A 144,179-nucleotide genomic window follows, 5' to 3' on the forward strand; every position below is an offset into this window, starting at 1 on the left:
TCGCGGCGCCGCGAGCACAAAAGGTGGGGGCCAGTCAGCCTCGGAAAGCAAAATGTCGTACGTAGACGAAAGGTTCTCCCAAAATACCCCTCTGACAGTACGCTGTATGTCACCTTCAATTAACAGGACAATTTCAAAAAGTCTTTCAGGGGGAGCCAATCTCGTATCGGCTGTTTCTATAACAACAAAAACTTCAGTCGCTGTCACCCTCAGTAGTGGACGGAGCGCCTCTCTGACTATGGTAATCTCCGCCGCGCTGTCCAGCAAGGTCAGAGCCCACGTCAGATTCCGAAGCCGCGTTCTCACTATCTGTGGCATATCTATGCGCTGTTAAGGCCGCGACTTTCTTCTTCGCAAACTGCGGACGCTTAGGCGTAGAATCCTCCTGCTTCACTGCGCCGTCTGTCTGGCGGGTCTGACCACGTCCTTGCTGGCCACCACGTCCACGTCCACCCCCTCCTCCACCACCGGTCTTCTGGGCCGATGTTTCCTGAAAGGAACGAGGAGAGCGTTGATCAGAACCCTGAAAACGATCAGGTGATTTAATCATCGCGCGATCGCGCAAATCATAAACTCTGTCTGCCGGCGCAGGAGCTTGTATTGCAGGAACAGGATCCTGAGTTTGCCTAGTCTGCTTCCCCTGTGTCTGTTTTTTAGGCCAAATCTGTTTTTTGGACTTGGGCAGGACATCTGTCACTGCAGATTGTCCCTGAGGTTGTTTTTTATCCTTCACTGGAAAATATTTCAGACCTCTACTTGTGCGGCCAATTGTCTTATAAGCGGCCACCACAATCTTTGCTAACTGGCGGGGTTTGTCGGCATCGGGCAGAGCAGCCAAAGCATTCGACACCTGAAAGTTAACTGCATCTCCTTTAACATTGGAGAGAATGAGATCACTTACAATCTCAAAAGAACCACACAGGCGCATACCCAATTCAACCGCTGCCTCTGGACCGTGATCATTCTGAACACGTCTAATGATTTCAGGCAGAGCATTCATAGACGGGGTGCCGAAGCACCTCGTATAAACTGCCGCAAAAGTTTTTCCCCAGCTTTCACAGTCAGCAAGTTCAGGAGTAATATCCTTCGGTAGAGTAATCGTTAACATTCTATGTTTATCAGCAGGAGTAGAATTCGGAAAAACCGCCTCCAGTTGATCAAACTTCTCTGCTAGCCAGAATGGGAAGTCATCGTTGTCAACAGGACGCGCACCAAAAACCGAATTAACCATCACTGGATTGAGACGCATTCCGCCTCGTTCCATGGGAGCGGCCGCACCCCCCTGGGGACCACCAGGAAGATGTCGACCGATGTATTGCACTAAAGCACGAATCACGGAAATGGAAACAACATGTAGCCTGCGAATTTCTGCCAGGGTACAAGCCCCGTGATTCGGGTGCGGGGTAAAGCCACCCAACGCAGGCCAATTTGTACCTGGAATTGAGAGTGGACCTAACCTCGCAGCGGACAAAGAGTGGGGGAGGGCGCCATCAAACCAAACTCGATGCTGCCAATGATCAATAGGTATTTCCAATGCCCTGTACGGCGTATATTCAGCTGGGACATCCGAGGCGGTGTAGGAGTGGAACAAACCAGAATTAGCGTCCACAGCAGGAAACGTAACCCAAGAGTAAAACAACTCGTAAGGAAACGCCGGATCTGCACATACCACGAAAATCACAGCCATCCCATCTACTGGGACCTGGTACGTCTGAAGATGGTTGCGTACCGCTACGCGACTATGCTGCGCAATAGCCACCGCCGCCATGACAACACTGGAAACAAGAACACACAAAGAATACTTTGTAGCACAACTGGGTAGTAATTCAAAAGAAACCGTTTAAGAAAGAATCAAGCTTGAATAAAGACCTATTTCAAAAAATAGGTAGGTTTCACCGACACCCCGTTTTCCGGAAACGGATGTGAAGGGGTTAAGGCATGAACGATAAACTACTCGAGTGTCATGATATAAGACCACCGAAACCGTTGGGCGCCATGTTGCAGGGTTTCTGTACTCACACAGAACTGTGCACAGAGGAGTGGAACCTCGGCAAATTAGGGTGTCCCAAAACTTACCTTAGCAACCAACTCACCCCTTACCGAGCTAGCTACAGTGTCTCATTGGACATATCAAACTCCCAATGTTTAGACAAACCAGAACATGAACTTACAGTACCTCAGGGTACGTGGGACTCATGAACACTCTTTCGTTATATTATCATTACAAACCAGAACATGGAGTAAAGAAGACACATGTGCATTTGAAATGTTTATTTACTAATGCCGTCTTCTCAGGCGCAGTATCTTAGATAATACAAGTATACTTATTATCAGTAGCAAAATTATCAGCATAGTTACTAAGACATAAAAAGCGAATGGTGACAGCATGTTAACATGCTGTAATGAATAAGAGTTAACAACACTTAGATCTCACCCTCCCTAACACATATATTATATTATTAGCTAAGAAGGTCTCTTTGGGTTGTTTTAGGGCGGGCCCATACCTTAGTGTCCTAGCATGAAGGAATCACATCAGCATACACCAGCTCTCTCTGCATGTGCACCGCATCAAGTGTGTTAACAATTCTCGTGCAAAGCAATATCAATCCCGCCTCAAGCCCAAGTTGGCAAAGGCTGCACTTGTGTTATGACTATGAAGGCGTGGAGATCAGACCTCATAACAATTCCATATCGTGTTGCTCCTGAAACTTCAGCACTCTCCGTGCAGACATGGTTTATTAAACAAAACTGATATCAGAGCAATAACATATTATTCTCACATACACCACGGCAAACCACTAGGTTGAAAGCTAAGTCAACAATTAAGGGTCGTGTGCAGAAGTTGCAAGAAAGGAAAAATGGCGTTTAAATCTCAAATGTACCTATGCTAACTTAACACGATATAAGGATATATAGGAGCTATACAACATGGTGATGCACTCTAAAATGTCATATGTAGTGGGTTGCTTGCCTATTTCCAGCACATGAAGTCACAGTTGATACCGTTTTTTTTGTCACTTGTAGTGGTCTAGTTACACATCAAAACTCTTTGTTTTTATGTGTGGCTGATTCATCAACATCCAACCTTTGTTTAAGTCCAAGTTGCAGGTTTATTTACAAGACTATAAATCTACAGCTCCTCAAATTTTTATTCCGAACTGATGTTCACTTGTAGAAATCTCACCCAAGGATGAATCTTGCTGCGCTCCAGCCAGTATTAGTGTGACATGTCTAGGTTAGCCCGCTGCAGAGTTTTGTGAGCTTGGACAAAAAATTGCTCTACCATACAATGGTTTGAGGCAACAATGTTGCGTTATTTGAGATCTAAATGTGTTGCAAATGCGGAGAATTTGTGTCTGTTGATATGGGACTGAGGCGTATCTTCATGTCAAGTCAAGTCAGAGAATTTATATAGCGCACTACATACCCAGAGGGTCTCAAGGCGCTTAGGGAGGGGAAGAGGATTATTTGTCAAATATCCACGTTTTAAGTTGCTTTCTGAATGCTAGGTGGTTCTGGGTAAGGCGAAGGTAAGTGGGGAGTGAGTTCCATGTTTTAGCAGCCAGGTATGAGAAGGATCTGCCTCCCATGGTTGTCTTGTTGATGCGAGGTACAGAGGCGAGGGCTTGGTTGGAAGAACGCAGTTGGCGGGAGGGGGTGTAGAAGGACAGTCGTGAGTTGAGGCATTCTGGTCCGATGTCGTAGAGTGATTTGTGAGCGTGGGTTAGCAGTCGGAAAGTGATCCTCTTGTTGACGGGTAGCCAGTGGAGGTCTCTTAGGTGACCAGAGATGTGTTCGTTACGCGGGATGTCTAATATGATCCTGGCTGAGGCGTTTTGGATTCGTTGGAGTTTCTTCTGGAGTTTAGCGGTAGTTCCTGCGTAGAGGGTGTTTCCGTAGTCCAGTCGGCTCGTGACCAGAGCATGGGTGACTGTTTTTCTGGTCTCGGTGGGGATCCAACGAAATGTTTTTTTGAGCATGCGAAGAATGTTGAAGCAGGATGAGGATACGGCGCTGACTTGTCTGTTCATTGAAAGTGAAGAATCCAGGATAACGCCTAGGTTCCGTGCGTGGTCTGTCGGGATGGGTGCTTTTCCAAGGGCTTCCGGCCACCAAGAGTCGTCCCATGCAGAGGGGGATGTACCTAAGATGAGGACTTCAGTTTTATCTGAATTTAGTTTCAGACGGCTGTGTTTCATCCATTCGGCCACTTCTTTCATTCCTTCGTGTAGGTTAGTTTTGGCGGTGTTGGGGTCATTGGTGAGAGAAAGGATCAGTTGAGTGTCATCCGCGTAAGAGATGATGTTGAGGTTGTGTTGGCGTGCGATGGCCGCGAGGGGGCTCATGTATACGTTGAAGAGGGTGGGACTGAGTGATGATACTTGTGGTACTCCACAGATGACTTCAGAGGCCTCGGACTTGAATGGTGGAAGGCGGACTTTCTGGGTTCTTCCGGTGAGGAACGAGGTGATCCATTCAAGTGCTTTTCCTTGTATTCCGATGTTTCTGAGGCGTTGTAGAAGGGTGCTATGGCAGACTGTGTCGAAGGCAGCGGAGAGGTCGAGGAGGATGAGGGCGACTGTGTCTCCATTGTCCAGTAGAGTTCGAATGTCGTCTGTTGCTGCGATGAGGGCGGTCTCAGTGCTGTGTTTTGCTTGGAAGCCAGATTGTGAGGAGTCGAGGGATTTGTTGGCTTCGAGGAAAGCGGCGAGCTGGTTGTTGACGGCTTTCTCGATGACTTTGGCCGGGAAAGGGAGGAGTGATATGGGGCGGTAATTTTTGAGTTCGGTGGGGTCCGCTGTGGGTTTTTTCAGAAGGGCGGTGAGTTCGGCATGTTTCCAGCTTTCCGGGAAGGTGGCGGAGTTGAAGGAGCTGTTGATGACATCTCGGAGGTGTGGTGCTATGATGGAGTCTGCTTTGTTGAAGATGTGGTGAGGACATGGGTCTGTGGGGGATCCTGAATGGATGGAGTTCATCAGGCGGATGGTGTCCTCAGTGGAGATTGGGTTCCAGTCGTTAAGGGTGTTCAGGGGGGGAGAATGTTCATCATATGGTTGGGTGGGTTGGTCTCCGGGTTGGTTGTCGAAGCTGTTGTGGATGTCTGCAATTTTGTTGTGGAAGAATGAGGCTAGGGAGTCGCAGAGGGCTTGAGAGGGGGTGATGTCGTTGGAGTTGGCTGAGGGATTGGTAAATTCCTTGACGATGTTGAAAAGTTCCTTGCTGTTGTGGGCGTTGTTGTCTAGTCGATCCTTGAATGCTGTTTTCTTGGCCTTTCGGATTAGTTGGTGGTGTATGCGGGTGGCGTTTTTGAAGGCGTCCTTGGTGCTGGTGGTTGGGTCCTTTTTCCAGGCCTTTTCAAGGGAGCGGCAGAGTTTCTTGGACTTCTTAAGATCATCGTTGAACCATGAGGCCTTCTTGCTGCCAGGTTTGCTTTGACGTTTTTTCAGTGGTGCTAAGGTGTCGGCGGTGTTGGATAGCCATAGGGTGAAGTTGGCGGCGGCTTGGTCTGGGTTAGAAGAGTGGGCAGGGGTGTTTAGAAGGAGCGATGAGGAGATCTGGTCGATGGTGATTTTGTTCCAGTTTCTTTGTAGAGTTGGTTGGAGGTGGTTGATGGGTTTCGGCTTGTTGTAGGTGAAGTGAACGCAGCTGTGGTCAGTCCAGAGGAGATCCGTAGTGTGGCTGAAGGAGACATGTTTGCTGGAGGAGAAGATGGGGTCGAGTGTGTGGCCTGCGATGTGGGTGGGGGAAGTGACCAGTTGTTTAAGTCCGAGGTTGGCGAGGTTGTCCAATAGGGTGGTGGTGTTGCGGTCGTTGTTCTTTTCAAGGTGAAAGTTGAGGTCTCCCAGAAGGATGTACTCTTTGGAGGGGAGCGCGTGTGGAGTGATGAAGTCCGTGAAGTCTTCACTGAATTTTGCACGGGGTCCTGGTGGTCTGTAGAGGAGGGTGCCTCTGAGTGTGGTTTTGGGGTCGATGTGAATCTGGAAGTGAAGGTGTTCGGAGTTGGTGAGGTTGGCGTCGGAGCTGGTTGAGATGCGGATAGATTTTTTATGGACGATAGCGATTCCTCCTCCTGTGTGGCCGGTACGGTCCTTGCGTGTGATCTTATAGTCTTCTGGGATGGCAATGGTGATGTCTGGGGCGGAGGAAGCGTTCATCCATGTTTCTGTTAGGAAGGCGACGTCTGGAGAGATGGTGTCTAATAGATTCCATAGGTCAATGGTGTGTCTGTGGACCGATCGGGTATTGAGAAGGATGCATTGTAGGTGGTTGGGGTGGGGAATCTGTGGTGTGGTCGTAGCGGAGAAGTTGTCGGTGCCGATGAATTTGCAGGAGTAGCAAGAGAAAGGTCCATGGGTGTGTCCAGGAGCGGCTTGGACGCAGTTGGGGGAGCGGCCGGGGTTAAGGGCTAGGAGGGTGGCGGCATCATAGGTAATGCGGGAGGGCTGGGAAGCGCGAGGGGCAGGGGGTCTGGCAATGGGCGCGGTCCAGGCGCGGACGGGCGTAGACGGGCTTACCTTTGGCGCACCTTCGGCATGTACGTAGCGCGTGGGACCATCTGACATTAATGGACAGTGGAGGGGGCGGAGCGTGGGAGGGGCAGCAGGGAGGCGGTAGTGTGGCTGAGGGGCGGGTCAGGGGAGAACAACAACAACAAAATGGAGGGTCCGAGGGAAGGCAGGCAGGGGTATCACTAACAACAAAAATGCAGCGAGTTAGCAGTAAGCGCAATTCGAGCACAAGCGCTGGTGAAATAAACACAATAAACACAATTACTGATGATAAGACAAGCCAATAGTCAAGCCAATAGCCTGAGCGAGGTCGCGCTGCGAGAGGCAGGTAATTAATAAAAGCGCTATGCGAGTGAGGCGCTAGAATATTAGGCAGCGGCAGTTTAGTGATCAGCGCTCAGAAAACGATACCAGGGAAGCACAGGTGGAGCGTGGTGGAGCGACCGTCCGGAAGCAGGTCCAGGTGGTCTGTGGTTCCCCAGGTTGTATCTAGTTCATCCAAATCAGGAATCACTATCTTTGCATTGGTCAATCAGAGCAGTTTGGCTAGGGGAAAACATGAATAGCCATCTTTTTTGACTAGCCCATACCTTCCTGATTGAAGTGCCCTAAAGAATTTAAGTCATATTGTGCCATAGCCCTCTTAGGAGAGAAGACATTTGTAGAGAGGAAGGTTTACCTCCTGACTGACTACCTGAAATTGATGGCACCCATGTATTCATGTATTGTGTATTCCAACCTCCTTTACATCATTGGGATCAAAAGTCATTCTTGTGATGTCCAATTGAGTCCTGGACTAATTCACCATAGTTGGTGTGCTGTCAGAGACATGTTTTAGGAGTACTTCAGGAAAAACAAGTCATCCATTTCTCAACAAGGTACCACACAGTGTCACTGATGGCTCTTTATGCACATATCAAAATGCTGATATGTTCTTGGTGTCTACAGCATCGATAAGAAGTCACAGATGATGTTTCATCAGAGGGCCTCGCCCACTATGTTTGACTTCAGCTAGTGTTAAGTTGTTTTAGTGGCTTTCTGGTTGGTCTTGGGGGGTACAGGTGTGGTGTCATTTGTTCCATGAAAATATTTAGGATTCACCTGCATGTTAGTTAAGCATGGGCGAAATTTGTGAATTCGCGTTCCGGGAAATCATGGATTTCCCAGCGAAATCACACAAAAAATCCGCGAATTTGCGAATTTTCCAGCGAAATCGCTGATTTATTTGTGATTTGTCCTGGAGTACTTTCTACTGGCTAATCCAGTAAGTGCTCCCTCATTGGGTAAATGTATAGTGCTTTTACTACACTGCAGCTGTGTAAAGGGCCAGAAGATGTGTCTCCAGTGACCATGTGTGCCTGTAACACAGGCATAGGCACACATGGTCACTGGAGACACATCTTCCGGCCCTTTACTCAGCTACAGTGTAGTAAAAGCACTATGGGTCAGATTTACAAGCCGCTTGCGCCTCTTTTGCGCCGCAGTTGCCTCACTTTTGTGAAGCAGCGGCAGCACAAAAGATGCACCATGGTGCAAGGTATAAAGAACGTGACGCATCTGAGAGATGCGTCATCTTGTAAAGCCCTGCGCCATCTGGAGGCGTTCCGGCGCAGGGGAGGGCGTTCCTGCGCAGGAACGCCTCCTAAAAGTGGCTGAGTGAAATCTACAAGATTTCACTCAGTCACTTTTAGGCCAAGGCTGCGTCAAAACCCTGCCCCTGCTTGAAGCAGGCGCAAGGCTTGACGCAGCATTGGGGAGATAGGGCCCCCCAGAGCATTGCTGGAGCTGCGTCGCGCTTGCGACGCAGCTCCAGCAATGCGCTGCTTTTACGGCACAGATGTGTGACGCATCTGTGCCATTTTTGCCACATGGTGCGCCGCATTGTAAATGCGGCGCACCATGGGTGGCGGAGCTGCGGCACACAATAACTGGCGCATCCCTGGGGATGCACCAGTTATTTTAAATCTGACCCTATACATTTAGCCAACGAGGGAGCACTTACTGATTAGACAGTAGAAAGTACTCCAGTTGAGTGGAGGTATTGCACAAAAAGGTGGCATCTTCGTGGACAAACACGCAGGGAGGGATTCATTCTGCCTCCTGTTAGATTCGTTTTTTGTGCCCTTCTGCCCTCTGTTAGACTAGTTTTTCACTTGTTTTTGTGCCCTTCTGCCCTCTGTTAGACTAGTTTTTCCCTTGTTTTTCTGCCCTTCTGCCCCCTGTTAAACTCGTTTTTTGTGCCCTTCTGCCCTCTGTTAGGCTAATTTTTCCCTTGTTTTTCTGCCCTTCTGCCCTCTGTTACACTCGTTTTTTGTGTTCTTCTGCCCTCTGTTATTCCCTTGTTTTTGTGCCCTTCTGCCCTCTGTTAGACTCATTTTTTGTGCCCTTCTGCTCTCTGTTAGACTCGTTTTTGTGCCTTTCTGCCCCCTGTTAGACTCGTTTTTCCCTTGTTTTTCTGCCCTTCTGTCCTCTGTTAGACTGTTTTTTTGTGCCCTTCTGCTCTCTGTTAGACTCGCTTTTCCCTTGTTTTTCTGCCCTTCTGCCCTTTGTTAGACTGCTTTTTGTGCCTTTCTACCCTCTGCATCACCACATCATCACTCAGCGCTACCCCAGCATCACTCAGCACCACCACATTATCATTCAGCACCACCACATTATCACTCAGCACCACCACAGCACCACTTAGCACCACCACAGCATCACTCAGCACCACCACAGCATCACTCAGCACCACCACAGCACCAATCAGCACCACCACAGCACCACTCAGTGCCACCACAGCATCACTCAGCACCACCACAGCATCACTCAGCACCACCACAGCACCACAAAGCACTCCCACAGCATCACTCAGCACTACCACAGCACCACTCAGCACCACCACAGCACCACTCAGCGCCACTACAGCATCACTCAGCGCCACCACAGCATCACTCAGCGCCACCACAGCATCACTCAGCACCACCACAGCATCACTCGGCACCACCACAGCATCACTCAGCACCACCACAGCACCAATCAGCACCACCCCAGCACCACTCAGTGCCACCACAGCATCACTCAGCACCACCACAGCATCACTCTGCACCACCACATTATCACTCAGCACCACCACAGCACCACTCAGCACCACAACAGCATCACTCAGCACCACCACAGCACCACTCAGCACCACCCCAGCATCACTCAGCACCATCCCAGTATCACTCAGCACCACCACAGCACAACTCAGCATCACCACAGCACACTCAGTGCCACCCCAGCATCAATCTGCGCAACCATTCAACAACTGGTTCAATTATGTTCTCTCAATGTTTCAAGCTTTATTACAAATGTTGCAAAAAGATGTTAATATTTCACTTCTGTTCTTGGATTTTCGGCACAATAAAATACACTGAACATAATCTTCACAAAAGTTATTTACAAAAGTTTAAGCTATTGCCATTATAAATTAAAATCACTTTTATTTAAGTATTAATTATTAAAAAAAATTAAAAGCCATTGTAATTTGTAATATCAATACATCTTAGTCACGTAAATACAAAACATGTTGCATTACAAATGCTATAGGTATCACATTTGCGAAAGTTATAACTATTGGCATTGTAAATGACAAAGCTATTAATTTAGCTATTTTCAAAACCAACACATAAATAAAAAAAATTGTCATTTACAAGACCAATAGCTCAAACTTTCCTAATGCGAGACCTATTGCATTGCAAATGCTTGTTTTTATATCTGTCAGTGCTTCCTGTTCAGGTTTCATTTTCGTGACAGGCGCCTCATTGCCTACTTGTAACTATTCTCTGACCCTGCTTCAAGGGTCAGAGCAGGGTCAGAGAATAGTTGCTAGTAGGCAACGAGGCGCCAGGAAGCACTTACAGGCTTGCAGCAGCAGGTGCCCAAGTTGAAGTTAATTTCTTTGTAACCCTTTTGTAAAAGATTACAAAAAATTAGCTTTAACTTTTGCACCTGCTGCTGTAACCCTGTAAGTGCTTGGCTGAAAATACGTCCCCGCTGATTCGCGGATTTTACTGCGATTTCGCGAGATTCGCGGATCGCGAAATCGCGGAAAATCCGCAAATTCCGCGAGCGGAACAATTTTTCAGCCTATGCTTAATGTTAGCTTACGGTCCTCCGCAATGACAGAGGATGTTGAGACATGTAGCCAGTTGGGTTGCATTCCTCTCCATGTTTTTGTGTGGTTGTGTAAGTGTACATGGTCCCCAACATTCAATTCAAAGTTGCATCTTGGCTCTTGCATTTTCAAATATTTTAAAGAGCACTTGATGGCCAACAACTGCATTCAACTGTTTACCATGTATGATAGTGTTTGCAGGCCAATACCACTGCCAGTCTTTTCTTTTCATGTTTGGGGTATATCTGTTTGGTGTAAGAGAGACTTTCACTGCTGCAGACTACAATTAGCCTTCAGCTTTCTCCCTGGCAGCTAGCCTTGTGCCCATGGTTATCTCAGTGCAGAACTTAGGGGCTGATTACGATGTCATTTAGAAAAGCTCCGAATGGGATTCGGTATCTCAGAATCCGATTCAGAATCTGTTTTCTGACTGAATTGTACACATTTCCCAACAACGGATTACAAAGCCCAAATTGTCTCCATCAGTCCCGAAATGCATTCGGACAGGCTGAGTCTTTCAGAGGCAATCATACAGCTCTATGGACACTCTATGGAGTGAGCAATTACGATGACCGATACGGACAACTGTTCCGATTCGGTCTGCCCAACACGAAACAGCTGTCGGAATCTGTTTTTGGGGACCTGTAGCAGGCCCCCCCTTCACCCTGAGGCATCGAGTTGGGGCCTGTGGGGATACCTAAGGACCTCTCTTTCCAACCATGCACAATGTGCCAGGCCCCAGGGGGTGTCTGCTGCAGGCTGCAAGGTTTTCCCTGACCACTCCTTTTTTCAATGTGAGCCTGTGTTTTCGTTCAGAACACAGGCTCCATTGTAGTTAAAGCAAATCTGACTGAATGATGTTGGGAAGCATCGTAATCAGTCGTTCGAGTTCGCACAACCTGATTCGGTCAGAAACAATTCCGGAACTAATTCGGTCGGATGAGTTTCCAAATGACATCCTAATCGGTCACTCAGAATTGAAGTAGGCATTCCTAGAAGAACTGCCAACCTTCCTTGAGACCTCTTAAGCTTCCTGTCTGCACCCTGGAGCTTATTCATAACTCACCTTTGCTTTGTCAGTTCTATGAGAGCATTGCTGATTGACGATTTTCCTGTATGTATTAGGAGTATCCCTAAGAAAGACCAGATGCCAATAACATTAGTAGGCATCTGGAGTCTTACTTATTGCCTTGATTTTGTCTGGTCCATCATTTCTCTGCAAGCACATTTCTATAACATTTTAAGTGTTTTATGGTGAAAGCACATCTTGGCATTTGGGTTTATGTTTGTGCCTAGTAGTTCTTCACACACCTCAATCAAAGCATAGTGATGTTCTTTTCAAGGGGTTCCAAGACACCTTGTCTTGCCATTTGCTTTTCAGAATGGAATTCCGGGCAAACATGAAGAAAGTTAAACTATACAAATGTTTTTGATAAATACCTTTAATACTAAATAGATCTTCAGAAGTACACATATTTAAAAATCTGAAGAAAATGACTGAGTTGTATTCAGAGATCTCAATAATTCGCCATAACCTTGCAATGCAAGAACAACAAGCTATCATTGACTTACCAAGGAATCCAAACATTGTGATAAAACTGACAGAAACAAGCTGGGTAATTATCCTCATGAACACTGATGGTTACTACACATAGTCTACTTAGTGGCAGGAAGCAATACCAACCACTACGTTTGAGATCCAAGAAAGGAATTGCAGGCCATTATAAAAGACGATAAGGTAGATATACTAAATTTTTATGCACCATAGTTAAGCACCCAATGTTACTGCACTGTGTTAAATTAAAGGGGGAAAGCAGAACAGAGCCATGTTTACTAACATATGGAGCTGCTTTCCTGTATCCCTGTCTTGGCATACTTTATACTGCCATATGTCAACACACACACCCTCTCACCTTACTTGGTACAAGGCTGCATATGTATGTGACAAGGGTAGATTTTGTACTCAAGGCTACCCTGCTAGTACAACATATTATGGTTAGAGATAGTTTAATACATTTCTGACTTTTTATGTGTGTTGTACAGCACAAAACTCAGGCAAGGTTTAAATTGTTTGTAGAAAAGATACATTTTTTAGAATTAAAAGTTTAAACCAGTCTCAACGAATCGTTATTTTTTGGCTCCAAGTCATGTCTACAAATGTTTGTAGATAGGGCTGTGCATCAAAAGCCATGAGCTTTTAGTGCTATAGTAGTAACATACTTTCCTTTGCTAAAAGGCTTCTTTCATGTACAAAACAGGTTTTGCCCAAGAAATGAAATGCCGTTACTGTAATTTTCGCTGGTCTGCATCCCTTTTTGAAGCACATTTGTGTCATTTTTGTGATGTAAACCAAGCACTTTGGAACTGATTACAATGGCGGTGAACCCACAACCGGCAGCCTGCTGGTGGCGGGTTCACCACCATCGTAAGGCCATTCTCTTCCCGCTAGATAAGGATGGCGGGCAGTGTGCTGGTGGGTAGAAAGCCTCTGCCGCAGATCTGACACAAGCAATCCTTACGATTGCCTGTCGGACCCGGCCCACATCCCAAGAATGATGGTGGTTCCTAGAAGGCACCATCTGCCACATTTAGGATGCTGCATCTCGCCAGCCTTTCCATGACGGTTCCTCCGCATTGGAAAGGTTGGTGGGGATTGACTTTGGGGGCCGGTTAAGGGCCCCACTTGTGTAGGGGCACTTTTGTTTCATACTTGCAACCCCCTACATTTCCCTGCACCAGGTGGCAAGCACCGCGTGGTGCCTCACACGTAGTGCAGGGTGAAAACAAAACATGCATTTTTAACATTGGTGAAGGTGCTGCAGCCAGCAGCTATGTAAAAACTGCCTTTTGCGGCCGCCATGGTGGTGGCCGCATTGTAATTTGTGGTACAGGATGATGGTGGACGGACTGAAGTTTGTTCGCCATCGTAATGACCTCCTTAGCGATTGATTACGATGGTGGACGGACTGCATCGTTTCCTGTTTGGGACCACCCGCCTACAAGGCAGAGCACCGCTGGTGGTGATCTGGGGGGCAACAAGAGCCGCCAGGTATCACGGATGGACAGGCGGGAGCATCGCAGTCACAAATAATAATGCTTGCTGTGCGAAGAGACAAACTTGCACCCACTCATGCTGATCCTCTGTATGAGTGGTGCGATTCCAAGGTGAAAGGGCAGTTCGCTTTCATGAAGAGCCCAAAAGCTTTATTTCAGGAGCCAAAAAAACACTTCCAACTGCCCAGGACACGAGAAGTGCGTCTTGTGGGTCAGTAGCTCGTTGACGACAGGTTTAGTAGCTGTGGAGAGGCTGTTATGTCCCTGAGGCTGAGAACAAAGGGTCTATTTAACAAAAAAGGGTTTGGCTTAAGCGCAGTAAGGCTACGCCGCAATCATAAATAACAAAACAAATGCCAATACTGCACGATGTGTCTCAAAAAGAAAGTTCAAGATGAGTTCTGTATTCTCACCTGAATAGACCACTCTTTCAGTCTAGAAATATATCTCAAAAAGATTTTTATTTTTTATTTTAAGTTCTCATTTTATTTGGAAAGTTTGACTTTTCATTGAAAACGTCCAAAATTAATATACAAAAATTATTATGCAAAAAGGGGGAGGGGATTTTTTGGTTGAGTCTACCTATCTACACTAAATACAATTTAAGAAACAGATTTGTGAATATCTACACAGAGGTGTCAGGAAGAATATGCACACAATGCAGTGACCTACTAAACATTCAGCTCTCATACAGACAAATTCAAAAATGCAAACAGACTCATTCATACCAGTGGGTGTTACAGAAAAAGAAGTGGTTGGTGTGAAAGCAGAAAAAGTGAGGAATAAAATCCCTGAATCTGACTTGTTTCCTCAGTTCAGGGTTTTTTTAGGAATTAATAGTCAATTCTTAGAATCACCCAAGGGGTGATTGGGCCATCTTCTATTTGATTTCTTTTTAGGTTATTACTTGCAAAGATTGGCCTAATGATATTTGGAAAAACAATCCAGGAAGGGAGGTTTACAACACACAATATATAACCACATACAAAAAACACAAAAGGGTCGATGCGTTTCGAATCCCTTGAAATCGTGGGATTCTCTTCAGGACCATAAACAGAATGAATCTGGAAAACATAAAATCAAAAGGCATTCAGTCAGTGGTATCTCACACCAAGAAACTCTCAGCTTCATCATAAGCATCAGACCACATGCAGCCAGTACCTGTGAGATTTTCTGATCTCTTTTGTGGGTTTTTTTGAAGCTGTGAGCAAAAGAAGAGAAAAAATGATTCCTGTCAGAGTTGGTATTCTGGTTGATGTTCCGTATCTAATATTGGGATGATTGGGGCTCACTTACAAATAATCCGTGTGATGGGTCTTCTTGGCCGGTATGGCGTCCAGACTCGCTTGGTGTGTGCAATCCTTTCTTTGATTCTCTTGTCTATCTATTGGAGAAAGGGGTGAGCTGTTATCTGGCGCTCATTGCTCGAAAATTAGACAAGGGCAAGCTTTTAGTGAGTTGAGCGTGTTTAAATTGTTACTCTAGCCGTCCTGCAGTTCACTCGTGAACAGTGGCACGCTCTCACAAAAATAAAAGAGCTGTCTCGCATTTTGAACAGGCGCCCCCTCCCTTCACCACGCTATGCGGCGGGATGCGTTCGCTGGAAGGACGCGTTTGCAATGAAGGCGAATGCTCTTACCGTTTCTTCGTTAGTGACTGTCTCCCCATTCGGCATGTCTCTCTGTCGCCGGTGATTATCGTCATGGGTTCTGCGCTTAAACGCATACGCACAATCCCGCTTGGCTTGCTGGGAGTTGTGGTTTGTTTTGAATTTTCGCCGTGCCATGACGGACGTGCCGAAATTGGTTTTTTTTCACTAAATGAGGCAATTACGAGTTCTAAAATACATATTTTTGGACGGAGCTTCAAAAGGAAATTGTAAACAGTTTCCAAATGTTATTTGGAATTATGGTAGTAGGGTTGGTGCTAGAAAGGATAAATTTAGGTTGGCATTGTGCCCAATGCGAGTTGTGGTTTTAGTTTTGATTATGCCCATGAGCATTGTTATGGAGTCGGTACTCTGATTTGAACCTTGGATTAAGTTGTGCTTCCATAGTTCTGGTTCTGATTGAAAATTGGTTGGTTGTTACAATGAGTTTGAACAAAGGATAAACTTGCCCGTATTTCTGGTTCGCTATTGGCCCGACATCCTTTTGCACACTTTTTTATGGAGAATTGATATGTGGATGCCTTATTTAGATAATGGTAATACCATGTCTTAAAACTCAGATGTCCGATTGCAGGAAGATATAGATGATGTTATAAATTATAAAGTTCCGTCATCTCATTTAACCCATTGACAACAGTGTTAAATTTGAGGATTAGCATGGCTTCCCTTTGTCGTAGTTTTGTTTCGAGGTCACCACCCCTTGAGCCTAGTTCAATTTTGGAGATGACTGTCCATCTGAAGTCGCTATCATCGTGTCCAAATTCTACCCAATGTTGTACCAAGGGGGCTGTGAGTACTTTTCTCTTCAGCCTGGATCTGTGCTGGGATAATCTCTGTCTGATTTCTTGATTGGTTTTCCCAATGTACAATTTATTACATGGGCATAAGACTCCATAAATAACATTTCGAGTTTTGCAATTGGCGAAAGATTCGTGCTTCCAGAATATGCCCTCATGTTGGAACAATGTTCCCTCAACCGTTGATGTGCAGCTGATACACGTCCCACATTTATGATGTCCTTTAACGGGGGGTAGTCCTACATACTCTCTTACTGTGGAATTTTGTCTTGTTGGAAGTGCTGCTCGAACTATCTGGTTGGCAATGCTTTTGTCTTTTTTAAAAGCAAAGAGTGGTTGTTCATCAAATTGAGAATCCAGTTCTTTTATTAGATGCCAATTTTGATGAATTGTTTTCTTTAGCCAATTAGATGAGGGACAGTATGTAGACACACAAACGATTCTAGTTTGTTTTTTTGGGTCTTTTCTTTTTAGCAATTCTTCTCTTGGTGTCCACCACGCTCTTTTTAGGGCTTGTTTTAGAAGTTTAGAGGGGTAACCTCGTTGAAGTAATCTCTCTTTTAAATGGTTTGCATGTTCCATGTATTCATCCTTGAACGTACAATTCCGTCTTATGCGAAGGAATTGGCCGATGGGTAGGTTCTGTTTGAGGCTCCTCGGATGGTTACTTGAAAATTCAAGTGCTTTGTTCCTGTCTGATTTCTTCCTGTAAAGGGTTGTCACCAGCTCTCCGTTTGAACAGTAGACTTCCACGTCCAAAAAGGTTAATCTAGTTTTTGATGACTGGATGCTGAATTTTATATCCCTTGTCCGCGTATTTAGCCAGCTATGGAAATTTGTAAGGTCGTTTTCATTCCCAGTCCATGTGAAGAAAATATCGTCGATAAATCGAATCCAACCACCAATCCATTGTTTATAGGGGTTGTTCTCATAGATGAAAATTTCTTCGTACTGGCTCATGAATAGCACGGCAAGCTCCGGAGCAAAGGGACAGCCCATTGCGACTCCCTTGACTTGGAAAAAGAAGTCGTCTTTGAATTTAAAATAGTTCTTTGAAAGGGCCATCTTAGCTAGCTTCAAGATGAATTCAGTCGGGACCTTCATCGGGCGTTCTCTACGATCTAGGTAGAGTTCCAAAACCTCTAATGCCTGATCCTGTGGGATTTGAGTGTATAGAGAAACAATGTCCATACTTACTAATAGATCTTGATTTTCAGTAAATGGCAAGTCTTGAAGTTTATTTATGAAATCTGTTGTATCTTGGAGGTATGATTTGACATGTGACATAAATGGTTTGAGGAAAAAGTCTATGAATTTTGATATTGGCTCGAAGAGCGACTCACAACCCGAAATGATCGGTCTCCCTGGTGGCGACTGCTCATTTTTATGAACCTTTGGGAGGACATAGAGCAGTGGTGTTCGGGGGTGTTTATTCTGAAGATATTCAAATTCATTCTTCCCAAGGAAGCCATCTGAAAATCCGTTGCTCAATATGGAAAAAAGTTCTTTTTGGAGTTCCTGAGTGGGATCATAATTGATCTGACGATAACATTCCTTATCCTTAAGTTGACGGTTGGCTTCTGCAATGTATTCATTGGTGCCCCAGACAACTATCGATCCGCCTTTATCGGCCTGTTTTATTACAATATTTTCGTCATTTTTTAGATTGCATAATGCTTCCTTTTGGATTTTAGATAAATTTGGTTTTGTGTATCCCTTATTCAGTTTTTCTTGGGAGGAGATGGCAGATAAAATCGCCTTTTCAAAAATAATTACTTCTTTCGGGACTTTGAATGCAGGGGGGCAAAAATTAGATCTTTTCTTTAATCCTGTTGTTTCAGTGTTAGGCGTCATTTCTTTTCCCGCAAAAAAGGTTGTCAACCTGATCTTCCTACAAAATTCTATAAACTCGGTTTTGAGTCTTACAAAGTCCGTAGGTTTTGTGGGTACGAATGTCAGTCCCTTTTCCAGGACACTCTCTTCGCTCGCCGTGAGGGTTTTATTTGAAAGATTAAAGATTGACGATTTACCTAGTTTTTGTAATTGTGTCGCCTCGTGGACATTTCCCAAGGCTGTTGGTATCTCGTTTTGCCTCTGGCTTTTGTTTGGCCCCGCGATTAAAAAGGTTGTTGTTGTTGTTGTTGCTGTTCAGTGCTATTTTGTTGAAAATTTTGTTGAAAATTTTGCGGGTAATTTGGTTGATAACCTCCGCGCCGTGTGAACGGTTGTCTATAATTGCCACTGTCTGTATCACTGCCACCCGAGGAAGATGTGTCCGAAAAAGTTATATATTTATTCAGTGATCTACCCTGATTGTCAGGAAGGAATCTCCTGGCCTCCGGTCGCGAATAGAAGTCCAGTTGGAGATAAGGGTATGCTTTATCGATAGAAATTTTTTTCTTATCTCTCTCAAAATTATTTTCTTTTTGAGTCACGGTGTAATCTTTGAACTCTAGTATATCTTTGTCAATTTTTTCCAATAAGCTATTAATTTAGCTATTTTCAAAACCAACACATAAATAAAAAAAATTGTCATTTACAAGACCAATAGCTCAAACTTTCCTAATGCGAGACCTATTGCATTGCAAATGCTTGTTTTTATATCTGTCAGTGCTTCCTGTTCAGGTTTCATTTTCGTGACAGGCGCCTCATTGCCTACTTGTAACTATTCTCTGACCCTGCTTCAAGGGTCAGAGCAGGGTCAGAGAATAGTTGCTAGTAGGCAACGAGGCGCCAGGAAGCACTTACAGGCTTGCAGCAGCAGGTGCCCAAGTTGAAGTTAATTTCTTTGTAACCCTTTTGTAAAAGATTACAAAAAATTAGCTTTAACTTTTGCACCTGCTGCTGTAACCCTGTAAGTGCTTGGCTGAAAATACGTCCCCGCTGATTCGCGGATTTTACTGCGATTTCGCGAGATTCGCGGATCGCGAAATCGCGGAAAATCCGCAAATTCCGCGAGCGGAACAATTTTTCAGCCTATGCTTAATGTTAGCTTACGGTCCTCCGCAATGACAGAGGATGTTGAGACATGTAGCCAGTTGGGTTGCATTCCTCTCCATGTTTTTGTGTGGTTGTGTAAGTGTACATGGTCCCCAACATTCAATTCAAAGTTGCATCTTGGCTCTTGCATTTTCAAATATTTTAAAGAGCACTTGATGGCCAACAACTGCATTCAACTGTTTACCATGTATGATAGTGTTTGCAGGCCAATACCACTGCCAGTCTTTTCTTTTCATGTTTGGGGTATATCTGTTTGGTGTAAGAGAGACTTTCACTGCTGCAGACTACAATTAGCCTTCAGCTTTCTCCCTGGCAGCTAGCCTTGTGCCCATGGTTATCTCAGTGCAGAACTTAGGGGCTGATTACGATGTCATTTAGAAAAGCTCCGAATGGGATTCGGTATCTCAGAATCCGATTCAGAATCTGTTTTCTGACTGAATTGTACACATTTCCCAACAACGGATTACAAAGCCCAAATTGTCTCCATCAGTCCCGAAATGCATTCGGACAGGCTGAGTCTTTCAGAGGCAATCATACAGCTCTATGAACACTCTATGGAGTGAGCAATTACGATGACCGATACGGACAACTGTTCCGATTCGGTCTGCCCAACACGAAACAGCTGTCGGAATCTGTTTTTGGGGACCTGTAGCAGGCCCCCCCTTCACCCTGAGGCATCGAGTTGGGGCCTGTGGGGATACCTAAGGACCTCTCTTTCCAACCATGCACAATGTGCCAGGCCCCAGGGGGTGTCTGCTGCAGGCTGCAAGGTTTTCCCTGACCACTCCTTTTTTCAATGTGAGCCTGTGTTTTCGTTCAGAACACAGGCTCCATTGTAGTTAAAGCAAATCTGACTGAATGATGTTGGGAAGCATCGTAATCAGTCGTTCGAGTTCGCACAACCTGATTCGGTCAGAAACAATTCCGGAACTAATTCGGTCGGATGAGTTTCCAAATGACATCCTAATCGGTCACTCAGAATTGAAGTAGGCATTCCTAGAAGAACTGCCAACCTTCCTTGAGACCTCTTAAGCTTCCTGTCTGCACCCTGGAGCTTATTCATAACTCACCTTTGCTTTGTCAGTTCTATGAGAGCATTGCTGATTGACGATTTTCCTGTATGTATTAGGAGTATCCCTAAGAAAGACCAGATGCCAATAACATTAGTAGGCATCTGGAGTCTTACTTATTGCCTTGATTTTGTCTGGTCCATCATTTCTCTGCAAGCACATTTCTATAACATTTTAAGTGTTTTATGGTGAAAGCACATCTTGGCATTTGGGTTTATGTTTGTGCCTAGTAGTTCTTCACACACCTCAATCAAAGCATAGTGATGTTCTTTTCAAGGGATTCCAAGACACCTTGTCTTGCCATTTGCTTTTCAGAATGGAATTCCGGGCAAACATGAAGAAAGTTAAACTATACAAATGTTTTTGATAAATACCTTTAATACTAAATAGATCTTCAGAAGTACACATATTTAAAAATCTGAAGAAAATGACTGAGTTGTATTCAGAGATCTCAATAATTCGCCATAACCTTGCAATGCAAGAACAACAAGCTATCATTGACTTACCAAGGAATCCAAACATTGTGATAAAACTGACAGAAACAAGCTGGGTAATTATCCTCATGAACACTGATGGTTACTACACATAGTCTACTTAGTGGCAGGAAGCAATACCAACCACTACGTTTGAGATCCAAGAAAGGAATTGCAGGCCATTATAAAAGACGATAAGGTAGATATACTAAATTTTTATGCACCATAGTTAAGCACCCAATGTTACTGCACTGTGTTAAATTAAAGGGGGAAAGCAGAACAGAGCCATGTTTACTAACATATGGAGCTGCTTTCCTGTATCCCTGTCTTGGCATACTTTATACTGCCATATGTCAACACACACACCCTCTCACCTTACTTGGTACAAGGCTGCATATGTATGTGACAAGTGTAGATTTTGTACTCAAGGCTACCCTGCTAGTACAAAATATTATGGTTAGAGATAGTTTAATACATTTCTGACTTTTTATGTGTGTTGTACAGCACAAAACTCAGGCAAGGTTTAAATTGTTTGTAGAAAAGATACATTTTTTAGAATTAAAAGTTTAAACCAGTCTCAACGAATCGTTATTTTTTGGCTCCAAGTCATGTCTACAAATGTTTGTAGATAGGGCTGTGCATCAAAAGCCATGAGCTTTTAGTGCTATAGTAGTAACATACTTTCCTTTGCTAAAAGGCTTCTTTCATGTACAAAACAGGTTTTGCCCAAGAAATGAAATGCCGTTACTGTAATTTTCGCTGGTCTGCATCCCTTTTTGAAGCACATTTGTGTCATTTTTGTGATGTAAACCAAGCACTTTGGAACTGATTACAATGGCGGTGAACCCACAACCGGCAGCCTGCTGGTGGCGGGTTCACCACCATCGTAAGGCCATTCTCTTCCCGCTAGATAAGGATGGCGGGCAGTGTGCTGGTGGGTAGAAAGCCTCTGCCGCAGATCTGACACAAGCAATCCTTACGATTGCCTGTCGGACCCGGCCCACATCCCAAGAATGATGGTGGTTCCTAGAAGGCACCATCTGCCACATTTAGGATGCTGCATCTCGCCAGCCTTTCCATGACGGTTCCTCCGCATTGGAAAGGTTGGTGGGGATTGACTTTGGGGGCCGGTTAAGGGCCCCACTTGTGTAGGGGCACTTTTGTTTCATACTTGCAACCCCCTACATTTCCCTGCACCAGGTGGCAAGCACCGCGTGGTGCCTCACACGTAGTGCAGGGTGAAAACAAAACATGCATTTTTAACATTGGTGAAGGTGCTGCAGCCAGCAGCTATGTAAAAACTGCCTTTTGCGGCCGCCATGGTGGTGGCCGCATTGTAATTTGTGGTACAGGATGATGGTGGACGGACTGAAGTTTGTTCGCCATCGTAATGACCTCCTTAGCGATTGATTACGATGGTGGACGGACTGCATCGTTTCCTGTTTGGGACCACCCGCCTACAAGGCAGAGCACCGCTGGTGGTGATCTGGGGGGCAACAAGAGCCGCCAGGTATCACGGATGGACAGGCGGGAGCATCGCAGTCACAAATAATAATGCTTGCTGTGCGAAGAGACAAACTTGCACCCACTCATGCTGATCCTCTGTATGAGTGGTGCGATTCCAAGGTGAAAGGGCAGTTCGCTTTCATGAAGAGCCCAAAAGCTTTATTTCAGGAGCCAAAAAAACACTTCCAACTGCCCAGGACACGAGAAGTGCGTCTTGTGGGTCAGTAGCTCGTTGACGACAGGTTTAGTAGCTGTGGAGAGGCTGTTATGTCCCTGAGGCTGAGAACAAAGGGTCTATTTAACAAAAAAGGGTTTGGCTTAAGCGCAGTAAGGCTACGCCGCAATCATAAATAACAAAACAAATGCCAATACTGCACGATGTGTCTCAAAAAGAAAGTTCAAGATGAGTTCTGTATTCTCACCTGAATAGACCACTCTTTCAGTCTAGAAATATATCTCAAAAAGATTTTTATTTTTTATTTTAAGTTCTCATTTTATTTGGAAAGTTTGACTTTTCATTGAAAACGTCCAAAATTAATATACAAAAATTATTATGCAAAAAGGGGGAGGGGATTTTTTGGTTGAGTCTACCTATCTACACTAAATACAATTTAAGAAACAGATTTGTGAATATCTACACAGAGGTGTCAGGAAGAATATGCACACAATGCAGTGACCTACTAAACATTCAGCTCTCATACAGACAAATTCAAAAATGCAAACAGACTCATTCATACCAGTGGGTGTTACAGAAAAAGAAGTGGTTGGTGTGAAAGCAGAAAAAGTGAGGAATAAAATCCCTGAATCTGACTTGTTTCCTCAGTTCAGGGTTTTTTTAGGAATTAATAGTCAATTCTTAGAATCACCCAAGGGGTGATTGGGCCATCTTCTATTTGATTTCTTTTTAGGTTATTACTTGCAAAGATTGGCCTAATGATATTTGGAAAAACAATCCAGGAAGGGAGGTTTACAACACACAATATATAACCACATACAAAAAACACAAAAGGGTCGATGCGTTTCGAATCCCTTGAAATCGTGGGATTCTCTTCAGGACCATAAACAGAATGAATCTGGAAAACATAAAATCAAAAGGCATTCAGTCAGTGGTATCTCACACCAAGAAACTCTCAGCTTCATCATAAGCATCAGACCACATGCAGCCAGTACCTGTGAGATTTTCTGATCTCTTTTGTGGTTTTTTTTGAAGCTGTGAGCAAAAGAAGAGAAAAAATGATTCCTGTCAGAGTTGGTATTCTGGTTGATGTTCCGTATCTAATATTGGGATGATTGGGGCTCACTTACATATAATCCGTGTGATGGGTCTTCTTGGCCGGTATGGCGTCCAAACTCGCTTGGTGTGTGCAATCCTTTCTTTGATTCTCTTGTCTATCTATTGGAGAAAGGGGTGAGCTGTTATCTGGCGCTCATTGCTCGAAAATTACACAAGGGCAAGCTTTTAGTGAGTTGAGCGTGTTTAAATTGTTACTCTAGCCGTCCTGCAGTTCACTCGTGAACAGTGGCACGCTCTCACAAAAATAAAAGAGCTGTCTCGCATTTTGAACAGGCGCCCCCTCCCTTCACCACGCTATGCGGCGGGATGCGTTCGCTGGAAGGACGCGTTTGCAATGAAGGCGAATGCTCTTACCGTTTCTTCGTTAGTGACTGTCTCCCCATTCGGCATGTCTCTCTGTCGCCGGTGATTATCGTCATGGGTTCTGCGCTTAAACGCATACGCACAATCACGCTTGGCTTGCTGGGAGTTGTGGTTTGTTTTGAATTTTCGCCGTGCCATGACGGACGTGCCGAAATTGGTTTTTTTTCACTAAATGAGGCAATTACGAGTTCTAAAATACATATTTTTGGACGGAGCTTCAAAAGGAAATTGTAAACAGTTTCCAAATGTTATTTGGAATTATGGTAGTAGGGTTGGTGCTAGAAAGGATAAATTTAGGTTGGCATTGTGCCCAATGCGAGTTGTGGTTTTAGTTTTGATTATGCCCATGAGCATTGTTATGGAGTCGGTACTCTGATTTGAACCTTGGATTAAGTTGTGCTTCCATAGTTCTGGTTCTGATTGAAAATTGGTTGGTTGTTACAATGAGTTTGAACAAAGGATAAACTTGCCCGTATTTCTGGTTCGCTATTGGCCCGACATCCTTTTGCACACTTTTTTATGGAGAATTGATATGTGGATGCCTTATTTAGATAATGGTAATACCATGTCTTAAAACTCAGATGTCCGATTGCAGGAAGATATAGATGATGTTATAAATTATAAAGTTCCGTCATCTCATTTAACCCATTGACAACAGTGTTAAATTTGAGGATTAGCATGGCTTCCCTTTGTCGTAGTTTTGTTTCGAGGTCACCACCCCTTGAGCCTAGTTCAATTTTGGAGATGACTGTCCATCTGAAGTCGCTATCATCGTGTCCAAATTCTACCCAATGTTGTACCAAGGGGGCTGTGAGTACTTTTCTCTTCAGCCTGGATCTGTGCTGGGATAATCTCTGTCTGATTTCTTGATTGGTTTTCCCAATGTACAATTTATTACATGGGCATAAGACTCCATAAATAACATTTCGAGTTTTGCAATTGGCGAAAGATTCGTGCTTCCAGAATATGCCCTCATGTTGGAACAATGTTCCCTCAACCGTTGATGTGCAGCTGATACACGTCCCACATTTATGATGTCCTTTAACGGGGGGTAGTCCTACATACTCTCTTACTGTGGAATTTTGTCTTGTTGGAAGTGCTGCTCGAACTATCTGGTTGGCAATGCTTTTGTCTTTTTTAAAAGAAAAGAGTGGTTGTTCATCAAATTGAGAATCCAGTTCTTTTATTAGATGCCAATTTTGATGAATTGTTTTCTTTAGCCAATTAGATGAGGGACAGTATGTAGACACACAAACGATTCTAGTTTGTTTTTTTGGGTCTTTTCTTTTTAGCAATTCTTCTCTTGGTGTCCACCACGCTCTTTTTAGGGCTTGTTTTAGAAGTTTAGAGGGGTAACCTCGTTGAAGTAATCTCTCTTTTAAATGGTTTGCATGTTCCATGTATTCATCCTTGAACGTACAATTCCGTCTTATGCGAAGGAATTGGCCGATGGGTAGGTTCTGTTTGAGGCTCCTCGGATGGTTACTTGAAAATTCAAGTGCTTTGTTCCTGTCTGATTTCTTCCTGTAAAGGGTTGTCACCAGCTCTCCGTTTGAACAGTAGACTTCCACGTCCAAAAAGGTTAATCTAGTTTTTGATGACTGGATGCTGAATTTTATATCCCTTGTCCGCGTATTTAGCCAGCTATGGAAATTTGTAAGGTCGTTTTCATTCCCAGTCCATGTGAAGAAAATATCGTCGATAAATCGAATCCAACCACCAATCCATTGTTTATAGGGGTTGTTCTCATAGATGAAAATTTCTTCGTACTGGCTCATGAATAGCACGGCAAGCTCCGGAGCAAAGGGACAGCCCATTGCGACTCCCTTGACTTGGAAAAAGAAGTCGTCTTTGAATTTAAAATAGTTCTTTGAAAGGGCCATCTTAGCTAGCTTCAAGATGAATTCAGTCGGGACCTTCATCGGGCGTTCTCTACGATCTAGGTAGAGTTCCAAAACCTCTAATGCCTGATCCTGTGGGATTTGAGTGTATAGAGAAACAATGTCCATACTTACTAATAGATCTTGATTTTCAGTAAATGGCAAGTCTTGAAGTTTATTTATGAAATCTGTTGTATCTTGGAGGTATGATTTGACATGTGACATAAATGGTTTGAGGAAAAAGTCTATGAATTTTGATATTGGCTCGAAGAGCGACTCACAACCCGAAATGATCGGTCTCCCTGGTGGCGACTGCTCATTTTTATGAACCTTTGGGAGGACATAGAGCAGTGGTGTTCGGGGGTGTTTATTCTGAAGATATTCAAATTCATTCTTCCCAAGGAAGCCATCTGAAAATCCGTTGCTCAATATGGAAAAAAGTTCTTTTTGGAGTTCCTGAGTGGGATCATAATTGATCTGACGATAACATTCCTTATCCTTAAGTTGACGGTTGGCTTCTGCAATGTATTCATTGGTGCCCCAGACAACTATCGATCCGCCTTTATCGGCCTGTTTTATTACAATATTTTCGTCATTTTTTAGATTGCATAATGCTTCCTTTTGGATTTTAGATAAATTTGGTTTTGTGTATCCCTTATTCAGTTTTTCTTGGGAGGAGATGGCAGATAAAATCGCCTTTTCAAAAATAATTACTTCTTTCTGGACTTTGAATGCAGGGGGGCAAAAATTAGATCTTTTCTTTAATCCTGTTGTTTCAGTGTTAGGCGTCATTTCTTTTCCCGCAAAAAAGGTTGTCAACCTGATCTTCCTACAAAATTCTATAAACTCGGTTTTGAGTCTTACAAAGTCCGTAGGTTTTGTGGGTACGAATGTCAGTCCCTTTTCCAGGACACTCTCTTCGCTCGCCGTGAGGGTTTTATTTGAAAGATTAAAGATTGACGATTTACCTAGTTTTTGTAATTGTGTCGCCTCGTGGACATTTCCCAAGGCTGTTGGTATCTCGTTTTGCCTCTGGCTTTTGTTTGGCCCCGCGATTAAAAAGGTTGTTGTTGTTGTTGTTGCTGTTCAGTGCTATTTTGTTGAAAATTTTGTTGAAAATTTTGCGGGTAATTTGGTTGATAACCTCCGCGCCGTGTGAACGGTTGTCTATAATTGCCACTGTCTGTATCACTGCCACCCGAGGAAGATGTGTCCGAAAAAGTTATATATTTATTCAGTGATCTACCCTGATTGTCAGGAAGGAATCTCCTGGCCTCCGGTCGCGAATAGAAGTCCAGTTGGAGATAAGGGTATGCTTTATCGATAGAAATTTTTTTCTTATCTCTCTCAAAATTATTTTCTTTTTGAGTCACGGTGTAATCTTTGAACTCTAGTATATCTTTGTCAATTTTTTCCAATAATGATTTTGAGTCCGTAATCAATTGGTTCGTTTTTATTGCTTCCTCCAATAGTTCAATTTCTTTGAGTTGATCTTTAGATAGTCGTTGGGCTGTTTCAATGGTCAGGACCATCAAATCTCGGCTGCATTTAGTTTCTATAAAACTGTAGCCTTTTTTATATATCGGATCCTCCGTGAAGATTACCGGTATATTTCTGACTATTAGTCCTGATGGAATTGTACCTGCCTTTAAATGTTGGATGAGGTAGTAGCCATGCAAATCCGTTCGTATTTGTTTTTTCTTTAAACGGATTAATTTCTCTGATTCATTGTTGGTCTGTGCGGTACTGCTGAGTGTGGCCGAGCCAAATAAAGGAGGGTCACTCAATAGTTTCCTTATGTGGTCTTCGCTGTATGCGAAGGTTTGATCTTCACTCATACTACTGGAGTTCAAATAACCAACAAAAAGATTTGTGGTTTACCAGACACCCGCTTATATACAAAACATCATATCTTTCTTTCATTCAAAATCATCAGAAAAAGGAAGAAGAAAACTGAAGAGGGGGGGGAAAATTTCCTGTGGACGTAGCGAAAAAATCTTTGTGTGTGGACCCCTGTGGGTTGGTCAACACTCAAAAAGAAGTTGACGCAATTACGCGTCGAATACTAACCTCGCGAGCAGGTGCCCGCTATGAACACTATTTAACAAAAAAGGGTTTGGCTTAAGCGCTGTAAGGCTACGCCGCAATCATAAATAACAAAACAAATGCCAATACTGCACGATGTGTCTCAAAAAGAAAGTTCAAGATGAGTTCTGTATTCTCACCTGAATAGACCACTCTTTCTGTCTAGAAATATATCTCAAAAAGATTTTTTTTTTTTATTTTAATTTCTCATTTTATTTGGAAAGTTTGACTTTTCATTGAAAACGTCCAAAATTAATATACAAAAATTATTATGCAAAAAGGGGGAGGGGATTTTTTGGTTGAGTCTACCTATCTACACTAAATACAATTTAAGAAACAGATTTGTGAATATCTACACAGAGGTGTCAGGAAGAATATGCACACAATGCAATGACCTACTAAACATTCAGCTCTCATACAGACAAATTCAAAAATGCAAACAGACTCATTCATACCAGTGGGTGTTACAGAAAAAGAAGTGGTTGGTGTGAAAGCAGAAAAAGTGAGGAATAAAATCCCTGAATCTGACTTGTTTCCTCAGTCCAGGGTTTTTTTAGGAATTAATAGTCAATTCTTAGAATCACCCAAGGGGTGATTGGGCCATCTTCTATTTGATTTCTTTTTAGGTTATTACTTGCAAAGATTGGCCTAATGATATTTGGAAAAACAATCCAGGAAGGGAGGTTTACAACACACAATATATAACCACATACAAAAAACACAAAAGGGTCGACGCGTTTCGAATCCCTTGAAATCGTGGGATTCTCTTCAGGACCATAAACAGAATGAATCTGGAAAACATAAAATCAAAAGGCATTCAGTCAGTGGTATCTCACACCAAGAAACTCTCTTGTATTTAGTGTAGATAGGTAGACTCAACCAAAAAATCCCCTCCCCCTTTTTGCATAATAATTTTTGTATATTAATTTTGGACGTTTTCAATGAAAAGTCAAACTTTCCAAATAAAATGAGAACTTAAAATAAAAAATAAAAATCTTTTTGAGATATATTTCTAGACTGAAAGAGTGGTCTATTCAGGTGAGAATACAGAACTCATCTTGAACTTTCTTTTTGAGAGATCAAAGGGTCAGCAGACTAGCCCTTAGAGTCACTCTGGGGTCATGGGTTCAAGATCGATTCCAGGTACCGTTCTTCCTCTCCAGGCAAGAGGGCAGCAGGCAGCAGGTCAGCACAAGAAAGCAGTTCTTCCAGAGCAGTTGTCCAGCAGAGTGGGAGTCCTTCAGCAGCATAGCAGTCCTTCTTCCTGGCAGACTATACACAGGCCCAAAAGTGTACTTAAGTGGTAAGGTCAGAAGTTCACTTCGTATATCAAGTGGTGCCTTTGAAGTGGGGAGATTCTTTAAATAGATGCATTCGAAGCAAACCGAGTCCCTGCCCTTCCTGTTCTGGCTCCAGGCTCACTCCATGGGTTATGCAGCCCTTTGTGTATGGACAGGGCATAGCCAATTCAGATGTAATTGTGAAGCAGTGTCCAGCTCCTCCCTCCCATCTTGCCCAGGATGGCCAATCAGGATGTGGATGGCCCATCAAGTCACACATAAGCTCCCTCTGTGTGTGGCTGTCTAAAGGTAATGCCCAAAGCCCAGCTGTCACCCACCCCAGACATGCATTCAGAGACAGGCAACAAGGCACCAAATGGCTAAAGTAAGAAAATCCCAACTTTCTAAAAGTGCCATTTTTAGAATATGAATTTAAAATCTGAATCTGACCATAAATAGTGATTTTAAATTGTGATTCCAGAGATATGAAATTGGTCAAATATCTTCCCAAGTGGAAATCACACTTATCAAATGTAATAAGGTAATCCCAGTGTTGTGCTATGGGAGAGAACAAGATTTTTTCACTATTAGCATATGCAAAACTTAAAAGTGCATGCCCTACTTTTTAAATACATTGCACTCTGCCGTTGAGCTGTCAGGGCCTACCTAAGGGGTGACTTATATATATTATTAAGAACATTTTGGGCTTGGCAAGGGGGTTAACATGCCAATTTGATATGCCAATTTAAAACTGCACACACAGGCTCTGCAATGGCATACCTGAGATATGTTTAAAGGGCTACTTAAAAGGGTGGCACAATCAGTGCTGCAGGCCCACTAGTAGCATTTATTTTATAGGTCCTGGGCACAGGTAATGCACATTAACAAGAAATGATTTGTAAATGTAATATGCCAAATGTCGATAAGTCAGTATTACCAAGTATAAAGTAGAGCGCACATACACTTTAGCACTGGTTTGCAGGGGTAAAGCGCCCAGAGTCCTAAAGTCAACAAAAATGAATTCAACAAAAAGGGGAGGAAAAAGGCAAAAAGTCCATTACCAACAGTATGTCTATTCCAACCAGAAGAAACCATATTAGGGGTCAGATGTTCAAAGCCATTTTGTGATCACACAACCTGTGATTCCCAAAAGCATTGGGTTTGCCAATGCAAAAAAGGCTTTTAGGTATGTATAAGTCCATCTTGCGAGTAGGTAAAGCTTTACTAATTTAAAATAGGTTTAGCGACCAATACCGTAAATCTGCTAGGAAGGAGTGTGGTAGATGCATACCCTCCTAATAGCACTTTGGTACAGCCTACATGGCTCACTGACACAACATCGATGTCACAAAGATTGATGTAAAAAATATTGATGAAAAAAATAAATACTATTAAAGTATTGACTCCCTATACTTAAACAGGTAAGTACAAAAATATTGACAAAAAACATATCGATGTGAAAAAAAAAAATAGAGATGTACAATATATATATATATATATATATATAACGCTCCGATTCCTCTTGGTTTTCAAAAGAAGACAACAGCACTCGAGAGGTACTATCAAACATGCAGGTTTATTTCACACAGGCACTCTCCACAGACGCGTTTCGGCGTGTCGCCTTCGTCAGTGTGGTAACAGTGATTTTTACTTTTAGGTGGATTAAATACACCATTTTCACTTTCTTATTCTATGCATCGAGATAGACAGAGGACAACCCCACTATAGTCACTCTAGGCGCCATCTTGGAATATCAGTATGTACAACCTTAGAATTATCACAGATTGTGCAATAGAGCCCCTAGATGGGCCAATCCATACAATTAGTGGGTATAAACAATGGATTATATGTTTCTGATGTAAACAACAAAAATAAAGCCGTGGATCGGCTAGAGTCCTCTATCTAATAAATCACATAATGGTCCACCAATATCTGCAGACATTCAACATCTCTTGTTACCGTATAAGTCGCAAAGCAGTACAACTCACATTTGTTTGAATCTCAGTTCATCAACATTCTTATATAAGTAAGAAAGAGTTCTAAAATCCTTAGAACACAACGTTATTAAATGCTAAGTCATATGAAGGTTCTAGGCAAGGAAGGAAGCTCTAGAGAAATGATCAAAGTCCATTCGACATAATGTTGTGATTCGATCTAGTGAGTGTTGTGCATATTAAGCGACAATAGTACACAAAAGGTATGTGCTCAATAAAATTATACATACCTAAAACCCTTTTTGATCTTTCAAGGTATTCGCCCTAGGGGAGGTTTTTCCAGATGGCTCTTGACGAGCATATCACCCACAGACCTTGCTTTACTGAGTGTAACTAATGGATTGGGGGGAAGGTCATCCTTTAATACAATGTCCGTTTGCAGAATGTGCCAGTTCTTTTTAAGCATTCTTTTCAGGTCATTTGCTCCGGTGGAATAGGGAGTGATCAACCTAAATTTATTGATGGTGGTGGTTCTGTTTTTGTCACGGCCTGATCCATCTGGTCTGGCAGTGAGTAAGCTTCCTCTCGGTATCTTTTTTACCCTACTCAGCGTGTCATGCAATAGATCTTCGCCATATCCCCTTATCTTAAAGCGGGATATACATTCAGAGGCAGCCGCCTCGAAATCCGAATCCCTGGAACAGTTTCTACGAATTCTCAATAGCTCTCCGTAGGGGATGCTGTTGATTAGTTGTGGTGGGTGGCTACTGCTGGCAAAGAGTGTAGAATTGCCAGCAGTCTTTTTCCTAAATAGGCTCGTGTGTAGTTGCCCATCTTCAACAAACACCTTCAGGTCCAAATACTCCGCTGCCACAGGAGAAATAGATCCCGAAAAGTGTAAGTTGAGATTGTTGTTATTGAGCAATTTAATGTATTCAGTGGCTGTTGTAGCATTACCATTCCAAACGATGAAAAGGTCATCGATATAGCGATGCCAGCACACGGTAGTGCCCACCTCCTGCCCAACCTTGCAGCTCCTGGGTACTTGCTCCTCCCACCAGCCCACGAAGAGGTTCGCGTAGCTGGGAGCGAAGCAAGTACCCATCGCCGTCCCTGACTTCTGTAGGTACAGTTGTTCTTCAAACAGGAATACATTATAAGCAGAATTCAACAAATTCCAGTATCATAAGATTGTGTCTGGCGAAGCGCACCTGGCGCTGTTCTAGAGCATGTCTTATTGCTTTCAAGCCCTGTTGGTGTTCAATGATTGTGTATAGGCTTGTGATGTCAAGCACCACAAGCAGATATCCTGGATTCCACTGCAGATCTTGTATTTTCATCAGGAAATCCTTTGTATCCCTAACGTACGATTTTAGATTTAACACCAAAGGGAAAAGAATATTGTCTATGAAGCGTGACATGTTCTCTGTCAAGCTGCCGATTGAAGAGATAATGGGGCGTCCAGGTGGACTCTCTTTACTCTTGTGCAGCTTGGGTAGATGATAGAAGGTGGGAATCATTGGACAGTTGTTGCATAGGAATAAGTGTTCATCTTTACCCAGCATCTGTAGGTCGTACCATTTTTTGATAAGGGTATCATACTCTTTGATGCTCTGTTGGTACGTATTCATAGCACACTTAGTGTAGAAGTTGTCATCAGAGAGCTGTCTCAATGCCTCGGTCTTGTAATAGTCCCTACTCATTAAAACAACGTTCCCACCTTTATCGGAAGGTTTCACCACGATGTTATTGTCTTTCTTTAGGTTCATCAATGCCTCATATTGCTGTTCAGTGATGTTGAAGTTGTGACTGGTGTGGTTAGACTTGCAATATCTCATGAGGTCATTTATCATAGCTTCGCTAAACGCATCCACAGCGTCCCACGGAGACTGGGGAACAAATACGCAAGGAGGTTTAAAATTACTCTCCTCCCTCTCTTGATCGATCCCTTGCATCTCTGCCCTTTGAGCAGTATCCAAATGTTGCACATCTAGTGTCTCTTCTCTTTCAAGATCTTCCAGAGCTTCTGCTGTTACTAGATCTCTACTGCTCAGTGCATCTGTTGCTGTTATTCTAGTCCCCTTCTTATTTAGATCTTGGGTGTGGGGTCGTAGTTTGAAATATTTATGGAGTTTGAGTTTGCGCGTGTAATGCGAAACAGATCGATCCTGGTTTGGGTGTATTCCAGTTCTTTTTTGGGGCAGAAGGTTAGTCCTAAACTGAGAACTTCAGTTTCTTGGTCAGTCAGTTGTTTAGACGTCAAATTAACAACTGTAAGGTTGGCTTGTTCTTGTGAGCTAATCGCATCTGATCTCGCTATTTCTTGGTTCGGTTGCGGTTGACCCAGCGGGAGTTCCTTATCCCTCCTCTTCCTCCTTTTTCCGCCCCCTGACCTCCTTGTCCTCCTGGTGCTCCTGTTCCTGACTCCTCCGTGTCCGGGGGTTTGTTCTTTCCTCCCCGGAGCCACGAGCTCTTGATCACTTCGTACTCTACTTGAAAAGGGTTTTTCTTACTCCTGCCCTGCTGCATTCCGCGATTCTGTCCCCGTTGTTGTAATTGCTCGGCTTGCTCATCGCCTGACTCGTTTTCAGTCACCTCAGATTCCGAGGTGGCGATGTCCGGTGTTGTGGATGTTCCAGTGATTACACCTGAGCTTTTCAATAGGGCTTTGCGTGGGGCGTCAAATTTCTTGGCATAAGTAAGGACACGTCCTGTTGAATAATCATTTGCATCCCGCTCGTACTTCTCCTGTTTCCGATTTCTTATTTTGGTCTCGTATTTCATCAAACGAGCTTTCATTTGTTCTCTCTTTTCTGTGATTGACAGTATGATGCTCGAGTCCTTTTCTTTGTCTAGTTCGTCATTAATCAATGAGATCTCAGCCAATACTTTCTCGCGGTCACTCCACGCATATTTTATCAGGATTTTCAGGGTCCCTTCGCAGTACGTGGCTGTATGCTCAAACCAATCAGTGAGCAGTTATGGATCCGGGTGCTCATAAGATGGGACTGTATGCACCCTCAAGCCCCTGGGTACCCTTCCTTCTTCTACATAGTTGGTGAGGCTGGTCACCTCCCACCATTTGCGTATCTCACGCTCGTAGAGCCTCTCGAGTTTCACCATGACCGCTGTTAGCTTGTCACAGGCCGGTTCTGCTGATGTGCCTGCTGCTGTAGCCGGCGGCTGTTCTCGCCTTTTAAACATTCCTTGTGCCGCTGTGCGGCGTTCGGCGTCGGTAAACATGACGTTAAATGCCAGCAGAGTTAGTTCTCCACGTCTCAATATGTAGTTTCAAACACTCTTTGCTACACTGAGACTTAGTGAGAGTGCCTGCGTCCCTGCGTGTGTGATTTCGCTCTCGGACACCCTGCCGCAATACCCGCTTTGCTGTATGCTTCACTGTACGCATGTACAGGCAGTGGGGGTAAACATCCTTTAGCAGCGCTTACCAGACGGCGCCTTCCTCGGGAAGCCTCCAGCTGCGCTCCGCAACCGATCGTCTTCCTCCGTACTCCGCCCTCGGCAAGTCGCTTCCCTCTGTTGATGGCGGGGGGCGGCGGTGCGCAGTTAATTGCAAAACGCTCCTTTCCTGCTTGGAAAAACTGCTCACTCGTGGGTGGGTGCTGTCAGCGGCTAGCAGGACACCGCATAACATATGTGTATATATATACATATATACATATATATATATATATATATATTCACTGAAAAAACCATAGGTTATAGACCATATATAGTTAGGAATTAGCATTTACAAAACCTTGAAAATTCACTGAAAAAACCATAGGTTATAGACCATATATAGTTAGGAATTAGCATTTAAAAAACCTTATTTTACTCACACAAAACCATTGAAATTCCATATATAGTTAGTTGCACTAACTATATATCGCGCACCCGCAATCCACTGCTGATGATGTCACATATTACATCATTCATGACATGGTCAGTGACATCACTGATGACATCACTGATGACATCTCAAATGACATCACTGATGACATCACTGATGACAACATCCAGTGACTATGTTTCTGTAAAGTTAAAATATGTCTTACATATTGAAGAATGAGTGGATGTATAAGTGTCTGAATGAAGGTTTTAGTAGGTGCGTGATTGACTGTATGAGTGAGTGATTAAATGCGTCTTACTGAATGCACGGGTTAGTGACTAAACTGTCTGAAAGTGTGCATCAGTATGTCTGTTGTTGTGCAAGCTGCTGCATGTGTTGATCAGTAGCTATATAAGTAGCTATATGGGTTATTGATTGGTTGCACAAGTATTTGTATGGGAGACTGAGTGTGTGTATGGCTGGCTGGGAGGTGTGTGACTCTGTGCAGATCAATGTGTACTTGTATCAGTGATTCTATAAGAGAGTAACTATGTGTTAGTATATGTTTCAAAAATGTAAGGTGTTCTGTGTTTAACTGTATAGATGAGAAAATGGAAGTGTGATTGATTCTTTTCAGGACTGACTAGGTGTGTGAGTAACTCCATGGATGAGTGGCAGAGTGTGAGTGTCTGTATAGGTGTATGAGTGCATATGATAGTGTTGTAAAGATGAGTGATTGTATGTATGAATGATTGTATGAGTGAATGTGTGTGTAGACATAGGAATCAGTGAGTGCGTATGTAGTAACTAGTATTGGTGTGTCAATGGTTTCAAAAATGATACTCTCTATTTAACACTGGGTGTAACGGAGGTTATATTACAGTGTGAGGAGATGCATTGTATTATCACATGAATGATATCATCAGTGATGTGATCATTGATGTCAAGTGAGATGTCATCAGTGATGTCATTTGAGATGTCATCAGTGATGTCATCAGTGATGTCATTTGAGATGTCATCAGTGATGTCATCAGTGATGTCACTGACCATGTCATGAATGATGTAATATGTGACATCATCAGCAGTGGATTGCGGGTGCGCGATATATAGTTAGTGCAACTAACTATATATGGAATTTCAATGGTTTTGTGTGAGTAAAATAAGGTTTTTTAAATGCTAATTCCTAACTATATATGGTCTATAACCTATGGTTTTTTCAGTGAATTTTCAAGGTTTTGTAAATGCTAATTCCTAACTATATATGGTCTATAACCTATGGTTTTTTCAGTGAATTTCATTGGTTTTTTAACAGCTAATATCTGTAGCTGTAAAATGTATTCTTCTTTAAATCCAAAAATATATTTTATATGTTTATTAATAACTTTTTTTTTTAATATTTTTTTTTCTTCGTTCCCGCTTCGCGAATCGGGAAGCTTCCCGTTAGCTGACCTTGATGCCGCGAAATAGACCGCGAGCCGGTAAACGTTTCTTTACCGCAACTGCCGCGTTAGAAAACAACATCGTGACGCCTCCCGTCCGCATGACGTTTCGCGTTGTCGCGTGATACGTCATATGACGTGCTACGTTAGCGAACTCGTACGCTTACCGAGTCGCAAAGCACAGGTTTCTGGAAGCAAACCGGGAGGCCCTGCAAAGCGCGTAACATACACACAGCAGGTCATGTGACTTGGTAATAACACTTTTCATTGGTTCATTTCACTTTCGGTTTCCTAATGATGTAAGACTAGGTCATATGATCTAAAATGAACACTTTTCATTGGTTGAGAACTATTTTTTTTCCCAAATGGTGAAAATCCCTCCTTCTTTCCTCACTCTGACTTTCATCATTGTGAGAGAAAGACCCTTTGTTACCAGTGAGCAATGGCTTCTTTACTAGCTTCAGCTGGTGCTTCCCCACCACCTCCACCACATCCAAGGAAGAGTGGACCACCTGCTAAAGTTATAATTCAGCAAGAAGACGAAGAAGAGGAACAGGACGACCTAGATAATCTCCCTATTATGGCCAGAAGATCTGTTGTACCGGAAGTAACGGGACCAGAGGGCAGGGAGATGGTGCCAAATATACAAACGAGATTTCGTGAAGTAAAACAAGTCTGCCTACATTGCAGTGGATTCATTTGCTACGCAGAAAGTAGCATCACTCTGATCAACAGAGCTATTGACAATCATGCTCATGTTTGTCCGAAACTCCCCAAACAATAAATTCTTTTTTTTTGTTTTCTTGCTCCTGTTGAGCCCTTTACAATGAATCGTTTTCGTTGCCCCCTCCGAAAAAAAAACAAAAAAATTATAAAACTATTCAGAAAAATGCAAAAAAAGTAAAAAAATGTTCAGAAAAATAATAAAAAAAATATAAAACAACAAAAACAATTTAAAAAAAAGTTCTTTTCAGAACTACCTCCCCGTTATTAAAAAATTGGTACAATATTTGCAACTGTGCCAACCTCTATTTCTCTTAGTTCGCTTCCCAGTTCGCTCCCCGGTACGCGAACCGGAAGCGAACCCAAAAATTTTTTTTAAAAAAAAGAACAGTAAGTATAAGGGAAGGAAACAGACACTTATGTTAAAAGAAAGACAGCTATAAGGGAGTAAACTAGAGATACTATTACCCGTAATCCACTGCTGATGATGTCACATATTACATCATTCATGACATGCTCAGTGACATCATCAGCAGAGGATTGCGGGTAACAGTATCCCTAGTTTATTCCCTATAGCTGTGTTTCTTTTAACATAACTGTCTGTTTCCTTCCCTTATACTTACTGTTCTTTTTCAAAAAAAAATTTAGATCAGTCAGAAACAGTGAAAGTAATGAAATATAAAAGACTACGTAGAATATGAGGACTGTATGCAACAACTTTGACACTTACAGAAGCCTCACCTTCTCCATGCCTCCTACACAGTTCTACATGTACATCATAAATGCAAACAGAACAGAATTAATTATACATGTAAAATGGTTTATTTTTGCTGTTCTCAGAATGTATCAAATTTCACTAAAACAGTGACTTGAAGGTATTCATCATATAACAGCGGGGAAAAAAAAACACAATCAAAATAATTGTGTTTAAAAAACCCATACAACTTTAGAAATCAGAATTCAGAACTCCTTAAAGTTAACTTACTTTCCATGACGGCCAAGGATGTCCTATGAACAGCTTACACTCTGTTGTGCTGTTATTACTTTCAACCCGCCACTTTCTGAAAGAAAACCTCCATCGTTTTCAAAAACATGTTACATACAATAAATGACTTCTTGCTCTCTACCACAAGATTCCACAAGGCCAAATCTTGTCAGAGCCATGTATAACTCTTGGATTTCTTGTTAGCCAATCCCGTCTTTTCGCATTTCCACAACTTTCAGAATTAAAATGTTGAAGATCATTTACACAATCCTGGACTAGTAATATCTTCCCCTTCTTCCTCAATCATGTTCTACATTTCCTATCACACTGATACTGCTTACTATGAAGCAGACTTACACTACCTTTATGACTAGTACAATTATTTAATTCTCTACATCACTTTTAATCACAAAGCAATGTAAAACAGTAGACAGCATTGCAGACTTACATTCCCTCTACTCCATGTTTTGATTGGCTGCTTCAATTAGCTTATAAAAAGAAACAGTTTTTCTGAACTCATTCAAAGTGCACGTATTTCTCCATAAAGTCCAGTGTTATGGTAAGAAGTTATGTCTCTGTACTACACTTATCCTCAAGGCCAAATCGTGTAGGAGCCATGAGAACTTCTTGAAATTCCTCAGAGCACATCCCGAGATTCTTTCCCTAAAATTTTGGTTTTAAAAACACCAGGTAAGAGTTTTTAAGGTCAAACGGCAATTTTTTTTTGAAAATTAAAACAGAATCATTGCAGAATGACCAGCCATTTCTACACTTTAAATAAGCTGTATAATGTCCTGATGTTATTGAAGGACCATCATGATATATAATTGCTACAGTTACAAAAGTCCTTCCTGATATTGACAACTGTGAAGCCACAACATTTTTAATTAAAGTTGTCAATTTTGTTCCATCAGGCCTACATCGTTGGAACATTAAAATGACATACTGGCCATATGTTCGTATAAATAATGTGGACATCATTTCAGATTTACATTGGCTACACTCCATGTTGTGATCAGCTGCTTTTACTAGCTTATTAAAAGAGACTGATTTACTGTCTGGCAAAGTTAAATATATAAATCTTTCTGAGTCTACACTAGTAGTACTTGATACCCTACAGTTCTCGCAGTCATGCTGCCATTGATAAGAAAGCCCAAACAGGTGATCTACATCTACACCTTCATCATGCAATACATCAAGCATGTACATTAAAAACTCCTGACAATCTTGCTGACTATTTTGAGAGAATTGTGTTTGGCCTGAACATCTGTCGGACAGATTTCGAATTTCAGACACACTTTCTATGTTTGTTCTATCAGTGCTACATTTCTCTAACACAGAATTTAACAAACTGCAAAATCTTTGATCAGAATTGACCACAATCTCTTCTTTTACATTTTCTAGAGAAAACAAAACATTAACTACTACATTAGCATAGCAGTTGACACCAGAACTGTTTTCAAATTGAAAACCAACAACATCTTCAACAGAATCCTTTTTGTTTCTGCTTGTAATTTCAGGTTCATCGACTTTTCGTCTTTTTGCTACAACCTCCCCAGTATTGGTCACATTTCTTCGTTTCCGGCCTACCACACGTTTCTCAAACAAAGGATACTGAGGCAAATGTGGCGCATACTCTCTTCTCAACCTATTGTATTCCTTAACACAATCTAGATCCGCACAAATGTTTGTGACATCACACTCAATCAAGTACAATCCCGATAAAGTCCTAACTCGTGACAATGCCACATATGCCATACCCTCCTTGAACACAGAACTGCCAATATTCACCAATGCACAGTCTACACTTAAACCTTGCGATTTATGAATTGTCACCGCATATGCCAAGCAAACAGGAAACTGCTTACGACGAACATATAAGTCTTTTACAAGCAAAAATCTAGCAAAACAACGAGCAATTAGCTGTACTTCCTCAATGCCATCAAATTTAATTTTTAAAAATTCAATTCCATCTCTATTTCTGTATTTCACAAAATCAACAACATTACCCATTGATCCATTTACCAGACCTCTTTCAACATGTAAATTCCTTCTTAAAATTATACGGCAGTTCAAGCACACATTCAGAGTCTTTTCAAAACCCGCAGTTTTAGATATACTCTTCTCTAATGAATCCAATTTTGTTTTCAGATTCTCAGACAAAATAATTGTTGATCCCATATGCTCTACTCTGTCAATAGCTTCCAATTTCACAATCTCTTGCTTTTCTAAATGCAACATTTTGTTGTTGAATTTGGCACATTCTGCAAGAGTTGGCATCAAACATATTCCAGATTTTTTCTCAGTAACTTTCTGAAAAATATTCTCAGGCACAACATCTTCGTCTGGATATAAATTTGTCAGTAATCGTGCATGTAAAGCTTCTTTCCCATGCTCGGTCACTTTTCCAATTCTAACATCTTGTAGAATAGTCTTGTAAACTTCATCCTTTGCCTGACGCATATTTTCATGCAGTTCAGCATAATTGAAGTTTAACCATATATTGACGTTGCCAATACTCCCTAAGCACTTCCTGGTATCTTCATGCGTGAGCATTTTGAACACAGGTTGCCCTTTCACTGGTGTCAGCTGCAGAAGATCTCCGAAAACAATGATGTGTTTGCCACCAAATAACACATCATACTCTGTTTTGAGAACTTCTTGCATTCTCAAATGCACAAAGGCAAGCATGACATTGGAAACCATGCTTACTTCGTCAATGATAAGAAGTTTCATTTTCCTCAAGACTCTTGAAACTTCAAAACAAGCATCTCCAGATAGCTTGTGATATTCTAATTTGTTGTCATGCTCCACTGGCAGCATCAGTAAACGATGTAAAGTAATCCCTTTAATGTTATGTGCTGCCAGTCCAGTTGGAGCGGTGACAACACAAGACAGCGATGACTCTGTCCTTTCCTGCAAATAACATGAAATTGCTTTAATAAGGAAACTTTTTCCAGTTCCCGCTTCTCCACTCACGTACAGTCGGACAGGCTTCAACGACGTACATGAGCACTCTTTCTTGTCATGACTTAATCCATGATCAATTTGCATGGTAAGTTCGTCATATATTTTCCTCTGCTCAACGTTGAGTTGTCTTTCCAACTCTTCTAAGTTAACCGCATCCTCCTGAGCATGTGCCATGGCTCTTTCCACTTCATTCATAGCAGTGGCAGCTTCATTTTCGATAAGAGGTCCTCCTAGTGGATCCTGACTCAATGAAGCAGAACTCTGACTGTCCTGAGAACTGTCTCTGGCAATCTCGGCTGCAATCGTTGCTTCCTGCTCAATTTCCACATTCAACATTTCTACATATTTGGGAAAAGCAGGACATTCTATGGTCTCCTTGGCAGCATTGAATGAGTCTTCGTAACAAAGGAAATCTCCAAGCAGTTCCTCTTCTGCACGCCAAGGCTTAAAAAGTTGCAAAAGTGCTAAATAGAAAAACTCCTTTTTTTCAGGAGATTCGCCACTCAATTTTCGATGGTTTATCAAGTGGCATTTTCTTTGCTTGACCAGACATCCCTCACTTCCTATTACAGCATACACTCCTTTCTCAGTATCTTCTTTGATGTTCCTCTTGAATATGTAATTTTGCAGAACCTCATACAGACAAACATTCTCGAGGTGACTGCTTCGATTTGGATAATATGTATCCAACATGTTGCTCTTCAAAATGTCGGTACTGTTTGGCTCCTTTTCCGCCAAATACTCAATTTCCCGCACAGGTTTCAGAACTCGATTACGCGTTGCAGCAAGACCAACACTCGCCCAAACGATACTCCTGGACTTGGCATAGAGACTTGCTGAAGACAACCGGTCAGAACATTCGTAAGCTCCGATTTCTCGATGCGACAACATCTTCAGACTGAAACTGTACAACTTCTTGCTGAGGCTCTTTTCATGGGAAATGTCCTCCCACATATCCTTCAATTCTGTCTTCTCTTTTTTGGTGATGTAAGATGTCACATACCGAGCCACAGCCATACAGTTATCAGCCACAAACTGTATATCCATGTTAGCATTCCACATGGACAAAATCACCGGGTTGTAGTCGTTAATGTACTTAGACTCTTCGTTCCTCTTCAAATTGTATGTGTTTTTAGGTGATTTCTTCATCACATTATGTCGCAGCGAAGACATTAAACTGTTCACTCTTCCTTTAGAAATCACCGGTCGTGGAAAGCCGAAACGACATTTGGTGTAGAACTTGTCTTTGTTCCGGAATTTACGACGACAGTACTTTCCACATCGATGGCTTTGGAAACGTAGAACTTTTTCTCGTAGGCTTTTTTTCTCCTTTGCGTTTGGAACAGCACACGTAGAATACTGTTCTATGAAACTCATCACTGAGTCTTCTGCATCCGTTCCAAATTTAGGTGCATCCTTGATCCACAGCAACATATGTATATGAGGAGCACCTCTTGCTTGGTACTCCTTCCTCCAGAAGAAATCCACACCTCTGCAAGAGGTGGATTCTTCTTATTCATGATGAAAGACATCATACCTTCAAATCTATGATTGAAGTACCTACATACATTGACTGGATCCAAAGAGCACAGTTCTCCGGGTGTCTTGAATTCGATGTTTTCTACGTTAGCATTTGCCTCTCGTAGAAATTCAAGTAAGGTTTCCCAGCCATACTCAGCACAGCTCAAAGTGAGGAACCATGTGGGAGTTCCTAAGTTCCTTAGCATACATTTTAAATCACCATGACGACGGTACCAGTACTCATTAGTACCACGCTGACACGCCATGAGATTAATCAGGTGAGAATCCAAAATACTGTCTTGGACATTGACTTTATCCATAAAGTCACTTGCCGAGATGTTTTGCATGTGTATACCACTTTTCAAGATGTGGTTCACTGCATATGACAGTCCAGACAGATCGCTTTCAAACAGGAGATGAAACAAATAAGGAATGCATTGTCGAAACCTAGGATCTCCTGCATACAATCGCAAAGTCCGGTATTCAGAAGCAGGAATTTGATGAGGTCGCTCATCATATCTTCCTCCCAGACCTGTTGGAAAAAGCTGTGGGAAACACCGAGCTTCCAAACTTTCCTCCCAAACACTAATGGGACTCTCTTTCGCTTGTTTCATTTGAAACAACTCAATAGCATTCCCCATGACTTCCTTGGAATGCAAAGGATGAACACTATAATGTTCATATATTTCTTCACTAGTACAGGGTTCTACTTTCTCAATTTGACCAGCACACAAATCGTTATCCTCTTCCTCACTTACTTCCTCTTCTGCAACATATACATTTTTATAGTACTTATTATATTTTTTCAAATACAATGTTGCCCTTTTGACTTTCCTAACATCTACTAAATCTTGCCATATTTTCTTATTCTTTGTCGGAACCCCATTAACTAAGATAACAAGAGGTTCCTCTTCCACTTTTTCTACTCCAATTGTGTTAATGTTTTTCTTCAAATCTAGAGGCAAATAAACAACTCTTCCCTTTAATCCTCTCTGTAAATCTGATGGAGGCAATTTCCCTGTCTTTGGCTCCATTCTTACAATAGCCTGAAAGGGATGGATACTTTGAATCAAAATAGATTCATAAGTATTTAAATCCTTCAATTCAGAAGGAATCTCAACCAATTCCAGATTATTATGAACTGCTCTAGCAGGCATCTGGTTTTGATTTAATTTGTTACAACAATAAGTACACACACGTTGATCCAATCCCAAATCAAAACAATTTTCTACCATCAAGTATGTTGTAAAATCCTTCCATTCACTATTATTTTCCCTTTCACTTTTTCCATATAAATCCACTAACTTAGTCTGATTCTTATAATAAGTGCGTCGACAACACACACAAGTGAAATTTGGCCTCTCACTTGATTTCACCTCAAACGTCGCAATTTCCCTCTGGAAATTATCTGTACTGGAAACCTGTACACTATCTTCCACATTACTCTCTTCTTCTTGGTCAATTTCAACATTCTCCTCTTTACTTCCAAAGTAACAAAACTCAATTTCTTCACATATATTCTTCACATCTATTTCAGAACCATGCAAAAGAGCAGCGCATAATTGTTTAAGCATAATTGCTGGACTCTTAGCATAATACAACATTCTAACTAATTTCCTCACTTTATTATGATGCACTGCTAGCATCCTGAAATGATGAAAAACACTCTGGCATACTCTCCTGGAAAGACAAGCCAGTGAATGACCATGCAAACCTATCACTTCTCTCACTCTGCAAGGATCTAATTCTTGCAACAACTTCATTTTCTGCTTCAAACTGTTCTTACTAAATGACCGTATAAAATCACAAAGCAAATTGATGGAATCCTGTCGTACACTGCAAATACTACTACACTTCCAGGTGTACACAGGACCCTTAGGACGTCTCCCTAAAACCTCATTACCTAACACCTCTTCTATCTCTGTTGTCACAAGTTTTTCTTTTTCAACTGGACAACCATCTTTCACTTCATAAGCTCGACCACTGGTGTCAACTGCATGCACCAAATCATTATCCTGGAAATAACTCTCCTCATTAAAAAATGCCTCAGAGCTTGAACTATGCATCCATTCTCCAGAAAAAACTTCACAAAAATTACTACGATTAACTATTCTCTTCCATCTACTATTTCTTTTGAAATCATAAATTACCTTGTTTAGCTTCCGAATTCTATTGATTGTCAAAATAAATAACTTACGTTTAATTTCAAATGCCTGATCAATAACTTTCTCAACAATTTTTTTTCTCTTATAAAAAACCACTTTCTGCTGACCTTTCTTAATATTTTTTAACAAATTCCCAATTATCCTGTTGCGGAACATTCGTTTACGAATATCCCTAAACTCTTGTTTCCTTCTACTTTCATGCATAGAGTTATCTCTTACTCTAGCAGTAACATTTCTCATTGGCCTTTCCTTACCATTTGAATTCTGTCTCCTTTTCTGGACTGACACATTTTCTGTAGTAATATTTTTTTTACTACACATATTTCTTATGACTGTTTTTCGACTCTTACCCGGTGCTTTCTTGGTGACTTGACAAATCTTTTTGTTAGAGGACTGCTGCATTCTTCCATGGTCCTGCTGTCTTTGACGTTTTGCAGCCTTTCTTACTCTTTCTTTGCTAGGCATCCTAAAATCTTGAAATAATCTGCAGTTGAATCTGTGGTAAAATATAATAAAAAATGTTATTAACCACTATTACCCAACAGTAAATTAATAACAGTCATCAAAAACTTAACACACTACTTAAGTATATAATATACTGAAGCCTATCTCCAATTTTTCACTGAACAGGACTCATCTCTTCTTAACCTTGGATAAACCTCACCTACTCTGTGTCCCCTGCACATAATTAAATGTAAAGGGGCAGATTTATATTAACTAGCACATCCCCAGGGATGCACCAGTTAACGTGCACCGCTGCTCTGCCACCCACGGTGTGCCGCATTTACAATCAGATAGGACAAAGCTACATCAAAACCCTGCGCCTGCTTGAAGCAGGCATAGATCTTGACGCAGGTAGGCTGAAAGCTAAAGCAACAACTAAGTATCGTGTGCAGAAGTTACAAAAAAGGAAAAATGGCGTTTAAACCAGTAATGAGCCCATGCTAACGTAACACAGTGTAAAAATATCCAGGATCTACATCAGTTTGGGGTTCACGAACCTGGCAGGTACAAGGCACTGAGGCTTTCCACCGTGCATGTCTCATCCCAAATCATATGTTGTTTGTGAATGAAACAATTTCCCAGACCAAATGCTTTGGATTGGCTACTTCTAAAAAATTAAACACCCCTACTATCCCGGAGTTAGAGGAATATGATGGTTGGAGTAATTTTACTCGTTGTCCATTAAAGATTTACAGGCCCTACTCCGTAATTCTTCCTTTAACATTTCCAGTATAAATCCAAAAGGTTCACTGCTTTGGCAACGTGCCTTATCCACGGTTTAATAATGCTGCCTTTTGCTTTATATAAGTTTTCAAATTGTATGAAATATATACCAATAGGTCGTTATTAACCTTTAGGTAGTGGTTTTCTTCATGAGGTCTGGTCGCTTCCATACACATACAGATTTTCAAAGATGATCAAGACCTTTATCTGAATGGAGAGGAATGCACTGAGACGCCAGATCATTCACTAATGTGTAGGCACATACAGTTACACGGTTCATGCAACAAACACCGACCAAATATGGCTTGCGTGTTGCAAGGCACGCCAGTTCCTGCTATCATCCCCACGTTCAAGTTCTTGGAAAATGGTAGTTATTTGATGCTCAATAATGAAGATTGTTCTGGGTTAATTAAAAGTATTCATTTTATCGTAACAGTAAATGAACAGGTTATTTGCTGCAGAAATGTTCTATTTCCTCCCACACATGAACATATGGAGTTTTCAATCTGGCCACAAATACCAACCTTGGGAGCACATTTCAACAGCATGGCAAGAATAAGAGCTCTTTTGTCTCAGAGAGAGGTGGCCTTGAGTTCGGCCCGTGAAACTTTCGTGCTTCACATAGCGAACACCCGTACAGAGGTGCAGACCCTTTTAAATACAGATTCGACTTTGCATTTCAGCAAGATTACCCATTCATTTCCATGCAGCAGGAGGCCCATAGGAATGAAGGTGCAATTTGCGATTAGCAATTACCTCATCGCACATTACGAATTTTTCCGACGGTGCAGGGGTGTCTCAAGAACACCCTGCTGCACCCCTGAAAAAAAAATTTGGGGTCATATGGCGCACATAAATTTTGAAAACATTCCTTTACCTCAAAAACGATTTTCAACTCATAATTTGAAAACACTGCACATGGGGAAATGACTTAAAATGTCCTTAAGACACATAAAAGCATTTTTTGATTGTCTTTGCAGCATGTTTCAGTCACCTTTAACATGCCTATGTAACGGAAACATTCAAAATCTAAATTTGCCATGCACAGGTGGGAGCATATTTACAAGCAATTTGCTCCACAGACAAAATTCTTACATTGAAATGGGAAAAATAACATCAGAGACTCTCAATTACCTTATAAAGAAGCAGACACCATTATGTCCTTCTCATCAATATTAAAACCATTGCTTTTTCTCAAAAACGATTTACAAGTCATAATTTGAAAACACTCCACAGCTCCTATGCACATAAAAGCCCTGTCAGTACTAATACTTCACATTTTCTCCAATTACAATTTCTCAAAGAAACAAAATCTATTTGTGAAACACTTGAGACAAAGCAACATTTGAAAAACACAACTTTCTTCATAATTTTCTCCTTAAAGCACACTATTTTCTATCTAAATTAAAGAAATTTTTTCTCACCTTAGCAAATACTTTGAGTTTCAAAACAGTCTCAGAAACACACCAATTTGTCTTCAGCAGAGCAAAAGGTATGCACTCCAGAGTCTGCAGCTATCAAAAGCACAGAAATGCTGTAATTCCTCACACAGATCTCTCATGTCACACCCAATCAAAACTCTTCCCTCACTTTTTTTCAAAGCAAAACCCTTCCCCCTCTGCCCCCTCTCTGCTTTTTCTGCATAGCAACCACCTCTTGCAAGACCTCTCACACAACAATGTTGCAATAGAACTCTGAACTCTCAGTGCACCTGCATATCCAAAGCATTCTTTCATTTAATGATTTTTTCTTCGCCACTCAAAATACATCTTTCAACGAACTCATCCATACACACTAACTTTCTGTTTTCAGCAATCAAAATCCACCAATCACTCTTACTGCTTCATTAACACAGAAACTCCTCCGTTTTTTTCATTTTACACTCTCATTTTTTCAACTGCCATTTCATTGCCACACTTCATCTGACTGCAGGAGAACCTTCTCTCGCCATGTTTTCTGTCTGGATTGTTGGACATAGCTACATCTATTGGGCTCAAAGGTACGCTGAAAACAGGAATTTACCTAACCTCAATTTACAAGATGTGGAAATTAAGTGGTTTGGCCACAGAGGATTAAAATGTCACCAATTGATACCATTGGTGAAAACCTTTATGCATTTGCCAAAACCTGACCTGTTAATTGTGCACTGTGGAGGTAATGATTTGGGCACTTTGACTGGGGTAGGTCTGGAAATGCTTTTAAAGGACACCTTTGAGCAATTGATGGCACTTTTTCCTCAGACTGCCTTGGTATATTCAAATATATGCCAAAGACAGAAATGGAGGTGGTCGAACCAATTTTGTCCACAAATTGAGAAATCGAGGAAGCATGTAAACAAATCTGTTTCAGCTTACATGAGAGACCATGGAATGGGCTCCCTGTACAACAATAACTTGCGTTACTACATGCAAGATATGTACAGAGCAGATGGAGTTCACTTCTCAGATGAGGGCAACAGAGTTTTCACTCTGAATTTAAGACTGTGCATTGGTACCTACTTATAAGTACCTAAATGTACCATAAACCCAAAAGCTCTTCTCAGAGCTACCCTACATCTGATCACTCACAATTATTATTTTACTCTAACTTTTTTCACTAATTTCAAGAAAGTACGCTCCCCAGACCGCTTCCCGGTTCGCGAACCGGGCGCACTCCACGCAAAAAAACTAAAAAAACGGTATATTTTTTTTTTGCCCTGCGAGACCCTTTCAAAGCCTCCACATCAAACCTAGGGGGTCAGGGAGGATCTACTATGCCCCCTTATGGTCATTTGCCCCTTCGCTTTGGCCTCCTCTTGTCTCTCGATCCTACCGAGAGACAAGATGGCGGCCGCTACGGACTGTTTGGAATGTTTACAGACGCCGAAAAACCAATCAGCTTCGTAAACCTCCGTAACGCGAAAAGTACGAGAAGCGGAGCGCTGTTACAGATATATATCTTTTTTTGAACGTTAATTTCTCAAAATCCACTAGAGCACATATATTGAGACCTAGCAAAGGCACATCGGGCTACCAGTCCCTACAATTTTGCCAAGTTTCGTGCAAATCCATTCGGCCGTTCGATTATTATTATTATTATTTTTTTTGCCCCGCGGGGCCCTTTTAAAACCTCCACATCAAACGTAGGGGGTCACCGACAATCTACTATTCCCCCTTATGGTCATTTGCCCCTTCGCTTTGGCCTCCTCTTGTCTCTTGATCCTACCGAGAGACAAGATGGCGGCCGCTACGGACTGTTTGGAATGTTTACAGACGCCGGAGAGCCAATCAGCTTCGCTTCGCAAAGCTCCGTAACGCGAAAAGTACGCGAAGCGGTGCGCTGTTACAGATATATATCTTTTTTTGAACGTTAATTTCTCAAAATCCACTGGAGCACATATATTGAGATCTAGCAAAGGCACATCGGGCTACCAGTCCCTACAATTTTGCCAACTTTCGTGCAAATCCATTCAGCTGTTCGATTATTATTATTTTTATTTTTTTTTGCCCCGCGGGGCCCTTTTAAAACCTCCACATCAAACCTAGGGGGTGAGCGACAATGTACTATGCCCCCTTATGGTCATTTGCCCCTTCGCTTCGGCCTCCTCTTGTCTCTCGATCCTACCGAGAGACAAGATGGCGGCCGCTACGGACTGTTTGGAATGTTGACAGACGCCGGAGAACCAATCAGCTTCGCTTCACAAAGCTCCGTTGCGCGAAAAGTCCGCGAACCGGAGCGCTGCCCGGTCCGCTGTTACAGATATATATCTTTTTTTAAACGTTAATTTCTCAAAATCCACTGGAGCACATATATTGAGACCTACAAAAGGCACATCGGGCTACCAGTCCCTACAATTTTGCCAAGTTTCGTGCAAATCCATTCAGCCGTTCGGGCTAAAAGTGAGGCCAACCGCCCTATGGAAAACTCAATGTTAAAAACTCGTTTTGGGACCCCCCTTTTTTCTCGGCCCCCCCTTGACGAACCCCCCCAAAATTTTCAGGGGCTGCTCAGAAACAAAATGTGCCATTTTCCTGAAAATTTCAGCCAATTCCGTCCACAAACGCCAAAGTTATTAGACATAGAATTTTCAAAAATCCCATAGAGAAAAAATCCTAACTATATATACCTACTGGCGACCGCCAGTAGGTAATATATATATATATATATATATATATATATATATATATATATATATATATATATATATATATATATATATATATATATATATATATATATATATATATTCACAGAAAAAACCATAGGTTATAGACCATATATAGTTAGGAATTAGCATTTACAAAACCTTGAAAATTCACTGAAAAAACCATAGGTTATAGACCATATATAGTTAGGAATTAGCATTTAAAAAACCTTATTTTACTCACACAAAACCATTGAAATTCCATATATAGTTAGTTGCACTAACTATATATCGCGCACCCGTAATCCACTGCTGATGATGTCACATATTACATCATTCATGACATGGTCAGTGACATCACTGATGACATCACTGATGACATCTCAAATGACATCACTGATGACAACATCCAGTGATTATGTGTTTCTGTAAAGTTTAAATATGTTTTACATATTGAAGAATGAGTGGATGTATAAGTGTCTCAATGAAGGTTTTAGTAGGTGCGTGATTGACTGTATGAGTGAGTGATTAAATGCGTCTTACTAAATGCACGGGTTAGTGACTAAACTGTCTGAAAGTGTGCATCAGCATGTCTGTTGTTGTGCAAGCTGCTGCATGTGTTGATCAGTAGCTATATAAGTAGCTATATGGGTTATTGATTGGTTGCACAAGTATTTGTATGGGAGACTGAGTGTGTGTATGACTGGCTGGGAGGTGTGTGACTCTGTGCAGATCAATGTGTACTTGTATCAGTGATTCTATAAGAGAGTAAGTATGTGTTAGTATATGTTTTAAAATGTAAGGTACTCTATGTTTAACTGTGTAGATTAGAAAATGGAACTGTGATTGATTCTTTACAGGACTGACTAGGTGTGTGAGTAACTCCATGGATGAGTGGCAGAGTGTGAGTGTCTGTATAGGTGTATGAGTGCATATGATAGTGTTGTAAAGATGAGTGATTGTATGTATGAATGATTGTATGGGTGAATGAGTGAATGTGTGTGTAGACGTAGGAATCAGTGAGTGGGTATATAGTAACTAGTATTGGTGTGTCAATGGTTTCAAAAATTATACTCTGTATTTAACACTGGGTGTAACAGAGGTTATATTAAAGTGTGAGGAGATGCATTGTATTGTCACATTAATGATATCATCATTGATGTGACCATTGATGTCAAATGAGATATCATCAGTGATGTCATTTGAGATGTCATCAGTGATGTCATCAGTGATGTCACTGACCATGTCATGAATGATGTAATATGTGACATCATCAGCAGTGGATTACGGGTGCGCGATATATAGTTAGTGCAACTAACTATATATGGAATTTCAATGGTTTTGTGTGAGTAAAATAAGGTTTTTTAAATGCGAATTCCTAACTATATATGGTCTATAACCTATGGTTTTTTCAGTGAATTTTCAAGGTTTTGTAAATGCTAATTCCTAACTATATATGGTCTATAACCTATGGTTTTTTCTGTGAATTTCATTGGTTTTTTAACAGCTAATATCTGTAGCTGTAAAATGTATTCTTCTTTAAATCCAAAAATATATTTTATATGTTTATGAATAATTTTTATTTTTAAAATATTTTTTTTTCTTCGTTCCCGCTTCGCGAATCGGGAAGCTTCCCGTTAGCTGACCTTGATGCCGCGAAATAGACCGCGAGCCGGTAAACGTTTCTTTACCGCAACTGCCGCGTTAGAAAACAACATCGTGACGCCTCCCGTCCGCATGACGTTTCGCGTTGTCGCGTGATACGTCATATGACGTGCTACGTTAGCGAACTCGTATGCTTACCGAGTCGCAAAGCACAGGTTTCTGGAAGCAAACCGGGAGGCCCTGCAAAGCGCGTAACGTAAACACAGCAGGTCATGTGACTTGGTAATAACACTTTTCATTGGTTCATTTCACTTTCGGTTTCCTAATGATGTAAGACTAGGTCATATGATCTAAAATGAACACTTTTCATTGGTTGAGAACTATTTTTTTTCCCAAATGGTGAAAATCCCTCCTTCTTTCCTCACTCTGACTTTCATCATTGTGAGAGAAAGACCCTTTGTTACCAGTGAGCAATGGCTTCTTTACTAGCTTCAGCTGGTGCTTCCCCACCACCTCCACCACATCCAAGGAAGAGTGGACCACCTGCTAAAGTTATAATTCAGCAAGAAGAGGAAGAAGAGGAACAGGACGACCTAGATAATCTCCCTATTATGGCCAGAAGATCTGTTGTACCGGAAGTAACGGGACCAGAGGGCAGGGAGATGGTGCCAAATATACAAACGAGATTTCGTGAAGTAAAACAAGTCTGCGTACATTGCAGTGGAATCATTTGCTACGCAGAAAGTAGCATCACTCTGATCAACAGAGCTATTAACAATCATGCTCATGTTTGTCCGAAACTCCCCAAACAATAAATTCTTTTTTTTGTTTTCTTCCTCCTGTTGAGCCCTTTACAATGAATCGTTTTCGTTCCCCCCTCCGAAAAAAAAACAAAAAAAATATAAAACTGATCAGAAAAATTCAAAAAAAGTAAAAAAATGTTCAGAAAAATAATAAAAAAAATATAAAACAACAAAAACAATTTAAAAAAAAGTTCTTTTCAGAACTACCTCCCCGTTATAAAAAAATTGGTACAATATTTGCAACTGTGCCAACCTCTATTTCTCTTAGTTCGCTTCCCAGTTCGCTCCCCGGTACGCGAACCGGAAGCGAACCAAAAAATTTTTTTTATAAAAAAGAACAGTAAGTATAAGGGAAGGAAACAGACAGTTATGTTAAAAGAAAGACAGCTATAGGGGAGTAAACTAGAGATACTATTACCCGTAATCCACTGCTGATGATGTCACATATTACATCATTCATGACATGCTCAGTGACATCATCAGCAGAGGATTGCGGGTAACAGTATCCCTAGTTTATTCCCTATAGCTGTGTTTCTTTTAACATAACTGTCTGTTTCCTTCCCTTATACTTACTGTTCTTTTAAAAAAAAATTTTTTAGATCTGTCAGAAACAGTGAAAGTAATGAAATATAAAAGACTACGTAGAATATGAGCACTGTATGCAACAACTTTGACACTGACAGAAGCCTCACCTTCTCCATGCCTCCTACACAGTTCTACATGTACATCATAAATGCAAACAGAACAGAATTAATTATACATGTTAAATGGTTTATTTTTGCTGTTCTCAGAATGTATCAAATTTCACTAAAACAGTGACTTGAAGGTATTCATCATATAACAGCGGGGAAAAAAAAACACAATCAAAATGATTGTGTTTAAAAAACCCATACATTACAAATCAGAATTCAGAACTCCTTAAAGTTAACTTACTTTCCATGACGGCCAAGGATGTCCTATGAACAGCTTACACTCTGTTGTGCTGTTATTACTTTCAACCCGCCACTTTCTGAAAGAAAACCTCCATCGTTTTCAAAAACATGTTACATACAATAAATGACTTCTCGCTCTCTACCACACGATTCCACAAGGCCAAATCGTGTCAGAGCCATGTATAACTCTTGGATTTCTTGTAAGCCAATCCCGTCTTTTCGCATTTCCGCAACTTTCAGAATTAAAATGTTGAAGATCATTTACACAATCCTGGACTAGTAATATCTTCCCCTTCTTGCTCAATCATGTTCTACATTTCCTATCACACTGATACTGCTTACTATGAAGCAGACTTACACTACCTTTATGACTAGTACAATTATTTAATTCTCTACATCACTTTTAATCACAAAGCAATGTAAAACAGTAGACAGCATTGCAGACTTACATTCCCTCTACTCCATGTTTTGATTCGCTGCTTCAATTAGCTTATAAAAAGAAATAGTTTTTCTGAACTCATTCAAAGTGCACGTATTTCTCAATAACGTCCAGTGTTATGGTAAAAAGTTATGTCTCTGTACTACACTTATCCTCAAGGCCAAATAGTGTAGGAGCCATGAGAACTTCTTGAAATTCCTCAGAGCACATCCCGAGATTCTTTCCCTAAAATTTTGGTTTTAAAAACACCAGGTAAGAGTTTTTAAGGTCATATGGCAATTTTTTTTTGAAAATTAAAACAGAATCATTGCAGAATGACCAGCCATTTCTACACTTTAAATAAGCTGTATAATGTCCTGATGTTATTGAAGGACCATCATGATATATAATTGCTACAGTTACAAAAGTCCTTCCTGATATTGACAACTGTGAAGCCACAAAATTTTTAATTAAAGTTGTCAATTTTGTTCCATCAGGCCTACATCGTTGGAACATTAAAATGACATACTGGCCATATGTTCGTATAAATAAAGTGGACATCATTTCAGATTTACATTGGCTACACTCCATGTTGTGATCAGCTGCTTTTACTAGCTTATTAAAAGAGACTGATTTACTGTCTGGCAAAGTTAAATATATAAATCTTTCTGAGTCTACACTAGTAGTAGCTGATACCCTACAGTTCTCGCAGTCATGCTGCCATTGATAAGAAAGCCCAAACAGGTGATCTACATCTACACCTTCATCATGCAATACATCAAGCATATACATTAAAAACTCCTGACAATCTTGCTGACTATTTTGAGAGAATTGTGTTTGGCCTGAACATCTGCAACAGATTTCGAATTTCAGACACACTTTCTATGTTTGTTCTATCAGTGCTACATTTCTCTAACACAGAATTTAACAAACTGCAAAATCTTTGATCCGAATTGACCACAATCTGTTCTTTTAAAGTTTCTAGAGAAAAGACAACATTAACCACTACATTAGCATAGCAGTTGACACCAGAACTGTTTTCAAATTGAAAACCAACAACATCTTCAACAGAATCCTTTTTGTTTCTGCTTATAATTTCAGGTTCATCAACTTTTCGTCTTTTTGCTACAACCTCCCCAGTATTGGTCACATTTCTTCGTTTCCGGCCTACCACACGTTTCTCAAACAAAGGATACTGAGGCAAATGTGGCGCATACTCTCTTCTCAACCTATTGTATTCCTTAACACAATCTAGATCCGCACAAATGTTTGTGACATCACACTCAATCAAGTACAATCCCGATAAAGTCCTAACTCGTGACAATGCCACATATGCCATACCCTCCTTGAACACAGAACTGCCAATATTCACCAATGCACAGTCTACACTTAAACCTTGCGATTTATGGATTGTCACCGCATATGCCAAGCAAACAGGAAACTGCTTACGACGAACATATAAGTCTTTTACAAGCAAAAATCTAGCAGAACAACGAGCAATTAGCTGTACTTCCTCAATGCCATCAAATTTAATTTTTAAAAATTCAATTCCATCTCTATTTCTGTATTTCACAAAATCAACAACATTACCCATTGATCCATTTACCAGACCTCTTTCAACATGTAAATTCCTTCTTAAAATTATACGGCAGTTCAAGCACACATTCAGAGTCTTTTCAAAACCCGCAGTTTTAGATATACTCTTCTCTAATGAATCCAATTTTGTTTTCAGATTCTCAGACAAAATAATTGTTGATCCCATATGCTCTACTCTGTCAATAGCTTCCAATTTCACAATCTCTTGCTTTTCTAAATGCAACATTTTGTTGTTGAATTTGGCACATTCTGCAAGAGTTGGCATCAAACATATTCCAGATTTTTTCTCAGTAACTTTCTGAAAAATATTCTCAGGCACAACATCTTCGTCTGGATATAAATTTGTCAGTAATCGTGCATGTAAAGCTTCTTTCCCATGCTCGGTCACTTTTCCAATTCTAACATCTTGTAGAATAGTCTTGTAAACTTCATCCTTTGCCTGACGCATATTTTCATGCAGTTCAGCATAATTGAAGTTTAACCATATATTGACGTTGCCAATACTCCCTAAGCACTTCCTGGTATCTTCATGCGTGAGCATTTTGAACACAGGTTGCCCTTTCACTGGTGTCAGCTGCAGAAGATCTCCAAAAACAATGATGTGTTTGCCACCAAATAACACATCATACTCTGTTTTGAGAACTTCTTGCATTCTCAAATGCACAAAGGCAAGCATAACATTGGAAACCATGCTTACTTCGTCAATGATAAGAAGTTTCATTTTCCTCAAGACTCTTGAAACTTCAAAACAAGCATCTCCAGATAGCTTGTGATATTCTAATTTGTTGTCATGCTCCACTGGCAGCATCAGTAAACGATGTAAAGTAATCCCTTTAATGTTATGTGCTGCCAGTCCAGTTGGAGCGGTGACAACACAAGACAGCGATGACTCTGTCCTTTCCTGCAAATAACATGAAATTGCTTTAATAAGGAAACTTTTTCCAGTTCCCGCTTCTCCACTCACGTACAGTCGGACAGGCTTCAACGACGTACATGAGCACTCTTTCTTATCATGACTTAATCCATGATCAATTTGCATGGTAAGTTCGTCATATATTTTCCTCTGCTCAACGTTGAGTTGTCTTTCCAACTCTTCTAAGTTAACCGCATCCTCCTGAGCATGTGCCATGGCTCTTTCCACTTCATTCATAGCAGTGGCAGCTTCATTTTCGATAAGAGGTCCTCCTAGTGGATCCTGACTCAATGAAGCAGAACTCTGACTGTCCTGAGAACTGTCTCTGGCAATCTCGGCTGCAATCGTTGCTTCCTGCTCAATTTCCACATTCAACATTTCTACATATTTGGGAAAAGCAGGACATTCTATGGTCTCCTTGGCAGCATTGAAAGAGTCTTCGTAACAGAGGAAATCTCCAAGCAGTTCCTCTTCTGCACGCCAAGGCTTAAAAAGTTGCAAAAGTGCTAAATAGAAAAACTCCTTTTTTTCACGAGATTCGCCACTCAATTTTCGATGGTTTATCAAGTGGCATTTTCTTTGCTTGACCAGACATCCCTCACTTCCTATTACAGCATACACTCCTTTCTCAGTATCTTCTTTGATGTTCCTCTTGAATATGTAATTTTGCAGAACCTCATACAGACAAACATTCTCGAGGTGACTGCTTCGATTTGGATAATATGTATCCAACATGTTGCTCTTCAAAATGTCGGTACTGTTTGGCTCCTTTTCCGCCAAATACTCAATTTCCCGCACAGGTTTCAGAACTCGATTACGCGTTGCAGCAAGACCAACACTCGCCCAAACGATACTCCTGGACTTGGCATAGAGACTTGCTGAAGACAACCGGTCAGAACATTCGTAAGCTCCGATTTCTCGATGCGACAACATCTTCAGACTGAAACTGTACAACTTCTTGCTGAGGCTCTTTTCATGGGAAATGTCCTCCCACATATCCTTCAATTCTGTCTTCTCTTTTTTGGTGATGTAAGATGTCACATACCTAGCCACAGCCATACAGTTATCAGCCACAAACTGTATATCCATGTTAGCATTCCACATGGACAAAATCACCGGGTTGTAGTCGTTGATGTACTTAGACTCTTCGTTCCTCTTCAAATTGTATGTGTTTTTAGGTGATTTCTTCATCACATTATGTCGCAGCGAAGACATCAAACTGTTCACTCTTCCTTTAGAAATCACCGATCGTGGAAAGCCGAAACGACATTTGGTGTAGAACTTGTCTTTGTTCCGGAATTTACGACGACAGTACTTTCCACATCGATGGCTTTGGAAACGTAGAACTTTTTCTCTTAGGCTTTTTTTCTCCTTTGCGTTTGGAACAGCACACGTAGAATACTGTTCTATGAAACTCATCACTGAGTCGTCTGCATCCGTTCCAAATTTAGGTGCATCCTTGATCCACAGCAACATATGTATATGAGGAGCACCTCTTGCTTGGTACTCCTTCCTCCAGAAGAAATCCAACACCTCTCCAAGAGGTGGATTCTTCTTATTCATGATGAAAGACATCATACCTTCAAATCTATGATTGAAGTACCTACATACATTGACTGGATCCAAAGAGCACAGTTCTCCGGGTGTCTTGAATTCGATGTTTTCTACGTTAGCATTTGCCTCTCGTAGAAATTCAAGTAAGTCTTCCCAGCCATACTCAGCACAGCTCAAAGTGAGGAACCATGTGGGAGTTCCTAAGTTCCTCAGCATACATTTTAAATCACCATGACGACGGTACCAGTACTCATTAGTACCACGCTGACACGCCATGAGATTAATCAGGTGAGAATCCAAAATACTGTCTTGGACATTGACTTTATCCATAAAGTCACTTGCCGAGATGTTTTGCATGTGTATACCACTTTTCAAGATGTGGTTCACTGCATATGACAGTCCAGACAGATCGCTTTCAAACAGGAGATGAAACAAATAAGGAATGCATTGTCGAAACCTAGGATCTCCTGCATACAATCGCAAAGTCCGGTATTCAGAAGCAGGAATTTGATGAGGTCGCTCATCATATCTTCCTCCCTGACCTGTTGGAAAAAGCTGTGGGAAACACCGAGCTTCCAAACTTTCCTCCCAAACACTAATGGGACTCCCTTTCGCTTGTTTCATTTGAAACAACTCAATAGCATTCCCCATGACTTCCTTGGAATGCAAAGGATGAACACTATAATGTTCATATATTTCTTCACTAGTACAGGGTTCTACTTTCTCAATTTGACCAGCACACAAATCGCTATCCTCTTCCTCACTTACTTCCTCTTCTGCAACATATACATTTTTATAGTATTTATTATATTTTTTCAAATACAATGTTGCCCTTTTGACTTTCCTAACATCTACTAAATCTTGCCATATTTTCTTATTCTTTGTCGGAACCCCATTAACTAAGATAACCAGAGGTTCCTCTTCCACTTTTTCTACTCCAATTGTGTTAATGTTTTTCTTCAAATCTAGAGGCAAATAAACAACTCTTCCCTTTAATCCTCTCTGTAAATCTGATAGAGGCAATTTCCCTGTCTTTGGCTCCATTCTTACAATAGCCTGAAAGGGATGGATACTTTGAATCAAAATAGATTCATAAGTATTTAAATCCTTCAATTCAGAAGGAATTTCAACCAATTCCAGATTATTATGAACTGCTCTAGCAGGCATCTGGTTTTGATTTAATTTGTTACAACAATAAGTACACACACGTTGATCCAATCCCAAATCAAAACAATTTTCTACCATCAAGTATGTTGTAAAATCCTTCCATTCACTATTATTTTCCCTTTCACTTTTTCCATATAAATCCACTAACTTAGTCTGATTCTTATAATAAGTGCGTCGACAACACACACAAGTGAAATTTGGCCTCTCACTTGATTTCACCTCAAACGTCGCAATTTCCCTCTGGAAATTATCTGTACTGGAAACCTGTACACTATCTTCCACATTACTCTCTTCTTCTTGGTCAATTTCAACATTCTCCTCTTTACTTCCAAAGTAACAAAACTCAATTTCTTCACATATATTCTTCACATCTATTTCAGAACCATGCAAAAGAGCAGCGCATAATTGTTTTAGCATAATTGCTGGACTCTTAGCATAATACAACATTCTAACTAATTTCCTCACTTTATTATGATGCACTGCTAGCATCCTGAAATGATGAAAAACACTCTGGCATACTCTCCTGGAAAGACAAGCCAGTGAATGACCATGCAAACCTATCACTTCTCTCACTCTGCAAGGATCTAATTCTTGCAACAACTTCATTTTCTGCTTCAAACTTTTCTTACTAAATGACCGTATAAAATCACAAAGCAAATTGATGGAATCCTGTCGTACACTGCAAATACTACTACACTTCCAGGTGTACACAGGACCCTTAGGACGTCTCCCTAAAACCTCATTACCTAACACCTCTTCTATCTCTGTTCTCACAAGTTTTTCTTTTTCAACTGGACAACCATCTTTCACTTCATAAGCTCGACCACTGGTGTCAACTGCATGCACCAAATCATTATCCTGGAAATAACTCTCCTCATTAAAAAATGCCTCAGAGCTTGAACTATGCATCCATTCTCCAGAAAAAACTTCACAAAAATTACTACGATTAACTATTCTCTTCCATCTACTATTTCTTTTGAAATCATAAATTACCTTGTTTAGCTTCCTAATTCTATTGATTGTCAAAATAAATAACTTACGTTTAATTTCAAATGCCTGATCAATAACTTTCTCAACTATTTTTTTTCTCTTATAAAAAACTACTTTCTGCTGACCTTTCTTAATATTTTTTAACAAATTCCCAATTATCCTGTTGCGGAACATTCGTTTACGAATATCCCTAAACTGTTGTTTCCTTCTACTTTCATGCATAGAGTTATCTCTTACTCTAGCAGTAACATTTCTCATTGGCCTTTCCTTACCATTTGAATTCGGTCTCCTTTTCTGGAGTGAAACATTTTCTGTAGTAATATTTTTTTTACTACACATATTTCTTATGACTGTTTTTCGACTCTTACCCGGTGCTTTCTTGGTGACTTGACAAATCTTTTTGTTAGAGGACTGCTGCAATATTCCATGCTCCTGCTGTCTTTGACGTTTTCCAGCCTTTCTTACTCTTTCTTTGCTAGGCATCCTAAAATCTTGAAATAATGTGCAGTTGAATCTGTGGTAAAATATAATAAAAAATGTTATTAACCACTATTACCCAACAGTAAATTAATAACAGTCATCAAAAACTTAACACACTACTTAAGTATATAATATACTGAAGCCTATCTCCAATTTTTCACTGAACAGGACTCATCTCTTCTTAACCTTGGATAAACCTCACCTACTCTGTGTCCCCTGCACATAATTAAATGTAAAGGGGCAGATTTATATTAACTAGCACATCCCCAGGGATGCACCAGTTAACGTGCACCGCTGCTCTGCCACCCACGGTGTGCCGCATTTACAATCAGATAGGACAAAGCTACATCAAAACCCTGCGCCTGCTTGAAGCAGGCATAGATCTTGACGCAGGTAGGCTGAAAGCTAAAGCAACAACTAAGTGTCGTGTGCAGAAGTTACAAAAAAGGAAAAATGGCGTTTAAACCAGTAATGAGACCATGCTAACGTAATACAGAGTAAAAATAGCCAGGATCTACATCAGTTTGGGGTTCACGAACCTGGCAGGTACAAGGCACTGAGGCTTTCCACCGTGCATGTCTCATCCCAAAACATATGTTGTTTGTGAATGAAACAATTTCCCAGACCAAATGCTTTGGATTGGCTACTTCTAAAAAATTAAACACCCCTACTATCCCGGAGTTAGAGGAATACGATGGTTGGAGTAATTTTACTCGTTGTCTATTAAAGATTTACAGGCCCTACTCCGTAATTCTTCCTTTAACATTTCCAGTATAAATCCAAAAGGTTGACTGCTTTGGCAACGTGCCTTATCCACGGTTTAATAACGCTGCCTTTTGCTTTATATAAGTTTTCAAATTGTATGAAATATATACCAATAGGTCGTTATTAACCTTTAGGTAGTGGTTTTCTTCATCAAGTCTGGTCGCTTCCATACACATACAGATTTTCAAAGATGATCAAGAACTTTATCTGAATGGAGAGGAATGCACTGAGACGCCAGATCATTCACTAATGTGTAGGCACAGACAGTTACACGGTTCATGCAACAAACACCGACCAAATATGGCTTGCGTGTTGCAAGGCACGCCAGTTCCTGCTATCATCCCCACGTTCAAGTTCTTGGAAAATGGTAGTTATTTGATGCTCAATAATGAAGATTGTTCTGGGTTAATTAAAAGTATTCATTTTATCGTAACAGTAAATGAACGGGTTATTTGCTGCAGAAATGTTCTATTTCCTCCCACACATGAACATAGGGAGTCTTCAATCTGGCCACAAATACCAACCTTGGGAGCACATTTCAACAGCATGGCAAGAATAAGAGCTCTTTTGTCTCAGAGAGAGGTGGCCTTGAGTTCGGCCCGTGAAACTTTCGTGCTTCACATAGCGAACACCCGTACAGAGGTGCAGACCCTTTTAAATACAGATTCGACTTTGCATTTCAGCAAGATTACCCATTCATTTCCATGCAGCTGGAGGCCCATAGGAATGAAGGTGCAATTTGCGATTAGCAATTACCTCATCGCAAATTACGAATTTTTCCGACGGTGCAGGGGTATCTCAAGAACACCCTGCTGCACCCCTGAAAAAAAAATTTGGGGTCATATGGCGCACATAAATTTTGAAAACATTCCTTTACCTCAAAAACGATTTTCAACTCATAATTTGAAAACACTGCACATGGGGAAATGACTTAAAATGTCCTTAAGACACATAAAAGCATTTTTTGATTGCCTTTGCAGCATGTTTCAGTCACCTTTAACATGCCTATGTAACGGAAACATTCAAAATCTAAATTTGCCATGCACAGGTGGGAGCATATTTACAAGCAATTTGCTCCACAGACAAACTTCTTACATTGAAATGGGAAAGACTCTCAATTACCTTATAAAGAAGCAGACACCATTATGTCCTTCTCATCAATATTAAAACCATTGCTTTTTCTCAAAAACGATTTACAAGTCATAATTTGAAAACACTCCACAGCTCCTATGCACATAAAAGCCCTGTCAGTACTAATACTTCACATTTTCTCCAATTACAATTTCTCAAACAAACAAAATCTATTTGTGAAACACTTGAGACAAAGCAACATTTGAAAAACACAACTTTCTTCATAATTTTCTCCTTAAAGCACACTATTTTCTATCTAAATTAAAGACATTTTTTCTCACCTTAGCAAGTACTTTGAGTTTCAAAACAGTCTCAGAAACACACCAATTTGTCTTCAGCAGAGCAAAAGGTATGCACTCCAGAGTCTGCAGCTATCAAAAGCACAGAAATGCTGTAATTCCTCACACAGATCTCTCATGTCACCCAATCAAAACTCTTCCCTCACTTTTTTTCAAAGCAAAACCCTTCCCCCCTCTGCCCCCTCTCTGCTTTTTCTGCATAGCAACCACCTCTTGCAAGACCTCTCACACAACAATGTTGCAATTGAACTCTGAACTCTCAGTGCACCTGCATATCCAAAGCATTCTTTCATTTAATGATTTTTTCTTCGCCACTCAAAATACATCTTTCAACGAACTCATCCATGCACACTAACTTTCTGTTTTCAGCAATCAAAATCCACCAATCACTCTTACTGCTTCATTAACACAGAAACTCCTCAGTTTTTTTCATTTTACACTCTCATTTTTTCAACTGCCATTTCATTGCCACACTTCATCTGACTGCAGGAGAACCTTCTCTCGCCATGTTTTCTGTCTGGATTGTTGGACATAGCTACATCTATTGGGCTCAAAGGTACGCTGAAAACAGGAATTTACCTAACCTCAATTTACAAGATGTTGAAATTAAGTGGTTTGGCCACAGAGGATTAAAATGTCACCAATTGATACCATTGGTGAAAACCTTTATGCATTTGCCAAAACCTGACCTGTTAATTGTGCACTGTGGAGGTAATGATTTGGGCACTTTGACTGGGGTAGGTCTGGAAATGCTTTTAAAGGACACCTTTGAGCAATTGATGGCACTTTTTCCTCAGACTGCCTTGGTATATTCAAATATATGCCAAAGACAGAAATGGAGGTGGTCGAACCAATTTTGTCCACAAATTGAGAAATCGAGGAAGCATGTAAACAAATCTGTTTCAGCTTACATGAGAGACCATGGAATGGGCTCCCTGTACAACAATAACTTGCGTTACTACATGCAAGATATCTACAGAGGAGATGGAGTTCACTTCTCAGATGAGGGCAACAGAGTTTTCACTCTGAATTTAAGAATGTGCATTGGTACCTACTTATAAGTACCTAAATGTACCATAAACCCAAAAGCTCTTCTCAGAGCTACCCTACATCTGATCACTCACAATTATTATTGTACTCTAACTTTTTTCACTAATTTTCAAGAAAGTACGCTCCCCAGAACGCTTCCCGGTTCGCGAACCGAGCGCACTCCACGCAAAAAAACTAAAAAAACGGTATATATTTTTTTGCCCTGCGAGAACCTTTCAAAGCCTCCACATCAAACCTAGGGGGTCAGGGACGATCTACTATGCCCCCTTATGGTCATTTGCCCCTTCGCTTTGGCCTCCTCTTGTCTCTCGATCCTACCGAGAGACAAGATGGCGGCCGCTACGGACTGTTTGGAATGTTTACAGACGCCGAAAAACCAATCAGCTTCGCAAACCTCCGTAACGCGAAAAGTAAGCGAAGCGGAGCGCTGTTACAGATATATATCTTTTTTTGAACGTTAATTTCTCAAAATCCACTGGAGCACATATATTGAGACCTAGCAAAGGCACATCGGGCTACCAGTCCCTACAATTTTGCCAAGTTTCGTGCAAATCCAATCAGCCGTTCGATTATTATTATTATTTTTTTTTTTGCCCCGCGGGGCCCTTTTAAAACCTCCACATCAAACCTAGGGGGTCAGCGAGGATCTACTATTCCCCCTTATGGTCATTTGCCCCTTCGCTTTCGCCTCCTCTTGTCTCTCGATCCTACCGAGAGACAAGATGGCGGCCGCTACGGACTGTTTGGAATGTTGACAGACGCCGGAGAACCAATCAGCTTCGCTTCACAAAGCTCCGTTGCGCGAAAAGTCCGCGAACCAGACCGCTGCCTGGTCCGCGCTTACAGATATATATCTTTTTTTAAACGTTAATTTCTCAAAATCCACTGGAGCACATATATTGAGACCTACAAAAGGCACATCGGGCTACCAGTCCCTACAATTTTGCCAAGTTTCGTGCAAATCCATTCAGCCGTTCGGGCTAAAAGTGAGGCCAACCGCCCTATGGAAATTAACATGGGAAAAACGCGTTTTGGGACCCCCCTTTTTTCTCGGCCCCCCCTTGACGAACCCCCCCCAAATTTTCAAAGGCTGCTCAGAAACAAAATGTGCCATATATATATATATATATATATATATATATTACCTACTGGCGGTCGCCAGTAGGTATATATAGTTAGGATTTTTTCTCTATGGGTTTTTTGAAAATTCTATGTCTAATAACTCAGAAACAAAATGTGCCATTTTCCTGAAAATTTCAGCCAATTCCGTCCACAAACGGCAAAGTTATTAGACATAGAATTTTCAAAAAACCCATAGAGAAAAAATCCTAACTATATATACCTACTGGCGACCGCCAGTAGGTAATATATATATATATATATATATATATATATATATATATATATATATATATATATATATATATATATATATATATATATATTACCTACTGGCGGTCGCCAGTAGGTATATATAGTTAGGATCTACTGGCGACCGCCAGTAGGTAATATATATATATATATATATATATATATATATATATATATATATATATATATATATATATATATATATATATATATATACCTACTGGCGGTCGCCAGTAGGTATATATAGTTAGGATTTTTTCTCTATGGGTTTTTTGAAAATTCTATGTCTAATAACTTTGGCGTTTGTGGACGGAATTGGCTGAAATGTTCAGGAAAATGGAACATTTTGTTTCTGAGCAGCCCCTGAAAATTTGGAGGGGGTTCGTCAAGGGGGGGGCCGAGAAAAAAGGGGAGTCCCAAAACGCGTTTTTCCAATGTTAATTTCCATAGGGCGGTTGGCCTCACTTTTAGCCCAAACGGCTGAATGGATTTGCACGAAACTTGGCAAAATTGTAGGGACTGGTAGCCCGATGTGCCTTTGCTAGGTCTCAATATATGTGCTCCAGTGGATTTTGAGAAATTAACGTTCAAAAAAAGATATATATCTGTAACAGCGCACCGGGCAGCGCTCCGCTACGCGTACTTTTCGCGTTACGGAGCTTTGTGAAGCGAAGCTGATTGGTTCTCCGGCGTCTGTAAACATTCCAAACAGTACGGAGCGGCCGCCATCTTGTCTCTCGGTAGGATCGAGAGACAAGAGGAGGGCAAAGCGAAGGGGCAAATGACCATAAGGGGGCTTAGTAGATCCTCCCTGACCCCCTAGTTTGATGTGGAGGTTTTAAAAGGGCCCCGCGGGGCAAAAAAAAAAAAATAATAATAATCGAACGGCTGAATGGATTTGCACGAAACTTAGCAAAATTGTAGGGACTGGTAGCCCGATGTGCCTTTGCTAGGTCTCAATATATATGTGCTCCAGTGGATTTTGAGAAATTAACGTTCAAAAAAAGATATATATCTGTAACAGCGCACCGGGCAGCGCTCCACTTCGCGTACTTTTCGCGTTACGGAGCTTTGTGAAGCGAAGCTGATTGGTTCTCCGGCGTCTGTAAACATTCCAAACAGTCCGTAGCGGCCGCCATCTTGTCTCTCGGTAGGATCGAGAGACAAGAGGAGGCCAAAGCGAAGGGGCAAATGACCATAAGGGGGCATAGTAGATCCTCCCTGACCCCATAGGTTTGATGTGGAGGCTTTAAAAGGGCTCCGCGGGGCAAATAATCGTTTTTTTGGTGGGGTGCGCCCGGTTAGCGTAACGGGAAGCGGACTGGAGAGCGTACTACAAGGAATGAAGAATGATTGACTTTTAACTTATTGTATGTTTATAGACTTTTTTTAAACTTTTTTTTCTGCTGAGTGACGTCTCGGCCTATCTCCACGGGATGCAGTCCCTACCATCTCGGCGTTTAAGCCCAGGGGGACCGGTAGTGTGGGAGAGATAACGTCTGTTAACGTTCGATTCGAAGGAAATCAGGAAGTGTTGAAAAACATTGTCTGCGCCATCTTGCCTTTTTTCAAATGCCACACTTTTGTCGTGCACGGCAGCCATTTTAGATGCCTTGACCAGACCCACTCTCTGCACGCTGTCGATCCGTAGCATGGCTCCCCACCCTCGCAAGCATCTCCCCCAGGCACTGGTCACCCCCGCTCTCTGTCTTATGCATGGGCAATAAATCTCCCCCCATCTGCGCTGCTCTTCCGTGAGAATCACACCCTGTGCCTGCCCGACACCTCCCTTTCGCCCTATTCACTACCGCACCCTCTGACACTCCTCTTCCTCTGTGTCCGATTGTCCTGGCCGGTCCCAGGCTATCAGCTAGCCCTGCAGATGTAGTTTATGGCCCCAGCTGTAAAGAATCACCCCTCTTCAAAGGAGTTATAGTAGATCAAGGCCCACACCCGATGAGATCCGTCACACCACACGCGTTCCTACTATCTGAAAACCATCCTGTATTGTGATTGGGGAGGGGACCGAGCCTGAAGCGGAAGATTCCAGGGATGACTCTTTGTACATCAAAGTTTTTACAATTATGTGTCACATTAAAAATATATAGCACTCCAACAAAGTAGTAGGATTATAAAACTTTAATAACTTATAAATATATACAACAAAACAAAAACAGTAAAAACATTTAAACATTTTTAGGGAAAAAGAAGGAACAATGGTCAGTAGCGGTCGGTTGTGCGAATAGTCCCAAGGCAGCACAACGTCCAGATTTCTGGACGGCACCCAGGTGATGTTGCCTGGGTGCCGCACTGATTTTGGTATCTGGCGTGGGGCGTCCCGGGGGGTGGGTCGTCAGTAGCGGTCTGTTGTGCGAATAGTTCCAAGGCAGCAGAACGCGCTGAAAAGTGGATGGCACCAAGGTGATGTCCAGTAAGTTGCCGCCCTCCGAATAACGGCGTGGGGTGCCCCGGGGGGGGGGAGGCAGTCCAAAGTTCCGTTAAAAGGGCAAAGGAAAGGATCGGTGGTTTGAACCATCAGTCAAAAAGGGGAGGGGGTGCAACAATTTTTCCTACCGGGTCACACTGTGCTTTCACCGGAACTGATCCGAACTGTGGTCTGCAGGATTCTAGTCATTCAAACTGAGGCTGGCGCCAGCATGGGAGCGCCGACGTCCCGCGGCTACAGTTTCGTCACTCCACGGGCGATCATGGCAGTCATTCCCCATCGGGGGTGTCTGCGGGGGTCGGGGACTCCCGCGGCTCCTCTAGAATCTTCAAGGTCGTGGAGGACTACGGTGGTGGAGTCAACCAGTGACCGGGCCATTTCTTTATGCTGGGCCCGCTCTTGCCAGGTCGATCGCCATTTTGAGAGTTCGGTAGCTACCGGCGATCGCGGGGTCAAATGAGCGGACGGGCTCCACCCTGCCGGGCGAGACGTTGCAGCATCGCCACAGTGGAAGAACCCTTTTCCGGGCGCCTGGAGCGCTGAGGGTGCAGCTGGGAAGCCTCCACCTGGGGAGGCGGGAGAGGCCTGTTCGCACCGCCTCTCCCTCCCAGTGCACCCCACGGCGTTTCGCTTGACATTTGTTATGGCCGGACCAGGCGATGAGGACGAGGGGGGGTCGGAGGCATGTGCAAGACATCCCCCCCCAGGGTTGTTGCAGCCATTATGGAAGAAAAAAGAAATGTCCAGTGCGTCTTTTGGGGCGGGCCTCTGGTTGATGGTGGCCGGACGCTCCTTGCCACGGCCCCAGGAACGGGTCCCTTAGTCCATCCTTGGGACAGACCTTGGCGCGTGGCGCGCGGCGCCTCTCCTGGGCCTTTCGTGCAGTGGCCTCTCCACTCCCAGGCCCTCCATGGATGCTGGTCCAGACTGGGAGAGAGAGGGGGGGGTCGAACCTGTAACTCTCCAGTGTTACCGCGGCAGGATCCCGTCGGCCTCGGCATCTGGTTGATGGTGGCCGGGCTGGGAGAGAGAGGGGAGGGTCGAGGACACGGACATTCCCCCCCTTGCAACTCTCCACGGTTGTCGTAGCAATCCCCCTGGCCGGGTCCCATTGGCCTCGGCCTTTCCTCCGGCTACACCCTACGTGATGATCTTCTGCCGATGGTTGGCAGCAGGACCCGCCTTATATGTGTTGCTTCCGGCTGGGCGTAGCCGCAAACCTGTTGCACTTTGGAAGTTTCCAGAATGGGGCGGATGTCTGCAGACTTGTATCTTTCCCAGTTTGTCGTTATTTGGCCGTGGCAGGCGGTGGGACAGACACGTTTTGGGGCAGTGAGGGGCGATGAAGCCTCGTTGCCTTGTTGTGGAAAATTAGTACGGTTTGGTAAACATTATCTGCGCCATCTTGCCTTTTCCCCTGATGCCACACTTTTTGTCGTGCGCACCCGCCATTTTAGGTGCCTCGATCAGAACCACCCTCTGCACGCCACTGACCCCCAGCACAGCTCTTCGCCCTCACAAGCCCCCCCCCCACGCACTGGCCACCCCCGCTCTCACATGCCCTGGGTCATAAACCCCTCTTCAGCGCAGCTCTGCCTCGGAATCCCATCTTGTTCCCAGCGCGACACCTCCCTTCTTTCCTTTCATGGTCCCAGGCCCTTCGATACAAACCCCCTTTTCCTGTGTGCCCGTTTGTCTTCCTCGTTCCCAGGCCGCCACCTGGCCCTGCGGATACTGTTTATTGCCCCCCCCCCGTACAGTAGGAAGCTTCCCCCACTAAAGGACCCTCGAATTGATCAAAGCCCCTCCCTATGAGATCCGATCAACCCCACACATCCCGTGAATCGGCGGAATGTCCAGCTACGCGATAATCATCACCTGTTGTGACCGGTGGGGACTTCAACTGTAAATGTGTGTGGGAACGGGCCTGAAGGGGAGATTCCGAGGATGTCCTTTCATACTTCAAAGCATTGCAAGAATGTGTTACCTGCAATAAAGATCATAAACCTGTGTATAAGAGGCCAGGCCTCAGAGATGCGGTTAGAGCACCTCGTGACGATACTTGCTGTCTGAACTGATGTGTTCTCCTCCGGAGAAAATAAATCCTTGTTTCCTGCCATCCAGTCTCCAGCGCCTGCCTCTTCATTGATTAATATTTTGTGGGTTCAAGAGGCGACACCGCCGGGCAATACTTAAGGATCTTTGTTTATTGGTTGTCCATGACTCTTTTTTACAATTGGCGTCCCAAGCGTGGGGCCCATCAGCGACACGTGGATCCAGTGGGAGAGGTCCTGACGACAGAGTGAACGACTGCAATGATCGGGAGAGCTTCTGCCCAATAGACCCTCGTCTGGCAGCCGATCATCCGAACTTCACTGGTTCCGAACAGACCTCTCTCGAGTGATCTACGGTCCTGACTGGGAACCATCAGGAGTGCCGCGAGGAATACGAGGAAAAGAGGACGATCGGGCGCTGGATTCGGAAGACAAGAAACTGTCCATACGGTCCGGGTAAGGTCGTGTAAACACGACGAATTGCGAAATGATTGTTTGATTGTTTGGAAAATACTAGTATTGCTCTTTGTTGATTTGTTTGGAGATTCGCTGTCTGCAAACGGAGAAACGACAGGCTCTCTCTCTTTGCAAGCAGTGAAGGATAGGTAACGCAGCCGTCATGCCTATCTTTCTCCCCCACTGATTGATTGTTTGAACCCGAACTACGGTTCGTGGATTGTTCTCGGGAGATTTCCCTCTCCCACACTGATTAATTGTTTGACCCCGAACTACTGTTCGCGGATTGTTTTCTGGAGATTCTCTGTCTGCAAACAGGAAAGAACAGGTTCCTCTTTGCAGATAGTGAAAGGGTAGAGGACGCAGACCTTTGCGGGCCTACTTATTCTCCCCACTGATTGTTTGATTGACCGAATATTGACTGTTCGATATTGGTTCATGAGGTATTCGCTGCCTGCAAACAACGTAGAATAGAAATATTCTGTCTAGTCTTTGCACGCAGTGATAAGGTAGGTAGGGCTGACTTTTGGCCCCATTGTAATCCGTCATGCCTATCTTCTCCTCACTGATTGGTAATTGGTTCAACCCGGACCGTTTATTAGAGGTGGACCATCTAGCTCCGCTGGAAGGCACCCCTAATAAAGACATGTTCACAAAGTATGGATTAGTTACCATAGCCTATAGTAAGCTGTGGCACAAGTATACCAAAGAAAATCAAGAGAAACAGTGGCCACTGATAGGATCCTTCGATCTTGATAAAATAGAAACGTTAGAAATAGCCCTTTGTAGTAGCAAGACAACGCCTATTATGCTCGACAGTCTCGGTATGTGGCGAAAAGAAGCAATGCAACGGAAGAAAAGAGACGAAGTCAGAGTAGGTAAAGAAACGCGGCAGACAACCTTCCAAGCATCTGGTAGGCAAAAGGAAGGGATAGCGGCAACACGGTTCCAAGGAGTAAACGCAGGAAGGGAACGGTGTAAAGGGATATACCGACAGGACAACCCCAAGACACAACGACCCGAAAGTAATCCCCCGACACTACGCGCGGGACGACCAGACTTAGGGCAAAACCAATGTGCTTTTTGTAAATATTCCGGGCACTGGAAAGCCCAATGCCCGACTCTACTGAACACGGGTAAGAGCAGAGGGCCGACAGAAATAACAGGCCGGCAGAAAGGGAAAAGGCGTGAGACAAAGATGAATCAGACTGGCACAGACAGGCCGGATAGAACCACCGAGTTTGATTATGCCCGATGGCACAGATTTCGCCAGACCGATTTCAGCGACATGTTTGAGTCCTCATAGATCGAACAACGCTAAGACGGGAAACCCAGTCTAGCTCTAAGTTACCCGGTGACGAACCCCGTACTACCGCTACTGTTCCCGAACACAAAAGCCACCCTTTCGGATAACATACAGAAACCATACACAGAGTAGTCTCGGACAGATTAGTATACATTCCATTAATGAACTCAAACTCCGAGTGCAATGGGACTGATTACTCTCTGTTGCCCCCCCACTCTGTAAAAAAAAAAAAAGGCAATTACAGGCCTGCATAGACAACCCCTCCATTACCCAGACATGCCTGTCCAAACAAAATACCTACCCCCACTCCGGAAGTTCCCGAAATGCAGCAGGTCACCGGTCACGCCCATCCGGAAGGTGAAACACACAGCACGTGTGGGGCGGGGCCTACTGACAGCCATCGATCGAAAAGATCGCCAGCGGGTTGTCCAGGAGGCACCACGGGCCCGGCTTGTAATGGCCTTCCCATCCTCTTCTTCCTGGGGCGGCGCCCCCCGGGCCACGAGTAGGGAGGGGGCGGATGCAGATGACCCCCTCCCTCGTATCTCCTGGTCCGGCCATCACAAATACCTCCGCTGAAGAATTGGTACAGGGTGGGCTGGGAAGGAGAGGCGACGCGAACGGGCCTCTCCCACCTCCCCGGGTAGGAGGTTTCCCAGCCCCGGCCCGGCGCCGAAATCCTCCAGCCGGGCCAGCGACCATACTTCCGCAGCACAGGACATAGGATGGCCAGCGACCATACTTCCGCAGCACAGGACATAGAATGGCCAGCAACCATACTTGCGCAGCACAAGACATACGATGGCCCTCAAGTGTACTTGCGGAGCACGGGATGTGGGGTGGCCACCATGTATACCCGTGAAAAGGGGCAGCGTGGGGTGCACTGAGGGAGGGAGGCGGCGCGAACGAGTCTCCCTCGCCCCCCCCGGTGGGGGCGCCACAGCTGCACCCTAGCGCCCGAGCCGGATGTCCTGCTCCTACGGCACGGTGCTCCATTTTTTTCGCCCCAAGAAGTCTCTTCCACTCTTGCAGACACGACGAAGGGCGGCTGCTGCGGGATCTCAAAATGGTGTCTGGGCCCCCTGGAAGGCGGGTCTAGGCCGCTAGAGTAACTTTGACCAGCAATGTAACTCGGACGCTTGCCCACCGGGGCACGAGCCCCCACCTCCGACAGCATCCCCACAGCCTTGAAGATTCTACAAAAGTCCCCGGAGCCCTCGGCCCCTGCAGGCTTCCGGTGAGGAACAACTGCCTTGATCGCTAACGAAATAAGCATGACATAGCCACCCCTTCTGTTAGCACAAGTCTTTTTGAACTGCCGAAAGGGACTCTGGTCCAACCGCCGGTTGTGGGAAACATTTTGTCCCTGATGCTACTTCCGGACTAACCCGGCCTCGCCCAAAATGGCGCCGGTGTCAATAGCAACTTACGAACACCTCGTGGTGTTTTTAGCTAATAAGACTTGATGTTCTGAGATATGTATATGATCCTTTGCACACTTGACGAAAAAGAGGGAGGGTTCACTTGGCGGACATGTAAAAGGATCCCGTTAAAATGTTGGTTTCAATGTACGATTTATTATGATATTATTGTAACTGATACATAACCTCGCTTATGACACACGCCCACGGTATGCATCTAGGAAATTTGATTGCAACTAGTCTGACTGTGCTTCCAATTATGAAATGAATGCCCCTTGATCCCTCAACTATTGATAGACGTTTTTAGTTTCTTGCAAATTACTAAATAAACCCTTTTAAAATGTTTTTTAATGCTGCAACATAGCCCCCCCTACTGTACGCGCTTCAGCCATCGCCGTGTCCGGCCAAATACAATTGCACTCTCACATCTACATGCTGAACGATTGTGCAAATAAAGGTTTTCCAAACTATGAACAGGTATTGCATGCTTTTGTAAAATGTGGGATCAGCGGGAGAGTTTTTCTGTGCGCTCTGCTTTGTTCTCTTTTTAGGGTTATTAGAAGATGGTTGCTCAGCCCCGGATTGAGGATCGAATCTAAGGCACGATACTCTGCCTCCAAATATGCGACTGGCTCAGGAACTAACGCATGGAGAAGGACCTCGACTTCTGAGGATGGGTAAAGTGAAGCGGTGTAAATGAATAGAATGTTATAAAGGTATGGTACTCAAAGGTACTAGGGAACAGGGTTGGCCGAAGAGCTGATATGCCTTAGGACATCACAGCGTAAAAAATTTTTTTAAGGACCCCGATAGCTAGATACATCTACAAACTAGATACCTCGCACTAAGCGCCTCTGATTTTTAACGTTTCCCTACACACGGCCTATAATGCCACACTCGGACCGTCTCCCTCGTGAACAACCTATCGCTCGCCATCCTTGCCACACTGCCCGCCCCCCCTGACTTCAGAAACCAAGACCCCAGGGATTATATCCCGAGGAGACAAGACGAGTATGTGGTAAGTAAAGGACTTTCGTGCCCGTGCATTTGATATGCTCGAATGTTGTTCCCCCTGCCTTCCCCTCTTTTCCTCCCTCTACAGGTTACAATGGAATCACGACTGAGGTATGGAGAAGATCTGAAACTTCGCCATGTCTGATACATGAAGCGGACTAACGCTGCAAGGTGGCACCTAAGGACACCCACAAACTACCCTTGTAACGAAAGAGCCAATAAGTTGTATGATATGATGAAACACGATCACCCCTAATCCGGGTTGCGTGAATGAGCACATGTCACGTATGTCTGAAACTATGAGAAAATGTTTTTATGCGACTGAAGCATTGACTTAACTAGTCAAAGGACCGAGAGTGCGAGAAGTGCGACACAATGATGCCTTTTACTCAATGCATGTCCCTTTGTACCCGGCCTAATGCTCGTCCGTCCCAAACTGCATGCTTTCGAAATTCTAACACAGACCCGTAATATCTCATGTTGTGTAATGCGCTGAACAACCTATCTTAATACACGGCCACTCCCCATGTCGCACGTGTACTATTTAGCCTATTGTTTCACATCTCTCTCTCTCTCTCTCTCTCTCTCTCTCTCTCTCTCTCTCTCTCTCTCTCTCTCTCCTCCACACTCTCACTCTTCCTAGCGACTGACACCTAATTGGCAAACCACCACCCCTGGTGCATCACCAAATTGGCTCCAAATACCGCAAGTATTTTCACAAATTTGTCTTAAATAAAATCACCTTGATGCCATGTTACTACCTCTCCTTTCTGCTAAATATTGATGAAACCTAGAATTGGCCAAAAAGGAAAGGACAGGTAAGACGACTGAGGTTCCCTAATCTGACCCGTAATAAGGGAACTACATGTCAGTGGCTTCTATGATAAAAAAATGCCTCAGGTAACGCGACCTTCCCCGTCCCGAATTGTCTCAATAACCAAACAGTAAAAGTGATCGAAGCATCCCCGTCTTCCCAGAACGCCCCCAGTTTTTGTATCAGCTGCCCCGGACGAGAGTTTAAAAAAAAAAAATGTCCCTCACCCCCGGTTGTAAGAGATGGGTCGACTTACAACTAACAAAGGCCAGCCGTTGTTCCTAGAAATGATTTGCTGATGAGCAAGCTACAGAGTATAGAATTCGAGAAATGTCACTGAACGCTTACCAACTGAACTGTGGCCTTCTGCTAGATAACGCCCTCATGACACAAAGCAAGACGATAGTCCCTCACCCCAGTTTACTATGTTCCTAGTTGTTTTCCATAAGACCCCGGTCACCCCAAGGATGAGTTGAATAGTTATCGCAAGCCCCCCGGTTTTTAATGAAGTAGTCAGGTTGTAAGAGACTATGTAGAAATTAGAATGATGTTTGCGAAGTTAGGATTAGACCGAAATGAAGAAATTGTTGCAGTAAACCCTGTTGAAAGTAAAATGTTTAGCTGAAAGATAGGATGCATTGATATAATGGAAAATTGTTTAGCCTATGTTCATTCCTCAGAAAGATACCTATCAGACCATGGTGATAGCACGTTGCACTTTTTCGTAAAAATACAAAGCCCTGAAGAACGGTATAGCTTCGTAAGGCTCGTACTAGGAAAGTGGGTCTCTGCCAGAAGAACTGACGTGACTGTAATAAACAAATGCAATGAATAGGTATCAGATCTCGTACCACGACAATGAATGTAATACCAACAAACACCAAAGAAATAGTTACGAAGGAAAGTTATAGGAAATCCAGCAAACCCATCATCAATTATTTATATGTTGGTTGTAAACCCCAATGTAACGGATGTTTCCCAGTTGCTTGGAGTTGGGAGAGAAATAGACTTATGTGATTACCTTCCTCTGCCAATTCTCTAAAGACTGTCTTTTCAAACTCATTTAAGGGTACCACTGTCGGAGGAGAGAGAGACCGGATGTGGGAGCACGCGGCCTGACTGCAGATAGTGGAACATCTGCGACATTGGCCAAGGCGAGACCGCAACAGTAAGGAGTCGCAGGACGAGGTACTGTTTCCGACAAAACGAAAGGAAAGGGCTGACCTGATGCCCCTGCTCGATGATCAACATGTGCCGAAAAGTCCCCGCCCTCTGAACTCGGTCATGGGCCCGCCTACCTGAAGTTTTCCGTCCCCCTGGTCTGTTCCCGATCTGGCCCTGCTCCATCCCCTTTTCCTCCGACCTACCCTAAGGACTACTCACACACCCCCTTCTTCCACCTGAACTCTTTGAAAATCGACTCGAAAAAGAAAAACTGCGGTCAGATAGAATAGGGTTTTGCTGCAAACTAAAATGAAACTTGGGTGCCCTGTCTAAGGTACCCATGAAAGAATAGTTAGGACACAGGGCGAAAAAGGACCTTTTTGACCAGGAAAGCGAGGAAAAGGTCATGCCCTGCAACGCAGGACCTAGAATAGAGCTGGACACATAGCTCCACCGCCGGTGCTCAACAGTGCCAACAGAAGACGACAAAGAATGCTGAGAACTCACTAATGATGGTCCACGACAATAAGACTTCCCCTTCGAACAGTGACACCCCTGATTATCGTTTTTACTACGTCTCATTTCTCTCCCAGCCACCATTGTATTGATTATGCTCCAACCGAATACGAAATGAACTTACATATGTAATAACCTATCCGTTCATATTCCGAATGACTATAAGCATCTATGAAATGTACCCAACGCTCTCACTACAGAATCGTTTTTGTCCGATATTGCATTACTATGACTTTCCTGCAATGAGCTTACGATGGGTCCGCCTCCTAAGATGAAAGATTTTAAATGTAATGTTTACAGCTCCTTCACCTGGGTTCCTACTTCTTTACTTATGACCGCCACAGTAGACATGGATAGGAAATAGGCCAGCAAGATGTCTTGGGAATGTTAAAGGGAGGACTGTGGAAAATTAGTACGGTTTGGTAAACATTATCTGCGCCATCTTGCCTTTTCCCCTGATGCCACACTTTTTGTCGTGCGCACCCGCCATTTTAGGTGCCTCGATCAGAACCACCCTCTGCACGCCACTGACCCCCAGCACAGCTCTTCGCCCTCACAAGCCCCCCCCCACGCACTGGCCACCCCCGCTCTCACATGCCCTGGGTCATAAACCCCTCTTCAGCGCAGCTCTGCCTCGGAATCCCATCTTGTTCCCAGCGCGACACCTCCCTTCTTTCCTTTCATGGTCCCAGGCCCTTCGATACAAACCCCCTTTTCCTGTGTGCCCGTTTGTCTTCCTCGTTCCCAGGCCGCCACCTGGCCCTGCGGATACTGTTTATTGCCTCCCCCCCCGTACAGTAGGAAGCTTCCCCCACTAAAGGACCCTCGAATTGATCAAAGCCCCTCCCTATGAGATCCGATCAACCCCACACATCCCGTGAATCGGCGGAATGTCCAGCTGCGCGATAATCATCACCTGTTGTGACCGGTGGGGACTTCAACTGTAAATGTGTGTGGGAACGGGCCTGAAGGGGAGATTCCGAGGATGTCCTTTCATACTTCAAAGCATTGCAAGAATGTGTTACCTGCAATAAAGATCATAAACCTGTGTATAAGAGGCCAGGCCTCAGAGATGCGGTTAGAGCACCTCGTGACAATACTTGCTGTCTGAACTGATGTGTTCTCCTCCGGAGAAAATAAATCCTTGTTTCCTGCCTTCCAGTCTCCAGCGCCTGCCTCTTCATTGATTAATATTTTGTGGGTTCAAGAGGCGACACCGCCGGGCAATACTTAAGGATCTTTGTTTATTAGTTGTCCATGACCCTTTTTTACATTGTGGCCGTTGCAATGTCACACTTGGTTTCTCTTACTGTTTTCAGGTTTCTTATTACGGGCTTACTTCTAACGTTTCTTGCTTCTAGGACAATAATAGGTTTTATCATTACGTATTGTTATCGTTTCTTTGTTTGTTATTTACTAAAAAGTTCATCAGTGGCCTACTGATTTTCGTTTTCCTATTCCTTTCTTTCCAGGTTGTTTCATGCTAAAGTTTCTGTTAACAGGATACAGTGATCACTTTGTTATTATTGCATATGTCCTTTTCACTAGGGGTGCTCTCTGGTCGGGCCAGATGACCTATCTCTAGTAAATGGTCCGGGTGAAACAGGTGCATCAATCAGTGGGGAGTAGATAGGCATGACAGATTACAACGGGGGACAAAGGTCCGCATTACCTACCCTTTCACTACTTGCAAAGATTTTCCTACCTCCAAAAAGAACCAATTCCCAAACAGTCAATGTTCGGGCAAACAATCAATCAATGAGGAACGAAATAGGCACGACGTGTTAAAGGTTTGCGTTACCTACCCTTCACTATCTGCAAAGGGAAAGAGAATATTCCTATTCTTCCCCGTTTGCAGGCAGAGAAGATCCTTAAGAGAACCAACTTCGAACAATTCAATGCTCGATTCAAACAATCAACAAGGGGTACTGTGAACACAAATGAACGCCGCTTATGTACATACACATTGCTATTTTCAACAGGTTGTTCCTAATGTTTCTATTTTAGCGAGGTCAAAAAGAGATCCCATTACTGGCCTACTGATTTTGCTCGATTCCTTTTGTTTTTTTACACAATTTTTCGCTATCTGCAAAGACTAAACAGAGTATTGCGACTCTGTGCTTGTTTGTAAATAGAGAATGAACCGAAGAGAACCAATTCTAAAACAGTAAATGCTTGGATTACTATCAATCAAATGGAGAGAGAAGCAGGCACGACGGATTACAACGGGGACAAAGGCCTGCGTTAACTACCCTTCACTATCTGCAAAGAGAGAGTACTCCTAATAGAAATGAGGGGGGGGCAGCATTGAAAGCAGATCAGTGTGCATAAACACGAAAATGTTTTTTCTTACCACGTACTTGACAATCGACGGCTTATGATATTTGCTATTAAAAAACCATTGAAATTCACTGAAAAAACCATAGGTTATAGACCATATATAGTTAGGAATTAGCATTTACAAAACCTTGAAAATTCACTGAAAAAACCATAGGTTATAGACCATATATAGTTAGGAATTAGCATTTAAAAAACCTTATTTTACTCACACAAAACCATTGAAATTCCATATATAGTTAGTTGTACTAACTATATATCGCGCACCCGCAATCCACTGCTGATCATGTCACATATTACATCATTCATGACATGGTCAGTGACATCACTGATGACATCACTGATGACATCTCAAATGACATCACTGATGACATCACTGATGACATCTCAAATGACATCACTGATGACATCACTGATGACATCTCAAATGACATCACTGATGACATCACTGATGACATCTCATTTGACATTACTGATCACATCACTGATGACATCATTCATGTGATAATACGATGAACCTCTTCAGACTCTAATATAACCTTAGATACACTCAGTGTAAACACAGACTCACAGATTGTCATTCATCCATGAAGTTACACACACACACCTAGTCAGTCATGCAAACAATCAATCACACCTCCATTTTCCCAACTATACAGTTATACACACCTTACTTATTCAAACATATACTAAAACATATTTACTCTCTTATACAATCCTGGATACAAGTTCACAATGATGCATACAGCCACTCACACATTCACTGGCTCTTATGCACAGTTATTTATATATGTCAAGTCTCACATGTACTGTGTTTTACATATGTACTTACTTTGACATGTAGCACTGAGATATCCATTCACTCACCAATACACTGATGCACACAGTCAACCGCCCATACAGCTGTTTCCACATGCACTTTTGAACCCATACATCTAGTGAATCAACTGCTCACACATCTATGCACAGAGTCATACACCTCCCAGCCACCCACACACACACTCAGTCTCCCATACAAATACTTGGGCAACCAATCAATAACCCATATAGTTACTCATATAGCTACTGAACAACACATGCAGCAGTTTTCAGAACAACAGACATAATGATGCACAAATTAAGACAGTTTAGTCACTAACCCATGCACTCAGTGAGACACATTTAATCACTCACTCATACAGTCAGTCATGCACCTACTAAATCCTTCATCCAGACACTTATACATCTACTCAAGACATATTTTAACTTTACAGAAAAATACAGTCACTGGATGTTGTCATCAGTGATGTCATCAGTGATGTCATTTGAGATGTCATCAGTGATGTCATCAGTGATGTCATTTGAGATGTCATCAGTGATGTCATCAGTGATGTCACTGACCATGTCATGAATGATGTAATATGTGACATGATCAGCAGTGGATTGCGGGTGCGCGATATATAGTTAGTACAACTAACTATATATGGAATTTCAATGGTTTTGTGTGAGTAAAATAAGGTTTTTTAAATGCTAATTCCTAACTATATATGGTCTATAACCTATGGTTTTTTCAGTGATATATATATATATATATATATATATATATATATATATATATATATATATATCTGCAATACCTTGCAGCGCTCCACCATTCCAGTGAAATAACAAGGCATGGACCTTCTTTGCAGTATACCGTTTATTGCCCAACAAACAGCTCAGCCATGACGCGTTTCGGCCGTCCCTGCGGCCTTGGTCCTACTGGCGATAGCCATGAGGTATATATAGTTAGGACCTAGTTTCCAAAGGAAATCCACAACGTTCTATTGGGAATAACTTTAGCGCCGGTTAATGAATGTATGCGATTTTCTGAAAGAAGATGGCACGTTACGCTCCGCTCCTTCCCTGAAAGTTTAGGGGGGATTCGTCAAGTGGGGGCTGAAAAAAAAGGGGGGTCCTAAAACGTGTTTTCCCCATGTTATTTTCTATAGGACGATTAGACACGGCTACAGCCCGAACCGCTGAATGGAATTACACCAAACTTGGCAAAATGGTAGGGACTGGTACGCAGTAGTGCCTTTTCCATATTTGGTGAAAATCGCTCCAGTGGTTTTTATGAAAATTAACTTCAATAACACATATATATCTATATGCGCGCTCCGAGCGCTTTGGGTACGCGTACCGGGAAGCGCACCCGGCGTGCCACGGAAGTGCGCGAGCGGAAATCTGATTGGCTCTCGGGTGTCTGTGAACATTCCAAATGGTCCGGAGTGTCCGCCATCTTGTGAACCGAGACACAAGAGGTGAAAAACAATAGGGGAAAACTTTAAAAGGGGGCAGGGTAGAGACCCCCTGACCCCCTAGGTTTTCTCAGGGGGGCCTAGGAGAACCCCGAAGGGCAAAAAAGCTATTATTTTTTTATTTTTTATTTCGCGGAGTACGGGCAGGGCGCGTTTACATGTACGCATACATGTGCGTTTACCCGTACGCGTACATGTGCGTTTACCTGTACGCGTACCACAGGAGAAAACAGTGAAAAAGGGGGTTCCAAAACGTGTTTTTCCCCATGCAATTTTCCATAGGCCATCTAGCCCTTCTCAGGGGGTCCCAGAATAACCCCAAGGGCCAGAAAAAAAAAAGTTTCGAAAACGCGTAACCCACATTTTCAACTCTTGTTTTGGGCTCTCTTGTGCCTCAGTTCTCCTGAGAAACAAGATGGTGGCCAACACTTCTTGGTTTGGACAGTTTGGAATGTTGACAGACGACTGCCAGCCAATCAGGAGTGCGCGCAGACCTTTACGAGCATGGGCTGCATTGATTGGCTGTGAAAACTCCAAACCAGGAAGTTTGGGCAGCCATCTTGTGCTCGGTAGACCGAGGCACAAAAGAAGCAGAAAAACAAACGTGTAGAATGCAAAAAGGGGGCAGGGTGTTAACACCCTCACCCCCTAGGGCTGCTCAGGTGGTCCCACAAGGATATTAACATATTTAAATGTTATCCGCTAATAGAATTAGCATTTAGAAAACCTTTGAAATTTGTTGAAAAAAACCATAGGTTTCACGCCTGATATAGTTAGGAATTAGCATTTAAAAAACCTTGCAAAATTAACTGAAAAAACCATATGTTTCAGGCCTTAGATAGTTAGGAATTAGCATTTAAAAAACCTTGCAAATTCACTGAAAAAAACATAGGTTTCAGGCCTTATATAGTTAGGAATTAGCATTTAAAAAACCTTGCAAATTCACTAAAAAAAAAAACATATGTTTCAGGCCTTATTATAGTTAGGAATTAGCATATAAAAAACCTTTGAAATTCACTGAAAAAACCATAGGTTTCAGGCCGTATATAGTTAGGAATTAGCATTTAAAAAACCATTGAAATTGCTCCTATATAGTTAGTTGTACTAACTATATTTCGCGCACCCGCAATCCACTGCTGATGATGTCACATTTTACATCATTCATGACATGGTCAGTGACATCACTGATGACATCTCAAATGACATCAATGATGACATCACTGATGGCATCATCCACGTGACAATCAAATACACCTTTTCATACACTAGTAAAATCTTTCACCACTCTTTGTAAAATACAGAATATCATATTTGAATCCATTGACACAGCAATACAAGTATTTAAAAACCCACTCATTGATTCCTAGATGTATACACACATCTAATCACTTACCTGTAGATTCACTCATACATGCTGTCAATGAACAATAGAGCACTATCAAAAATACTTAAACACCTATACCGACATTACACACCAGCACACAACATATTCACATATGAAGTTATCCTACTCACTTATGCAAACAATGGATCATACTTACATATTTACTTAGCTGCACACTTATACAAACACCACTTCATCTATTCATTTAGATAGTAAGTCATATTTAGTATATTATAAAATCATTATTACAAGTATACAGTTATCCATACAGTCACTCACACAATCATTGAGTCTTATGTATACTTATTTATATACAACTACTGACACATACACTGCCTTTTATTTTTCGAGTTTGTTGGACATGTATCATTGAGAAATATATTTGCTCATCACCACACCCATAAAGATATTCATTCACCCAAACAACTGTTAGAACATGTAGTTTTAACTTCATATATCTACTGAATCAACTATTCACACATCTTTGGGCAGTCACACACCCTCTACCCAACCACACACACATTCACTCTCCCATACAAATACTCAGTTAACTAATCAATAACTAACATACAGGTAGATTCATCAAGCATTTTTGCGAGCGCAAACGGTGCGAATTGCAAAATTCGTCCGTTTGCGCCCGCAAAAATGGCATTTGAGATTCATCAATGGGTCATGTACTCGCAATTTGAAAAATTGCAAATAAATGCGATTTTTCAAATTGCGATCGCATTTAAGGAATCTCAATTAGAGATTCCTTAAATGCTATTCATGATCCATTTCTGAATTGCGAATTCGCTATTTTTGCCCGCTATTTACCGCCAAGTCTGACTTCATGTTAAATAGCGAGAACTTAGAAAAATGCACTTTAGTGCATTTTTCTAAGTTGGATGTTACACACACACATGTCCTTTGGACATGTGTGTGCGCAACATCAGTCTACATTTTCATTTCAGGGGTGCTACAGGGTATGTTTAAACACAAACTTTTCATGAATAATAATATTGTCAGGAAAAACCCGGTGATACAATTGTTTAGAGTGAAAAAACACTGTGTTAAGTCTGAAAACAACATTCCAAGATGTCTGCCAAAATCAGCGAGTGTACAGACAGAGTAGTCCTATCTCTATTATGAATTTGCACTATATGTATTTGCACTTCACAAATGTTTCCTTGACCCGTGACCAAGGTGGTCCGGCACCGAAACGCGTTCGGCGTTTAATTGCTGCATGATTAAATAAATACACGCTTCAAAAAAAAATTTGGGCTTAAGTGAATTTCTTGTACTGAAGTACGGAGAAATCTTTCGAATATATATATATATATATATATATATATATATATATATATATATATATATATATATATATATATATATATATATATATATATATATATATATATATATGTATATGTATATATATATATATATATATTACCTACTGGCAGTCGCCAGTAGGTATATATAGTTAGGATTTTTTCTCTATGGGATTTTTGAAAATTCTATGTCTAATAACTTTGGCGTTTGTGGACGGAATTGGCTGAAACTTTCTGGAAAATGGAACATTTTGTTTCTGAGCAGCCTTTGGAAATTTGGGGGGGTTCGTCAAGGGGGGGCGAGAAAAAAGGGGGGTCCCAAAACGTGTTTTTAACATTGAGTTTTCCATAGGGCGTTTGGCCTCACTTTTAGCCCGAACGGCTGAATGGATTTGCACGAAACTTGGCAAAATTGTAGGGACTGGTAGCCCGATGTGCCTTTGCTAGGTCTCAATATATGTGCTTCAGTGGATTTTGAGAAATTAATGTTCAAAAAAAGATATATATCTGTAACAGCGGACCGGGCAGCGCTCCGGTTCGCGGACTTTACGCGTACCGGAACTTCGCGTAGCGAAGCTGATTGGCTCTCCGGTGTCTGTCAACATTCTAAACAGTCCGGAGCGGCCGCCATCTTGTCTCTCGGTAGGATTGAGAGACAAGAGGAGGCCAAAACAAAGGGGGAAATGACCATAAGGGGGCATAGTATATCCTCCCTGACCCCCTAGGTTTAATGTGGAGGCTTTAAAAGGGCCCCGCGGGGCAAAAAAAAATAAACAAATTTTTTGTTTTTTTGCGTGGGTAGCGCCCGGTTCGCGAACCGGGAAGCGTTCTGGGGAGCGTACTATAATGAAAAATGAATGATAGACTTTTCAAATACTGTATGTTAATTGATTGTTGGTTTTGTTGATTATTTTTTAATTTTTTTATTTTTTAAGCAATTATTTATTATTGTGAATGTGTTTCAAAATTTAATAACATTTCTAACATTTAACTAGTTTATGAATTACATATAAAAATGATTAAAGACTCAAACAATTTTTTTATTTTACATACAATTTTATTTTTCAGATTGTTTTTCAAAATTTAATAGAACGTCTAGCATTTGACTGTCCGATATGTCCTCTTGTTGAGTGAACATAAGTTCCCACATTTGACCGTCATCATAATGGAGTAAATGATCGAAAGATTCTACACATTGAAGTAATTCATAGTCCCGTGACTCATCCATGAATTCTAAGTCATCAATGGGTTCCATAACTTGTTCATTGTTGCTGTCCAGAACAATTTCGAAGGAAACATTCTGCTCACCTTCCATTTTATTGCTGTAATTTGCATAAAAAATAAATATATCAGTAGTGATAGGGCACTGTTGGGTTTAAGTTCAGACAGGTACTTGTGAGTTTATAACAGAGAAGTAATCTATGGGCACTGTATGGTTTCAGGCGTGAAGTAGTACTATTAAAAAGTGCCTGTGAAGAAGCCTAAGTAAATTCATAATTATACCACAGAAACCTAAATCAATCCATAATTATAATAAAGAAGCCTTTCTCAATGTCTAACTCTTACAGAGGGATAGTATATAACTATCTGAAAATGTTTTCAAATTTATAAAATAATATCTCACCTTCTAAAAACAAGTTTAAGTTGTGAGTGAAAATGATCTTGCAATGTAATTCAGGAAGTAGTAGTCAAAATGGCTGTGTTTCTCTCTCTTTCTTTATATATATTCAGGTACATAACCAATCAAATGTCAGGTAAAAAAAGTAGAAAATGAAAGTAACATTTTAATTGGTTGTCAATTCCAACACTTCAGATGTGTTTTGAGAAGTAATTTACCTCAGGGTATTTAGAGAGGTCTACAGGCTAAATGGCTAAATGGAATTCCAATCAAATTTGTGAAAATGGTAGGGATTGGTATGTAGTATGAGCTAATCTATATTTGGTGAAATTGTCTCCAGTCGCTTTTCTGTAAACTACTTTCCCACCTTTTTTGATGGTGCGCTTCCCAGGGAGCGACCCGGTACGCGAACTGTTGAGCGCCCCGGTTCGCGAACCTTAAGCGTTACGGGAGTCCACCATTTTGTATTTCGGTCAAATTAAGATACAAGATGGAGGGCAAATAATGTTCAGAATGGGTAGAAGGGGGCACGGTAGACTTATTTTGACCCCCTAGGTTTTCTGAGGGTGGCTGAGGAGGCTTATATGTGCGAAAAAAAAACATTTTTTTTAAAAATTTCGCGAGGTTAGCTCCCGGTTCGCGTACCGGGTAGCGCCCCAGGGAGCGTACTTTGTTGAAAATTAGTGAAAAATGTTAGAGTAAAATAATAATTGTGAGTGATCAGATGTAGGGTAGCTCTGAGAAGAGCTTTTGGGTTTATGGTACATTTAGGTACTTATAAGTAGGTACCAATGCACAGTCTTAAATTCAGAATGAAAATTCTGTTGCCCTCATCTGAGAAGTGAACTCCATCTCCTCTGTAGATATCTTGCATGTAGTAACGCAAGTTATTGTTGTACATGGAGCCCATTCCATGGACTCTCATGTAAGCTGAAACAGATTTGTTTACATGCTTCCTCGACTTCTTAATTTGTGGACAAAATTGGTTTGACCACCTCCATTTCTGTCTTTGGCATATATTTGAATATACCAAGGCAGTTTGAGGAAAAAGTGCCATCAATTGCTCAAAGGTGTCCTTTAAAAGCATTTCCAGACCTACCCCAGTTAAAAGTGCCCAAATCATTACCTCCACAGTGCACAATTAACAGGTCAGGTTTTGGCAAATGCATAAAGGTTTTCACCAATGGTATCAATTGGTGACATTTTAATCCTCTGTGGCCAAACCACTTAATTTCCACATCTTGTAAATTGAGGTTAGGTAAATTTCTGTTCTTAGCATACCTGTGAGCCCAGTGGATATAACTATGTCCAACAATCCAGACAGAAAACATGGTGAGAGAAGTTTCTGCTGCAGTCAGATGAAGTGTGGCAATGAAATGGCAGTTGAAAAAATGAGAGTTTAAAATGAAAAAAACTGTGGAGTTTCTGTGTTAATGAAGCAGTAACAGTGATTGGTGGATTTTGATTGCTGAAAACAGAAAGTTAGGGTGCATGGATGAGTTCTTTGAAAGATGTATTTTGAATGGTCAATAAAAATCATTAAATGAAAGATTGCAGTGGATACGCAGGTGCACTGAGAGTTCAGAGTTCAATTGCAACATTGTTGTGTGAACTTGCAAACACCAGAGGTCTTCCAAGAGGTGGTTGCCATGCAGGAAAGGCATGAAATGGCAGAGGGGGGAAGGGTTTTCATTTGAAAAAAAGTGAGGGAAGAGTTTTGATTGGGTGACATGAGAGATATGTGTGAAGAATTACAGCATTTCTGTGCTTTTGATAGCTGCAGACTCTGGAGTGCATACCTTTTGCTCTGCTGAAGACAAATTGGTGTGTTTCTGAGACTGTTTTCAAACTCAAAGTATTTGCTAAGGTAAGAAAATATTTCTTTAATTTAGATAGAGAATAGTGTGCTTTAAGGAGAAAATTATGAAGAAAGTTGTGTTTTTCAAATGTTGCTTTGTCTCAAGTGTTTTACAAATAGATTTTGTTTCTTTGAGAAAATGTAATTGGAGAAAATGTGAAGTATTAGTACTGACAGGGTGTTTTTCTGCATAGGAGCTGTGGAGTCTTTTCAAATTATGACTTGAAAATCGTTTTTGAGGAAAATGAATGGTTATAATATTTCTGACAAGGACATAATGGTGTATGCTTCTTTATAATGCAATTGACTGTCTCTGATGTTATTTTTCCCATTTTAATGTAAGACCTTTCTCTGTGGCGCAAATTGCTTGTAAATATGCTCCCACCTGTGCATGGCAAATTTAGATTTTGAATGTTTGTGTTACATAGCCATGTTAAAAGTGATACAAACATGCTGCAAAGGCAATCAAAAAACGCTTTTATGTGTCTTAAGGACATTTTAAGTAATTTTCCCATGTGCAGTGTTTTGAAATTATGATTTGAAAATCGTTTTTGGGGAAAAGGAATTGTTTTTAAATTTATGACAAGGACATAATGGTGTATGCTTCTTTATAAGGCAATTGACTGTCTCTGATGTTATTTTTCCCATTTCAATGTAAGACCTTTCTCTGTGGCGCAAATTGCTTGTAAATATGCTCCCACCTGTGCATGGCAAATTTAGATTTTGAATGTTTGTGTTACATAGCCATGTTAAAAGTGATACAAACATGCTGCAAAGGCAATCAAAAAACGCTTTTATGTGTCTTAAGGACATTTGATGTCATTTTTCCCATATTACATTAAAAGACCTTTCTCCGTGGGGCACATTCCTTGTAAATATGGTTACACTTGTGCATGGTAAATTTAGATTTTGACTGTTTGAGTTACATAACCATGTTAAAAGTGACCCAAAAAAATTGCAAAGGCTTTCAAAAAACACTTTCATGTGTCTTAAGGACATTTTAAGTCATTTCCCTGTGGGCAGTGTTTTCAAATTATGACTTGAAAATCGTTTTTGAGGTAAAGGAATGTTGTTAAAATTTATGTGCGCCATATGCCCCCAAATTTCTTTTTCAGGGGTGCAGCAGGGTGTTCTTGAGACACCCCTGCACCTTTGGAAAAATTCCTAATTTGCGATGAGCTAATTGCTAATCGCAAATTGCACCTTCATTCCTATGGGCATCCTGGCCCATGGAAATGAATGGGTAATTTGCAATTAGCAATTTGCTCATCGCAAATTAGGAATGGTAAAGAATCGCTATTTATTCCTTAAAATTCGCTATTTTGGAAATGCAAATTAGTTTGATGATACATATGGCGGTTGATCTCTAACAAGATAAGAAGCTTAGGGATACATTTATGATGACTGGCGCAATGAAGTGGACATCACTTACTTCATTGGTAGAGCTTTACATGTATTATCTCCTCTGTATTCTTCATCAAGCGTAACTTTAATCTGCAATCCTGAGTAGGCCTCACCTTAAACAAACCTCTGGATAGGCCACACCTTATCGTCATCATGAATTAATCATTTAAAATGCTAGGGACAGATTTATGATAGGTGTATGCCTCTTTTGCGCCACTTACAAAACACTGCCCATGGGGAAATGACTTAAAATGTCCTTAAGACACATGAAAGTGTTTTTTTTAAAGCCTTTGCAATTTTTTTGGGTCACTTTTAACATGGCTATGTGACTCAAACAGTCAAAATCTAAATTCACCATGCACAGGTGGGAGCATATTTACAAGGAATGTGCTCCATGGGGAAAGGTCTTATAAAGTAATATGGGAAAAATGACATCAGAGACAGTGAAATGCCTTATAAAGAAGCATACACCATTATGTCCTTGTCATAAATTTACAAACCATTCCTTTTCCCTAAAAACGATTTTCAAATCAAAATTTGAAAACACTGCACATGTGGAAATGACTTAAAATGTCCTTAATTCAAAATTTGCTATTCCTTATTTTGGGATTGCACTGAAGGATTTGCAAATTTTGCGATTCCTTAAATGCAATGTATCAAACAAAAAATATGTAAAAAATGACATTAAGGATTTGGAAACTACCACCAACTTCTAGTTTGTGGTAATTTGCGAATTCTTTTCAAAAAGCTTTTTTTCCAAAAACAAAAGGTGCCATATGACGCCAATACATGCCCTTAGGGCATGTATGTGCGCCATATGCCCCCAAATTTCTTTTTCAGGGGTGCAGCAGGGTGTTCTTGAGACACCCCTGCACCCTTGAAAAAATTCCTAATTTGCGATGAGCTAATTGCTAATCGCAAATTGCACCTTCATTCCTATGAGCCTCCTAGCCCATGGAAATGAATGGGTAATTTGCAATTAGCAATTTGCTCATTGCAAATTAGGAATGGTAAAGAATTGCTATTTATTCCTTAAAATTCGCTATTTAGGAAATGCAAAATAGTTTGATGATACATATGGCGGTTCATCTGTAAAAAGATAAGAATCTTAGGGATACATTTATGATGACTGGCGCAATAAAGTGGACATTACTTACTTCATTGGTAGGCCTTTACATGTATTATCTCCTCTGTATTCTTCATCAAGCGTAACTTTAATCTGCAATCCTGAGTAGGCCTCACCTTAAACAAACCTCTGGATAGGCCACACCTTATCGTCATCCTGGATTAATCATTTAAAATGCTAGGGACAGATTTATGATAGGTGTATGCCTCTTTTGCGCCACTGTGCGTCACTTTTATGATGCAGCGGCGGTGCAAAAGATTTGCTATGAGGCGACAAAATTACAAATTGATGCATTTAGGCAGATGTGTCATGGTGTAAAAAAAACGTGCCACATGAAACCGATGCAGCAGTGATGCAAAAGATGCACCATGTTGCAAGACAGGCCTCACTTGGGGCCATATGTATCAAGCTAATTAGCATTCACAAAGATCAAAATTCTGCGAATTTCGGCCTTTGCGAATGCTAGTTAGACAAATGGTATGTATCAAACAAGTTTGATGCAAAATAAGGAATAGCAATATTTGCTATTCCTTATTTTGCGATTGCACTGAAGGATTTGCAAATTTTGCGATTCCTTAAATGCAATGTATCAAACAAAAAATATGTAAAAAATGACATTAAGGATTTGGAAACTACCACCAACTTCTAGTTGGTGGTAATTTGCGAATTCTTTTCAAAAAGCTTTTTTTCCAAAAAACAAAAGGTGCCATATGACGCCAATACATGCCCTTAGGGCATGTATGTGCGCCATATGCCCCAAAATTCCTTTTTCAGGGGTGCAGCAGGGTGTTCTTGAGACACCCCTGCACCCTTGGAAAAATTCCTAATTTGCGATGAGCTAATTGCTAATCGCAAATTGCACCTTCATTCCTTTGAGCCTCCTAGCCCATGGAAATGAATGGGTAATTTGCAATTAGCAATTTGCTCATTGCAAATTAGGAATGGTAAAGAATTGCTATTTATTCCTTAAAATTCGCTATTTAGGAAATGCAAAATAGTTTGATGATACATATGGCGGTTCATCTGTAACAAGATAAGAAGCTTAGGGATAGATTTATGATGACTGGCGCATCACCAGGGATGTGCCAGTCATCCTGCGCCGCTGTTCCGCCACCCATGGTGTGCTGCATTTACAATGCGGCGCAGCATGGGGCAAAAATGGCACAGATGCGTGACGTATCTGTGCTGTAAAGGTGGCGCATTGCTGGAGTTGTATCGCAAGTGCGATGCAGCTCCAGCAAGGCTCAGGGGTGCCCCATCTCCACAATGTTGCGTCAAGACCTATGCCTGCTTAAAGCAGGCGCAGGGTTTTGACGCAGCTTTCTCCTATCTGATTGTAAATGCGGCACACCATGGGTGGCAGAGCAGCTGTGCACGTTAACTGGTGCATGCCTGGGGATGTGCCATTTAACATAAATCTGCCCCTTTACATTTAAGTATGTGCAGGGGACACAGAGTCGGTGAGGCTTATCCAAGGTTAAGAAGAGATGAGTCCTGTTCACTGAAAAATTAGACATAGGCTTCACCTGCTCAGCATCGCTGGACATGGCTAAATAATAGCTGCAAAATGTTACTCTTGTTAAACAATTTTACTATTATAATCTCTGAGATTTGTCTCTTACTCTGCAACATCTCATTGTTGTTATCTTTCTTTAAAGATAAAGACAACATCAACATGAGCGATAATCTGCAATCAGTTGATTTTGACCTCATCAGTGAACTTGTAATTGAAACATCAGTGGATGTTGATCCCTTGGATGATTTAAATCCTGAGGATGAAGAAGAACGTGATGAGGATGCAGATTTGTCCGAATTATATGACATAGGGTGGGAAGCTGACCTGCTTGATGCTATGGAACTATAAAAATTTATTTTTAAAATTTATAATAAATAAAAAGTAAAAATGTAAACCGTTTAATTTAAAAATAAAGACACCTTCAAAAACAGGTTATGTGTAGTGTCTTCAATAAAATATTAAAATATGCTCATAAAATTAGATCAGATTCACATATAAGATAGCACAGGTAACATGAATATAAATTCCATTTCTTTTCTGCTATTTCTGTATTCTAAAATTGCCATGCACTAAAAAATCTTATATGTAAAAATGTATAGTAGTGTTTTAAGTTTTTGATTACTGTTATTGATGTACTGTTGGGTAATAGTGGTTAATAACATTTTTTAATATATTTTACCACAGATTCAACTGCAGATCATTTCAACATTTCACCATGCCAACGAAAGAAAGACTGAGAAAGGCTGCAAAACGTCAAAGACAGCAGGTGATTGAAAAAAAGCAGCAGTCCTCTAACAAAAAGATTTGTCAAGTCAACAAGAAAGCACCGGGTAAGAGTACAAAAACATTCATAAGAAATATTTGCAGTAAAACAAATATTACTACAGAAAATGTTTCAGTCCAGAAAAAGAGAAGCAATTCAAATGGAAAGGAAAGGCCAATCAAAAATGTTACTGCTAGAGCAAGAGATAACTCATGATAGTAGAAGGAAACAACAGTTTAGGGACATTCGTAAACGAATGTTCCGCAACAGGATAATTGGCAATTTGTTAAAAAATATTAAGAAAGGTCAACAGAAAGTGGTTTTTTATAAGAGAAAAAAAAAAGTTGAGAAAGTTATTGATCAGGCATTTGAAATTAAACGTAAGTTATTTATTTTGATAATCAATAGAATTAGGAAGCTAAACAAGGCAATTTATGATTTCAAAAGAAATAGTAGAGGGAAGAGAATAGTTAATCGTAGTAATTTTTGTGAAGTTTTTTCTGGAGAATGGATGCATAGTTCAAGCTGTGAGGCATTTTTTAATGAGGAGAGTTATTTCCAGGATAATGATTTGGTGCATGCAGTTGACACCAGTGGTCGTGCTTATGAAGTGAAAGATGGTTGTCCAGTTGAAAAAGAAAAACTTGTGACAACAGAGGCAGAAGAGGTGTTAGGTAATGAGGTTTTAGGAAGACGTGCTAAGGGTCCTGTGTACACCTGGAAGTGTAGTAGTATTTGCAGTGTGCGACAGGATTCCATCAATTTGCTTTGTGATTTTGTACGGTCATTTAATAAGAAAAGTTTGAAGCAGAAAATAAGGTTGTTGCAAGAATTAGATCCTTGCAGAGTGAGAGAAGTGACAGGTTTGCATGGTCATTCACTGGCTTGTCTTTCCAGGAGAGTATGCCAGAGTGTTTTTCATCATTTCAGGATGCTAGCAGTGCATCATAATAAAGTGAGGAAATTAGTTAGAATGTTGTATTATGCTAAGAGTCCAGCAATTATGCTTAAAAAATTATGTGCTGCTCTTTTGCATGGTTCTGAAATAGATGTGAAGAATATATGTGAAGAAATTGAGTTTTGTTACTTTGGAAGTAAAGAGGAGAATGTTGAAATTGACCAAGAAGAAGCGGGTAATGTGGAAGATAGTGTACAGGTTTCCAGTACAGATAATTTCCAGAGGGAAATTGCCACGTTTCAGGTCAAATCAAGTGAGAGGCCAAATTTCACTTGTGTGTGTTGTCGACGCACTTATTATAAGAATCAGACTAAGTTAGTGGATTTATATGCAAAAAGTGAAAGGGAAAATAATAGTGAATGGAAGGATTTCGCAACATACTTGATGGTAGAAAATTGTTTTGATTTGGGATTGGATCAACGTGTGTGTACTTATTGTTGTTGCAAATTAAATCAAAACCAGATGCCTGCTAGAGCAGTTCATAATAATCTGGAATTGGTTGAGATTCCTTCTGAATTGAAGGATTTAAATACTTATGAATCTATTTTGATTCAAAGTATCCATCCCTTTCAGGCTATTGTAAGAATGGAGCCAAAGACAGGGAAATTGCCTCCATCAGATTTACAGAGAGGATTAAAGGGAAGAGTTGTTTATTTGCCTCTAGATTTGAAGAAAAACATTAACACAATTGGAGTAGAAAAAGTGGACGAGGAACCTCTGGTTATCTTAGTTAATGGGGTTCCGACAAAGAATAAGAAAATATGGCAAGATTTAGTAGATGTTAGGAAAGTTAAAAAGGCAACATTGTATTTGAAAAAAAATAATAAATACTATAAGAATGTATATGTTGCAGAAGAGGAAGTAAGTGAGGAAGAGGATAGCGATTTGTGTGCTGGTCAAATTGAGAAAGTAGAAACTTCTACTAGTGAAGAAATATATGAACATTATAGTGTTCATCCTTTGCATTCCAAGGAAGTCATGGGGAATGCTATTGAGTTGTTTCAAATGAAACAAGCCAAAGGGAGTCCCATTAGTGTTTGGGAGGAAAGTTTGGAAGCTCGGTGTTTCCCACACCTTTTTCCAACAGGTCAGGGAGGAAGATATGATGAGCGACCTCATCAAATTCCTGCTTCTGAATACCGGACTTTGCGATTGTATGCAGGAGATGCTAGGTTTCGACAATGCATTCCTTATTTGTTTCATCTCCTGTTTGAAAGCGATCTGTCTGGACTGTCATATGCAGTGAACCACATCTTGAAAAGTGGTATACTCATGCAAAACATCTCGGCAAGTGACTTTATGGATAAAGTCAATGTCCAAGACAGTATTTTGGATTCTCACCTGATTAATCTCATGGCGTGTCAGCGTGGTACTAATGAGTACTGGTACCGTCGTCATGGTGATTTAAAATGTATGCTGAGGAACTTAGGTACTCCCACATGGTTCCTCACTCTGAGCTGTGCCGAGTATTGCTGGGAAGACTTACTTGAATTTCTACGAGAGGCAAATGCTAACGTAGAAAACATCGAATTCAAGACACCCGGAGAACTGTGGTCTTTGGATCCAATGTATGTAGGTACTTCAATCATAGATTTGAAGCTATGATGTCTTTCATCATGAATAAGAAGAATCCACCTCTTGGAGAGGTGTTGGATTTCTTCTGGAGAAAGGAGTACCAAGCAAGAGGTGCTCCTCATATACATATGTTGCTGTGGATCAAGGATGCACCTAAATTTGGAACGGATCCAGAAGACTCAGTGATGAGTTTTATACAACAGTATTCTACGTGTGCTGTTCCAAACGCAAAGGAGAAGAAAAGCCTAAGAGAAAAAGTTCTGCGTTTCCAAAGCCATCGATGTGGAAAGTACTGTCGTCGTAAATTCCGAAACAAGGACAAGTTCTACACCAAATGTCGTTTCGGTTTTCCACGACCGGTGATTTCTAAAGGAAGAGTAAACAGTTTGATGTCTTCGCTGCGACATAATGTGATGAAGAAATCACCTAAAAACACATACAATTTGAAGAGGAACGAAGAGTCCAAGTACATCAACGACTACAACCCGGTGATTTTGTCCATGTGGAATGCTAACATGGATATACAGTTTGTGGCTGATAACTGTATGGCTGTGGCTCGGTATGTGACGTCTTACATCACCAAAAAAGAGAAGACAGAATTGAAGGATATGTGGGAGGACATTTCCCATGAAAAGAGCCTCAGCAAGAAGTTGTACAGTTTCAGTCTGAAGATGTTGTCGCATCGAGAAATCGGAGCGTACGAATGTTCTGACCGGTTGTCTTCAGCAAGTCTCTATGCCAAGTCCAGGAGTATCATTTGGGCGAGTCTTGGTCTTGCTGCAACGCGTAATCGAGTTCTCAAACCTGTGCGGGAAATTGAGTATTTGGCGGAAAAGGAGCCAAACAGTACCAACATTTTGAAGACCAACATGTTGGATACATATTATCCAAATTGAAGCATTCACCTCGAGAATGTTTGTCTGTATGAGGTTCTTCAAAATTACATATTCAAGAGGAACATCAAAGAAGATACTGAGAAAGGAGTGTATGCTGTAATAGGACGTGAGGGATGTCTGGTCAAGCAAAGAAAATGCCACTTGGTAAACCATCGAAAATTGAGTGGCGAATCTCCTGAAAAAAAGGAGTTTTTCTATTTAGCACTTTTGCAACTTTTCAAGCCTTGGCGTGCAGAAGAGGAACTGCTTGGAGATTTTCTCTGTTACGAAGACTCTTTCAATGCCGCCAAGGAGACCATAGAATGTCCTGCTTTTCCCAAATATGTAGAAATGTTGAATGCGGAAATTGAGCAGGAAGCAATGATTGCAGCCGAGATTGCCAGAGACAGTTCTCAGGACAGTCAGAGTTCTGCTTCATTGAGTCAGGATCCACTAGGAGGACCTGTTATCGAAAATGAAGCTGCCACTGCTATGAATGAAGTGGAAAGAGCCATGGCACATGCTCAGGAGGATGCGGTTAACTTAGAAGAGTTGGAAAGACAACTCAACGTTGAGCAGAGGAAAATATATGACGAAGTTACCATGCAAATTGATCATGGATTAAGTCATGACAAGAAAGAGTGCTCATGTACGTCGTTGAAGCCTGTCCGACTGTACGTGAGTGGAGAAGCGGGAACTGGAAAAAGTTTCCTCATTAAAGCAATTTCATGCTATTAGCAGGAAAGGACAGAGTCATCGCTGTCTTGTGTTGTCACCGCTCCAACTGGACTGGCAGCACATAACATTAAAGGGATTACTTTACATCGTTTACTGATGCTGCCAGTGGAGCATGACAACAAGTTACAATATCACAAGCTATCTGGAGATGCTTGTTTTGAAGTTTCAAGAATCTTGAGGAAAATGAAACTTCTTATCATTGACGAAGTAAGCATGGTTTCCAATGTCATGCTTGCCTTTGTGCATTTGAGAATGCAAGAAGTTCTCAAAACAGAGTATGATGTGTTATTTGGTGGCAAACACATCATTGTTTTCGGAGATCTTCTGCAGCTGACACCAGTGAAAGGGCAACCTGTGTTCAAAATGCTCACGCATGAAGATACCAGGAAGTGCCTAGGCAGCATTGGCAACGTCAATATATGGTTAAACTTCAATTATGCTGAACTGCATGAAAATATGCGTCAGGCGAAGGATGAAGTTTACAAGACTATTCTACAAGATGTTAGAATTGGAAAAGTGACCGAGCATGGGAAAGAAGCTTTACATGCACGATTACTGTCAAATTTATATCCAGAACAAGATGTTGTGCCTGAGAATATTTTTCAGAAAATTACTGAGAAGAAATCTGGAATATGTTTGATGCCAACTCTTGCAGAATGTGCCAAATTCAACAACAAAATGTTGCATTTAGAAAAGCAAGAGATTGTGAAACTGGAAGCTATTGACAGAGTAGAGCATATGGGATCAACAATTATTTTGTCTGAGAATCTGAAAACAAAATTGGATTCATTAGAGAAGAGTATATCTAAAACTGCAGGTTTTGAAAAGACTCTGAATGTGTGCTTGAACTGCCGTATAATTTTAAGAAGGAATTTACATGTTGAAAGAGGTCTGGTAAATGGATCAATGGGTATTGTTGTTGATTTTGTAAAATACAGAAATAGAGATGGAATTGAATTTTTAAAAATTAAATTTGATGGCATTGAGGAAGTACAGCTAATTGGTCGTTGCTCTGCTAGATTTTTGCTTGTAAAAGACTTATATGTTCGCCGTAAGCAGTTTCCTGTTTGCTTGGCATATGCGGTGACAATCCATAAATCGCAAGGTTTAAGTGTAGACAGTGCATTGGTGAATATTGGCAGTTCTGTGTTCAAGGAGGGTATGGCATATGTGGCATTGTCACGAGTTAGAACTTTATCGGGATTGTACTTGATTGAGTGTGATGTCACAAGCATTTGTGCGGATCTAGATTGTGTTAAGGAATACAATAGGTTAAGAAGAGAGTATGCGCCACATTTGCCTCAATATCCTTTGTTTGAGAAACGTGTGGTAGGCCGGAAACGAAGAAATGTAACCAATACTGGGGAGGTTGTATCAAAAAGACGAAAAGTCGATGAACCTGAAATTATAAGCAGAAACAAAAAGAATTCTGTTGAAGATGTTGTTGGTTTTCAATTTGAAAACAGTTCTGGTGTCAACTGCTATGCTAATGTAGTGGTTAATGTTTTGTTTTCTCTAGAAAATGTAAAAGAAGAGATTGTGGTCAATTCTGATCAAAGATTTTGCAGTTTGTTAAATTCTGTGTTAGAGAAATGTAGCACTGATAGAACAAACATAGAAAGTGTGTCTGAAATTCGAAATCTGTTAGACAGATGTTCAGGCCAAACACAATTCTCTCAAAATATTCAGCAAGATTGTCAGGAGTTTTTAATGTATATGCTTGATGTATTGCATGCTGAAGGTGTAGATGTAGATCAGCTGTTTGGGCTTTCTTATCAATGGCAGCATGACTGCGAGAACTGTATGGTATCAAGTACTACTAGTGTAGACTCAGAAAGATTTATATATTTAACTTTGCCAGACAGTAAATCAGTCTCCTTTAATAAGCTAGTAAAAGCAGCTGATCACAACATGGAGTGTAGCCAATGTAAATCTGAAATGATGTCCACATTATTTATACGAACATATGGCCAGTATGTCATTTTAATGTTCCAACGATGTAGGCCTGATGGAACAAAATTGACAACTTTAATTAAAAATTTTGTGGCTTCGCAGTTGTCAATATCAGGAAGGACTTTTGTAACTGCAGCAATTATATATCATGACGGTCCTTCAATAACATCAGGACATTACACAGCTTATTTAAAGTCTAGAAATGGCTGGTCATTTTGCAATGATTCTGTTTTAATTTTCCAAAAAAAATTGCCGTATGACCTTAAAAACTCTTACCTGGTGTTTTTAAAACCAAAATTTTAGGGAAAGAATCTCGGGATGTGCTCTGTGGAATTTCAAGAAGTTCTAATGGCTCCTACATGATTTGGCCTTGAGGATAAGTGTAGTTCAGAGACATAACTTCTAACCATAAGACTGGACGTCATGGAGAAATAAGTGCACTTTGAATGAGTTCAGAAAAACTATTTCTTTTTATAAGCTAATTGAAGCAGCCAATCAAAACATAGAGTAGAGGGAATGTAAGTCTGCAATGCTGTCTACTGTTTTACATCGCTTTGTGATTAAAAGTGATGTAGAGAATTAAATAATTGTAGTAGTCATAGAGGTAGTGTAAGTCTGCTTCATAGTAAGCAGTATCAGTGTCATAGGAAATGTAGAACATGACTGAGCAAGAAGGGGAAGATATTACTATTCCAGGGTTGTGAAAATGATCTTCAACATTTTAATTCTGAAAGTTGCAGAAATGCCAAATGACGAGATTGGCTTACAAGAAATCCAAGAGTTATAAATGGCTCTGACAAGATTTGGCTTTGTGGAAACTTGTGGTAGAGAGCAAGAAGTCATTTATTGCATGTAACATGTTTTTAAAAACGATGGAGGTTTTCTTTCAGAAAGTGGCGGGCTGAAAGTAATAACAGCACAACAGAGTGTAAGCTGTTCATAGGACATCCTTTGACGTCATGGAAAGTAAGTTAACTTTAAGGAGTTCTGAATTCTGATTTGCTATGTTGTATGGGTTTTTTAAACACAATCATTTTGATTGTGTTTTTTTTTCCCCGCTGTTATATGATGAATACCTTCAAGTCACTGTTTTTAGTGAATTTTGATACATTCTGAGAACAGCAAAAATAAACCATTTAACATGTATAATTAATTCTGTACTGTTTGCATTTATGATGTATATGTAGAACTGTGTAGGAGGCATGGAGAAGGTGAGGCTTCTGTAAGTGTCAAAGTTGTTGCATGCAGTGCTGCACTTCTGCGTACTCTTTCATATGCTGGACTACATCTGCACAATGAGATACCTAAGCAAAGGAAACACAAGTGATGTGATTGTGAAATGAGCAAAAGAAATTGCACGTATTTCAATTACATCACCTGTGTTTCCTATCATTACGAATCACATTGTGCAGATCAAGTTTAGGTCTGTCCAGGGAAACAGAGGAGGTTTGGCCTTTGTTCAAGAGTGCAGTGGACATGACTCACTTCATTGGTAGACCTTCACATGTATTATGTCCTCTATTCTCTTCAACAACTCGAAATTTCATCTGCAACCCTGAGTAGGCCTCACCTCAAACAAACCTCTGGATAGGACACATCTTATTGGCATCCTGAAGCAATCATTTAAAATTTTAGTGTCTTGCGACACTTTTCTGAGACAACAGCAATGCAAAAGATGCACCATGTTTTAAGATAGGCCTCACTTCATCTGCATCAAGATACTGTTAGTTTAAAATGTATATCTTTAGGACTGTGTAGGGGGCCTGGAGAAGCAGAAGCTTCTGTAAGTGTCAAAGTTGTTGAAAAACTGTTTGTCCTTCAATCTTTTCCCTTGTCTTTTGTCATTTTTAAATACATGTTTTAATATTTTTCAAATGTTTGTTCTCTCTTTCACAGATTGAAAGTATAAAAACAAAAAGTGAGTAATTTAACGACAATTATAAGGTAAATGTTTTGTACTCTTTTCGTTACATTTCTATCACATTTAACTTCTATTAGTTCCACTGCTTCATTTCTTTAACCCTCAGTTTCCTGCCTTTGCTACTTCCCTCATTCCTTTCTCTATTACCTACTTACTCAACTCCTTCCACTCTTTTTCTCAGTCCCTCTCTTCTCATAGTTCCTCACTCTTGTTCACTCACTCCGTCTCTATTACTCTTAGGGGCTCATTAGGATGGCGGACGGAAGAGCCACCGCGGCCCTGTAGTAGGCGGAAAAAGCCTTTTCCGTGTCCGCCTGCCGCGGATACTCCGTCCGCCATATCAGGATAGGAAAACGTGTCAAATTCCCGTCCGCGACGGGAAAGCACGCTCCGCCGCCGAACTACACACGAGAGCGTGGCGGACGGAACACATCCGGAGGCCACGCCGTACGGACTGACGTCGAAGACCGTCCTCCAAATCAAGATGGCGGAAAATACACATAAAACCGCAGCGGAAAAACAACCTGTCTGAACACGGCGGAATCCCCACTGCGAAGACAGGTGACATAGCAGAGATACCCACCGCAAGCTGACCAACACCATGGACCCAGCGCTACACGCTTTCCCGATGCTCTTCGCGATCCACCACGTCCTAGTCATGGCCCACCACGGACGACGACGCAGGTAAGGCACAAATCATTGGCTGTCTGCAGGGGAATACCAGTAAGGGACGTGACGTAGGGAGGGGGAGTGTCATGTTACCGAAACCACTGATGAGAAGCATATACAAATACACATTAGTAGTACGCAAGCAGGAATGACAACGACAGACCACGAGACCTGATAGACAACCTTTATTGTACAAAATAGGGGTAAAATCACAGTGTATGCGTGAGCATGGGCAAAGTGGGCACCACAGCAGCTACATCATTGGCAGTCAACGAGAGGGCAGAATGCAGTATCAGAGCATCAACAGGGCATTGTGCAGTACAGAGCAGGTACATCATTGGCAGTCAACGAGAGGGCAGAATGCAGTATCAGAGCATCAACAGGGCATTGTGCAGTACAGAGCAGGTACATCATTGGCAGTCAACGAGAGGGCAGAATACAGTATCAGAGCATCAACAGGGCATTGTGCAGTACAGAGCAGGTACATCATTGGCAGTCAACGAGAGGGCAGAATGCAGTATCAGAGCATCAACAGGGCATTGTGCAGTACAGAGCAGCTACATCAGAGGCAGTCAACGAGAGGGCAGAATACAGTATCAGAGCATCAACAGGGCATTGTGCAGTACAGAGCAGGTACATCATTGGCAGTCAACGAGAGGGCAGAATGCAGTATCAGAGCATCAACAGGGCATTGTGCAGTACAGAACAGGTACATCAGAGGCAGTAAACGAGAGGGCAGAATGCAGTATCAGAGCATCAACAGGGCATTGTGCAGTACAGAGCAGCTACATCAGAGGCAGTCAACGAGAGGGCAGAATGCAGTATCAGAGCATCAACAGGGCATTGTGCAGTACAGAGCAGCTACATCAGAGGCAGTCAACGAGAGGGCAGAATGCAGTATCAGAGCATCAACAGGGCATTGTGCAGTACAGAGCAGGTACATCATTGGCAGTCAACGAGAGGGCAGAATGCAGTATCAGAGCATCAACAGGGCATTGTGCAGTACAGAACAGGTACATCAGAGGCAGTAAACGAGAGGGCAGAATGCAGTATCAGAGCATCAACAGGGCATTGTGCAGTACAGAGCAGCTACATCAGAGGCAGTCAACGAGAGGGCAGAATGCAGTATCAGAGCATCAACAGGGCATTGTGCAGTACAGAGCAGCTACATCAGAGGCAGTCAACGAGAGGGCAGAATGCAGTATCAGAGCATCAACAGGGCATTGTGCAGTACAGAGCAGCTACATCAGAGGCAGTCAACGAGAGGGCAGAATGCAGTATCAGAGCATCAACAGGGCATTGTGCAGTACAGAGCAGCTACATCAGAGGCAGTCAACGAGAGGGCAGAATACAGTATCAGAGCATCAACAGGGCATTGTGCAGTACAGAGCAGGTACATCATTGGCAGTCAACGAGAGGGCAGAATGCAGTATCAGAGCATCAACAGGGCATTGTGCTGTACAGAGCAGGTACATCATTGGCAGCACATGAGAGGGCAGAATGCAGTATCAGAGCATCAACAGGGCATTGTGCTGTACAGAGCAGGTACATCATTGGCAGCACATGAGAGGGGCTAAGTGCATCAACAGTCCATTGCACAGAACAGGTCCATCAGAGGCACACATGAGAGGGGCTAAGTGCATCAACAGTCCATTGCACTGAACAGGTCCATCACAGGCAGCACATGAGAGGGGCTAAGTGCATCAACAGTCCATTGCACAGAACAGGTCCATCACAGGCAGCACATGAGAGGGGCTAAGTGCATCAACAGTCCATTGCACAGAACAGGTCCATCACAGGCAGCACATGAGAGGGGCTAAGTGCATCAACAGTCCATTGCACAGAACAGGTCCATCAGAGGCACACATGAGAGGGGCTAAGTGCATCAACAGTCCATTGCACTGAACAGGTCCATCAGAGGCAGCACATGAGAGGGGCTAAGTGCATCAACAGTCCATTGCACAGAACAGGTCCATCATTGGCAGCACATGAGAGGGGCAGAATGCAGTATCAGAGCATCAACAGGGCAATGTGCAGTACAGAACAGGTACATCAGAGGCAGTAAACGAGAGGGCAGAATGCAGTATCAGAGCATCAACAGGGCAATGTGCAGTACAGAACAGGTACATCAGAGGCAGCACAACTACGTGTCCCTACCAAACCGTCACAGGGACCACAAGAGTGCCACGCAGTTCTCAATGGACACACCATGTGAACTAACATTTGAGTGAAGTGTACAGCACCTCACATCACAGAATCAGGGGGACTGCGTGAACTACCTGCCTCGGACACACTGGCAGCACCAGCAACAGGAGTGTGAGACACAGACACAGCCCGAGTGACACACACATGGGCCACGGACCCAGACACACTGGCAGCACCAGCAACAGGAGTGTGAGATACAGCCACAGCCCGAGTGACACACACATGGGCCACGGACCCAGACACACTGGCAGCACCAGCAACAGGAGTGTGAGACACAGCCACAGCCCGAGTGACACACACATGGGCCACGGACCCAGACACACTGGCAGCACCAGCAACAGGAGTGTGAGACACAGCCACAGCCCGAGTGACACACACATGGGCCACGGACCCAGACACACTGGCAGCACCAGCAACAGGAGTGTGAGACACAGCCACAGCCCGAGTGACACACACATGGGCCACGGACCCAGACACACTGGCAGCACCAGCAACAGGAGTGTGAGACACAGCCACAGATGTAGTCACTGACACGTGAGCCACTGACCCAGACAGACTGCCAGCACCAGAAACAGGAGTGTGCAACACAGCCACAGATCTCCTAACTGACACGTGAGCCATAGACCCACATACCCTGCCAGGATCTGCAACAGGAGAGGGCACAACTGACACTGTGCCACCATCTGATACACGAGAGTCAACTGCACCAGCGCCACTGGGACAACTGAAATGATGAGCCACAGGGCTGTATGGGCCAGGAGGCAGGGTGGGCCTGGGAGCTGGGGATAGCTCACCTAGAGCCAAATCGGGGTTGGCAGGTGTCAATGGTGTGTGTCTGCGTTTCTTAGGGTGGTGTGAGTGCACCCTGGACAGGACAGGACTGCCAAGTGGTGGGGACTCCAAAGAATCACCACCCAGCATAGGTGGAGCAACTGCTGCGGGGGATCTGGTTTCGGGGGACGTGCTGGAGCCTGCTTGTCGTTTGCTCTGTGCCTGCCGCCTGGACTCGGAATGATGTGTAATGGGGGATGCAACAACAGGGGACACCCTCCTCTGCTTCTGACTGGCCTGGATGGGAGTGGAGGTATGGGGGGACTCCGCCGCGGAGACATCAGTGTTACGTTTAGTAGAAAACATCAGCCTCAGTGCAGCCAGGGGTGAAGTATGCCTGTCCTTGATAGCGCCATTGTCCATGCCAGATGCCTTGTCCGTAGGATGTGCCTTATCCTTAGGTGGAGTGTTGTCTCTGGATGTAGCCTGTGCCCTGCTCGCCGCCCTGTTCCTGCCAGCAGACTTGTCGTCTGTGGTGCACCTGTCTCCAGCAGACACCTGCTGTCTGTGTGTGTCCCTGTCCTTGGGAGAGTCCCTTACCTCTGCTGTGGGCCTGCTCTTGGGAGTCTCCCTGCTCTTAGTAGGTGCCTTAGTCTTCTCACTGTCCTTGGGAGAGTCCCTTACCTCTGCTGTGGGCCTGCTCTTGGGAGTCTCCCTGCTCTTAGTAGGTGCCTTAGTCTTCTCACTGTCCTTGGGAGTGTCCCTTACCTCTGCTGTGGGCCTGCTCTTGGGAGTCTCCCTGCTCTTAGTAGGTGCCTTAATCTTCTCACTGTCCTTGGGAGTGTCCCTTACCTCTGCTGTGGGCCTGCTCTTGGGAGTCTCCCTGCTCTTAGTAGGTGCCTTAGTCTTCTCACTGTCCTTGGGAGAGTCCCTTACCTCTGCTGTGGGCCTGCTCTTGGGAGTCTCCCTGCTCTTAGTAGGTGCCTTTGTCTTCTGACTGGCCTTGTCCAAGGAACAGTCCATGGACATGTGACTATCCCTTGCCTTGGGAGTACCTTTCGTGTTGAATGGCTGTGTAGCTCCGGAAGGCATGTCCCCCAACAACACTTGTGGATCCTGTGTGTGTACTCCAGTGCATCTGACGTCGTCTACGTGAACAGATTTAGCTGATCTAGGGGATGGGGTCTGTGCCCTGCGTGCCCTGACGTGCTGTCTGACGCTGCTTCTAGTGCAATAAGCTGTATTTGAGTCCTGCTCAGAATAATCACTACCCCCTGAGACATCCAGCGGTGTAGATGGTGAAACACAAGTAGCACCCTGTTCGTTCGACTGTACTATTGCAGACGACACACTGCTTGCCAATGACTGCACTGTCCTGTGTAGACCTGCAAGATCGCCATGCATCCCTTCCATGAATGCCACCACCTGCCCCAACTTCCTATCATGGTCCTGGAAAGCATTTGTCATATTGGTCTGCCCCACACACAGCTGTCTGAGCAGATCAACGGCCTCAGCACACAGTGCATTTTGGCTCACCGTGGCAGGGGCAGCGGTGCCTGCACCGAACGCCACTCTGCTCCCCCTACTCCTCCGGCCACGAACAGTACATGGTGCAGTTGGCGGAAGTGTGGGCCCTGTGTGCTGTCTTACGACAGAAGGTGGTGAGTGCCCACTCCCAGTCTGTGACAACAGTGCAGGCTCACCCAGAGTGTCCGACGAGGAGGACGATGGCGTCTCCACATGCGAGTCCTCAGGGACGGTCCTGTCCCCCTCTCCGGCGCTGGCCTCCTCCGTGTCAGTCTGCGTGTGTGCGAAGTCTGAGCCGGACTCATTTCCTCGGCTACTCTCCACCGTCTGTGGCTGAGTGTCCTCTGTCAAAGCTGAAATGCACAGAAAAGATGTGTGAGTCATGGGCACACTCACGTACAGAAGGAACAGGATAGCCAAATCACATAGCAGACAAAGGTTTAGGAGCCCTCATCCTGCACATGGCCCACCCCTACCAGTCATCCTCACATTTTCTGCCATGGGGCCATGGACCACTAGGGGATGTGCTTTTACACTCAACTACTAAGCAAGTGGCGTGTCAACATGGCGGACCTGGATGTCAAATGAGTACCGCCCAATGGGACCAAAAAGGCATCACAGGCATACATACGCAACACGGAACTCAATAGTGTGTCTGTGCACCAATACATGCATAGCACTCACAGGTTTCCTACACAGACAGTATGCTCACCGCTAGTTTGCTGTCGATCGGCACTCAGACGTTCGGCCAGTTCAGGATGCGTCACTGCAATGATACGTTGCATGAGAGGGGTCATGGAGCGTCGGGCCAGACGGGGCGTCCTTGGAATCAGGCCCAGTGTTACTTCCGCTACATTCTTGCTCAGCCTGGAAATGTCGTCCCAGCGTTTGTGGCAGTGTGTATGTCGTCTGTTGCACACCCCCAATGCCCGTACTTCCCTTGCTATGCTCCTCCACAGGTCCTTGCGAAGGTGCAGCTTGACCTACCATGATGGGAGACAAAAGGGTGTAAGTCAGTGGACAGGTGGCCTGTCACACACATAGGGGCAAGACGTTACTGTCAGCAGCCATGCACAATCAGGAACATATGTCTAGCCCACACTACACAGCTAAGATAGAAATAGGCCTGATCATTCGGCCCCCTCATGCACACCAACATGTCCCACACTGCACTTACCACCCGTCCCGGTGCGCCGTAGAGGCGTCCATAGTTGCGGAGTACACCGTCCACGAGGACATCAAGCTCCGCGGCGGTGAAGGGTCGAGACCGGATCTCTTTGCCTGACGACATGGCAAGATCACGGAGTATGGCACTAGAGCAGCAGTCGGTGGTCAGCTCAGCAGCAGCAGCAGGTCGAGGTGATGGTCACAGGCAGCAGTCGGTGGTCAGCTCAGCAGCAGCAGCAGGTCGAGGTGATGGTCACAGGCAGCAGTCGGTGGTCAGCTCAGCAGCAGCAGCAGGTCGAGGTGATGGTCACAGGCAGCAGTCGGTGGTCAGCTCAGCAGCAGCAGCAGGTCGAGGTGATGGTCACAGGCAGCAGTCGGTGGTCAGCTCAGCAGCAGCAGCAGGTCGAGGTGATGGTCACAGGCAGCAGTCGGTGGTCAGCTCAGCAGCAGCAGCAGGTCGAGGTGATGGTCACAGGCAGCAGTCGGTGGTCAGCTCAGCAGCAGCAGCAGGTCGAGGTGATGGTCACAGGCAGCAATGGTCCCCAGGGTAGAAAGTTTCATTTTGGCCAACACACATATATAGGGCCCTCAGCACGTGTCAGTGGCATACGTCGCCAGCAATTGGTCAGCCCTGGAAGCGTGATCGTGAAATGGCCCAATGACTGGCCCTGTTGTTGCGGTGCACAGCTTCCTCTACTTGCGATTGGCCGTATGCGGCCAGCGTCCCTCTTCCCATTGGCTGCATGTGCAGGGACCGTCACGGGCACACATCGGCAACCGCACGTGCAAGCCTCACGGAAGGAAGCTTCAGTTGCAACAATGTTGTATCACTGGCGCCTCCATGGCGGTGCACGTACACAGCGGGGGAGGTGCAGGCCTATACACCCTGTAGATGTACTCAATGGACATGCCAGTTCATGACCCCCCTTACAGTCACCTTGCATCATCCACCGTACACCGGCCGGAGCGGCCGGCCCATGAACAACCGCCGTGCCAGGCCCTGCCCAGGACCGCCGTGCCGGCCATGGCAACAACCGCCATTGCACGGCCCTTCCACTACCGCCGTGCCAGGCCCTGCCCAGGACCGCCGTGCCGGCCATGGCAACAACCGCCATTGCACGGCCCTTCCACTACCGCCGTGCCAGGCCCTGCCCAGGACCGCCGTGCCGGCCATGGCAACAACCGCCATTGCACGGCCCTTCCACTACCGCCGTGCCAGGCCCTGCCCAGGACCGCCGTGCCGGCCATGGCAACAACCGCCATTGCACGGCCCTTCCACTACCGCCATGCCAGGCCCTGCCCAGGACCGCCGTGCCGGCCATGGCAACAACCGCCATTGCACGGCCCTTCCACTACCGCCGTTCCCTGGCGGTCCGTGCAATGGCGGTTGTTGCCATGGCCGGCACGGCGGTCCTGGGCAGGGCCTGGCACGGCGGTTGTTCATGGGCCGGCCGCTCCGGCCGGTGTACGGTGGATGATGCAAGGTGACTGTAAGGGGGGTCATGAACTGGCATGTCCATTGAGTACATCTACAGGGTGTATAGGCCTGCACCTCCCCCGCTGTGTACGTGCACCGCCATGGAGGCGCCAGTGATACAACATTGTTGCAAATCGACCATCCGTCCCGGAACCTTACACATGCACTTGCCGGTGTGTGGGCGTGACGGTCTGTGCACGTGCAGACAGTGTGAATGTCGAAGGCGGCCCGCGTATGCCCAGACGTAAACAGCGGATGCAGTGCACCGCCATGGCGTGATCAATGTTAGCATCTTAGCCGATGATGCACCTTGTACCATTGTCTGCAGCTGCCTGCTCACGGTTGTGTGCGTGATTGCGTGGCTACACATGTCATGCTCCATCCCATGTGTGTCCATACCATGGCCATCGGTGAGCCACAAGTGTCCATCACGTGTGCATGTCCACATCGGGTAGTACCCTACACAATTCAGTCGTACCTCACATGTACACAGTAGATCCCGTATGAATGGGCACCTGTGAATCAGTTGTGAGTGAGTGGTATGTGTCAGATGATGACTATGGTGGGGGTTCTGTTGTGTACTGTACATGTGTGTTGCCTATTGTGTCCCCATGCATGTGATGTCCGTATGCCCACCATTCCTGGTGTTGCCATTGGGGCATCATGATATGGGGGGGTGGGGGGGGTGTTTAATTTAGTATGTGTGCATGTACTTGCATGTGTGCATGTGATGTTGGGCCTACACATGTGGGTCATGTCACATGTCTGGTTGGCAGTGATGTTGAGGTGAGACACTGTGCATTGCACATGTTGCTAAACATCATGTTGCTAGTGGATGCACATTGTAGCTACGTCGGTCCATGTTGTCCTGACAATCAGAGGAGTCACACATATGACAAGCATACACTGGATACTACATGTTGGTAGAGGGCGTTGACATGTGATTGAGGTGCACACACGTGCGTTGTATGTTAATTGACTTCCATTCCATCTACTCCCACACAGGAGGGCTCCAAATGTCCTTCGCCCATACACTGTGCTGGAGGATATGGTGGACGAGGAGGTGATCCGGAAATTCAGGCTGGATCGCCGTCGATTGTTGCAACTTGTGACCCTATTGTCTCCTCATCTGCAGCCGCGAAGAACCTATCCAGGTTCCATGACACCCACGCAAAAGGTGATGGCGGCACTCCATTTCTTCGCAACAGGCACATTCCAGTACACAGTTGGAGATGCCGGGGGAATGTCACAGGCCATGTTCAGCACGGTACTCCGGGATGTACTGACAGCCATGATGCTGTACAAGCATGACTATATACATTTCCCTCAGGCGGCGGACTTGCCAGCGGTCAAAGCTGGCTTCTATGCCCTGGGTCGTATACCACACGTTGTGGGTTCCATTGATGGCACGCATATCGCGATCATTGCACCACGGGCACGTGAGCAGGTGTATAGGAATCGGAAACACTTCCATTCCCTGAACGTGCAGGTGGTGTGCCAGGCCGACAACATCATCTCACATGTGTGTGCAAGATTCCCTGGCTCTGCACATGACGCCCACATCATGCGGAGCAGCATGGTCCCCCAACTGATGGCTAATCTTCGTCCAGCACAAGCGTGGCTTGTTGGTGAGTATGCTGTGGTGACAGGAGTGATATCTGTGTGGCATGGTGTGCCCCACAATGCAGGTTGTGATGTTTCTCTCTCTCTCTCTTCCACCAACACAGGCGACTCGGCTTACCCAAACAGGCCTTGGCTGCTCAGTCCCTTACGCAATCCCACTACACCAGGAGAAATGAGATACAATGATGCCCATGGTAGGACACGTCGAGTGGTAGAACGGACATTTGGCCTGCTCAAGTCAAGGTTTCGGTGCCTGGATAAGACTGGAGGGGCCCTGCCTTACTCACCAGGCAAAGTATGCAAGATCGTGATAGCGTGCTGCATGCTTCACAACCTGGCTGTGCGCTATAACATTGAACTGCTCTTGGACCCTGATGAACTGCAAGTTCCTCGCCCTCCCGACCCAGCCATGTCAACTGATGAGGATAGTGGTGAGGAGGAAGGTGTGGACCAGAGGCGCCAGATCATTGATCGCTACTTCCCTTGATTGTGAGTGTGCTCCTCTTGTGCTGCTTGGGTATGCCCTGTGAATGTGTGCTGGTGTTGTGGCATAGTGGTGTGCTTCATCTCTGTGTTCTGCTATGTGATGCATGCATGTGTGTGTGTGTGCTAAATTGTGGCCAATGCACGTCTCCATGATGTGTGTCGTCTCATCCATTACTGTTGTGATGCGTGTGGGTAGTTAAATGTTGCACTGCAGTGTGTTCTGATGTGTGTGATCTTGTTTCCTGACGTGTCTTTGCGGTTTCTATTTTCCCTAGGTCACTCCCGCAGCGCCATGATTCTGTACCAGTTGGATACCTGTACCTAGTAACATCTGTTTCTGATGCATTCATGTGAATAAACATGGAGACAACACATGATTGAGTGAGTAAGTGGCTTTTATTTACAAAATGTGCATGGGTGTAGGTGCATATTTACAAATGAGTGAAGGGGTGGGGGAGTGAGAGTTGAAGGTTATGGCAGATGAAATGTCCGTGCGGACACCACATAGGGTGGTGTCTGCCTAGTACAGCAGGCCTGTGGCAGGTGGGACCGGATAGTTGGCAGGGTGAATGGCATGCGCAGGTACTGGGACAGTCATTTTCTGTTCCTCTTGGAGCGTGTGGCAGGTGCTTCCACACTGCTGTCGCCCACTTCCAGCCTCGGTCGGCCCCTCCGTCTTACTGCCGGTACGGTGTCATCTGGTTGCGCAGGGGCATCGGGTACCACATCCGCCGCAGGTGGCGGTGGCGGTGGCGGTGGCGGTGGCGGTGGCGGTGTTTGTGGCCTGATTGTCCTGGTGAAGATGTCCACTAGTTGGCCAAGCCGCCTCTCAATGGCCCCCAACATTGCAGTGTTATCTACAAAGTCCTGGTGGGCCCGGTCTGCCTGTGCCTGACCACGTTGGTAGCTCACCTCCACCCTGCCCAGTGCCTCCAATGACTGTTGCACTGGATTGGGTGTGTTGGTATCCTCCCGTGTTCTTTGACGTATGCTCCTGCCTGCCGGATCTGGCCTTGCATCTCTGCCTTGCCTCACACTCTCCCTGCGTGGCTGGGATGGCGCTGGCACGGCGTTGGCCGTTGGGTTGGGCAGGGTGGCAGGAGTGGTGGTAGCAGTGGTGGTGGTGGTGGAGGTGGTGCTGGTGGTGGCTGTGCAGGTCACAGTGGCCGGTGTTGTCACAATGGCAGAGGCCGTAGTTGTTGGTGCAGGGGTGACCTGGGAGCCAGATGGCCCTGGCTGGCTGCTTGTGCCGGGATCATCCTCTGCCCCGGAGGTGGCTGGCCAATCGTCCCCTGAGACGTCTGTGATTGGCGAGTCTGGAGGGCGGGTGTTGCTTCCAGCTGTCAGATGAGGATGACCTGCAAAACCAAAATGTGATGATGAGTAATGTGGACTTGACAGGTTGTTTTCACTTTTTTGGCCGATTCTGTCTGCACTGGTACTCACCCCACCCACCACCACCGCCATCCCTATGGACATGGGGGCCTGTTGGGAGTTGTAGTTCCATCCCCTCACACCCACCACCACCGCCACCGCCATCCCTATGGACATGGGGGCCTGTTGGGAGTTGTAGTTCCATCCCCTCACACCCACCACCACCCACCACCACCGCCACCGCCATCCCTATGGACATGGGGGCCTGTTGGGAGTTGTAGTTCCATCCCCTCACACCCACCACCACCCACCGCCACCGCCATCCCTATGGACATGGGGGCCTGTTGGGAGTTGTGGTTCCATCCCCTCACACCCACCACCACCGCCATCCCTATGGACATGGGGGCCTGTTGGGAGTTGTGGTTCCATCCCCTCACACCCACCACCACCGCCACCGCCATCCCTATGGACATGGGGGCCTGTTGGAGTGATTTCGACGTTGGTGAGTATGTGGACTGCATGCATGGGTTGGGCTCTGGGAGATGTGTCTTCACAGTTGTGTGAGGCACACCATGTAGTAGTGCTCGTGGTGCTTGGTTTGTACTTACCAGCCTCTTCTCCCTCAGGAAGTCCATCAAGGCTCTCAGGGTGGATGATGGTCATCACCTTCTCCTCCCACTCGGTGTAGGGTAAGGGCTCCGGAGGGGTTCCACCGCCTGTATGATTAGCCCGGAGATAGTTCTTGGCTCGTATGGCTTTGACTCGGGTCTTTAGATCGTGCCACCGCCTCTGGATGTCCTGCTTCGTCCTCGGGACGCTCCCGGAGGCATTCACCCTGGTGACTATCCGGTCCCACATGCTGTTTCTCCTGGCTATGCTGGTCTGCTGCACTAGGGCCCCGAATAAGTGGGGTTCCACATGGATGATCTCATCGACCATAACCTTCAACTCGGTGTCAGTGAATTTGGGGTTTTTTTTTGGTGCCATGGTGTGTGGTGCTCGGGGTGTGGGTTTGCGTGGATGGGGTGGTGCAGGTGTGTGGTGTGTAAGAATGGTGTGGTGGGTGTTTGTGTGGTGGGTGTGTTTGGGTGTGGGTTGTGTGAATGCTATTTCTCTTTGGGCTCAGTTCAGTGGTGTGTCCTGCTAGCAGCTATGCTGTGATGCAGAGGAGTTGTGGAGTGGGTGGGAGTTCTTTTATGGTGTGTGTCTAGACCGTGTCTGAATGGTTATTGGCAGTCAGGTGCTAGGTGGGAGTGTTGGCAGGTGTGGATTGTGTGGTGCTTGGCGGTGGATCATTGTGTGTTGTGATTGGTTTGGATATTTTCGGTGGGTGGGCGTTTTTTTTCGTGTGTTTGGTGATAAACTTCCGTGCCAATGTATGGCATTGGTTTGACAGTAGGGATGTTGTTTGTGTTGTCGTTCCGCTGTGGTGCACGGATTCTCGGTGCATTGGTTCCGCTGCGGACGTGGATGGCGGTGACTACCGGGGTACTTGCGGAGTTATCCTAATTGCGGACACGGACATTGCGCAGGTATAGCGGGGGTGGTGGATGTATTCGCGGTCATGTGCGTACGCGGCGGTCGGTGTTTTTACTGTTCCGTCCGCCTGCCGCGGACTCAGGTGTACTCCGACCGCCGCGGACGGGGATTGGAGTGCTCCGTACGCCGCGGTCGGCGTTTTTTGTATGTTTTATCCTAATTGCTGTTGCGGATTTTCCGCGGACAGGTCCGGAGTAGCTTGCCACCTTCCGCGGCGGACGGTACACGTTTCCGTCCGCCATCCTAATCGACCCCTTAGTGTCTTTGACTGATCACTCTATCACTATTTGTTCATAATGCTTTCTCTGTGTAGTTGAAGCACACTAAGGGGCATATTATGAACACAGCCAATAAAATTATTGCTGTTTTTATTGGCAGAAAACTGGTGCAAAAGTGGTTTTAGCGGCAGTTTTCTGCCGCAAAAGCGGCTTTAGCGACACATTTCTGCCAATAAAAGCTGCAAAACTTTTATTGCCTATGTTGATGATATGGCTCTATGTTACTTACATTTCTTTGCTGTTTCAATTAATCTTTTTCTGTTATTTTTTGTTTTCTGTTTTCTATTTTTTCTCTCTGTTATTCCCCATGTTTTAATCTTATTTTGAACATTCACTCACATTCTCCAAGAAACTCTTCTTTGTTAATGTTATACTCTCTTTTTTTTTCTTTCACTTCCTCATCTATTTTGTTTTTCACAATTATACCCTCTTCCGTCTTTTCTTCGGTAAATAGATCTATTAAACAGTATCTCTTCTTTACTCCCTATAGCTGTCTTTCTTTTAACATCACTCTCTGTTTACTTTCCTTATACTTACTCTTTTTTTTTTGTTTTGTTTTTTTTGGTTAGCTCCCGGTCCGCGTACCGGGAAGCTAACCGGGAAGCGAACCAAAAGAAATAGAGCTTGCCAGAGTGCTAAACATTCTAGCCATTTTTTTTGAAAGGGGAGGTAGTTCTGAAAAGAACTTTTTTTTAAATATTTTTGTTGTTTTATATATTTTTTTATTTTTTGAACATTTTTTGTTTTTTTTGTATTTTTTGAGCGATTTTATATTTTTTTGGGGGTTTTTTGGGGGGGAAACAACAAAAAACAGGCATTGAAAAGGGCTCAACAGGAGCAAAAAAAAAATTACTGGGGCGGTTAGGGCAATTATGATGTTCATAAGCCAGGTTGATAGCATTTATACTCATATTACCACATGCTATCAACGCACCACAGTGCATACAAGTATGTTTCATGTGGCCAAAATTCTCTTGTATGTTTGGCACAGTTTCCCGTGCCTCTGCTGGTGTCAATGATATTGACGATCTTGATCTGGCCACAGGAGTTGATGTTGGATTTTCTTCCAAATCCCGTATTTCCGCCCGGCTGTAATTAAGTGGATGCTTCCTGGTCATGTGCCTATGCATAGTATGGTTCCCATAACTATACTTCTTATCAGTCCTTCTTGATAATTTATCTTTGCAGATGAGGCAGGTGACATACCTCGCATTCACTTTTTTTTGGCCTGGAGGGATTGAATAAAACTGCCAGATGAAACTGGCTTTCCTATGGGAAACCCGGGGCACCTCTTCCAAGAACTGTGGTTCTTCTCTCTCCTCTTCCTCCATTTCTTCCTCTTCCTCCTCTGTGTTGGTCATGACCTGGGGAGGTGGTCCTCTCTTCCCATGAGGAGGTGGAGGTGGTGGTGGGGGTGCACCAGCTGAAGCAACTACTGAAGCCATTTCTGAAGTATTAATAAAGGTCTTCCTCTCACAATGATGAAAGTCAGAGTGAGGAAAGAAGGAGGGGTTTTCATCATTTGGGAGAAACAATAGTTCTCAACCAATGAAAAGTGTTATTTTTAGGTCACCTGACCTAGCCTTACATGATTATGAAACCAAAAGTGAAATGAACCAATGAAAAGTTTTATTAACAAGTCACATGACCTCTCACGCTCATGTTACGCACTGCGGAACGCGCCCCGGATAGCTTCCGGGTCGCTGAGCTTCGCGCCTCGGTCCGCGCCCCGGAGCACTTCCGGGTGCGCTAACGCGGTACGTCACAAGACGCATTACGCGGCAACGCGATACGTCGCGCTTTCGCGACGCGCCGCGGATCGCTTCCGGGGAGCTGCGTTTCGCGCCTCGGTCCGCGCCCCGGGGCACTTCCGGGTGCGCTAACGCGGTACGTCATAAGACGCATTACGCGGCTTCGCGACGCGTCACGATGTTGATTTCTAAAGCGGCAGTTGCGCAAACGGAATGTTTACCGGTTCGCGGACCGGGTCGCGGCATCAATTTGAGCTAACGGAAAGCTTTCCGGTTCGCGGACCGGGAGCGAAACAAAAAAAATACTTAAAAAAAAATTATTAATAAACATATGAAATATATTTTTGGATTTAAAGAAGAATACATTTTACAGCTATAGATATTAGCTTTTAAAAAACCAATGAAATTCACTGAAAAAACCATAGGTTATAGACCATATATAGTTAGGAATTAGCATTTACAAAACCTTGAAAATTCACTGAAAAAAACCATAGGTTATACACCATATATAGTTAGGAATTAGCATTTAAAAAACCTTATTTTACTCACACAAAACCATTGAAATTCCATATATAGTTAGTTGTACTAACTATATATCGCGCACCCGCAATCCACTGCTGATCATGTCACATATTACATCATTCATGACATGGTCAGTGACATCACTGATGACATCACTGATGACATCTCAAATGACATCACTGATGACATCACTGATGACATCTCAAATGACATCACTGATGACATCACTGATGACATCTCATTTGACATTACTGATCACATCACTGATGACATCATTCATGTGATAATACGATGAACCTCTTCAGACTCTAATATAACCTTAGATACACTCAGTGTAAACACAGACTCACAGATTGTCACTCATCCATGAAGTTACACACACACCGAGTCAGTCATGCAAACAATCAATCACACCTCCATTTCCTTAACTATACAGTTAAACACACCTTACTTATTCAAACATATACTAAAACATATTTACCTACTTATACAATCCTGGATACAAGTTCACAATGATCCATACAGCCACTCACACATTCACTGGCTCTTATGCACAGTTATTTATATATGTCAACTCTCACATGTACTGTATTTTACATATGTACTTACTTTGACATGTAGCACTGAGATATCTATTCACTCACCAATACAGTCATGCACACAGTCAACCGCCCATACAGCTGTTTCCACATGCACTTTTGAACCCATACATCTATGCAGAGAGTCATACACCTCCCAGCCACCCATACACACTCTCAGTCTCCCATACAAATACTTGGGCAACCAATCAATAACCCATATAGTTAATCATATAGCTACTGATCAACACATGCAGCAGTTTACAGAACAACAGACATAATGATGCACAAATTAAGACAGTTTAGTCACTAACCCATGCACTCAGTGAGACACATTTAATCACTCACTCATACAGTCAGTCATGCACCTACTAAATCCTTTGTTCAGACACTTCTACATCCACTCATTCTTCAATATGTAAGACATATTTAACTTTACAGAAACATACAGTCACTGGATGTTGTCATCAGTGATGTCATCAGTGATGTCATTTGAGATGTCATCAGTGATGTCATCAGTGATGTCATTTGAGATGTCATCAGTGATGTCATCAGTGATGTCACTGACCATGTCATGAATGATGTAATATGTGACATGATCAGCAGTGGATTGCGGGTGCGCGATATATAGTTAGTACAACTAACTATATATGGAATTTCAATGGTTTTGTGTGAGTAAAATAAGGTTTTTTAAATGCTAATTCCTAACTATATATGGTGTATAACCTATGGTTTTTTCAGTGAATTTTCAAGGTTTTGTAAATGCTAATTCCTAACTATATATGGTCTATAACCTATGGTTTTTTCAGTGAATATATATATATATATATTAAAATTAATTTTAACAAAATAAACACACAAACACAATAATGTATACATATATATATATGTACACAATTGATAAGCTAAGTTCTTTTTTATTGTAGAAATGAAATCAGCCCTGAAGCATGATTGGCAAAGGTCCAGGAATCCATGGTACTCTCCTAGTTGTAGGGAAAAAAGGGTGGCACTAGCTCTTGCAATCAGGATAAAGGATCCACCTGCAATTAAAATAGCCAGGAAAGATTATTCCAAGGCGTTGGTGGAGGTAAAACGTAACTGGGAGGAGGACCATTGGCAGGAATTAAAGCAGGCCTGAGTTCAAAGGGACGCCACCCTATTTTGGGATCTTATTAATCGTAGGGATAGGAAAATATCTGATCCAATCACTAATCATATAACGGGTCAGCAATGGCATGAGCATTTCTCCAATTTATATTCAGAGGACGAATGCCTTGTATCCCCTATCGTTGAGACTCTCCCAGATAATATAGATCCCTCTGAGATAGCGGACAGTTTTGAGCTCCACGAGTGGAGCTAGCTATAAACAGTATTGCTCCGGGTAAGGCAGCAGGTCCCGATGGACTTCCCGGGGATTTATTCATGAATCTGACAGCAAGAGGATTTCCTGTTCCAGATTCCTGGAAAGGCGCGGAGGTGGTGCCAATATTTAAGAAAGGGAATAGGGAGGACCCAGCTAACTACAGACCGATCAGTTTGATCGACGTGATGCAAAAGGTGGTTGGCAGGGTCCTCCTTATGAGGATTAGAACCTGGATAGAGGATGATAATATCCTGTCCCATTTCCAAGCAGGCTTCAGGCAGAAGGTGGGAACTATGGACCAGGTGTTCAGATTCTTCATGATCTATTGGAAGGCAGTTACTATAGGGAAAGGTAGTTTGTACCTAGCCTTCATAGATCTGAAGATTCCATTCGACCTGGTGCCACGGGACAAGCTCCGGCATGTTGTCCATCAACTAGGTATCCCCCCTCAGATCCTTGATTTTTTGAAGAGGATGCATAATGGTAATTATGCAAGAGTTAGGTGGGGTTCCAAAGGGGAGTTGACAGAGAGGATCGCGGTAAGTAGGGGGGTACGCCAGGGTTGCGTGTTGGCCCCCATCCTGTTTTCACTTTTCATCAACGGGGTGGTGGATCACCTTAATGGGGAGCCGACAGACGCCCCTACCCTGGTGGGGAGAAAACACCTACCCTCCTATTTGCCGACGATGCTCTCTTGATCTCCAAGTCACCTGGTGGCCTCCAGAAGCTCCTAAACAGATTTAGCTCATTCTGTAATGAACAAGGGTTAATAGTCAATACTAGTAAAACCAAATTAATGACCATCAACCCTTCGAAACGCTTCAGAAATAACATCACTATGAATGGTGCCCCTCTGGGTGTGGTGGATTCCTTTGATTACCTGGGAATCAGGGTCTCGAAAAACATGAAATGGTCCTTCCATCTGGCCAAGATGCTTTTAAATCATAAGCGGGTTTCCGGGGTGATTGTGAGAGAACAACATCGGTCTGTAAGCAGACCAATCGTCCCGGGGCTTGCCATTTATGATGGTAAAGCACTACCTTCGGCCCTATATGGGGCAGAAATTTGGGGCATGGAGAACACCAGCGAATTGGCTAAGTCTGAAAAAAAAATTCTAAGAGATCTCACCTCACTTCCCATCTCGACTCCCCTGAAGCTCTTATTTTATGATCTGGGGAGGCGTTCTATTCAAAATATTGCACGCCTGCACCCCTTGCTTTTTTGGGCACGCTTAAGAGGAACTACTGAGCTATCCAATTATGCTGCTGCCCTTGACGAGATGATATCCATCGACGTAGGGAGTAGAGTAAAATGGATAGTGGATATTAAACAGCTTTTGGTCAAAATTGGTCTTGGAGAGACATGGGCATGTCAGACCCCACTTCCCAAGCAGGCATTTAAGCCTGCCTACTGGGATTGGGTACAGATGCGGTATCTATCTAACCCAAAAACTGGGAAACTCACTGAAGGGTTCTTTGAACATAAAAATATCCCTAGATTGGAACCCTATCTTGACTTCATACAGGTTCCCAGGGTAAGGGCCCTATATATGAAGATGAGAATAGGGACCCTGCCACTTAACAATGTAATAGCATCATGGAAGGGGTCTAATTTAGTGCCTGCACCTTGCCTATGTTGTGCACACCATACTGAGTCCATTGCCCACTTTTTTCAGGCATGCCCGGCTTACAAGGGGGCCAGAGCTAAGTGGCTAAAACCAGTATGCAAAATGTTGGGCCTTACAGATTAACGTGCTGCACTACGCATCCTGAAAACTGATACTTCCTCCCTGACATTAGTATGCGGAGTATTAACATTTCTGGGCTGTGCCTGGTTGCTGCGAACAAAGTTCCAGGCAAGAATGCAGCAGGTCCCAACTCTTGATGGACTTTAGGGTGAAAGACCTGTAAATTGAATGTCAACCATGATTATCGATCCAAAGCTGCTATCCTATTCTTTATTGCTTATATGCACAGTGCTTATTCATTATCTATTGTATATAACTCCTATTTTTAATTTGTATATATTGTAGTTTTTAATGGTTGAGAAATGATTTTATATATGATGGTTTTTAAATGACAAATGTTATTTATGATACATTTTTTATCAAATACAGCTTATCTACTACTACTATATTTACTTTAAAACAAGTAATACATTATTTTTAATTTATTTTAAAGGTTTAAAATTATATAAAAATGTAAAATATATATACATCAATAATTTAAAATATAAGAATAAAAACATCTTTAATAAATTAAAACAAACTATTAAAAATGATTTAAACCTACATTTCCCAGTGCAACAGTAGGGTGAGTGTTGGATAGCAGAGGGATTAAATTTAATATGCCCTCTCCAGTCAGTGAAACAGTAGGGAAAGTGTTGGATAGCGGAGGGGTAAAATTTAATATTCCTACTCCAGTGAGTGCAACAGTAGGGATAGTGTTGGATAGTAGAGGGCTAAAAATTACTATTTCCACTCCAATAAGTGCAACAGTAGAAAAAGTGTTGGATAGTGGAAGGGTATAAATTACTATTCCAACTCCAATGAGTAAAATGGTAGGAAAAGTGTTGGATAGCGAAGGGGTAAAAATTACTATTCCGAATCCATAGGTGCAACAGTCCGGTAAGTGTTGGATAGCGGAGGGATTCAATTTACTATTCCAACTCCAGTGAGTGCTACAGTAGTGAACGTGTTGGACAGAAGAGTGGTAAAAATTACTATTCCCACTCCAGTGACTACAACAATAGAGACAATGTTATGGATAGCGGAGAGGTAAAAATTACTATTCCCACTCCAGTGAGTGCAACAGTAGGGATAGTATTGGATAGCAGAGGGCTAAAAATGACTATTCCCAATCCAGTGAGTTCAACAGAAGGGAAAGTGTTGGATAGTGTAGGGGTAAAAATTACTATTTCCACTCCAGTGAGTTTAACAGTAGTAAAATTGTTGGATAGCAGAGAGGTAAAAAATACTATTCCTACTCCAATGGGTGCAACAGTAGGGAAAGTGTTGGATAGATTTTATGAAAATGTTACTAATTCCACTCCAGTGAGTGCAACAGTAGGGAAATGGTGGATAGTGGCAGGATAACATTTACTATTCTCACTTCAGTAAGTGCAACAGTAGGAAAAGTGTTGGATAGCGGAGGAGAAAATAATACTCTTCTCACTCCAGTGGGTGCAACATTAGGGAAAGTGTTGGATAGCCGAGGGAGAAAATGTACTATTCACACTCCAGTCAGTTAAAATATAAAAACAAAACAAATATTTAAAAATCACAAAATATTATAAAAAAACATGAATACAAAATGTAAATACCAATATATTTAACAAAAAAATCAAACATATGATAATATTAATTGCAAATACTATATAAAATCCCATACAAATAAATTTAAAGAAATATATTTTAAAATAGAAAATATTTACAAACAAAAACATTAAATATTACCTAAATGTATTAATTGTATTCCCTACCCTATAACACCACACAAAATCACAACACACTTCAAAATGTTTTTTAAAATGTACTTCCATAATTAACATAATTAATTCTCAATTAAAAATATTATTAATAAAAAAATAAAACTACTATAAATGTAATAACTACCTATACTTTAAGCCTATAATCCCCACAACACACACCTAAATTAAACTGTAAAATAATAAATTACACAATTAAAACTTATTTTAAAGTTAAAAACTATTACTATTAACAACATAGGGGTCGATTCCGATCCCGTAAAAAGCGCTCCGAACCGTCGTACGGAGCATTTTTTTCCGTACGAATCATACCCGTAACTGTCCCCGTATGAACGACGTAGTACGATCCACACCCGATGCAGCTATCCGTACGAATCGTACCAGGGACCATACAAATGAAATTCCCATACGAATCGCCCTCGGAAGCCGCTGTACAAGACGTTTATACGGTTCGCGGCTGCTTTTTACGACCCGGCAAGTACGATCCGTGTTGTGTACGCTCCGTACGACCCATTTTCTACGGGAGCTGGAAACTGTCGTACAGTCAGAGTTCGCCCCGAAACAGGTACGGAAAGGCCCCCCCCGGGTACGGCGTGTACACCCCATGATTGCAGGGGTACGGTGCGTACACCCCATGATCGCAGGGGTACGGCGCGTACCCCTGCGATCATGGGGTGTACGCGCCGTACGGTGTGTAGGTGATCGTTCGCTTTTCCGTACGAATCGCCCTTACCTGACGTGGACCGTACGAATCGCGTCCGGGTAGCCCGATCGGGATCGTAATCGTTCGGTCATACGGTGTCCGTACGAGTCGTACGGAAAAGGCTCCGGATGCGAGTCGTACGGACGGTGATTTTTAATGGATCGGAATCAACCCCTAAGTATGAAGTAATTCAAATGCATTTAATACCGCTTTGAAAGTAAAAACAACAGACAAAACTAAACAAATATCAAAAATACATATCAAATAATTAACATTAATTATCAATTTTTATTAATTAATTAATTTATTATTAATACAAATTACTTCCTGCCCTTTACCCCTATAAGCACCACAACACACACCTAAAATGAATTACACAATTGCCATAAGTATTTTTTAATTAAATTAATTAATATCAATTAACAAATAATTATTCATTATTAATAAGAACTTTACTTTCCACCCTTTACCCATATAGACCCCAAAACACACCCCTAGAATTATTTATACAATTACCATAATTAATTACCAAATAATTAATTAATATTAATTAACAACAAATTATTAATTCATCAATATAAAAAGAAAAGACCTCCCACCCTTTACACCTATAAATACCAAAACGCACACCTTAAAATATTTACACAATTACCATAATTAATTATCAATTAACATTAATTAAGAACCAATTCTCATCGAAATAATAATAAATTACTTTACACATTTAACACTATAACATCTCGATTAAATAAATATAAATAAAAACCAAAATAATCAATTAATTTAATATAATTACATTACTTCACACCCTGTTCCCCTATAAACCCAAAACCCGCTATGGAACTAAAAAACTCAAAATTCAAATAAAAAAACTTAATAACTACTAAAAATGTAACACATATATTAAAAAAAATATAAACAATTCTTATACAAAAAAATACATCAAATACATGTAAAATATATAATATCATACACAACATTAATTTAAAAAATCAATATTTTGAATAACTATATTTTTTGAAATGATATTAAACACTTCAACATTTTTTAAATTGATTTTGCTTACCTTAAATCGATATTCTTGACCACAATATTCTTGCTGTCGATATTTCTGACTCACAATATTTATGACTCGATATTTCTGCCAGTCGATATTAAAAACTTGATAATATGTCTGCGCACCAGCGTACTTCAAAGGTTTGTGACCACAATTGCAGTTGCAAACCATTGATTAGTTATTGACACCTCAAAGGAGATGGGAACTGATTCACAAAGGGAAAGATGTCTCCACCTTTTCCTTTGTGACTCAGGTCAGGGGACCCCCAGGGGATGCCTGCCTGTTCTCCCGAAGTTTTCCCAAACTGAAAGCATTTTTTCAGAAAATTAGCACTGATTCCTTTTAGGAATACAGGTTCAGTCAGTCAGTCAAGAATACTTTATTCAGCAACTTAGGGGGTCAGTAGGATGGCGGGCAGACTTAGTCCGCCTACCATCCTATCGGTGATTGGGACCGCCCGCCATAAGGGCGGGGGTTCCGTGGGGGGTATTATGATGCGCCCGCCGCAGTGGCGGGCGCATCCTGCATGTTTAGCATTGTGGCGGGCGGTGCTCTCAGCACCGCCCACCACAATGCTAAAAATGCATGTGACGCATTTACATAAACAAAGCAGCAGGCACCACGCGATGCCTGACGCTTTGTTTATGTAAATTCAGGGGGGTACCACAGGTACCCCCTGTGTGCACCCCACACCTCTCCTTCACTCTGGGGGCCCGATCTTCCCGTCCGCCGCGGTCCCCCCACCATACTAATATAGCGGGGGTCGTTTAGCTGAGGATGGCGGGTGGATTGCCCCCGCCAGGCCTGCGGTGGCTACCGCCAGCCTGGCGGGGGTAATCCGCCCACCATCCTAATGACCCCCTTAGTGTCATAAAAGAAAACATTACATTCAAAAACTGCATTTCATTTAAAAAAAGAAGCCTATCATAGTAATAAGATAGTGACCAACTCATAGCAATCCAATCAAGGAAAGAAACTTTGTGGACAGGATACAAAGTGCAAATGCAAGCAGTATTAAAAAATGTAAATGCATAAAAACTTTGCTAAACCTGCAGAACATACTTTATATAAGGTGCAAAACGTGATCAGGTAAGCACGTATATTTAGATAACACTCCATCATCCTTACGATTAAAAATTATAAAACACAGATGAGCAAGAATAATAAACATAATACTACTAAATTCATCCCCAATATACTCCAAATAGGAGGAGAACTGTAAACATAATTCTTTAACAACCATATAAGATACCAAGGCCTACATCTGCCTACATGTGAAAACATTTTATGAAAAATACTGAATGCTGTGGGACTACTTCAAGAGCTAAGATGATCCTATAGAATTTAAACACAATTTGGGCCTCCTAAAAAATATACTAAACACATATAATCAGTTTAAAAAGACCATTTTTTTCCGACACCTAATGGCCCCAATTAGGAAACTGGTCATTCCAAAGCAAACCATGGGCGGTGCTAGCATCTGAAGATACACTAGGGCTGGCCTAACTTGTGCAAATCTACAATTTCTTAATAGTGGTAGAACACATTTCTTACTTAGGGGACATAATAATCACAGAAGAATACAAAATGAATAATGTCTTGTTCTGAAAAATCGTCGCACTGACAAGGTTTCAAGGTACCGGGTGTAGAAAAACCCAGAGCGACAGATAGGAGCCAATGTGCCATCTGCAGATGGAATCTTGTTAAGATAAAATGATGAAGAGGTTTACCAATACTTAATATATGTAAATGTAAATGTAAATGTAAATGTGGGATACTTGTAAAGCGCCCTGTTACTCTACCCGAGTGTCCTGGCGCTGTAGACCGCTGGGGAACCTGTCCTGGTTTTCCCTGTGAGATGCTCCCTTTCTGGGTTTCTCCAAGGTGAAACCAGGCATCCCCGGCGTCTGTGGGGGGCCGTTGTAGAGATGAGGCAAGCTTAATGCCCAGAGTTACCGAGTGTGTTCCCTGGTTAGAGTAGGCACTGAGGCGAGAATTATCGAGTCCGTTGACCCTGGTCCAAGACCCTGCCGCGTCGGGAATTGAACCCTGGTCCCGGGCTGTTCTCTGCTTACAGGTCTGCCCCCTCTAACCAGTGAGCCACACCTCTCCACTAAATAAGGTTGGAGTTGTTTATCCAAAGATAATGTAGCATACCGCCTTACAGATGGTTTTTGCAGCTCCTCTTCTTCCCTCAGGCCCTGGCGCTTAGACAAAAACTGCAGTCTCATTTTTTTAATGGCATATTTGCCCATAGGTTTGGGGCTTAAAAATAGGTCAGGCCGACCTAGCCAGACTGTCAGATCCTTTAAATATCAAAACCGGGGGATGTGTTTGGCTCTATCTAGTGCCAATCAATCTGTAATTATTAATTGATTAAAGGTTGCAGTAGGGCTTGCCCAAATTCTCATCCATCTCATGAAAGGAGCCACTGCAATCTGATCTGTAATATATCCCATCCCTAGCTCCTCATGTATTATGTAGGTGGCGATGGAAAAAGGAACTGTCAAAACCTTACATAAAAATGTATTTTCCTCTTGTTGAATGCCCCTTCCCTCTATGTATCCCCAGATGTCGCTACCATAGGTGGCCATTGGGACACATTTTTCTTTGTAAATCTTCATCAGGGCAGCAATTGGTTTCACCCCAACTTTTTTTGCCCCTGCCGCTCTTGCAAGGGTATTCTTTTTGCGCTCAAGAAAATTACCTACGGCTGTATGCTCAAAATGGTAGAAAGGAAAATTTAGGTTACCCTGATCCACATTTGGCATACAGTTAGAGAGACATTGATGAATATTAAAATCCCCAAAAATTATTATTTCAAAGTAGACTGAGTTACCCTCCTCATAGTGTTCCAAAAAATCTTTTATGTCTTGCAGGTGTTCCAGCTCATGTCCTCTAGTAAAGGAATTATAAAAATGTAACACTAACACCATGGGACGATCATTAAAAGACATTTCCACTGCCAAAATATTCTTAGAATTTTAGTTAACCAAGCGTGTCTTACAGGAAAGTTTAAGTGAAAACATTAGCAATAGTCCTCCTCGCGCTCTACCTATATTCGAGGAAATGGCACATTTATAGAATGAAGTGAAGCCATCTAAGTAAAAACAGTCATTTGCGTCCCAAGTTTCCTGAAGGGCAACAATAAGGCGTAGGGCTAAAAAGTATTCCCAACATAAAGTGCCTCTTTTGGCCCTTATGCCCGCTATGTTCCAAGAAAGAACATTCCCATCCTTATCCCCCATGTTGTTTTGGGGCTGGGATACTTCTAAGGCTGCAGTTGGTTTTGCATAAAGAGCCTCTGGTATTGGTGTTAAAGCATTTGTGGTTTTATTAATTTGGAGGAAAACCTGTTCAGGAATATCACCTTGTTCTAGTCAGTCATTTTCTTCAAAATTTTGACCATCTGCCAGAGCTTGAAAACTATTACCATTACCGACCGGTATTAGGCTTTCCAGATGTAGGTGGCATGATTGTAGGATTCGGTATTTTACCGAATTGGTAACTTAAGGAATCGGTAAATTACTGAATTCTTAACATACCGATTTGGTAAATTACCGAATCCGTAATGTAGGGTGCACTCAAATGAGTGCGTTTCCCTTTTTAGGATTCGTTATTTACCACCAACTACAAGTTGGTGGTAAATATCAAAAACCCTAAAAGAAGCAATTTTTTGCAATTTAAAACAGTGACATGTGGCAGACATACATGCCCTTAGGGCATGTATGTGTGCCACATGTGCACCCATGCACTATTGAGGGGTGCAACAGGGTGTCAAAGTGACACCCTGCCACCCTTCAATGTGTTCCCCCTTTTACCGAATCGGTATTTACTGATTCGGTAATTCCCATTCATTCCTATGGGCCTCCAGGCCCATAGGAATGAATGGGAATTACCGAATCAGTAAATACCGATTCGGTAAATACCGAATTGTACCAATTCGGTAATACTTACCAAATTTTTACCTACATTGAATTTACCGATTCTAAAATATCGAATCGGTAAAATTTGGTATTAACATTTCTGGGCTGTGCCTGGTTGCTGCGAACAAAGTTCCAGGCAAGAATGCAGCAGGTCCCAACTCTTGATGGACTTTAGGGTGAAAGACCTGTAAATTGAATGTCAACCATGATTATCGATCCAAAGCTGCTATCCTATTCTTTATTGCTTATATGCACAGTGCTTATTCATTATCTATTGTATATAACTCCTATTTTTAATTTGTATATATTGTAGTTTTTAATGGTTGAGAAATGATTTTATATATGATGGTTTTTAAATGACAAATGTTATTTATGATACATTTTTTATCAAATACAGCTTATCTACTACTACTATATTTACTTTAAAACAAGTAATACATTATTTTTAATTTATTTTAAAGGTTTAAAATTATATACAAATGTAAAATATATATACATCAATAATTTAAAATATAAGAATAAAAACATCTTTAATAAATTAAAACAAACTATTAAAAATGATTTAAACCTACATTTCCCAGTGCAACAGTAGGGTGAGTGTTGGATAGCAGAGGGATTAAATTTAATATGCCCTCTCCAGTCAGTGAAACAGTAGGGAAAGTGTTGGATAGCGGAGGGGTAAAATTTAATATTCCCACTCCAGTGAGTGCAACAGTAGGGATAGTGTTGGATAGTAGAGGGCTAAAAATTACTATTTCCACTCCAATAAGTGCAACAGTAGAAAAAGTGTTGGATAGTGGAAGGGTATAAATTACTATTCCAACTCCAATGAGTAAAATGGTAGGAAAAGTGTTGGATAGCGAAGGGGTAAAAATTACTATTCCGAATCCATAGGTGCAACAGTCCGGTAAGTGTTGGATAGCGGAGGGATTCAATTTACTATTCCAACTCCAGTGAGTGCTACAGTAGTGAACGTGTTGGACAGAAGAGTGGTAAAAATTACTATTCCCACTCCAGTGACTACAACAATAGAGACAATGTTATGGATAGCGGAGAGGTAAAAATTACTATTCCCACTCCAGTGAGTGCAACAGTAGGGATAGTATTGGATAGCAGAGGGCTAAAAATGACTATTCCCAATCCAGTGAGTTCAACAGAAGGGAAAGTGTTGGATAGTGTAGGGGTAAAAATTACTATTTCCACTCCAGTGAGTTTAACAGTAGTAAAAGTGTTGGATAGCAGAGAGGTAAAAAATACTATTCCTACTCCAATGGGTGCAACAGTAGGGAAAGTGTTGGATAGATTTTATGAAAATGTTACTAATTCCACTCCAGTGAGTGCAACAGTAGGGAAATGGTGGATAGTGGCAGGATAACATTTACTATTCTCACTTCAGTAAGTGCAACAGTAGGAAAAGTGTTGGATAGCGGAGGAGAAAATAATACTCTTCTCACTCCAGTGGGTGCAACATTAGGGAAAGTGTTGGATAGCCGAGGGAGAAAATGTACTATTCACACTCCAGTCAGTTAAAATATAAAAACAAAACAAATATTTAAAAATCACAAAATATTATAAAAAAACATGAATACAAAATGTAAATACCAATATATTTAACAAAAAAATCAAACATATGATAATATTAATTGCAAATACTATATAAAATCCCATACAAATAAATTTAAAGAAATATATTTTAAAATAGAAAATATTTACAAACAAAAACATTAAATATTACCTAAATGTATTAATTGTATTCCCTACCCTATAACACCACACAAAATCACAACACACTTCAAAATGTTTTTTAAAATGTACTTCCATAATTAACATAATTAATTCTCAATTAAAAATATTATTAATAAAAAAATAAAACTACTATAAATGTAATAACTACCTATACTTTAAGCCTATAATCCCCACAACACACACCTAAATTAAACTGTAAAATAATAAATTACACAATTAAAACTTATTTTAAAGTTAAAAACTATTACTATTAACAACATAGGGGTCGATTCCGATCCCGTAAAAAGCGCTCCGAACCGTCGTACGGAGCATTTTTTTCCGTACGAATCATACCCGTAACTGTCCCCGTATGAACGACGTAGTACGATCCACACCCGATGCAGCTATCCGTACGAATCGTACCAGGGACCATACAAATGAAATTCCCATACGAATCGCCCTCGGAAGCCGCTGTACAAGACGTTTATACGGTTCGCGGCTGCTTTTTACGACCCGGCAAGTACGATCCGTGTTGTGTACGCTCCGTACGACCCATTTTCTACGGGAGCTGGAAACTGTCGTACAGTCAGAGTTCGCCCCGAAACAGGTACGGAAAGGCCCCCCCCGGGTACGGCGTGTACACCCCATGATTGCAGGGGTACGGTGCGTACACCCCATGATCGCAGGGGTGCGGCGCGTACCCCTGCGATCATGGGGTGTACGCGCCGTACGGTGTGTAGGTGATCGTTCGCTTTTCCGTACGAATCGCCCTTACCTGACGTGGACCGTACGAATCGCGTCCGGGTAGCCCGATCGGGATCGTAATCGTTCGGTCATACGGTGTCCGTACGAGTCGTACGGAAAAGGCTCCGGATGCGAGTCGTACGGACGGTGATTTTTAATGGATCGGAATCAACCCCTAAGTATGAAGTAATTCAAATGCATTTAATACCGCTTTGAAAGTAAAAACAACAGACAAAACTAAACAAATATCAAAAATACATATCAAATAATTAACATTAATTATCAATTTTTATTAATTAATTAATTTATTATTAATACAAATTACTTCCTGCCCTTTACCCCTATAAGCACCACAACACACACCTAAAATGAATTACACAATTGCCATAAGTATTTTTTAATTAAATTAATTAATATCAATTAACAAATAATTATTCATTATTAATAAGAACTTTACTTTCCACCCTTTACCCATATAGACCCCAAAACACACCCCTAGAATTATTTATACAATTACCATAATTAATTACCAAATAATTAATTAATATTAATTAACAACAAATTATTAATTCATCAATATAAAAAGAAAAGACCTCCCACCCTTTACACCTATAAATACCAAAACGCACACCTTAAAATATTTACACAATTACCATAATTAATTATCAATTAACATTAATTAAGAACCAATTCTCATCGAAATAATAATAAATTACTTTACACATTTAACACTATAACATCTCGATTAAATAAATATAAATAAAAACCAAAATAATCAATTAATTTAATATAATTACATTACTTCACACCCTGTTCCCCTATAAACCCAAAACCCGCTATGGAACTAAAAAACTCAAAATTCAAATAAAAAAACTTAATAACTACTAAAAATGTAACACATATATTAAAAAAAATATAAACAATTCTTATACAAAAAAATACATCAAATACATGTAAAATATATAATATCATACACAACATTAATTTAAAAAATCAATATTTTGAATAACTATATTTTTTGAAATGATATTAAACACTTCAACATTTTTTAAATTGATTTTGCTTACCTTAAATCGATATTCTTGACCACAATATTCTTGCTGTCGATATTTCTGACTCACAATATTTATGACTCGATATTTCTGCCAGTCGATATTAAAAACTTGATAATATGTCTGCGCACCAGCGTACTTCAAAGGTTTGTGACCACAATTGCAGTTGCAAACCATTGATTAGTTATTGACACCTCAAAGGAGATGGGAACTGATTCACAAAGGGAAAGATGTCTCCACCTTTTCCTTTGTGACTCAGGTCAGGGGACCCCCAGGGGATGCCTGCCTGTTCTCCCGAAGTTTTCCCAAACTGAAAGCATATTTTCAGAAAATTAGCACTGATTCCTTTTAGGAATACAGGTTCAGTCAGTCAGTCAAGAATACTTTATTCAGCAACTTAGGGGGTCAGTAGGATGGCGGGCAGACTTAGTCCGCCTACCATCCTATCGGTGATTGGGACCGCCCGCCATAAGGGCGGGGGTTCCGTGGGGGGTATTATGATGCGCCCGCCGCAGTGGCGGGCGCATCCTGCATGTTTAGCATTGTGGCGGGCGGTGCTCTCAGCACCGCCCACCACAATGCTAAAAATGCATGTGACGCATTTACATAAACAAAGCAGCAGGCACCACGCGATGCCTGACGCTTTGTTTATGTAAATGCAGGGGGGTACCACAGGTACCCCCTGTGTGCACCCCACACCTCTCCTTCACTCTGGGGGCCCGATCTTCCCGTCCGCCGCGGTCCCCCCACCATACTAATATAGCGGGGGTCGTTTAGCTGAGGATGGCGGGTGGATTGCCCCCGCCAGGCCTGCGGTGGCTACCGCCAGCCTGGCGGGGGTAATCCGCCCACCATCCTAATGACCCCCTTAGTGTCATAAAAGAAAACATTACATTCAAAAACTGCATTTCATTTAAAAAAAGAAGCCTATCATAGTAATAAGATAGTGACCAACTCATAGCAATCCAATCAAGGAAAGAAACTTTGTGGACAGGATACAAAGTGCAAATGCAAGCAGTATTAAAAAATGTAAATGCATAAAAACTTTGCTAAACCTGCAGAACATACTTTATATAAGGTGCAAAACGTGATCAGGTAAGCACGTATATTTAGATAACACTCCATCATCCTTACGATTAAAAATTATAAAACACAGATGAGCAAGAATAATAAACATAATACTACTAAATTCATCCCCAATATACTCCAAATAGGAGGAGAACTGTAAACATAATTCTTTAACAACCATATAAGATACCAAGGCCTACATCTGCCTACATGTGAAAACATTTTATGAAAAATACTGAATGCTGTGGGACTACTTCAAGAGCTAAGATGATCCTATAGAATTTAAACACAATTTGGGCCTCCTAAAAAATATACTAAACACATATAATCAGTTTAAAAAGACCATTTTTTTCCGACACCTAATGGCCCCAATTAGGAAACTGGTCATTCCAAAGCAAACCATGGGCGGTGCTAGCATCTGAAGATACACTAGGGCTGGCCTAACTTGTGCAAATCTACAATTTCTTAATAGTGGTAGAACACATTTCTTACTTAGGGGACATAATAATCACAGAAGAATACAAAATGAATAATGTCTTGTTCTGAAAAATCGTCGCACTGACAAGGTTTCAAGGTACCGGGTGTAGAAAAACCCAGAGCGACAGATAGGAGCCAATGTGCCATCTGCAGATGGAATCTTGTTAAGATAAAATGATGAAGAGGTTTACCAATACTTAATATATGTAAATGTAAATGTAAATGTAAATGTGGGATACTTGTAAAGCGCCCTGTTACTCTACCCGAGTGTCCTGGCGCTGTAGACCGCTGGGGAACCTGTCCTGGTTTTCCCTGTGAGATGCTCCCTTTCTGGGTTTCTCCAAGGTGAAACCAGGCATCCCCGGCGTCTGTGGGGGGCCGTTGTAGAGATGAGGCAAGCTTAATGCCCAGAGTTACCGAGTGTGTTCCCTGGTTAGAGTAGGCACTGAGGCGAGAATTATCGAGTCCGTTGACCCTGGTCCAAGACCCTGCCGCGTCGGGAATTGAACCCTGGTCCCGGGCTGTTCTCTGCTTACAGGTCTGCCCCCTCTAACCAGTGAGCCACACCTCTCCACTAAATAAGGTTGGAGTTGTTTATCCAAAGATAATGTAGCATACCGCCTTACAGATGGTTTTTGCAGCTCCTCTTCTTCCCTCAGGCCCTGGCGCTTAGACAAAAACTGCAGTCTCATTTTTTTAATGGCATATTTGCCCATAGGTTTGGGGCTTAAAAATAGGTCAGGCCGACCTAGCCAGACTGTCAGATCCTTTAAATATCAAAACCGGGGGATGTGTTTGGCTCTATCTAGTGCCAATCAATCTGTAATTATTAATTGATTAAAGGTTGCAGTAGGGCTTGCCCAAATTCTCATCCATCTCATGAAAGGAGCCACTGCAATCTGATCTGTAATATATCCCATCCCTAGCTCCTCATGTATTATGTAGGTGGCGATGGAAAAAGGAACTGTCAAAACCTTACATAAAAATGTATTTTCCTCTTGTTGAATGCCCCTTCCCTCTATGTATCCCCAGATGTCGCTACCATAGGTGGCCATTGGGACACATTTTTCTTTGTAAATCTTCATCAGGGCAGCAATTGGTTTCACCCCAACTTTTTTTGCCCCTGCCGCTCTTGCAAGGGTATTCTTTTTTTGCATTATTTGTGGTCCCCATGACACATTTTCATCAAAGAGTACTCCTAGATAGGGAAATGGTGGGACCTTTGCTAGCTCTGTTCCCTTACAATAGAATTTCTTCTTTCTTTGGGACTTTTCAGGGCCAATAGACATGGTGTGTGACTTTTTTAAATTTATTGACAAATCTAGAGAGTCCATAAAAACCATAAAAGCATTTTAAAGTGATTGGAAGCCCATTGCCAAGCTAAAATAACAGTATCATCTGCATACAAAAGTGCAGGCATCATCTTATTGCCAAATCTGGGGATAAATCTGCGGCTAGATATTAAGGAGTTTCCCAATGTATGTATGTATAGTGTGAATAAGAGAGGGGCAAGGATACAACCTTGACGTCCCCCCCTTATTGCATCCCAAGTCGATGTTAGATCCCCATTACGATTATACCTAGCAGCTGCAGAATTGTTTTATGGATAGCATATAAAAAATCCACCAGCTCCGGTTCAAGGCCCATATCCCACAGGATTGACCACAGCTTCGTTCTGTTGACACAGTTGAACGCTTGCATTAAATCCATACAAACCAAATGAATTGTCCCTTTTTTTGCAATAGTATATTTGCTTATCACAAGATGTAAATTTAGGCATTGGTCCAGAGTCCCTTTGCCCAGCCTAAAGCCATATTGCAGATCAGAGATGACATTTTGATCGTCCAACCATGCTGTTATACGATTTAAAATGACTTTTCCCATAATTTTGGCTGCCCAATCTAAAAGAGAAATTGGCCTATAACATACAGAATCATCCCTTGCACCTTTTTTAAAAATGGGAACAATGACTGCTTGCCCCCAAGACATTGGATATCCCTGAAGGCACCCAGCATTATAAACATTAGTTAAGATGCTTGCCCATACATTTGGGTTGGCTTTATATAAATCAGCCTGTATCCCATCGGGGCCTGGGGCCTTGCCACCAGCTGTAGTTACAATAGCCTCATATACCTTTTCTACCTTAAATCAAAGTGGTATGTTAATTTGCCCGCCCTCCCTTGGCTCCTTTATTATCGTCAGATTTGCGTCGCTGAAAATGCTTCCAAAGTGTGATACCCACTTATCAGCTGGGACCAAGCAATCAATATTTGAATTTGGAGTTTCGCGAGGAAAGGACTACTAACAACTGACCAAAAATTTGCACTGTCTTTCAAAGTGCTTGCCTGTTGCAAAGCGTCCCAGGCTTGTTCTTTTAACTCTTTCTTCCTATTTTCAAGTGCCAACTTGTAAGCTTTCCTTTTAAGCCTAATTCCTATTTTATCTCTTGGAGACTTTTTTAGGGCTAATATAAGCTCCGTGTGATTTGTTGAGCATGTTCCGTTAAACCATTTTATAGCCTTCGGGGATCTTGACCCACCGGTAGTTGTGAGATCTGATCGGATCTGTTTTGTTAAATTCTCGAAGGCTTTTAAAATGGCACAATCCTGGCGAACAGGGTCTAGGCAAAGCTCAATCTCAGGGGCACAAACTGTATATAGATTAGTTAAAAAGTGTACTGGGATTATCCTTGTCCATTGTAATCTACGAGCCTGATCTTTGGTGATAATGTTAGAGTTTGTCAGGCAGGAAGCTAATTCTCCCACTTTGGTAGTAGGAAGTAGTATGTTAGCCACAAGCGGGTTATGGTCACTTAGACTTGACCACATAAGCCGTAGATCCTCAGTAAAAGGGACTAAAGGCGCAGACACTTGAATATAGTCGATAGTACTAGCTCTGCAATTGCCTATAAAAGTGGGTACTGGGGACACATTTTCCGATTGCGAGAGGCAACATAAATTTTGATTTGCTAAAATGCGCTCAAGAAAATTACCTACGGCTGTATGCTCAAAATGGTAGAAAGGAAAATTTAGGTTACCCTGATCCACATTTGGCATACAGTTAGAGAGACATTGATGAATATTAAAATCCCCAAAAATTATTATTTCAAAGTAGACTGAGTTACCCTCCTCATAGTGTTCCAAAAAATCTTTTATGTCTTGCAGGTGTTCCAGCTCATGTCCTCTAGTAAAGGAATTATAAAAATGTAACACTAACACCATGGGACGATCATTAAAAGACATTTCCACTGCCAAAATATTCTTAGAATTTTAGTTAACCAAGCGTGTCTTACAGGAAAGTTTAAGTGAAAACATTAGCAATAGTCCTCCTCGCGCTCTACCTATATTCGAGGAAATGGCACATTTATAGAATGAAGTGAAGCCATCTAAGTAAAAACAGTCATTTGCGTCCCAAGTTTCCTGAAGGGCAACAATAAGGCGTAGGGCTAAAAAGTATTCCCAACATAAAGTGCCTCTTTTGGCCCTTATGCCCGCTATGTTCCAAGAAAGAACATTCCCATCCTTATCCCCCATGTTGTTTTGGGGCTGGGATACTTCTAAGGCTGCAGTTGGTTTTGCATAAAGAGCCTCTGGTATTGGTGTTAAAGCATTTGTGGTTTTATTAATTTGGAGGAAAACCTGTTCAGGAATATCACCTTGTTCTAGTCAGTCATTTTCTTCCAAATTTTGACCATCTGCCAGAGCTTGAAAACTATTACCATTACCGGCTTTCCAGATGTAGGTGGCATGATTGTAGGATTCGGTATTTTACCGAATTGGTAACTTAAGGAATCGGTAAATTACTGAATTCTTAACATACCGATTTGGTAAATTACCGAATCCGTAATGTAGGGTGCACTCAAATGAGTGCGTTTCCCTTTTTAGGATTCGTTATTTACCACCAACTACAAGTTGGTGGTAAATATCAAAAACCCTAAAAGAAGCAATTTTTTGCAATTTAAAACAGTGACATGTGGCAGACATACATGCCCTTAGGGCATGTATGTGTGCCACATGTGCACCCATGCACTATTGAGGGGTGCAACAGGGTGTCAAAGTGACACCCTGCCACCCTTCAATGTGTTCCCCCTTTTACCGAATCGGTATTTACTGATTCGGTAATTCCCATTCATTCCTATGGGCCTCCAGGCCCATAGGAATGAATGGGAATTACCGAATCAGTAAATACCGATTCGGTAAATACCGAATTGTACCAATTCGGTAATACTTACCAAATTTTTACCTACATTGAATTTACCGATTCTAAAATATCGAATCGGTAAAATTTGGTATTTTAAAATCGGTAAATGTAGTTTACCTACATATGGCCCTTAGTGATTATTAGTACCTAGGTCTCATTACAAATTCAGGGACATTTCACAAAAATGTGGTCCCCAATTTGCAACTACTTTTTGCACCTGTCTCTAAGTACATATGTCCCTGTGTATTAGGACAAGCTTTATGTACATTCTGCGCATAGACATATTCCACTGCAGTTCTGGCCGATGCATAAAGGAATTTCTCATAGCCTTAATTTTTTATTACGAAAAACAAAATCGTCCCCATGTGCCTGCAAATAATAAACCAGAACGGATGTGACGTAGGGAAATACGATTTTAGGACGGAGCCTACATTCCACTTTCTGGAACTAATAGAAAATCTCGAAAAGCACAGAGCTCCTTGTCTTTAGCTTTCAGTAATTCGTAATAGGTCTGAGTGCAACTCATTTCAAGTCCTTTTTTAATAATCCATTCGGCATACAGAGCGAATATTCATGGCTTTTATTGCTGTTGCCAGGCTGGAAAATTGCTATAGCTCTTGCACAGTCACATAATGCCACAAATTGAGTTGATTTGCAAGCTGGTCTTCACCTTTGACCCTTAGCAGTCATGTCACGTTTAGAACTGATACAAGGCAGGTATCAGCGCTAGGAAATCTTACAACCTGGACATGTGACCTGTTGTGCATTGTACATCCATCTTTACAGGCTAGGCTTTTATGCCTTTTATTGACACCTCTCTGGAAGTTGTTCCTGTTTTAACATGGGACATTCGAAACGAAAGTATAAACCACATTTTCAAGTAGGTTAGTTGTTCAACTAATCTGTGATGGGCACATGAATATGCTCTGTTTTTCAGGAGTCAAACTCTACTTGGAAATTGAGCTTTGATGCCAGGACCGGCAGAAGGCTCTGCTGGTGTCACATATCAAGTCATGTCACCTCTACGTTGTCACTTTCTTCTGTCATACCCTGGGCTTGCTTCACTTGCATCAAAAATCTTACCTTAAGGCAAAGTCCCGTTCTCTCATCCGGGACATTTACAACATGACAGCTCTGTTGCCACTATCATTGAGGTGCCGCTCAGGTGGCGCTGCAGGAACTCTCAAGTTGCTGTATTTTATGGAAGCTACCATCTTCAGGGTGGGTGGAGGTAGTAGTAGAGGGGTGCTCTGTTTATAGTACTTTAACATAAAGCCTGTGCCAGCTCTGGGATAGGTAACTGGTGACTTCATATCAGCCTCTTTTGGTTCCACTGTTAGTAGAGCGAGCCATTGCTCGCAAGGCTATCACTTAAAAAGTATTATTAATTTTTATTAGCATTTAGTGGGTCCAGGGTGGGTGCCTCATCCCTGAATATTGAGTGTTTCCGAAAAAGATACACTATTATTTAGTGATGATCACATTCAAAAGCTCATTTCAGACTCCACCTTGTTTTCATCTATTACCTTGAGTAGTACAGCTAAACAGCAGAATGTTTCAGACAAACTGATCAGACTCCAAAAGAAACATGTCAGAACGGAATTGCATGGACACTTTCTACTTAGAAACTTAAAGACTGGCACTATCCCGTGGGGCCTTCAGATAAAAAACGTGCCTGTAATCTTCACCGACGACCCGGTGTATAGAAAGGGGTTCAGCTATATCAGTACCAAATGTAGCCGAGATTTGATGGTACATACTATCGAGACAGCACAGAGTGTGTGCCAAAAAGAAAAAGATGAGATTGAGGAACAGTTACAAGCAATCAAAGACAACCATACGGACTCCGAAGCCAAATTACTATTGGAGAAAATTGAAAAAGAACTAGCCTCATTTAAAGACCACACAATCAATTTCAAAACAAACAAATTTGAAAAAGCTAAGAATAGTTTCAATCTTGAGACGGTGTACCCTTATCTGAAAGACGAATTCTACACACGACCTGATTCCACCAGATTTTTGAGTACATATCAAGGGAGATCCAGGAAGAAGTTCTTGACTTTCTCAGAAACATCGTCCTCTGAATCTGCGGGGGACTCTGATCCAGGCGAAGGCTCCTCTAACAGAAACCAGCAAAAACGGCCTTTTTTAGGGCAGGGCCAACAACAACCACGGAGCAGGTTCAAACCCCAAAGGGAAATGACGACTCGGAGAAATCACTACAAAACATAAATAAATCTCCCATCATTAATGTATCTAATCGTGTTCTTACAAAGGCTGAAATGGAAGTTTTGGAATTGGGACTGTCTTTTGTCCCTGGAACCGTAATTGATTTTACAAAAGTAAAAATGGAAGTGATGGAGTTCTTCAGGAAAATTCGACTGAGATCGTTTTTTAAAGACTCACAAGATCATGCCCAGACCGAGGCATCTGGGTTGAGGAATAAGTCATCTTTTTGTCCTCCAAACCACAACATGTCAAAAGATATCATCCCCTTCGAACGCACAGTGTTGTCATCCCTCAATGCTCTTGAAAAAAAACGATCCTTTTTTCCATCTAATATATCCAAATGCCACAAGGAAGTAATTAAGGATCTAAAAAACCAGCAGGATGCAGTGATTAGACCTGCTGACAAGGGTGGTGCGGTGGTGCTGTGGTCAAAAGAACTATACAGAACGGAGGGCAGAAGCCACGTGTACAATCAGGTATGGTACCGACTAATCAGCCAAGATCCCACCATCCACATAATGCCAGAGATAACAGCAATGGTCAATGGAGAATGGTATACTTGGCCCAAAAGAAGCTGAGTATTTGGTCAAAAAGCATCCCCGAACTCCTCACCTGTACTTTTTACCAAAGGTATATAAAGACGCATCTATACCACCAGGGCGGCCCATTGTGTCTGGTTGTGATTCAATTCTCGAACCAGTGTCTAAATTTGTAGACTTTTTTTTAAACCTTTTTTACCCGAAGTACCATCATACCTACGAGACACAATGGAGTTTATCAATAAAGAAGAAGGCTTTCAATTTGACCCTGCTACTCAGATACTAGTGACAATGGACGTTTCGTTCTTATACACACAAATCCCACAACAAGAAGGACTGGAGGCCATAGAGATCTATTTGGAAAAGAGACCTCGTCCCCACAGAGTACCGACGGACTTGATTCTGGGATTGGCATCACTGGCATTGAAAAGAAACTTCTTTATATTTGAGGATGAGCTGTTCCTCCAGGTCAAAGGGACAGCTATGGGCTGTCCTTTTGCACCGGAGATGGCGGTACTGTACATGGCCCAATATGAGGAGAAGTACATATACAACAACAATCCATACAGTGAACACATCAAACAATGGCTAAGGTACATTGATGACGTGTGGTGTATTTGGGAAGGATCCTCGACGGCCTTGACAGAATTCCATGAGTGGCTAAACAACCATAGTCCTGACATTAAGTTCAGTCTGACATATGACTGTAAATCACTTTCATTCCTGGATGTTGAAATGAAATACACACCGGAAGGTCTGATGTCCTCCTTGTACCTAAAAAAGACAGATAAAAACAATGCACTTCACTTCCGGAGCTACCACCCGAGAAATCTAAAAAAACAATCTCCTCTATGGACAATTCCTTAGGGTGAGACATAATTGCTCCAAGTTGGAAGATTTTGAGATACAGAGTGATGCTCTGGGCCAGAAATTACAAGATGGAGGATATCCACGTAAACTTGTAAAACATTCCAAGAAAAGAGCACGATGGACTCCAAGGGAACATCTATTACAGAACAATTTTAAACCACCAACAGAACGGATGGTGTGCGTCTCAACGTTTGGATCCCATACACATCCAGTTAAAAAAATCATACGGAATCATTGGCACTTCGTATAAGATGCACTGCCGAATATTGGACAAGCACTATTTGCTCTAAAGAAAAATCGCAATATAGGACAACTGATTACCTATACACGACCAATGCCCAAAAAAGATACTCAAAGTACGATGTTTGGCATGAGTCCGGTCAAACGGCATCACAAATGCGGAACTTGCTCAGTCTGCAATGTTACAATGGAAGGCTCACTTTTTTCTGATGGTAAGAAATTCTGGCAACATGATCAATTCACCAATTGCAGGTCTAAATATGCTATCTATGCTATTCTCTGTCCATGCCCAAAAATTTATATTGGCAAAACGACGCAAGAAGTGCGCCAACGAATCATCCAGCATCGCTCAAGAATCAAGAACAAAGTTCTAACGGCTCCGCTGGTCCCTCACTTTGTACAAATGAACCACAGTCCAAATGATTTCAAGTGACAATTTTAGCGGCAATTAAAGTCCCTGCTGGTGTAGGGGGAGACCCCGATGCTCTCTTGGCCCAAAAAGAAGCCTTCCTCATTATGAAATTTGATACAGCGTTGTCTGGATTAAATGAATTATCTGAACTGAGCAGTCTACGATAATGTGGTCGGTCATTGAAATACAGAAGTCATTGTGCCATTTGATTCGACCTTTATGACTTGTACATTGTGCACATTAACCAACTGGGCTTTTCCAAATACGTGCTCCAGTGTGCCCGTTACATTGATGTGAGAGGCGCTGAGAATCTAGCAATTGGTCGTGCTGGCACTTCAAGTACCAAGATCCTTTGCACGAATTAGCGGACAGGTACCATCACTGGGACTTTAAATACACACTCCCATGCACACGCTGAAATCACGTGATGCGCGTCAGCGTTAGAACCTGAGACGAACAAACACGGAAGTCGAAATAACAACTGCTGTACCGAAGTAAGTTTTGTGCCGGTTCGGCATTGCGTCTAACGAGCAGTGTCTTTTTCGGTGAATCCAGAGTTTAACAAGCCCTGATGAGTTTACGTTCTCCTTTACAGAACAAATTAAAAAACATGTCCCGCCCACGGAAACGCAAGTAGTCTCGTCGCACCCCGCACACTCTGAACTTCCAACCACTTCAAGTTCAGAGGTACATTTCCTTGTCTTTAGTGTGTATACTCTTTAGTACACAGTTACCCTGAATTCATAATCTTCTTCATTATTGTCTACAGCGCAGCGCTTCCATTTGTCAACTATAGCGCGACACGCTGAAGAAACAAGGGACCACGCATTAAAAAGAAAGGTTCCAAGGTACATACCTATTTGCATTGTAAATAGAGTAAAATAGGTTCAAGAGGAACAAAAAAAACTTATACCAGTTTGCATTTTACATGCAGCTACAAAGATCCTACGCCCTACTGTGAAGGATAGACAGCCGCCCAGAGAAAAAGACACACAGGTATTACTAGGTGCAGGTGGAGCCTGAGTTTATATGCGCATAAAAGAGAAATCCCCACTTACACCATGTTTTATTGTTGTAGGCCACCTCCAGTCCCTGTCCTGAGGAGAACCCCTGAATATTGTGAGGGTTCGAAACGCGTTGACTCTACGCTGGAATATAAATCATAATGGGTGTTGCAGAAACACAGTTTAAATAATCTTTTCCTGCAAATTAGACCCTGATACAAAATAGTTTCCAGTGTAGTACACAGGCAGGCCCTTAAAAAACTATTGAATGGCCGCTTGTTTGTGTATTTATGATATTTGGACTGGGGCCCCATAAATGTAATATTTGGAGGCATCCCCCCCTTGTGTGTGTATATATGGTGTCTATATGAATGTTTTTTCATTTCTTAGTATTTGTAATATGTATTTGTATTGATGGTGTTTAATGTGTTTGACAACAGTGTTTCTTTTTGTACATCTTAAATTTTAAAAAATATATGTAAATAAGTAAAAATTATCAGAACTAAAATGTTGCCCGCTTAGGATCATTGGCTAGGTGTGGCGTTAATAGTTCGAATTTATCTCCCTGGCCATCTTTGTTGTTTATCCAGTTCATATTATGCGAGGCACCTTCAGAAGTTCTCCTGTTTTTAGGCATCAACAATTTGCATCCTGTGAATTGAAGTTTCAGTTTGCATGATGGTAATGTGTAGCCCTTTCTTTCAATATTCAAAGTGCAGCTGAATAAAATACCAGAACTGTCTCTGGTGTCATATGACGGCTCTTTCCGGGTATGACCCATCCTAGGAGGATTCTGACCTTCTGCTTCCGGGGCATCGTGCTTACAGCTACACTGCCTGAATAAGCTTCCGCTTCCGATTTGTGCACGTGTTCTCCAAGGTCAGGTTCATATCTGGCAGGGTTGAACACCATGTTGCTTTTTGGGATTAAGCATACTTCCCATGTTTGTTGAAGGTGGTCTTTTGCACCTCATTGGTGATCATGACAGCTGCCAAGATTATGTACCTTTCTCGCATTTACAGAGCACAAACAGTATGGAAATGTTACTAAGCCCTTCTGGGCTGAACGGGTTCCAGCCCTCAGGGCAGACCTTTACTCTATATGGCATCAGTAAAAGTGTGTCCTCAAGTCCTAGCAGACAGACTATAAACAATTAAGATGGTATTATACGTTGCAATACGAGGGAATGGAAATATCTATAGGCCACAGAGTATAGGGGTAGGAGCAGCCTCTCCTCAAATAATAACATCTTTGACAGCCATGTGGACCAGGTAAATTATTTTATTTCCTGATTGCAAATTGCTGCAGTGAGACCTTTTTTCATTGCAGCACCAATGCCACAAGGAGATACCAAATTTTAATTGTGAAATGGCTATACTTATATCAGCCTGCCACTAACCCATACACCAATGAGTAGCAAGGATGCGTTGTCTGCCACCTCGTGAGAGTCTTTTCGATTCCTACTCACAAGAGATGCCCTCTGAAAGTGCCAGGATGCCACTAAAGCCAAAACAAATGGAATGTTCACCACACGTCTTCACGTAGAGACTGCCTCCATCCTATCAAGTGTAACATTATGAGTGCTCTGTTATCTCACTGATAGGTCCATACCTTGAAGATACAAACACAGGTGAAGTTGGTAACTGGAAGAGACAGCAGGATTGCAAGGTGGAGCAAGAGAATACCCTTAGAAGTAAAGAATTACCAGGAGAATCGGTGCTTCTGTTCCTGAGTCTTCTAGTTAATCCTCATTATTTCCAGGTTTTGGCTGTTTTCAGATCTGCAGTTTTCGAATAGTCTTGTATTTCATGTTACTGACCTCATCTATCATTACTGGGAAATATAAATACTTTTTAAAGATGCTCAAAAGTGTCAGAAGACTTTTCTAAGCGAGACCCAAAACATCGGAGGCAATAAGACTAATAGTCAGTTCAGGCCCGGCTCCAGGAACTTTTATTTGGGTGGGCCAATGGTGCATTCGGGTGGGCCACTGCTGCAGCTGCGGCCGGCATGACTCAAGGGGGGGAGGGGTGGAGGGAGTCCTGGGTTGGACGGGGGTCAAGCGGGGAGGTCGAGCGGGGGGGGGTTTAATTTAATAATATTCATTAAAAAGAAACAGCAACAGGAAGCTGGCAGCCAGGCTTCCTCCCTTTGAGCCAATCACAACACTGCAAGAAGCGCTGTGATTGGTCAGGACGCCGCCCAGCCAGGGGCTTTTGTGGCCAAACAGTCTTTGCACTCTCAGGAGTCGGCACACCACTCCCCTGTGCCCTGATTGCATGTACAAATGCTATTCTGCAAGACGGTATTAGGAAGTAGCGGTCCACGGGCGTCTCTTCCAAATATCGAGCCGCATTTGTATGTATCATTGTTTTGCGACCGCAATTGCAGTGGCAAAAATCTCGCAGTTTACCACATACTTCAAGTAGGTGGTAAGCCATTCGGAAAGAGGAAGGGGTCGTCAGGGACCCCTTCCCCTTTGTAAATGGATGCGAAAATAATACAGGCAGTGGTCCCACAGACCACGGCCTACTCTTAAAAAACGAAACAGAAATGTTTCATTTTTCTTTTTTAAATGCATCCCATGTAAGGTTCCTTTGACGTAAAAGGGAGGTTTCTGAGGTGGGAGTGTCAGGCAAGTAACACTACTCGGCCTCCCTCGTTGCCAGCCTTCAGACAGAATCTCTCTTCATTTCTACCTCCACCTGATCCCAGACTCTGCAGCACACTCCTTTCCAGGCCTGATTATCCATTTTCTACCATTTATCTCTAGTGCAACTTATCTCACAGCTGACCTTGGGCCCCAGCCATATATCAGCCACCATCCGGCTCCTTTTTCATCATTACCGGAAAAAAACATTAGTAAAATCACCCTCAAACTGAAAACATTGAAGATAATGGTTAATATAACTAGCACACTTTAAAATGTGTTCCACAGTAGCCCTAATGACCCGACTGCTAATTAAATAGACAAAAACAAAAAAGGCCTTGACAGGGCAAGCTTTAGCACTGATGCGAAAGTCTTTATTGGTGCCCCACCACTGACCTCTTTCTCCGTAAATACCTTTCCTACCACAGTCCAACAGTGCCCTTCATTTCTCCGTAGCCTCTCCCCTCATGACCTCCTCCTCAGACTCCCACACTACCACCCTCCACAAGTGCCCCTCATCTCTCCAAAGCCCCTCCCCATTATCTCC

At 42.5% G+C, this 144,179-nt stretch overlaps 1 protein-coding gene across 1 annotated transcript; it reads right to left on the reverse strand.

Annotated features, from left to right (window-relative positions):
• Positions 1–33,368: 33,368 nt before the first annotated feature.
• LOC144784008 (uncharacterized) lies at positions 33,369–106,210 on the reverse strand. Its single transcript, XM_078662718.1, has 3 exons — positions 105,805–106,210; positions 104,502–105,445; positions 33,369–34,010 (listed from the first exon to the last, which is right to left on the reverse strand). The coding sequence occupies exons 1-3, from the start codon at positions 105,887–105,889 to the stop codon at positions 33,369–33,371; spliced, it is 1,671 nt and encodes a 556-aa protein (XP_078518844.1). The 5' UTR covers positions 105,890–106,210.
• Positions 106,211–144,179: the final 37,969 nt, after the last annotated feature.

Source organism: Lissotriton helveticus, chromosome 10 (assembly GCF_964261635.1).
Source record: "Lissotriton helveticus chromosome 10, aLisHel1.1, whole genome shotgun sequence".
NCBI classification, from domain to species: domain Eukaryota; kingdom Metazoa; phylum Chordata; class Amphibia; order Caudata; family Salamandridae; genus Lissotriton; species Lissotriton helveticus.

What these genes read in the sequence shown, in the direction of transcription:
- LOC144784008 (XM_078662718.1), bottom strand. Translation starts at nt 105,889, where the DNA reads ATGACCCCTCTCATGCAACGTATCATTGCAGTGACGCATCCTGAACTG. An exon ending in CGATCGACAGCAAACTAGCG is followed by an intron (nt 105,446 to 105,804) that starts GTGAGCATACTG and finishes TGTGCATTTCAG; the next exon opens with CTTTGACAGAGGACACTCAG. An exon ending in AGAGCAGGCCCACAGCAGAG is followed by an intron (nt 34,011 to 104,501) that starts GTAAGGGACTCT and finishes GATTGGTTTGAG; the next exon opens with CATACAGCCACGTACTGCGA.